We start from the raw sequence: 121,896 nt of genomic DNA on the forward strand, positions 1-121,896 counted from the left end.
CCATTAAACCTCTCTTAGAGAGGATTAAATCCCAGCTTGACCTTCCGCTCCCCAAGACCGAGCCACTCTTACACGTGGTCTTGGATGTTTTGCCTACTATTCTAAGTGGTTTCCCCGATTCTTCCATATAATTCACAGTCTCACATCCTGCAATACTTTTCTATTGCCTCCTGACAGACTACAATATTTTCAAACACATATAAGATATAGCCATGGTATCATCACAACCATAACTCACGACTCTCTTGTCATTCTTAAAACCAGTTCCTCAGATTTCGCCCTCGCCGCCACGCTCAGGCAAGATAACCGAACTGTAGCTTTATTTTCTCGTGCCCTGTCCAAAATTGAGGGGATTTATTCTGCTGTGGAGAAATATACAGGGACTGCTGCCATAATGCAACGCTCTGTTGGTCGAGAGTGTTTCTGCTTGGAAACCGCTTCAAGCTCGTTACAGTTCAATAAACATTGTCATTCACTTTCAACAAGAGGCGATTCAGTCAGATAAAATTATTCCCTTACGGTTTTAAAACCATTTATCGTTCAAGAACAGAGAATGTCAAAGCAGACATATTGTCTCGAGCGTATAAAGCAACCAGTTCAAATAAGTTTACTACCCCCACGAAACAATGTGGGGGAGGGGGGGTTAAAACATCACAGGGATTGCCAGAATGTATTAGTGGCTGCGCACCAAAAGACTGCACTACTCTGACTGCACCCTTGCAAAAGTCAGAAGAATGACATTAGATTGTCCCGTCTGTGCTGAGGTAAAACCACGATTTGTAAAACATCAAGGTCGTCTTGTTAAAGGATGAAAACCTATAGAAAGCCTTTTAATCGACTTCAAAGGTTACGTTCCCTCCAACTGTCGGAATCATTACATCCTCACTGTAACCGGTGATTATTCTCGTTACATTTCCCTGTCCCGATCTTAATTATGCTACAGTAATAAAATGATTCACTTAGTAACTACAATCTTCAGTCTACCTGCTTTTATTGACTCAGACAAAGGATCCACCTTCCTATCTCATGAACTAACCTCTTGCCTTCATTCTAAGGGAATTGCTACAATCTTTATCTCTTCATACAATCCGGGGGAACGGTCAAGTAGAAAGGAACAATAAAGTAATTTAAAAGACAGTCAACCTTGCACTGGAAAGTTAACCGCTACCAAACACTCACTGAGAATCTTTTCTTGCTGAAGCTCCGTGTGCCATTCGGTCACTATTATGTACTGCTACCAGCGATACCCGTAACGAACGATTCCTATTTTCTCACCCACGTCGCACTTTGAACGGTTCTTTGACTCTTAAATCGAGAACAGATTCTATACAAGAGAAATGTCCGGACTAGCAGGTACGATAACCTGGGAGAAGAAGCAGAACTAATAGAAGCCAGTCCAGAATATCCATTCGTTAAGCAAAAAAATGACACAAAAACAACTGAATCTCTACGCCACTTTGCTCCTATAAGAAATATAAATCTGTCGGAGGAAGATGCATCAGAAGAACAAGAATTTCCCACAAGAAATCAAACTTCTTAAGGCGAAAGGGAAAGAATTCCTATCAAGAAACTCAAAATTTTATCTTAGACTCTCTCCAAGCCAAACAGTACCTCCAACGTAAGCGCAGGATGCCAGTTCGTTTCCAGGACTACGTCCTACCCAAAAAGGTTGGTGAGTGAGAATGAGATGATTTTGAACCATGTGTTTTAATATATTTAATGCTTTGTCCCTATTGTGTATATTTAAAAATGGATCACAATTATTTTACATGTTCCAGTTTTGACTCATAAAAATCCCAATTTTTACGGTTTGTAGTTTGTCTTTATTTTGCCACATGGTCGCACAAACATGTGTATAAGGACGTTTTAAACCTATAAACTAATAACTGCCATATTTATCATAGCATTCAATACACATAAATATTGGGAGCTGACGGAGGCTAGGAGCTCTCAGAACCCGGAAAAGTACGCTCTTGTGGATTTTAAGGAACCCGATTGTTCAGTAACGTAAGTTTCAAACGGAAATTTAACTGAATTTTGTGTTATTTGAGCCGAAAAAATCTTATTTGGTGTTATAATCCATATTGTATTGTATATATATATATATATATATATATATATATATATATATATATATTTATTTATTTCCAACGGCAGCAGCCAATTTACAAAGACAAGCATAGATGGTAGATGGTAGCATATATTATTATCAGGGCTTCATTTTCTTTCAAAGCTGATATTCATTTACGCGTTCATCACATTCGTGTCGTAATCCTTCTTATAACTTTTTTATTATCTCAAAACCGATAGGACCTACAAATACTACAATAATAATTAGTATGATTATAGTCAGTTATATACATATCTACTAATTACTTTTTGTTCTTTACACCAAAAAACTTTAGAAAGCAATTTCACCGAGAGATTAGCTTAATAAGTTCTGCTATAAAAAACCCTGTGTTAGAAATAAACCAATTCCTGTACTAAAATTGACGACTTCATGAACAAGAAGATGATCAAACGTACAAAAGATAAGCTTTAGAGGGCTGGGGGAAAAGACAAAAGAATCGAACCATTGGCTCATGAATTTCAGGGCAGCCGAATTATTTCTAGAATTACCTCAAATACCAATATTTACTTTCATCAGTCAATATATCCACAACTAAAAACATGTCATTTTTAGCATGTTCCCTGTAGAAAACCACCAAGCCTGATTGTGCTCCATTATACAATTCCGGGTTGATTCATGCGACACAATCAACTTGTTGAAGAATAAACCATGCTAACATTGAAAAACCTGATTCTAAAATTATGACCCCTTTCTGGTGATGAAAATATATGTTTTGTCAAAAGGGTCTCACTTTTTGTCCTACACGAAATTTGATCTAAATTAGTTTAGTCGAGGACACTTTTATATTTTGCGCGTAATTGTTTCGTTATTAAACATTATTTTTTCAAAATCACGAAACTGCTGAACCTTCAAAATCTGCTCAGGGTTGCTTGGAAATAATTTAAAGAGCAAAGCGGAACTGGGAAGCCTCCACCTTGTATCCATCTGATCATACCTCGTTGAACAATTTTATCAATGTTATCCTCTCAAAATTTATCAAAGCTCATCTTTCCAAAAATTCTTTAAAAATACAAGAACATACTTAACGAAAAATGAAAATCAAAGCTATTAAAATCGCTCAAAATAAACAATAACGATATTATCTATTTCTACCAGCGACCAGGGTAACAAAAATTGTTAATTCAAAACACTTAAAAAAAAAATGATTACTGTAACGAAGTACAGAGACAACTGGCTGATGTTGATAATCTTACCAACTACAGCAGAACAGAATACAACCAAAGAATTTAACGGAAATCCATAAAAATGGTTTTTGGAACAACAACGAGGAAAAAGACGAAAGATTTATCACAGAGCATAAGCATTACATAACACCAAAAATTCCCCAGAAACTCCAACATTTTATACACTTCCGAAAAAATTCATAAGAATGTCAGACCATTACCAGGGACGTCCAATTGTTGCCAGTTAATGGGAGACCGACTGGAAAGAATATCTCAGGTTTACATTGACGACCAATCTGCTGCCTTTTTTTTGGTAAAATACTTCCATGTTATGGGTTAAAAATACTAATGACTTATATGTATTGGGATAACTCTCCCTAATGTTGGGTGGTATTATTTAATCCCAACCTTACCAAAGGGAATTGTAATACTAGCCACAATCTATTGATGTGGGCACATCACTATACACCAAACTTCCCTCTGGTACATGGGGGAAGGAGAATTTATTGACGAGGCAATAAAACGCAAACTAAAACATTACCTTGATACCAGATCCGCACTTTCAAAAGCCCTCTACTTCATTCCTTTTATAACCACTAATAGAGTTTATCCTAACAATGAAACTGTTTTAAATTCTAAGATGATTTCTATTTACAAAATAAAAGGTACAGCCATGGGAACACGTTATGGCACCCTCTTATGCAAAATTTTTTTATGGGCTATTCTTGAACAAAATTTCTTTAAATACCCAAAATAAACTTCCTATGATATGGTATCGTTACATAGATGATATTTTTCCTGATATGGCAACATGGTTGATAGATCTCCTTAAAGAATCTTTCTTTATTTCCATAAAACAAAAATTTTCAACATTAAATTTTCACTTGGAAAATTATTTCCCCCACCAATCATTACCCTTCCTAGGATGTTGATGTGTTTTTAGAAGAAGGCTTTCTTAATACAAAAAATTCACGTTATAAGATACCAAACACTATGAACTTTACTTAAATTATCCTAGTTGCCATCCTTACACATGTAAAAAAAGTATTCCAAAAAGTTTGAGCCATTCGAGCAAAGAATTTATTGTAGCAAAGAGGTCTGATTTCACAAGATTATATTAACAAATTAACAAAAATAACACATTCAAAAAATTTAAAAATTTTATCCCGGGACAATATTTGTTAACAAATCAAATAATTATATAGGACAAAAAAATTTTAATTACAACAAATCTCTTTTTCCTGTAAATGCACCTAAATTTATTAACCAAATTTTACACGGATGCTTAACAATATAAGAAACCCTATAATTAAAAAATGCTTTCCATTATTCATACTAGTCATCACCGGAAACTAAAGATAGATTTCAAAAACCACCTAGGTCATTCTTTAGAAGGGCGTCAAAATCTTAATAAAATATGTTGTCCAAAACCAATTCTTAACCCTTTGGCGTGCCACGGGCGGGACGATACATTCGTCGCCAAAAACCCTTGCGAAAAGTGCCAACGGCGACGATGGATCGTCGCCGACTTTACTGTGCGAAAATGTGCAGGCGACGATCCGTCGTCGCCGTTCTGTTTTCGTAATTTTTAACGCTTTATTTTTCATGAGATTCTTTTCAACAACCATATTGTTTTATTTGTTAAACTATCCTGCAATAGATAAAATAATAGTTCACATGGTAATTGTATATTAGTGAAGTTAAAAAAATTCACAGAATAATAGGAAGGCAACAACATCTGGCCGGTGATTCAACCGGGCGCGTAACATCGTTGGCGCGTGTAAACAACCTCGCTACGTATAAGTATGCGTTTTATATCTAAAAATAATACGTTTCGGTCACATGGTTGGTGTTTTTACATCGTTTTGAGGTTAGGATCTCTAAAAATGATTTTGTTAAATTGGTATCTCCCCGTTGCGTGCGTGGTCATGCTGTGGCGCGTGCGTGTGCGTGATTGCGTTGCGCGCGCTTGTGTGTGGTGTGTGCTGTGTACATATTTTTTGGAAAGAAAAATATGAAGGAAACATATATCTAGATATTACTTGTAGAACCAAATGGATAAATGTATAAGTAATTGCATTAATTTAATTTTTGGTTTTACCTGTGTTGTGTTACCGGTACTGAAAAAATGTTTTTTTTCATTATGTACATTAATTTCCATGCTATTGTTATGTTAACTATAGTAATTATGTAAATAAGTTAACCATTTAGTTTTTTTTCAACATTAACTATGATATATGTTAAAAGAATATTTAAAAAAATTTCTTCCCATAGTAAAATTGTTCGTTTCTTATTAATTTGTCAAAAAAAAATAAAAAAACTAAAAAATAAAAATTGCTGTATAAATTTTTTGGTTTTAGACATGCCCAAAACTAATATTATTTTATTTTTGTTTTCATTTGTTTTGTTAAACATTTTATTGTAATACAATGTTCTACAAACATTTTAATACCGTGTTTCATACTAAATTTAGTATGAAAAATAAAAAAAAATATATTGTTTTTCCGGCAAGCCCGGTAATTGTTCTTATTATTCCCTGGCATTTTTTCGCATTTGACTTGCAATTATTGTTGCTAGTGCATTTCTGTTGTACTAAATTTTTTAGCCTTGTGGGGCATTTCAAATGGGTTTAAACACATAAAAATCGAAGGAGAAAAAGTTTTAAACGGTTGTAAACCCCCGTTCAAAAAACCATGTGTGTGGTACTTGCAAAATTATGTCCTTCTAGTCATAAATTTTAGTCAGTAACATAACCAATAAAATCGTATCCAATTAAAGTAGGAACAATTTGATTGTAAATTCAAAGTGTGTACTATAATATATCAGCTAAAATTGTAATTTTTGTAATAAACAAATATACTTGGCCCAAACCTCTTAACCTCTCCGTATCAGAATGACAGGTCACGTTACTGTATATTTGTTCATGGAGATGAACAAGCACATCGCTGTACCATTCCAGGGAACATAATTCAGGAGCAAAATTGAAAAATCTGTGCTACAAACTAAAAAGGCATCAATCAATGTTCCCATTGGCAGGCCAACGAAAAAATTATAATAGCGTTTCTAAATTTGAGAAGGAGCAAAACTGCTCACCAACTTGTTTTCAAGGTCAAAATTTCCTTTAGGTTTGAACATTCGTTTATTTCAAAAGCTTTTACTCTTTGGTGTTTATTGATGAAACATCAGCTGTGATGTATTTTTTCCCCTGTTTATTATTTCTATTTAAGTTTCTTTTTCTGTGTTTATATTTAGTTAGTTTTCATTATTTGATTTTGTAATATTTATACAACATTTTGTTATCTGAAGAAGTACGCTGACATACGGAAAATTCATAAAAAAGTGTTTACCAAATATTTGGTTTTTTTTATTTTCACATGAAGAGAATTCATTTACTGGATTTTATTCATATATATATATATATCTAGATTATTATATATATATATATGTATACTATATATTATATAATATATATATATATTATTTGTTGTGAAATTACTTTACAATTATTAAAACAAAATTGTTTTTAAAACATTGGCACTATATTTCGGGTTGAAAAAACCGATCTTCAGGTGCGAAAAAATGTTTAAAATATAAAAATATATAAAAGAAAACTGTACAAACGGGAAAGATAAATTAAACAGTGAATAAGTAATAAACAATTAATTACAGATGACATGAAACTTAAACAATGGATCCTATATGATATTTATATATAATATATTTATACTATATATTTTATATATATATATATTATATATATATATATATATAATATAGGATTCTGACTAGATATTGTCTATACCTTTTTTTGTACTCTATGTTAAGCATTTGCATGTAAGCTACTACGCTTCTTTCTTTAGTTTAATAAATGGCATTTCTCTATTACATCCTTCTTCCCCAAAGTATTCTGACCTGATTAGTTCATTAATAAGTTCTTAAATATGGGTTTCTTCTTGTTTTTGCCTTCATATGTTCTTTTTAGTGTATTGTTATCGTTAAAAAACACATTATATTTTTCTCCTGTTTGTTATTTGGCCTGATTACAATATTTCTACATTAAATACCTTTAAATTCTCATGTAGTGATTAAAAAAGTTCTGTCTTCAAGGAAGTTATTTTAAAGATCAATCAATAACTTTGAAATTAAATTACTAAATTAACTCACCCAAAAACAGATTGCACCACCTTAAAAGTGACGCTGGAGGCTTTTTACTACAAACCTGAGGAAGAAGTGTTGGGACCCAACAAGACCATACGTAAGATCTAGGAGAAGACGAAGACGGCACTTATAGTTGTAGCCTGGCTGGTAACTGGTATCGGAGATGGCTTCACATGTAGTGCGAGTTGCCATAGACAGAACGCGTGGTTGACGCACTGAGCCTTTTCAGTACGTATTTAAGGTACATTAATTGGTCAAGTTCGGTTATTTCACCCCATGTTTTTAAATCGCTACTATAGCCACGGAATTGATTGTTTGAGGTGAACTAATTATTTCAATTTATATTTGTGATCAGCCCCTCTAGAATTTTATATTTTACTGATAGGTACTATCTCGAGGGATGTTTTTCTTTTCTTGACATCAGCGCGGACTTCGGCAGCACCTTCGACCGGAGGCACTCGTCTCATTTCGATAACAAGAACAGTCTGGGCATGCCTGATGCTGATAAGATAAGACGTAGTCAAGGAAAACAAACAGTGTCTATCTAGTTTAGTACCTCCGTACTCATCTATGATCATAAATAGTTAAAACAATCAATTCCGTGGCTATAGTAGCGATTTAAAAACATGGGGTGAAATAACGGAACCTGACCCATTAATTACTAAAACAGATTTCTTTGTGTTAGCCATTGTTAAATTTATTTATAATTATACTGAATACAAGAGAAAACTATTGCTCAACTACATACTTTATTAGGAATTTGGAGGTGTTGTTTTAGACACATATTTTAAGTTGTAATAAAAGATTATTTTTTGAAACTCTCCTACTAAGCAGTTAGTTTCAGTAATTTCTCGACGAGTGTTACTGAATGTAAAGACGTCAAATGACGGAATGTACAGGATCCGCCTGATTCCTATGCTGCTAAGTCAGACACTTCAGTAATCCCAGCCTACTATGTGAATCCACAAAGGACCACAACGCGCGAACTCCAGAAGAGCGTCAGTTCAGTGTTGATAGGCAGTGGCACTTGGCAGTCATAGTCCAGAAAGCTTGGCGGGCGGTGGCAGCGCAGCGGAAGTTCCGGTGTTGGCTCGGCAGGCGGGCGCGCGGCCCAAGGTGATTGGCTCATGTAGGCCAGGGTCGTCACCTTGACAACCACAGACCACTGCTGCCAACATGTGTGCCGCTAATGTACTGCTGTCCTGTCACTCTCCACAGAGTATAAAGCGTCTATTTGTGTTGCTATTGGTGCACAGAGGCACGAGATCATTGTCCAAGGCCGGATGTTCACTCCTACGATGGTCACAGAGTAAAAATTATCTCTCCTCTCTTTCTAAGCTAAGAGTGCTAAATGAACGTGCGACAGCGTTAATTTGTACAATTGTGTGTACTTGAAGGATGCAGTTGAATAACAAAAATAGATACGTTACTGATGTTGCGCATATCATTGCGTACGTATGGGTGTCTTGGAGATTCGTAATAAAATATTGAAGTAGCAAATCATAATTGAATATCAACGCTAAATAATCGGTAGTTTTATGTTACAATATAAGAATATATAATAAATAATCGACTTTTTAACGAAAGTATGTCATTGAATGAAATAAATATCATGTTACCAACTCTGTCAATGAAAACATAATTAATATACTTATTAACCTTCAGCAAAAAAAAAATACCGAGAGCAATTATATTTATAATATTTTACTTTAAAATTTCGGGATTGAACCCCTTAAACCGATACTAATTAATTATAATACATCACAATATAAAAAGTTATGATTAAACAATCATATTTGAATAACTCCGAGTTTTTTACATGCCTGAGTTAGTGTTGGCGATATCCGTCAAACAAATTGGCTTGCCTCAGTCATGAAGACAAATTATATATGTATAATATTATATATTACACATATAATACATTATTATATATGTATCTATCTCTTCTGGTGATGCAGATGCAGTTTTTGTTACTATATTTTTACGTTTTGTGGCAGAAACAGGTTGTGGCCGTCATTAAATCTTTAAATGTGGAACAGAAGTTTAATTCTTTTTCATATTATTTGAGATATTATTTTAGTGTATCCTCAAAAAAAAAACATTCAAAGTTTGTCCCAAAAGGGCAAGAAACGAATGGGCCACGAAATGAATTTTAATTTCGAGAATTTTCTCAGAAATTCCAAAAATTACCGTAAACGAAGAATTCAAAATCTTTTTCCGAAATTGGAGATGGACTAGTGGAAGATGCGACTGAGGTTGAAACTCCTCAAGGAAACCCCTGCACAAGCAGAGTCCGTTATCTCATTGACACTGGCTCCTGATGTTGAGGGTGCGATATAGAAAACCATCTAGTTGCTTCCAGCCAAAAAATCAAAGGATATTAATTTTATGTCAGTATGGCTCATTAGAAATGCTTTTAGCAAATTTTGAGACCATTAACTCCATTTTTCTTTTCAACAAGGACTTTTACTTCTCTAATTAAAACCGCGAAAGTAAAGCAATTAAAAAAAAAAAAAAAAAAAAAAAAACACTACCGATTCTCTACAAATAATTATAGGCCTGTCTCAATTTTTCCTGTCCTTAACAAAATATTCGGAAAAATGTTTTGGACCAGAATGCTTCTGTTTCTAAACAAATTCAACCTCACCATGAGAATCAATTTGGTTTCAGAAAGAGTAAGTCAACCATAATTGCCCCAGCAGTGACATGGTTGTAGAGGGGTTGGGAGGTCGAAATCCCACATTAAGTGTGTTTCTCGACCTATCTAAAGCATTCGACTGTGTTGACCAGACCATGCCAAACTGCTTGATAAACTTGAATTTTATGGCACCAGAGGTTTGCCTCTGCAGTGGCTTAGCGCATTCTTAAGTCATATTACACAACTTGTCCAAATCTCAAATACATCCTCTGGACCGATTCACCTAAGATTTGGTGTCCCTCAGGGATCAATACTCAGTCCGATTCTTTTTCTATTCCATGTCAATGACATAGGATCATCGTTACTGCAGGAAAGACTTGTACATTACGCTGATGACACGAAACTCTGTTTCAGCAACAAAAACAATCCTGAAACAATCTTGTTTCTGCTTTGGACATTAACAATTGTGCTCAACCTTTTAATAGCCTAAATCTCACAGTAAACTATTCAAAATCAAATTTCTTGACTCAAATCAAATCCTTTGACATCATGAAAAGGACACCACCCGGTCGGAGAAACTGGGAATTTAAAGCACCGGGATAAAACGGGAAATAAGCCAGGAATCTCGTTATAAGAACCAGACAAATTGAAATATACATTTTATATCTCAAAGAGTTATTTGAACAGCTTTTTGAATCTCCAGTTGATTAACGACGAGCATGCCATAATTTTATCAAATTGTTTACAGAAAGTATCGACAGCGCATGGTTTCTAGTGAATGAATGGTGTGATTGGCGATGGGTTCGTGAGTCCTACCCGAGACAGCCAAGGTTGCTTCCACTGTTTTATATGGGTTGTAGATATTGGTTAGATCTACCCCATGTCGCATCACTTCGTGGCGTTCCAGAGTACATGTCTACAATCTAGCAAACAAGCTGTAACCTATCCACAGCCTTTCTTGTATTTATATACGCTATAGCTTTAGTTAGTTACCGAACAAACGTTTAGTTCTGTTGTCGTGATGGCGTAATTCTATTCTTGTGTACGTTTTAATCTGAAGGAAAATACAAACTTTCATAATTAAGAGCAAACAATTTATGTCGTTAATCATGTTCATATTCTGGGGATAACTGAGGAAGTTACTAGTCGTTAGTGGAGCCTCCTTATTTCACAGATCGCTAATTAACCGTCACGGCCGGCTGCACACAGATCATAACATTTTGCAGCACTTTGCAGCATTTCACCATACTGCAGATAACGTGTGGGCAATGAAAACATTTGGGCTGCAGCACAACGGTCGCTTCACAGCATCAGCGCTTAAAGCAGGGTTCCCTACAAAAAGAATCAGCCGCCTAAATAACGCTTCAAGACAAAATGTTTCAAAATTTTAGTTGCACGCGTCGTCGGTGGCGACAAGTTACATTGTTAGGCGCCTTTCTTCTGGTAGGTTCTCTTTCGCCGAATAGTGGCAAAATCTTGTAAAATTGTGTTGCACTTATTCTGCAGTGGTTAAACTTTGTTCCGCGGTAAAACCAATAATATTTCTCTTCTGGTTTATTGGGTGAACGCAATTATGTTCTTTCCGGTTGTAGATTTGACAATAAATCATCCCTCACAACAGAATTACAACGTCTACAGGGTGAATAAAAAGTCGGAATCCTCCCCCCCTCTATTTCATTATAACGTTTGTATAAGGAGATGTCCTTTGGGTAGTGGTGCAATGTTGAAAGGAAGGTTCATTTGGTGAATTTGAAAATTGTTTGTGTCCCCCGAAAATGCGGGATTTTGGGGACAACTCAAAAATTTTAATTGTGCACCCCTCTCAAGGGACCCCTTATTTTGAAGAGCATACAAATCTTAAATAATTGTAAATATTAGAGATTGCCATCTCTCTCCCATCCAAAATAATAGCCAGAGTTACCATGTTTCAATTAATGAGCACCCGGCCTAACTTCCGCATCATATGTTTCTGATGTATTCTTCACAATCACTCGGCAAGCAGTGTGTGTGAACATTTAAACCCACGGTACTTCTTTGATATATAACTAAAATAGGGGCTCCCTTACTATGGTTATAGTGTTGATGAGCTGATTTCATACGAAGTTCAGAAATATATATTTTGAAAAGGGAAATAATAGTGCCCACTTATAATAAGTGAAATAATATGATGGTAATGGTAATTATTGTTACACAATTATTACTGAAAATCAAATTCCATTTACATAAAAATGTTGAAACGAAAGCGCTGATAAATATACAGCAAATGATAATACTCGTATATTAACTAAATATATTATCGTTACAACTAATGCTAGATCAGAGTCTAGTTTTGTTCACTCAACGTTTTAACTGACAGCTACTAATTAGCCGTAAAAGATCAATGAGAATATCTAAGATATTTTTGCAGATTACTTTTGTGATTGCGTTTGGATTGCATTCGTACTGAATACACAGACATTGGTGCCATTTTGTTATTTATTACTATACCCTAATTACAACCCTAAAATTAGTGTTATCAATTTTCCTTCAGAAAATTAATATTATAATAATCATAACGCATATAATGATGAGCTATTTTTATATCATTAGCCTATTATTTTCGTACTTGAGTGATTGGGTTCAAAAAATTCTGTTCAAAATATCGTATTAATTGTTTACGAATTGAACTGACACAGAAAGGAAGTAAAGTTGTTAGAAGGTTTCGCGTACAATCTTATATAAAATGAGAAGAAGCAGTTTGGGCTGGCTCACTCTCTTATTTGGATTTATAAATAGAATCTTGTTTCTATCTTGCAAACGTCTTTTGCTGGCGGAATAGAGAGGAAATTAGTTCGTGTTGCCTTTAAGTGTTTTATTGTTTAATTCACAATTCACAATTCTTTATTGCCAGAAGACAAATACAAAATTTGTATAGCAATCGTCATAACTCTATAACTATCGTGTAATTCTATAGATTTATCAATAAATTATGTTATGTTTAAAATTATTTTATTTAAACAATTGTACCTAATAAAAGACAAGATCTACTCCTAAAATTAACAATGTCAACATAAGAATAGACATGTCAACACCCAGTGAGAGATGTTCCGATCAAGTTGTATGTTCCATAAACTCGCTCACGCTATTAAAACTCATTTAATATTAAATAAACGCTTAAGTAATCGTTTTAAAATGCATAGGTTCGTCTGGTTCTTTATATTATCAGGAAGTTTGTTCAAAAATTTTACACCAACTTCAGATGGTAGACTCTCGTAAGATTTTAGTCTATGTTGGGCAACTCTGAAAATTTTCCCGGCCTCTAGTATTTGTAATTATGAAACGTCCCTACCCTGCGTCAGCACACACTTCGAACGGCAATATATTATTGTCTCAAATATGTATAAGCAGGGCAGTGACAAAAACTCAAGTTCCCTAAATTTATTCCTGCACGAGTCCCTAATTTTCAATTTCAGAATCGCTCTGAGCGCTCTCTTTTGTAGTCTGAAAAGTCTCAGAAAAGCTGCATTCCCACAACTGCCCCATAATGCAATGCCATAGGACAGATAAGGAAATACAACCCCATAGTAAGCCGTTCTCATGATCTGCCTTGAACAAAATTTTGACAGGTATCTCAGAGCATAAAATGCCTGATGAGACCTTTTTACATACATTGTCCACATGTACATTCCATGTCAAATCTCTATCTAAGAATATACCAAGGAATTTAGTACTATATACTTCGTTGAGTTCTTCTTCTCCCAACATCACTGTTGGCCTATGACCGTTTACAGGTATTCGGTTACAAAAAAATATATAATTGGTTTTAGAATTGTTAGTGTTTAGATTGTGCATATTAAAATATTGTATACAGCTATTCAGCCCTTCAAAAGTTTGAATTTCAAGATTTGACATGTTATTCGATTTAAAAGAAACAGTTGTGTCATCAGCATATTGTATGATGTTTCCGGAATTGACTGATGATGCAACATCGTTCACATATAATAAGAAAAGTATAGGTCCCAGGATTGATCCTTGGGGTACACCATATCTTATTTTCAAAGCTTTAGATAATGTACCGCAGATCTGAACTTGTTGAGTCCTATTACTTAGGTATGATTGAACCCAGTTTAATGGGACTCCTCGGATACCATAGCCACTTAATCGATCAAGAAGGATCAAATGATCCACACAGTCAAAAGGCTTTGGATAAGTCTAAAAAGACGCTAAGCGTCGAATTTCGTTCTTCAAGACCTTTAACTATTAATTCAGTTAGCTGAATGACAGCATCTGTTGTGGATTTACCAGCTCTAAAACCAAATTGGTGATTCGAAATGATTTTGAATTTATCTATAAAGGATAATAATCTAGAGAGAGAAAGAGGCTTTCAAAGACCTTACCAAAAACAGGCAGTATAGAGATCGGCCTGTAGCTATTAGGCTGGGTATGATCACCTTTCTTAAAAAACAGGTGCAATAATAGCTTTCTTTAGAGAGCGAGGGAAAAATTCCTTCGTTAAAGAACAATTTATCAATTGTGGTGAGGGGTGGCTACAAGTGAGACAGCGCATTTTTTTACGAGCCACGCCGACATGCCATCGACATCAACGGTCTTTTTTGGTTTTATCTTTTTTATAACCATGGCCACCTCCTCTTCACTGACTGAAGTCAACATCATTGAGGATTCATGGCAGTTTATAATTGGGCCTGCTATTCTTACAGTCCCTTTGTCACACTTCTTTGTCACCTCATATGTAAAGAAGTCACATAGCAAATTTGCTACGTCCGTCGATTCTTCTATAATGTTTCCATTTTCAGTCTTTAAATTAATGCTTTTGTATTGTAACTTGTTTTTATGTTTATTAATTATTTCCCATGCAGTTTTATTTATATTTTTGGAAAATGTTAGTTTTTTGTTTACGTTGTAAGATTTAGCGGCGTTAATTACCTTGCGGTAAATTCTTTTGTAGGATTTAAAATAATCGAGGAAGTACTTATCAGTAGAATTTTTTGACATATATGACAATTCTCTCAATCGATCGCGTGACAACTAGAATGCCCCTTTGTTATCCATTTAGCACGGTCGTTTAAAACCTTGGATTTTAAAACTTTTGTACGGACAGGTTATATTTAAGTAATAAAGAAAGGTTTCATAAAAGGAAGAAAACATTTTGTTCTGAAGAGATTGGTTCGTTAAAAAAATCCCATTTCTCTTTGCTGAGGAGATATTTTAGATGGGCAATGTTACAAGGTTGCATATCCCTTTTTAGCTTTATTTCGGGTTGGTGGCATAATGGTGTCGAAACTATCAATGACGATAATCTGAGCGTCATGGTCGGCGATTCCCGTGCACAACACCGATACTACTACATTTTCAATATTTGAGATAATATTGTCGATGGCAGTTGCAGACGTGGCTGTTATTCGTGTGGCGAGTCTATGGTCCATGTCAACCCAAAGGTCTTCAATAAGTCACGTTAGCTGTCTTGTATCACCGCTCTCTTTTAATATGTTAATATTTAGATCACCAATAACAACAAATTTAGAGTTTTTAAAGAATAAGTTATTCAAAAGAAGTTCTAATTTTTCAAAAAAATATTGTAAAGACCCTTGAGGTGACCTGTAAATTCCAATTATTTTAACCTCTTGAGATTTTAAGGACGTCTGAATTTTCAGACCAGACACTTCAAAATCTTTCTCTTTACTAATTCAAAATGCATGGACTGAAATTTAATATTATTTTTTACGAAAAGTGCAACCCCACCTCCCTTGAAAATTTCTCTACAAAAAAAATTGCCCATTAAATAATTTTCAATGGAAAACAAATCAATTGACTCCAGTGTGAAAACCGTGCTCTGAAACCACCAAAATATCGGGTTTCAGGTCATCGCACAGCAACTGGAACTCATCGACTTTATTTGTCGCCATTTGAGCATTCTGGTGTAAGATAATAGTTGAATTTGAATTTTGGGAACTATTTATATAAGTACGAAAATCTATCTCTCTGAGTGCTGACTGTTCAGTTACTACAAAATTTAACCTTCTAAAAAAGAAGAAACAATCTTGTCTGTCCAGGTTTGGTTGTTTATCGTTGAGGATCTCACTCGATCTCGAACTGCTTCACAATCTCGTCACTGCTACCAGGAGACAATGGACTTGTCTTACTGTTTTTAACAGCATCACAGAAGGAATCATATGGAAGGCTATAAACACTCGGTGATGGTAAGAGTAACACTTCCTTTGTGCAGCTCGGAGAGGAAATCTCCTGGGTGTCAACAGGATCCAGCGCCTTCTCCTCCATCATAGATTGTGTGGAAGAATCTTGAAAACGCTCAGTGGTTGATCCGCGGGGATGTCTCTTTTCAATATTTTCAACAGCCCGAGCGATCAACTTGCAGAGAGCTGTTTTTCCGGCTCCATTCAGGTGTTGTCCATGTCGTGTGAAGAGTTGCCGACTAAGCTTACTTACATCCAGTACCGACACACCACTCTCCGTAGGTCTTTAAGTTCATTTAGCTTTTTGTTTGTTAATTTTATTTCTGTATTAATAAGGCAGTTCTCAGGAAGATCATGTCGATGAAAGAGACCCACAATTACAACATTAGTATGCTTATACTGCCTAGTGGCCCTAAAGGATTTGCCCAGCAAGCACCCTTGCTGGTCTTCTGTTATTGTAAGTAACATCTACCACGTCATTAGACCCTCCGATGATTACTGTGATGTCATTTTACCCGACTGCTTTGTCATGTCATAACAATTTTGTAGAACATGACTAAGTGGAGCACCAGAACTGGCACATGCAAAAATATTCCAATTGTCCGCCAATACTGGACGAAGTTTGGCACTCAGTTCCTTAGCATGACTATCTCCAAAAACGTTGATAACTGCCCGGTCACATGAGGTAGACTGTTATGAGTTCCTATTGTATGTTCAGTAGATTTACTAAACTTTAGCCTTAGACTTGATTGCTGGGAACTTCTTTTCATTCAAATATTTGGGTCTAACTTCACGACGGTTTTTCCTTTTCCGTTTTTTTGTCTCAACAATCTCGAAGTCTGATTCTTGAATGTATTCAGAGTTTTGGGTTTCTTCTTCAGAGAGCGCCAAGTATTTGTTGGGTGTTCTCAGTTCATAGTGATGATACTTTAAATTATTTTTTTTGATCCAGTTCCATAATGCGAATGGTTTCAATCAACTTAGTTGTTTTCTTCCTCAAGTATACTGCATTTTTTTACAGTTGGAAGTATCAAATTTGTATGTCATCAGTTTGAGTGAATTGAGTTGTAAAGGTTATTACGTCAGATGTCCTATTAAGTACCAATTCTTCACTAATTATTTCCCGTTCGGGCAGAATCGACCTGGACACATGCCTCGGATGAACTAACTTCTGCTTTTTAACACTTGACAATTTTGTGTTTGCGTCTTCTAGTTCTATGGTAAGTTCCTGTATCTTATTGACAAGGACTTGATTGTAGTGAAGTAAGCTCTTTGATACGAGCAACTAGTTCATCTTTAGTTCTAATGTGCAAATCCTCGGTCTGGCACTCTACACTATACTTCTTCCTTGTAAGCAACTGCTGCGAGACCAACATAGGGGAAGTATACATTGATATCTTGCTGGCTGACACGCCCAGCTGTAGGAGACGAAAGTGTTATGGTTGGTGACAATGTTCTCATAGTCCACTGGATGCTCACCAGTATGTTTATCATTTACAAACGGAGAGAATTTCAACTTAGCTGAATCAGTTCTGATGGAAGCGTTGCAGTTGCGTCCTAAACAACGCCAGCTAAGATCACCATTTGCGTAGCATCTGCTCTCTCTAAATTTATAGTTATCTAGAAACGATGCAGTCTCTTCCACTTTTTAGTTCTCTCTATTATTAAAGACATTCATGCAGTAAATTTCAAAGCCCAATTGAGTTGTTTACCCACATGTATATCTGCAGTTTATTAACTCTTTGTTGCCAAACGTTCAATGTTGGAAGATGGTAGGGCCTAATTGTAGCAGAAATGAGGTATTCCAGTACATCAGTGGTCACGCAATGATTTATTTATATTTGATTTATACCTTATTTTGATCAAAGATACGCAAAAACTGTATGTGGATAGCGGAAGTATGGAATTATCGAGGTTTTTAAATAATATTTGACGTGAAGTTCACCTACTTTAGCAATGCCAGCGGGTCTGCTGGTTCTATGCGTTGACGTCAGCTGCTCAGCAGTAAAAAGACAATTACTCATTTTTATTTTACGTCGTACTTTATAAATCGTATAAACATACATGTACAATCATGCATCTTCTAAGTTTTTGTCTTAAATGTCGGTGTTTTGAATTTTTCTAAAATGTTAAAATTATAAGCGATTCCCATATGGGAATTATATATTTTTCATATAAATGGAATATATTCTGATTCCGGAAGCTCTTTTATATTATCGTATATTACGATAGAAGTAGAGGATATTACTACTGTAGAGGATACTACAGTATAAGTAGAGGAAGTAGAGGATACGACTTGTAATTTTAATATTATTAACATTTACCTGAAGTTCTCCAAATTAATTTGAAAGTGATAAATTAATTTTAAAATTGAGTTTAAATGGACATTTTTGTTTAATTTTTTTAATAGGCAGCGCCGTGTTGTGCTATGTGTTTGACTAGTCTAGTAAACCTTGGCCTAGATAATACAGTTTTATACAAATGTTTCATGAGCAATTCAATACTATCAACACTATATTATTGCTACTATTACTTTATCAAATATTCGTTAATTGGGGGCGATGTGTTTCACACACCCCATATCTCCGGTATCCCAAACCGCTCCGCCTCCCAAAATAACACAATAATCCGCCCCTGGTGTATTGGTAAATTAAATAAAATTGAAAAATTACTATAACCTTTTTTAAATGTTGGAAAATTGAAAACAAAAACTCAATTAGTGATTGTGGCCTTGTTTCCTTATTCTTTTCGTCTTTATTAGATCGTACCATGAAGCTGGTGCGGTGTATTATTCTAGGTTTGGGCTGCAGACACCCGTGCGGTGGCGGTTGATGGAACTGCTACCAATTGAACAAGTTTGATTGGCCTTTAAATGTTACCAAACATTCGAGTAGAGCACTGGAACATCCTTTGACTGACGTCTTCATCTTATTTTGTTTTTAATCTTATGCTTAGGTTTTGAACCATTCAGTTACAGCAATACAGTTTTATTGCATATATTTTGTGCCAGATGATGAATTTCGCCTTTATTAACGTTTACGAGTCCTTGCTTTCACAAATCGGAAAGAGGGCGAAACTCAAATGGTTTGAGGGTTTATTAATTAGTTATTTTAAACGCTGAAAACTATCAACCAGAAATTGTAGTAGTCTGAGTTTACATAAATTGGATCCAAAAGTTTCAAGCCAATGCCAAGTTAGATTAATTATATACGGTAATGATTTCAATAAACTGATACAAGGGAATATCGAAGGAAAGTACACAAAGTAGTGGTGTCAGTACGGAACTGGCTATTTATCTTTTCCTAGAATAGCGAGTGTTGATAATCGCCAACTCACAAAATATTCCTCCTTATGTATATTTACTTTACATGTGGATTTACTTACTGTAAATCGGGTATAACATTTTAATACATACAGCTCAATAAATCTTAAAAGTGCCCAAGATCTCAGAAACGTTTGATGTGCATTTGAAGATCCCACTCGGATTTGCGAATTGGGTTATAAATTTTAAACGATATTGTAGACGAAAGAATTCAAACTTAAACATAAAAATGAACTGAAACATTATACTAATGGTGTAACGCTTGGAAACATACGAAGTAAAAGGATACAATGAAAAGTAACTAAGTTCAACTCAGGAACAGATGTGTTTTGTAGATGGAGTTAAATACATTTTGAGTAGAATTATAAATTAGAAATCGTTTATGTTACAAGGGAATGTATAGAAGAATGTATAAAAACTGAAACACAAACATTCTTCGACTGATGAAGAGGCTCATTTTGGTTTTTTCGAAATAAATATAGATATTTACGCAAAGTGAAGTGGTTAAAGCCTGAGACCTTCAAATCCATGAAGTATTTTCTTTACGCACATCGCTTTAAAAGTACACACCGTAGCTGGTTCTAAGATGAATGGGGGTGGACAAACGACCAAACAATTGGGACTAGACCAAAAGTCAGCAAGGGTTATTATCCGTGACCTCAACACAAGATCCAGATTCACAAACTATCCTGAAATTTCTATCGAGAAAGTGTCACCCAGAGTGCAATGGATGAACTGAACATGCTATAGAGCAGACATGAAGTGTTCTACTTTGAGTGAAAATAACGTAAGGTCAGTCCAGCTGAACTCAGAGTCCGATGACGAGACTAAATCGATCGTGTTGCAACATTTAAAGTTGCCGCTGCGAGTACCTGCAGGGTCTCTTAAAAACCACAGTACAGTATCTTACAAAATATACAGATATGAATGATAATCTTATTTATGAATACATTTTAACTGACATGTTTAAACATATGATAAAAACAAATGAATAAAATGTATGGATTTAGAAAACTACACACGTATTCAATAATTATACATTGATATAATTTTAGGGTGATATTCATTTCTCTTTCTTTACTATACGTAAGGAAAATTGTAAAGCTCGATTTATTTGAAAATTTCTTTAATTTCTTGTTTTTCATTCTCTGCAAATAAATTACTGCAGACAACTAATACACCCGTAGTTTAGATTGAAGCTAAGTAACAAAACTATAACTTCATTTGTTGTAATTTCTCCCGTACGTTAATTACCATAGCCGAAATTTCCCTCAAAATACTTAAACTGTTTGGAAACAACCGAGTTTTGCAGTACTGCATCTCAGGATCACTTAAACCTGAAGAACTGCGATTAGGCTTAAATTTTAGAGAATTATACCTCCTCTCTTATTTAAAAAAAGATAAGAGTGTTTTCACTCTATTAGGTTGTATATTGATAAGATAAAAAATCAAAACAACGCGATTATTTTTGGATTATGGTACATAAAAGTGTAAACTTTCTGTTATATTAATTAAACATTAACAACCCTAAGAAACTATGTATTATTCTATGATTTTACTAATAATCTAAATAAGGCACATGACTAGAAATCTTTCGGACATTACAATACAATAAAACAATGAACAGGATAATTTAATAATCCTGTTGGTTTTCCACAATGTATCCAAATCCATCGAAGTGTATTGAGCATTATAAAATCACAATTTATTTTCTTAGGTAACAATAGTTTTATTTATACCATAAAAACCAGAATGTCAAAACCATTGAACTACTGATCACATTCAACCTAATTATGGTTTAACAGAGCAAAAACTAAAAATATAGAAATTGGCTTAATTTTGTATGTAATTTCAGTTCGATGTTGCACATTACATGAACACCAACTCCCTCAACCGTGGATTGCACAAAACCATCACAACAAGGAGCAAAAACCTGAAACAACCTTGATGAGATTTGGTAACACAAGAGGCAGGGAAGGCCAAGGAAGTAGGCGGAAGTGAGGAAGGGAGGCTAAGGTCTCGGACTGGGCAGGCGACCTCGCCGTGACCTCGGCAGGTGACCTCAGTGTCGGGTGTAGGGCCCGGCCGGTACGGTCCCTCGTACGCCGCTTATCGGCTCCGTCCAGTCTAGTGAATTTTAGTTCATACTCGTTGTCCTTTCTTTAGATATAGCATTTGTAAGGTTAGTGGAACTCTCATTCGTATCGAAAACACTGAGGTTCTCTCTGGTTTTGTGCTGGAGGAATTACTGGAAAGGCCCGAAAAGGATTCAAACTATTGTAGTAATTACAATTTCGTAAAATTATCTTAATTGTTACTACTACTGTAATTTCTTTCATAGTTTTCAGTTTTTCTTGGGCCTTTTATTTCGCACTAAGGCAGTTATTTGGAGCTGCTGGCAGATCTTTTAGTAAAGGATATACAGACGCTGACCCTAAACATTTAGATGGACTGACGAGCTAAGGCAAGGGATGTTCTGACAGAAACATTGCAGATCATAACGGGCGCACGAAATCTCGTCATCAGCTGTTCGACAGCTGTGAGATTTTGATTTTTCTTTTACCGTAAGAGAACTTTTATCAATGAGTTATTTTAAAATATCACGAATCACAAGCAGAAGAATCATCACTCGTGAACGTGAATGTTGAACTCTACCCGTCTCTGGTGCTTGCAGTCAGCAGATAGGCGAGTAGGAGCGGAGATGTGATGGTGATGTAGTAATGATTCATATCAGATGATAGTGGAGAGGTCACGCGGACTTTGCATGTGCGGAGAGTGGACCCCTGACTGATAACGTCGGGTCACGCTGATAACACCCTGTTCGTCTATTTCCCCTCGTCCCTCGACAAGGTACTCGTGTATCTCGTCATTGCATGCCGGAGTATTCCCCTCCCGACCGATAATACCGATCATTTTTAATATGGAACACCATATTCTATTTGGGTTACACAATTCAAGCCCATTTCACCACATTTGCACACATTATTAGTTTATAATTAATCCTCGATACAATTTCTTTAAATATACCAGTTATTTTGTTTTAGGTTATTTTTTCTTGGAGTATTTGTTTTATTTTAAAGTAACGGGTCTTTTTACCACTTGCCTGAAGAAGTAGAAAATATCTTTCGTGATCACTTTATAGACAATACAATTGTTTGTGTTTGGGCCTGATTATTAATTCTGCTTCAGGGCCTACAACACCTTGTGTAATGAGCAAACTTTTTTGTACATTTTCTCTGTTTCCAAAAAGTTATGTTTAAAGGACTTTGACCAAGCTTTTTCAAATAAAAAAATTCATTGTAACCGTAAACCAATGTTTTACCTCAACAAGACACGATATTGAAGTGGCTAAAACACTAAAACTTCTTGATTTGTTAAAACTGATAATAATAAGAATAATTAATAATTCATACCAGGATAAGGTGTTTAAATCTCAGAGGGTCTTTTAGTTCAAGTTTTTATACAAAATAGACCTATTTCAACTGCCTTCATAGTGGTAATTACCGAAGTGTTAAAATTCACGGAACATGACACCCAAAGCAAATAACCATCCCTCCCCTCCAAAAGTGTGTGTTTATATATAATAATAAACATATATATAAATACATACATATATAAACATACATGATTAGCAATTAGCATATGTATTCGTTATTATTTTCCTAATTAGTCCTATAGGGGTCCACAAATTAGTAATATAGGAGTCCACAAACGTGAGTGATACATTACATATACAATATTATAATAGCATCGATTATCATTATAAAATGTCGCGTAGCACTAATATCTGCATATACAATTTTAATATAATATAAAATTTACATAGATATTTTATTTATGTGTACAATGTGTTTACATAATATTATGCTACACATTATCCACTGCCCTTTTTATACACTACTTGCAATACAGAGCATCGCCTTATATGCCCGGTTTTGGACATCTCAATCACCATATGAATCCAGCCGACTTATCGTTTCAGCCATTTGGGGAGACGGAACTCATATAAGTGGACATGCTGCCTGATATATGAATTAAACCTTTCGTCCAGCCTGCAACAGAGGCCTAGAGCGCTAACCAATTTGGAGTCGGGTTTTTGATTATTTTGTCTGGCGGGCATGTCTCACAAGCTTCACGTCAATAGATTTTGAGATCTTGTCCTACTTTGGAATCCATACCCATTTAGTTATGTATTCCAATAGGTATTACCTAATTAAGCTGCACCAAATTATAGCATACCATATGTGACAATATGGTGCCCATTTCTTAGAACATTTCTTATCCAAAAACTTAAAATTTTACGCATTATGGATCCAAATGAGATTTCATACTTAGGACATATTTTGTGGTGATATGGTGATTATAAACTTAAAATTAGGTAAATCAGGTATGTGGAAATTAATTCTACTCTCTCATCTTTATATTCAAAGATTTCTAATATTTTGTCCTCGTGTATTTATGTTTTATTTGATTTTTAATTAGTATATGTATTCTAAATATTTATTACATGCAAGTAATTTATGCAAATAACAGTTGTGCCAAAATCTCTAATTCCTCCCCATAAATTGTTGCCACGTGTACAACACGGTAGGGATGTTAACTGGTGTATAAGTTTATGGGCATTCCAACCATAGAGCCAACCGAACCGTACAACAGTGTCTACTGTTGTAATAAGTAGAGGTAAAACCATTTGCCTTGCCAGGATCACGTGGTATCAGGATTAGCTGACGGCTTACTGTATCTGCAGCACCGCTAAGATCAAACACAGTGTGGCCAAAGTACACAATAGCTGGCAAACTCAAAATATGAAGTATGTTCAAATATTTTAAACCACAATTAATTCCATACAATTAATACGATAGGGGCCCGCATACGACGATTCCAGCCCTCAAATTTGGAATTCTGACTACTTTAGTTTTATGTCTCTTGAAATCATATATCTTATAAAATCATCAAAATCCTTAAAAACTATTTTGAAAGTTTCAATACATCTGGTATTAAATATACACACACGCGCGCGCGCGCGCACACACACACGCACGCACACACACACACACACACACACACACACACACACACACACACACACACACACACACACACACACACACATATATATATACAGGGTTAATAAAAAGTCTGGAGACCCCCGACTAATATTGTAACGGCTCACACGAGAAAAACTAAACTCGCCAGACATTTATGTTATATTATGAGGTACTTTTTGGGCATAATTACTGCTTCATTCACAAACCCAAAATGGGGAATTTTTGGGGGCAGCTCAAAAATTTTTTAATGTAAAGCCCCCATCAAGTGACCTGTCATTTTCACAGGAGAATTATAATGAAACCCGTATTTTTTATTGTTCCCTATAAAGGAAAAGAAGAGATATTTAATAAGAATTTTCTAACATCGTTTATGTATTTTTAAGCAGATACTCTGTCATTACTTACCAGCTTAACGTTTCACAAGAAGTGTTCAATTTGCTTCCCCTCAGCGGCTTGAAAATGCGCTAGTGTGGTGTAAACATGTGATACAACTCGCTGCAATGTTTGTGGAGGAATCCCCTGTATTTCCTGTACAACTCGATTACTCAGATCATCAATATCTCGTGGCTTTGTTTTGTACACTCTGTTTTTGACATAAACTCCACATGAAGTAGTCGAGTGGTGACAGGTCTGGTGATCTGGCGGGCCACTCAATAAACCCACGTCTACCTATCCATCGATTTGGGAAAACATTATCCAAGTAGTGGCGGACTTGCCGGCTATAATCTGGAGGTGCTCCGTCTTATTGGAACCAAACTTGTTCAAAATAATTTCTGGATGCCTGGATTGCTGGAATTATTTGTTGTTGGAGCATACCTTAGTACACATCACCAGTAAGGTTTCCTTCAATGAAGAATGGTCCAATAATTTGTCCTCCCATCATACCTACCCAAACGTTAATTTTTTCGGGATGTTGAGTGTGTTGTTCTTGCACCCAGTAAGGCTGGGCGCACACTGGAGGAGCATTCTGTCTGAGACAGGCGTCGCGAGTCATTTCGACTCCACAAATTTGTCGGACACCTACTTCTACTTGCATTTCAATGGGTCGGCGCACAGCTAGGGAGCGCATGACGCGAGGCGCCTCGTGACGTCGCGAGTCACTCGAAACAGTGTCAGACTGCTAGTGGAAATTGTATGCCTCGCGACTGCCGTCGCAGACAATAGAGTCCGCGCATGCACATGATCTGGGTTTTGCTTCACACAGAAATGATTTTGAATATTAAAATGCAATACAAACGCTTATCTGGAATGGTAAATAAAGAAATAAAATATGTGAAAAAAGAACCCTTTTATTCTCATTTGATAGACAGTTGTAATGGGGGATTTCAAAAAAATATTGGGGGGTTATAAAGAAAATTGTAAAGAGTAAAAAATCGTCATTGAGTAGCATTAGGATGAATGGTAAAGATGTTTGGTGGAGGGTAATGAGTATGTGGTGGCGAATGAATTCAATAATTATTTTGGTAGTTGGTAGCTAAATTAAGAACTGAATCATTTGGAAGTGATTTGTTTTTCGAGGACAATCAAGAATATGAAGTGTTTTTGAATGAAATAAAGATAAATTATTATGAAATTCTTAAAGTGATTGTAATTTGCAGGACAAGCGTAGTTGCGGAACTGATGCTATCAGTATAATTACAATAAAGACAAATTTAAACATATTTGCTCCTATAATGAGTAATATCTTTAATAAGTCGGTTGAGCAAGGAATATTTCTTGATAAATTTAAGATTGCGTGTGTTGTGCCTATTTTTAAGGCTGGTGATGGGTATGAAGTATCTTTGTATAGACCTGTCTCTCTTATAAATACGATGGGTAAGATTTTTGAAGCGGTTGTTATAAAATAAATTACAGTTGTATTCTCATTTTCAACAAAACTCAAGTATAAGTGGTTTTTTAATGTCTGTACAAAATCATGGATCTAACCTGCATTTAGCGCCTTTGCAGACGGCAATGGACATTGTTAATTATCAAACTCAGCAATTGCAATGAGCTAACTGAAATCGTCTTGTACCGTATTGCCTCTAATGCGATATTTTAAACCAAATGTTATTACCTGATACTGTATTTTTTCTTTCAATAAAAAACTTTTCAGAATTTCAGTATGACAATTTCTTTTATATCTACTGCACATGTATACATTAGTATTAATAGAAACATTACATTAATGCTTTTAAGAAGTTAGAATTAAATGACCCTACCTTGCATATACTGTATATTTTAGAAACGATAAAATGTTGCCTGTTCAGATGTGTGTTGATTATGGGTAATGATACTCACAATTACAATACAAGAAACAAATCTAAATACCGTCCTCATCAACACCGTTAAATTTGTTTAAAAAATCTTCCCTGAACATGCAGGCATTTGTTTGTACAGTAAATTACCTAATGAATTACAAAACACATGTCATGTGAAACAACTCAAATCGAAATTAAAAGAGTTTTTGTTGGTAAATGCTTTTTATAGTGTGGATGATTTTATGTGCCAATAATAATAATTGGGAAATAATATCACAATTTAATTCAATATTTATAGGCTACATATGTAGGTATGTTTTATTTTTACGTAAAACATATCCCAAGGATACATTAGGCTATTCAATGACTATTGTTAGGTTAGTATTTCCAAATGTTTTGTGTCTGTAGCATTGCAATCCAATTTTTTGTATAAGTAATAAAAATGTTGTATTGGTACTGTACGTTAAAGTAATGAAAAGTCTTTCCTCCGCTGTGTTATACTTTTACGGCAGTTCGTATCCTTCTTCGTAATTGTGGTCTTGAACTATGTCCAAAAGTTCCTCAAAACTCTTTACACTCATTCTGCAATAGTTGTAAAACTTTTCTGGAAAACTCTTTAGTTCTGATATAAGAGATTTCACATCCCTCTTTTCATTAATTGGGTGAACCCAATGCTTCCTTTCCGGAGGCATATCCAACATTTTACAAACTCCCATAAGCACAATGCAACATTTACTTCTTCAGCACTCATGTTGTACGTGTTGCTACGCCAAAGTGTAGCGCACCAACTAATTTTTAATTTAACTCTCGAGTCAAAATGGTGCTTGTCCGGGAGGTACCGCACACTGGAGGAACAAACTGTCAAAATGCTTCCAACAAAATGACTCGCGACGCTTGTCTCAGACAGAATGCTCCTCCAGTGTGCGCCCAGCCTAAGGATTAATTAAACATCACTCCAGAGACGAGAATTGTGTCTATTTACTTCCCCGTTTAGCATGAAGGTTGCTTCGTCACTGAATACATTATGATTTAAGTTTAATGTCTGGTTATCTGTTTTGCTCATCATTTCATCACAATATTATACCCTTCGATCGAAGTCATCTTCGTTCAGCTCGTGTACAAGATGAATTTTGTATGGCTTGTATTTATTTTCATGTAAAATCTTACAAACGGATCCCTGAGATATCCCCACTTCTCTTGACAAAGCAGTTGTTTTGACAGATACGGGTTTTTCAACAACAGATATCGACACCTCCAGACAATGGTATTCAGTTCTTGCTGATCTCGGTCTTCCAGACTTAGGCCGATTCTTCACTGAGCCTGTTTCTTCAAAACGTTTAATTGTTTTCTTCAACAGCAGATTTTGATATAGGGTTTCTATCAGGAAATGTTTCATTAAATAAATGTCTCACTTGTTCTAATGATCGAATTCTATCACCATATCCACGAATCATTAACAATGTAATACGTTCCTGTTCGCTTAGCTCCACGATAAATTTAAGGAATAATGTGACTCAAGTCAGTACGGCAAGACACTGATAGGTATTGAAAACATGAAACAATGATAAGACTAGTGTAAACAACAGATAATTCAGGACAGAGTTTCATAACTAGTGGAAAGTAGTCCTCCTGCAATTAGGAATTCCCAATATTTCTTTAAACTTTTGTTATTTGCTAGGTTTGATATTTATAACCCATGCATCGTTTGAGATTGTTTTGTCTTTTAATACCCTAACAAATGAGAGATCAACTGAGTGGTGCTTAAAAGTGACAGTTTTTAGGTGCCCCCCAAAAGTTAGTTATTCCTATGTTGTAAGTTAGTTTATTCTGGCTTATACAATTTTCAATTGGCAGTCATTTTTTTACTGCTTTAAGATAGAGAACTCTAGTTTGCATTGTTTGTTTTCTTTTATCAGGGGCTTGAAAATGGACAGGTCACTTGATGGGGCTTTACATAAAAAATTTTGAGCTGCCCCCAAAATCCCCCATTTTGGGTTTGTGAATGAAGCAGTAATTATGCCCAAAAAGTACCTCATATTATAACATAAATGTGTGGCGAGTTTAGTTTTTTCTCGTGTGAGCCGTTACAATATTAGTCGTGGGTCTCTCCAGACTTTTTATTAACCCTGTATATATATATATATATATATATTATTTAGTATAACAATTTTAATATAATCGATTTTTTTTTTAGGTGTGTCTAAGCATGTTTCTATAGTCAAATTATATTTAAAAAATGTTTATTACGGGTATTATTAAAATGCATCTCACAATTTATTTTCTTATTTATAACAATTACACTAAACATTCGTATAAACTGTTATATATTGTGTACTTTTAAACGTTCAAACAATGTACAATATAAACCTGATAAATTATACTTACTGTGATGAAAATCTGCTTAGTATTATCGATATGGCATATAGTAATGGCACCACACAGACTAAATAATTACAAAGCTAAGTAAGTTAAGGGGTATAATGATTGTTTATTAATGTTTAGGTATTATACCTTAGTAATTTAATCCGCTTCTTTGCAAATAAAAACATCTTGAATACTCTAGTATAGTAACTTTATAACGATATAACTGTTTTTCTGATAAAACTAATGGTATTAAGTATTAAAACGCCCACATCGCCTTGGCTTTATGTTTTACATAAACACTCGTAAAATATTCTTAACAACCAACTCCAAAAAGATTAACAGTTAATTTGTATATGCCGCATGTTTTTCCAATCAGTGTGCTCGATACCTAAATCGTCAGTAAAATATATTTAGTCTAACACACTCGATCAATTCTCATTATTGAAGCTGCTTGGATTACGTATAATTTAACAGTACAGCTTTTGAACTTAAACATAAGCAATAAACAAAAGCACACATTTTTATAGCTTTAATGATCCTGAAAATAATAATAATAATATTATTGCTTTAGTACATGTACATGTTATAGCAATTGTTAAGGAAGAAAATAGGGTAAAATTTTGGATTCATACATGACATCTAGTAGTTTACTTTCATACATACAATTTATTCCATCCATCCTACTGCTCATTCATTCGAATTTCCCACTCTAGCACCAGCGTCAGTCAGCCAATTATATAGTCACCCAAACATGTGCCATGAACTCGTCTGTACTGTAAAAAGCTTCTGAGAGCAATGCAGTTTTCAGACGAGTTTTTTTAAATGTCTTAGGCATTGCGGCACTTTTTATGAAATTTGGCAGTTTGTTGACAAACTGAGCTCCTGCCTTAGAAGGCAAACGCTCATGTACTACCGTCCTGTGTCTCCCAGTTCGGTAGTTGTCCCTGCCTCTAGTCTCATATAAGTGTATATCACTACCTCTGATGTGATTGAATTTTGACTTGAAAAACAGAGGCGTCTCTAGAATGTAGAGGCAGGGTAATGTCAACAGTTTCAGATTTCTGAATGCTGGTCTTCACGACTCTCTCCATTGTAGTTTTGCAGTTGTTCGAACGGCTTTTTTTTAGTGTAAACACTCAAGAGAACTGTGTACTTGCGCAGCCTCCCCACAAGACCACGCCGTATAACAGGTGGGGGTATATCAATCCATAATACGCCGTCATCAGTACCTGAGTTGGGCAGTATTTGGATAGCTGCCTCAAAACATAAATGCCTGAGGACAATTTTGAACAAACGTTGTCTACATGACTATCCCATGTCAACCCTCGATCAAGGTGTATTCCAAGGAATTTAGTCGAGTAGACTTCTTCGATCTCAGTCTCCTCCAACATCACTATAGGCCTTTGATCAGAGACGGCCGGCCGCAAACGAAATTGAAACAAACACCAATTTTGACGGGTTTGTTTTCAGATTGAGCTTATTGAAATGTTGAATTAAGTTGTTGAGCTCAGTGAATGTTGTCATTTCAAGTTGTGTGTTCGATTTTTCTTTGAAACAGAGAGTCGTGAGAACTTATAAAAATAAGTGCGAACTCAAAATTAAATCAGTACCTATTTATCTAAATGAATCATTCTTGATATTAAAAAAAAACAACGATAGTGTGTCGGACATACAATAATTACATAGCATATCTTTTCGTGTTGTTTTATATAATTAGTGCAACTTGAGATGTTGCATAATTTCGTGAGATGGCCCATAGTGTCATCTCATCGTGTACTTACTTTTTGGGACCATAATTGGGGATAATTTGGATAAAATGGGGGTGAAATAACTGAAATAACTTTAACTAAATTTTCATTCAGTTCTTATGTATTTTAAAACAGAATAAATGAAAAATCCAACACTGCGTTCAGTATAATGTGACTCACAATGTATAAAACAATATATACTGTTACGTGTTTGTCACTACATTATAATGAAATTATTAGAGAATCTATCTTCAAATTGAATATGTCTTACCTTGTACGTAAAAATGTTAGCTTAATCCTCAAACCGTTGTAATTTACTAATATAAAACACAGTTTCCATAAGTAAAACGTTAATTAGGAAATACAGTTGAAATTGTAGCTATTATATTTTCCAACAAAAGAAGTAACGTAATAAAAATAAACAGAGTGCTAGAAGCTTTAAATATTAATAATATATTAACATTAACTATTGAAATTTTGTCATCGAAATTTCTACGTTACTCACTTTTAATTTAGCGATTAACTTGGAAATTACAGTTACTAAATATAAAAAACATTCATAATAAAAATGCTTTTACAGTTTTTGAGTAAAGATCTAAATAAGTATTGGATTCCTGGAAAACCCGAAATATTGCAGTTTTAATGGCTGCTATATTAGAAAGAAATGGTATACCAAGCTGGACAATGACTTAGCCGCGATATTATATAAGATCAGTGTTTGTACAAAGTATTAACTTTTATGAACATTTCTTTTTCAAGTTTTTGGCGTTCAAGAAATTCTTATGTGATTTACTTATATCATCTTTTACTAAGTAATGGATATCCCGAAAATGTTAGATACAAAACAATTTTTATAAAAAACGTTGTATGTAACTTATAGTAAAATGAGTTTTATATTTTCTCTAGATCCATAAATATGGAGATTATGTTCCACAAGTGTTACCACGAGGACAATAGTACAATAGTGTATACAAAATCTTCCTAAAGGACACATCTGCACGTTTGCTGAGACGACGGTTGTGTAATACCGTGAGATCCCGCCGAATTTGCCTCATTCCTAACAGCATTTCCTCGGGAAGTGCGTGGCCGCACCACGTGAGATTGTTGACATGATGAAATGTACATGTAAGTGGCATGTTAGTAGTAGAGTGACAGGTCTTTGTGGTGGCTTCACGTAGTGCTGCGGTGGGGCTTCTGCCGACATTTCACTAGTCGCCCTGACCTTGTTTATGCAAGGGTGATACATCGAGTTGTGACTTTCTATCTAGAATGTCTGAGCCCTTGCAGAGAAGGTCCTTAATAGGAACAATATTAAGATGATGTATCAACAACAATAATGTGAGAAACCAATAATCAGAAAATATAAATAATTACAGACGTTAAACTTAATTAACAAATCATTACATTTAATTTTCTAGTGTTTAAGGGTGAGATCCAACGCTGTATTGGGTAGGGAAACATACATAAAACAGGCATTTAAAGTTTCAGATTTAGGCAATTGTGAAACCATGTACAAATAAAACAGATGTAGATAAAAATGTGATTTTCCTCCCACTATACAAGGTGGTCTGGAAGGAAAGGAAAACATTTTAACAGGTGATTGTAGACCTAAGAACAAGACAAAAAGTTCATATAAACATATGTCTGGAATTGCTTCGTTAGAGAGATAAAGCTAGCGAAATACTTCACCCAGATTTCCACTCCAGGGATTAAATGAACCCAGACTGTAACCATTAGAACGGTAATTAAGACACAAATTTGTTCGTTTCTTATGAATTCTGGCGTAGAAACTGAATAAAATAGGTCCCAGAAGTGCCCCTTAGTTTTTAAATTAACTTGCTTTAAAAACAAAAGTTTACTGTTAAAACAGTAGTGGAACTATAAGTCCATTAAATAGCTAAAAATGCATAAAGTTTATGTTAAAAAATTTTAGAGAATTAAACTCTGAGAAAATTGATGTAAATAAAGTCAATAGCAAACAAATTCTAAATGAATTTATTCAAATGTTTTTTCTTTTGTAGCTGTTTTCGAAACTTAAGTGTTTTTAAAATAAATGGCCCATTATCTCAGACTCTAATCAATACAGTATATAGAAACGATACTTTGTGTGCTTATGCATGAAGTATAGATACATCTTTTATTAGATTTAGTAATATTTATTATGTGTCAAAAATTATTTCTTTTAACTGTAAATTTTCAAAATCTTCTAGACATTCAATACAAATTTATTATTTCAAAAATATACAAACTAGCTTAAAATGCCCCCATTTATCTCTGAAATACAGTCATGAAAGTAAATGGTTTACATTTGGAAGTGATCCAACCAATAGTTCCAGAGAAAATTGATCATTAACATGTTCAAAATAACATGGCCGAGATAAGAACTACCGACTCCACTTGGGATTTTAAGCTTAATTTCTCTACAATTTTCAATTTACCAAACCATATTACAGTTCTTTGTTTTAGATATAATTACAATTGTAGTGGTCTTTTGTTTATTAAAAGTTTCCCTCTGTTTAATTGAATAGAGGCATTTTCATAAGCTAAAAAGAGGACTCTGTTTCAAAATGAACACACAACCAAATAATTGTAAGCAAATATGGCCTAAATCTAAATCTAAGAAATATAATACGGAATCACTGCAACAGTCAACCTCAAAAGTCAGACGCGTGACGTTGCACTGTCATCTCATGTTTCACTGTCTCCGGATGGGTTCGGTCTGGCGAAAACGGTTCGCCTGTTGAACATTTGTTTTGTTCTCTTAGGACAAGAAGCTTATAAACTGCACTTAGTCCTGTAAGAACCTCTGCGCTGCTTCCGGAGTGACAGGATATTCCGGATGGGTAAGGTTAGGGAGTAGGGGCCGCCTCCTATAGAAATCCATGAGGAAGAATTAGGGCACTACATCTCAAAGTCATGTGTGGAAGAAGGGGAGGCCAGCTCTGAACCAGTCTCTCCGGTCAAAGTTGGCAGGGGGTTGCACACCCTTGTTGTTGCTAGCAAGAACCTCTGAGGTTAGGGAACAAACCCTACCAACTCCAACAGTCATCTCCCACAGTATACTAGACCTATCGAATCCCAGAATTTCAAAATTTGCGGTTAGTGATGTGCCACTCCTAGACATCCATAAGGTTGCCCAGATTAAAGTGACACACCGGTTTTTGCTGTGCCCAGTGGTGGGTTGAACTGGAAGGTATAAACCAGCCAGAAGTGATCCCTGCTGTTGAAAATTAGTAAAAATTCTTAAATCTCAATTTCATTCTAGTAAAACGTCAACTTTCGCATCTTTATACTAAATAAATTTTAGCATCTCGATTGCATTATTTATTTAGGATTGTATTTATGTTTTCGCCTTGTATCATCACAAGTGCCTTTATAAGTTTTAGGGTATTCACTGATAATTAAACAAATTTTTCTCACAAAAATAAGGAACGTTACATTGTATACTTGTATACTTATAATTGTATACTTATTTATACAATATACATAACTTATAGCCTGGGCAAAACATAATTTTCTAATGTATCTTAGCTACCGTAAGATTGATCCTATTTGTATTTGACTAGATACCAAAAGTATTTTTCTTCCTTAGGATCACATCTCCTTGCGCCATACGCACAGAGCCTGTCTATATTAGAATAAGAAACATTTCGCACAACCGACAGACATTTAGATAAACAAACCAATCATGTGTTACAAGAAAGCTACACCAATTCGGTAACAAGTGATATAAAACGCATCTTTTAAATGGAGAATTCGTGTTATCTTAAATACTAGTGTATCGAAAACTCCTGAAGCCTTTTTACAATTAGCTGGTCATAGTTGGGTAACTATGTCAAATCTAAATATTAATGATATTATTTCCATCTGTAAATATATATTATTTTTAAATATTATTGATGAAGTTTTTCCTTATAATTATTTAGAATGCCTTCAAATAAAGACCTTCAAAACACTAAAAATGAATAAATAATTAGCTACATTAAGTACTACATATTAAGTTTAATCTTTTAGAAAATTAACTTTGGTACGTACAATTGCAATTGCTGTAAAATATTTAATATCAATATCAGAATTACAATTTTATAAGAGATTAAAATGACTGAAAAGTACAATTATAGTAAATTTTTAAATATTTTCTAGTGTTAAGCCAGGATTAGCCGTTATACAAGAATAAAAAAGTTAGCATGGTGCTTAATGATCAGTTATTGCAGTGAAGATGTATATAAAACTCCATTCGGGTATAAAGTTTCAATTTTGATGAAGCAAACAAGTAAAAGTGTAGTCCTTACAGTTAGAATAATGTTTTTATTCGATAAGGAAATCCATGTCCGCAATATAATTATTATTCTTAGGGCACCTATCAATTCAAGAAAAATAGCGAATTTCTTGTGCTCTCTGGGTTTTTACTTAATGTAACATTGATACATGTCATTACATAAGTTCTAAGATTGCAGTTGTTTATTCCACTGACACTGAGACAGATGCAATTGAAGTGATAAAGATTATTTAATAGTTCAACACTTGACTGAGTAAGAAGTATTAGATAATCACTCGATGTACTCGTAATTGTTGATTGATCAAATGACGTCAGGTCATAAACAACTCTTAAACTCTGCTATCTAGACACGGCTTGCAAAATATGGATATCTCCGGCCATATCTCAAAAGTGCCAAGGGATTCTTCAATTGCACGTAGATTCCAATTTCCGTTTCGGCTTCTTAAAATTGAATTTCTTAATTTCAAATTGTACATTCTCACCACACAAAGATCTGAACATTATTTTATAGTATGATTCAAGAGTAGAGTGATGACGACATCAAGTGACAAGGACAGCAAATAAAGTACATCCTAACCTCAAAATCAGACCTTATGAACAGCCAAGGCAAGAACACTAAACTATTTAAAACACTAGACTAGAATATTTATCCTAGACTAGAATTTTCTTTGTTTGAAGTTTATTTTTGACGATGGAAGGATTGTGAGGGAAACAGGATTTTCACTAGATTAGACTACAAAGAATAAATCTATATATTTGGCTAACACTGACTTCTATGTTGGGTGTCACTTGTTATTGCATTTCATGTCAGGAGAATTAATTAAAACAGAACAGAATAGATTTTTAATTATCTACATCAGGATCATAAAAACAGTTCGAGTACAATATCTTCAAGTAGAAACGAAAAAGACGGGAATAAATTCCTTTCCTAATAGTGTCTTTGTTTTGGTGGACCAAAGAGACAATTTTCTTACATGATCTCAAAGGATTTGAAGATATATTTAATAAAAATCGAATGGAATGCTCAGAATTCGTTTAATAAACCTCGTAAACATTTGTAGTTAAGTCTTTCCAAACTCAGACGTCTCAATGAGACATTACTGGTTAGTGTTATGATTAGAACGCAGGATCCATTAGTACTTTGCTCTAGTAAATGGTAGGATCGCGCTGTGTACTGTATGAGAGATCTGTGTTTGTTTCCCTGATCTACAGTTTTGAAAACAACAATACTATTCATAGACTCCACATTGATTAGTTAAGAAGCACTAAACTCAGAATCAATCTAAACAACGACTTTCAGATTTTAGTCATAAACTATTTCATAATACTGTTTTGAAAAAAGTGGAGCTTAAGATTGGGAAGTGCTTATACATAAGTATTATTTGATACTTTCACTACGAATGGTGGCGTATTCTTTTTATTCAATACGATTAACTGCTAATATCCCACAATTGTATAGTGTTGCATAAGTATTCGTCTAATAGACGCTCACTATTAATTGCTACATTTTTAAACGGAGTTTCCTTGATAAATATCGGCTTTTTACTGTATAATATATACATTGTTAGTCCTATGGAGATAGCAATAGGAGAATTTGCCATTCACGACCAGTATCTTCACTGTGCTATAAACAGTCGAGTTGTCATTACGAATTTTATCAAACCAACACTGCTGGAGCCTGCAGTGAGATAATGAGGGATTGTTCTTCCAGTGATCTTGACTGGCCTCCAGGATGTCAGGATATACCTTGATCATGGTTTCTGGGGTAACTGATTCAATCGTAGCTTATTCACAAACGTATAATATATAAAAATCACGTTTCCTTCACAATCTTTCTATCGTCAAAAACAAACTTGAAACAAAGAATATACAATATTTATATAGGCTATACCATGAATATTTCGAATAAGCTCCTATATCAACTTAACTTTTAACACAGCCCCATAAGTTGAAACCTAATGGAATAAAGTCAAGTGAACGTGATGGGCAAGCCTTCCACTCAACCTCGACCTATCCAACTTCCAGGCTATTTCTCGTTCAAGAAATCACGAACAGTTTTTGCAAAAGAGTGGGAAGGTGCTACATTGTGTTAAAAATCTACTTTCTATCTGATGAGCATAGTGTTCCAGCATATCAAAATAGACAAATCTGTTGATAGTATTTTCAGTATAGAAAAATTGACTAATAAAACGATCTCGAGACAGACCACACCATTTATATTAGGTGAACCGAGATAGATAGATAGATAACTGTCGTTTTTAACTTCTAAATCAATGAAAACAAACCTTTATTGACAGGGGTTTTAATTTACACATGTTTTAAGGAAATGCGATGAACAATACAGAATAAACAATTAAAGTATGACATTTAAGGATACACTGTAACTATTTACAAGTATACAGGCCTACTAATAGTAATAGTATTTTTATGAATTTTTGAAAAAAAAAGATATAGCCAAAAGAGTGCTTGGTACCGAACAGAGTTTACCATTGCCAGTTGGAAGGTTAAGCCGTTGATCTTCAGGTCGTGTGAACCTAATTTCACCTGATAAAAAAGGACTCTTGTAACGGTTTTGTTTGGCAATACATTTCCTTTTGCTGATTCTAGGACATAATTCACATATCGGGTTGACAATAAATTGTGAAGCCTCATTAATTGTGACCCTTCCCACACAATATTGTAGTTACGTCTCGCCATATTACGAGATCTAGGAAGTGGGTTGGCTTAGCTCCAGTCACCTCGTGTTATGTTACGAGACACCCCCATCCCCTGCACTAACAGGGTTACTGGCACATCCAAGGGCTTCCTTGTGCAACTCAGGCTGGCGCTGCAGTCTTCGCCTTATATGGAGTTTTACTCATCCTTCGTTGTTACACTTGCAGCTTTCACAATCCCTTTCAATTACTCTTATATTGATTAAGGCGAAAGGTATTTCTTTATTTAGAAATTAAATATACACTATTTATAAGTTATTCAAAGTTCAATAATGCTTGTATAATATGATGTTTATGCAGGCTTACCTTATGTTACCGGATAAAAAGTGTCCAATGTAATTTAAATGAAAATTCACAATATTTTGAGATTTAGAAAACGATATCTACACTTCATCTGCATTGCTTAAACAAATTGCACTACTTATTGCTGTGTATTTCATAATTTTGTTAGTCTTGCGTGTAAAACCTAACAAAATAAATTATTTGTTTGGTTTTCCATTCAAACATTACTGTTTAATATTTATGTGTGATAAATATTAGTGTTTCAGCATGGGCAGTAGGAGAACAACTATGACACAAAAACAAGTGCTTTCAACTGTCACGACAGAAGGAGCCAATGGGGAATCCAAAAATTAAGCCTTCATTTTGGAACGGTCATAAACTAGTAATATTATATTTTACATCTACGATTTACATACGGTTTTAGATTACGATTCGTAAATCTTAAAGGAGTTGCTCAAAAATATTCAATATTATTTGTCAAAAGAAAATTAAAATTATGGAGTGAATTTGGAAAAGAAACATATTGAAAATCGACATATTGAAAGTTTTTCTTGTAGGATTCTTTTACGGGAAATGATGTTTAGGAGGATGGTTACATTTTGGTCTTCGAATGAAAACTATTAGTAGCTTTTCTCTAAAGTTATGCTTAGTAATAGTAAAATTATATGAATTGTCGTATATATTTCAATATTTTGGATACAAATACTTTAGTAGCTTTTTATACAGCACGTTACATGTCAAAAAGCCCAATTTTAACACTTATAATATGTCCTTTGTTTTGAAAATAGAATTTTGATCGCTGTATAGACGAATGGTGAAAATTGCCGAGAGATGGATGAAAATTAACATGAAACAAGTTTACTCTCGAGTATAAAATCGCGTCCGTGACCATTGTTGTTCCAAAGAAGCTTTCTGTCGGAGCTGACGGTGGCGATGAGATCATTGGTGAACGTCGAAGACGTTCTTGTCGAAGGGCTTCTTGAAGACAGATCACGAAACTTACGAAGTAGGATACTGTGAAAGACGAATAATGCAAGCGTGGCCCTCAGCAGAACAGACGTCTGTAATTTGTGGCACAATCGTAAGCCTCTACATCCACAAGGGTGCATATAATGCCTAATAATACACAATTCATATTAAACGTTAACATATCCATAGTTATCTTTGCATTTTTTTCAAATACACGATGATACAACAAGAAACAAATAACTCCTATTTAAAAAAATAGCTAATAACTTAATGATTACAAACCCCCAATAACCAAACAATATTGAACTGGAGTGAAATTGTCCTTTATAGTGAAAACCCATTCATAATAATTTATGCCAATTTTAACTACTCAAATAATAAACTAATCCTTTGATCGTATAAATATGGAAAAATTCTAATGAATAATTAAGTCAATGGTTTGTGATTATAAAAACGCCTTGTATGGACTTCTCAGTTCTGAAAATAAGTGGTATTACATTTTTATATAACATTTTAAGTTAGTTGTAACTCGTTATATGTGTTTTTTCTATGGTTTTGGATAACATGTTTTATTGCACTAGCATCCTTAAACCATGTAAACCCCAACCAGAACTTTACTCAATACCAACTACTTTTAGTAGTTCTCTGCTGCCCCAATATTGAAACTATGGGTACATATTTCCCCTCTTGTTACAAAAAAGCACTTTATCAACATTTTTAAAATAAGAATATATACCCTTACGATACAACACGCAAAATAAATTGCAAAATAGAATTTACGTATTACAAACAAACTATTAACGTAAGTACAGAACTGGTTTCGGAAGTAAACAAATCATACAAGCCACCGAGGGTAAAAAACCGATAACCGGGCAGTGTTTGGCACGGTTTGTCTCAGACGCACACGCACACGCGCGCGCGCGCGCGCGCACACACACACACACACACACACACACACACACACACACACACACACACACACACACACTCATGGCAGGCCAGTAAGTACAGGGAACTGTTGATACTGTAGTCTGTAACCAGTCCAAGGTCCTAGCAACTCCTGGCCTCGGTAATATCATTCATTCCAACTTGACATTTTTGATTGGCAACGAGGGCCTGAGTCGAGAAGCCTGCCGCACTTGTGAAATCTACAGAGACAGGGTGAAGCCCAACTCAGTGTGCGTCAAGGATTAGATTACGTCGTAGTTTAGTAGTGACATTTAATTATAATAAGTAGATTAAAGAGACATACCACTCACATCATAATGAATTTGGATTAAAACGCCGCTCACTCGAATATATTATGATAATTACTTACGAAGGGATGTTATGGTTTACATTCAAAAATAAAATCCTAGATTTCACCATTTGGGCATAAAAATCTGTTCTCGTGCCATTGGTGCTCAGTTAGTTAACTTCTTATTTTAAAAACTACAGTCGAAGCTCTTTAATATTCATTTCTAATTCCACGGCGAATTGAAGAAATTTGAAGTATTATTTGGGAATACATTTTACTCAGACCCTCATAAATGGCTGCAGAAAAGGATATGTAATATACAGCAAAAATTTGTTACGTGAAAGATAGCCAAAGGGTGTGACATATTTATTTACTTGTGATTTCATTAAGAAATTTTTGTTAAAGATATTTATTTTCTTAAATTAAAAATGTTATTTCGTAAAATTAAAAACAATTCATACACACACTGTAAAAATCTAATTTAAATATTAATTCAACTAAATAACTCCCAACTGCCATGTCTGTTTTGATACTTCAGGAGCGAAAGATGTTCCAGATAATTTCTGGAATACTGAAGAAATAGATTCCGTATTATCTTAAGTTAGGATAAGAGTGACATTTCAGCCGTAGATTTATGAGAAATCGCGCATTGTAACTTCGTACTTCATAGTTTAAATGTCCAGTAAGTATACACTTTACAAACAAAACTAAAAGGCGTTTGGAATCAAAATAATCGTGTTCTTTTAATGATACACCTCCCATAACGCTACGATTAAAAATAGAACGTAACGGTCCATGAGGTTTAACATTGTTCTTATGGGGAAACACACAAAGTCGGTTCACTATAGCCGGATCTTAAAGGTTTGCTGTTTATATAACTGGTCATCTTTGGTGGCCATGTGTACTTCGGTAGGTGGTACAAGAAGACGACCAGATCTGTAGACGACACTCAGCACAGAGAGCCAGATCCACTTGTCTCGCATATAAATATTCTGTGCATATATTTTTTTGGATAACAGACATAAAATACTCTACTTGGAATGCCCTAATTCGACATTTCATTATAAACGTACTAAATAGTTTACTCGAAAATAAAGCATTCTTCGCTTTAAAAAGTTGATAAATATAAACCCATATCACATGGGTGTCCTGTTATAAAGATCAAAATTAAGCATGTATTCAATAAATCCTTAATATTTTTACTTGAAGTAGCCCTAATTCTGGTATTAGAAATATGTTTGTTAAATCTAGATAACTTTAAATTTTAATTTTAACTACAAAAATTTAAAAGTAAAAGTAAAATAAAAAATAACAACAATTGTTAAAAATATATTAAAGCAGTTTTATTAGCCAAGTTCAAATATACGAAGACCTATTGAATGACCGTAGATGTATTTTTCACTTATTTGACCATTATATGTTTAATATTCTGCTTCTTAATTGCAAAATGTACTTGTAAAAAATTTACGGTATAGATTACTCGAGAAAAATAGTATATTTTTCTAGGGGAAGTGACACAATATCTTCCCTTGTTAAATATTTAATTACTGATAGATAAAATTAAAATGTTAAGGATATGTTTGTTATGATACTTTTTCAGTGTTGTTTTAACAACACCCTGATTTCGTTTGTTCTTTTATAACCCAACATGGAGAAGAAGGTGGGGGAATAAATAACGATTTTAAAAGGCCTATTCATATGAGTTATAACCTATTAAATAAACGAGCATACATCTAAATTCACTGCCCTATACAAGTTTTTTTTATCTCCATACACTAATTATTTCATGTCCGGTGAAAACCTAAATTTAATACATTTTCAAAAGTACATAATCAAATATACATCTATAATTACAGCGCGACTTACGTTGTCTAGTGATAATTCAGTTTCTTAACATATATATTCATCTATACACAATAAATCAATACGTATTAAGTACTTATTCATTCTGGGATTTCAGGTGTCAATATTAGTATTAAAATTGAGAAATTGTATCGTTTCTTGATTGATCGTGCCAAAGTAATAATAATTAAGAGAACAACAATCTGTAAACTGACAGGTATATTTTTATTAGGGAATCTGTTGTTTTACTAATACGTTTCGACAGCAAAGATAATAAAGATGTTTTCTACGACTCAGTACTAATGTAATAATTAATATCTAGAGCTACGAGTATTAAAATATCATGATATCTAACATTAATGCCCGTTAGTAAAAATGTTAATATTTATTAGTACAATAACTTTTTAATTGAAATACTGGTCACTTATATATGAGTGAAATTCTTTATATCAGTGATATCGGTATTTATAACCAGAATTGTTTACAAAACTCTCTTTAAGGTCAAATTATGAGAAAAAAATAATTCGATATACAACGGATTTTTTCCTTAATAAGAAAGTATTTACAGAACGCCTCGATTTAAATGTGCTGCAGTGTTCTTGCAGCACTGTTGTGCTCCTGCATCAAAACAGTTACAGGGATTAGTAGCACAGTTTATATTGATTGTCAATTACTGTGGTTCTGTTTATATATTAATAAAAATTATTAATTTAAAAATTTAACATTTTTCATAAGATTTGTAAAAGTATTGATAACTGAAAGCAAAACTCATGGTCTAGTGAACTAAATAATTATAACTTTTTCTGGAATTGTGTGATGTAAAAAAATATTGCGGTAACTAATCAAAGTGTTTAAAATGTTTCAATTAGAAATTTAATTACAAACAAAACTTACTATTTTATAATGTAAAAGTAAAATTAAACACGCATACTTATATGAGATGGATATAAACTGTATTAAATGTGATTACAAAACGAGCTATTAACTGTAATTCATTACCAATTTTGATTAGAAAGATATTTTATATTCTAAATTGTTGTATAAACAAATATTTTCACTAGTTGTAACTGAATTCATTGAAATAAGTGCATTGCAGTGAAAGTATAAAATAAACATGAGTAGAAAAAATAATACATGTCTTACCACTGCCATAATTTGAGCAAAGTTAACAAAACAGTCTTTTTTAATACGTCTTCGATGCAAATATTTGATTCCAATACACGAATTTTAAGAATCAACTCTTTGGCAAGGACTGAATAAGACAAACATTCGGAGTGGGTGACACATAGAATTGTACTTGTAAAACACTCAGAATACCTGTTATCTATTACACAATGATGATCTCCACAGTGTGTCAAGAGTACCTCGGCATTGTGCAAACTCTACTTCCAGATTGTCAAATGACAATGGACCGACCGGACGAGCGCGTGGGCGGCCTTAACCCGAATATAATAAAACTACAGAATATAACAGTTCCTGATGACAAAGCGCGGGAGATAATTCGTACGAACCTTGTTTACATTGGCGGCTATTACATAAAGAGTCAATGTCAGCAACGTTGCGCCGGGATGTGCCGGGCGGCGCGGCACGCGGGGCGCTGCGGCGGGTGCGGGGAGGGGGGGCGCGGTTATATAGGCCCCCGCTCCTATTGAGCAACAGTTTCGCTCAGCCGTGCTCAGTGTAGTGTTCGCACTTCAGGAGGCCCTGAGTGTTTATTTCTTTAATTTATTTCTAATTTATTACCGGATCCCATTCTAGTCATGCCGGAACCCAACGCTAACGAGAGTGTGGAGTTGGCCGCCGAAGCGACCGACATGTGTGGTGAACTTTGTGTCCGGCCGGCGATGAAGCATTCGGACACCAAGGATAGCATCTCTTCCGTGGACAGTGACGTGAGCCTGTCGTTCGACTCGGCCCCCGTAGTCTCCGAGAGTGTGAGTGACGAGCGGGTAGAAGATGACGATCCCGTGGAGGACGAGGAGGGTGCCAACCTCGCCGACCAGTCGGACACGGGCTCCGAGGAAGGCGGAACGATGGAGAAGGATTCCGGTTGCGAGGGCTTGGAGAAGCCACCGAAGGATGAGAAGAGCGAGGAGGAATCCCCTTTCATCCCCCCGGATGACGAACAAGTGGAGAAGATAATCGCACAAGTGGAGTTCTACTTCTCCGACGTCAATATTACCAAAGACGCTTTCCTTCTGAAACACGTCAAGAGGAACAAGGAAGGGTACGTCTCTCTCAAGTTGATATCTAGCTTTAAAAGAGTCAAACATATTGCAAAGGATTGGAGGGTTGTAGCGTACGCTCTGGCGAAGTCGAAGAAGCTCGAGATCAACGAGGCGGGGACGAAACTTCGCAGAGTGGATCCTCTTCCCGCCTACGACCAGACTACACCTTCGAGGACCGTGGTCGCCATAGACCTCCCATTGGAGAAACCCACTATAGAGAATGTCGCAGAGATGTTCCGCACTTGTGGTGAGATAGCGCTGATAAGAATCCTACGACCTGGCAACCCCATTCCAGCCGACGTGAGGCATTTTGTCAACAAGCACCCCGAAATGAATGGCACCGTCAGCGCATTGGTGGAGTTCGTGAGGACCGAGTCCGCGCACAACGCTATAAACCGACAGGATTGGGATTGGAGGAGTTGTGAACACTCGGGGATGCGAGTGATTGAGCTGAACGCTCCCCCGAGTGTGGACCGGAAGAAGCGCACACAGGGCACGAAGAAGAACCCGGTCACCAGACTCTTCGACTCAGAATACTCCTCGTCGTGTGCGAGCGGTAGCGAGGCCGAGGATCTCCGCTACAGGATGAGGATGCAGAGGAGGTGTTCTTCGCCTCACATGGCCCGACAGCCTGGGGACCACTGGACTCAGCGTCGCTGGTCGCGTGACTCCGGGTCAGACAGTCCCGGTAGCAGCTTCTCCAGATCCAGGTCCAACTCCGGAGTGTTCTTCGTACCGGACCACGTCCGCCGGATGTCCGCAGGCTGGGACTCCGGTTCCGATTCCTACAGTAGCAGCCGTTCACGCTCCAACAGCGGCGTCTCCATCCCCGACAATGCACTCAGGAGGTTCTCTCTGCAGAGCAAGGACTCCGACTGCTGCTGCTGCGGACATTACCAGGAGAGGATGACCTACTGCCGCGACTCCGGGAGCGAGGGCTACGGCAGTAACAGGTCTCGGTGCAACAGTGGTGCGTCCGACATCAAGCGGAAGGACTCCGGTGAGTACTACTGCCCCTCGAGATTCATACAGCCCGACCGTCGTGTGTCTGTCGTCAAGGAGCCAGAGGGACCGTACTGCCCCCGCCCCAGGACCAACAGCGCCATCGCCATCCAGGACCCCGTCACAGGCAGGCGGATCTCCCTAGGAAGCGAGTCCGACAGCGGCAAAGTGGGATTCCAGAGGCAGCGATCCAACAACGGCATCCACCTGCCCGAGAACATAGTGAGGATGCCTAGAGGACCAGACGGAGGCCGCGGGTTCGTCGTCCCAGCCCCCGCCTGCCACACTCTGGTCGAGTAATTACCCGAACCACACATCAAACATTTTCAATCAAAACCCTAAACGTAGTTTTAATTGTATTGTTAAGATCTCTAATTTAAACTCTTACAGTTTGAAATACCTAAATTTTCAATCCTAATAGAAATCTAAAGCAATAAATTTATCCATGTGCTCATATACGAACAAAAATGTATATATTAACTTATTAAGTCGGTATTGAATTGAAATCCATATCGATAAAGCGTGTGTGATAAATGTACGAAAGTGGAATAACTGTAAGACTGTAAATATTTTTGAGAGATTCGTTATTTTTACAATGTTAGGTGAAGTTTTTACGACTGAACACTTTTTAGGGCCCTAAAAGGTTGTGAATGAATATGGAGTAACTATTTATCGTTAAGTTGTTTGATGTAAATATAACATCGTTTATTGTTTCCTTATGATGTTACCATGATGTTTGTAATTTTATTTTCACTGCATGATTAATTTATTTTGCTCGAGCACCCATTATATCTTATTGCATATCATCATTTATTTATTCCGTCCAGTTAATTTATTTTCATTTGTCTTAATGTCTTGTTTACTTTTTTCACATTCCGCTATTCAGATTTGATATAGTTTATTACTGTTGATTGCTTGTCATTGTTTATTTATTGTTTGTGCAATGTGTGACCAACAAGAACTGTTAGTTTTGTAGTTTTATACAGAGTCAGTATTGTTACTGCTTGGATGAGAGCTTGAGCTCGTATAGTACCATTTATTGTTAATTGTTAAATTTAATTTATTGTAAATAAATACTTTTTCAAATTGTAAAACTTGTTTCTGTTTAATATTCCCAGCATATACTGTAAGGTTTAAATTTAAGTGAATAAGAACCAAGTTCATGATAATTAAACATCATTATTACATAAGTTGTGAGAAACAATAAAATAACTTACAACGACCAATTATAAGAAATTTGATCACTATCGCTAAAACGTCTGTTCTAACGAGATAATCATGAACAACGTTAATGTGTGTACTATCAATGATGACTTATTATTCTATCAGTAACAAGTGCATCTTGGTGTAAAGTAATGATATTGTAATCTGTGACAAATATACATTTATGATAGTACAAGTGAATACCAACAACTTACGTCTAAAAAAACTTTTTGTGTGTCTTTAAAAAATCGCAATTTTCGTTGAATTGAAACAACATTATTAAATTGCTGATATTTCCCTTATTCGGTTAAATTTATATTTTACAATTTAAGTTTTCTTATTGAAAGTATATAATTCGGAAAACTTTGATTCAACATTCATCCACTTACATTTCATAAAATGAAAAATTTTGTTAAAAGAGATTTGAAATAAATAGACTGAAAAATATTCATTCTGGCTAAAATGCCGCATACCAGGTATTTCTAAAGAAATAAACTGATAATAAAAGAATAATGCAAATGGCTTATGTTGAAAAAACTAAAGAAAATAATACTACTAGTTGTTTACAAATGTTACGTCAAGGATTTTAATCATGAGCAAGAGAAGAGAGAGCATACAGAAAGTGCCAAGATAAACAAGTAAGTATCAAAGGTTCTCACAACTTTTCACAACAACAATCAATTGAGATTAAAACAAGATAGGTCAAAAACCAAATTCCAACTTGTTCTAATGTCAGATTTATAACACTGCCTGCTAATCGTAATTTCCAATATTTTTGTTTCATAGCAAAATTGAGAAGTGACCATTTTAAGTAATGAATGCCATGCTAATATTATAATTTATTTTCACATTCTTCTGTACGTCCATTTCTTATATAAGCATTTCTAGTAGCAACAAGTTGTTTTAGTTTATTTTAACAGGTAATTGCACTTTTGTGCATAATTTGGAGTGTTACCAATATTCAGGTCAAGCAGACTCATCTTCAGAGAAAGATGGTGAAATTAGATAAAGATAAGTCAGAATATATATTGAAATAAAGAGACCTCTAATAATAATTGTTATATACGATATTAGCAGATTTTTGCAAAACCTGTTAAAATATAGAAGAAGAAGTGGATGTGGAAGTCACGCTTAATGATACGTTTTTCCGCTGTTCACGAATCTTTATTCGTCAGTACTTCCGCTCAGGAAATTAGCGTAAATAGGAACTAGAAATGAAGAGGAACGCCGTCAACAGGATCTTCATGATGCGAGAACTAATTACCACCAGATGATGCGTAAAATGAACAAGATTCACTATCGTTATCGTGACTGGCATTGGAGTATCTCTGTAATGAAATTGAAATCCCATTGTGAGTCAATAGGAGATTAGACGGTTTAATCGAAGGTTTTGACCCAGATTCACCAACCTTCTTCAGGGTCTGCGTTGAGCAACTGAGATATTATTGGCTGCTTCCCGGAGTATATGGAGCAAGGTCGAGAGAGTTTATCTTTCAATATAGCTTCCTATTAAAGGCCATTTCTTTAAGAAGACCATTCTTCTCGGAGAAATCTTCTTGATTTGAATTGGAATTTGTTCAATTTCTACGGAATGTCATGGACAGGATTATCTTTACGGACGATAAATTTACTTTCCCTTCCTGTTTGCTGTTTAGTAATTTTGAAGTAAGGATTCAAAGTAACCTTTGGCATTCTTCCATAGAATTTGTTTGTTAGAGGAAAAACCAACAAGTTTATATTGGATGAGTCTTAAATACAGTGGCCTTGACTTAGTTCCTGGCTTTGATAATAATGTGTCCAGTGCTTAGCTTGTCCCTGACCTTGGTCTACTATGGAGGTTTTCAACCCCAACTAGGTTCAATGTCATCACGTTGAAATCAAAATTGAAGGTCACAATGGTTCCACGGCACTTGACAACATTCTGACAATACTGCATAAATGAGACACTGTTTATTATTAATTAGAGATGAGCCTTTAGTATTAACTTATTGAATTCACTTCAAGTATATAATATATATAATAATAATATATATATATATATATATATATATATATATATATAATATATTATTCAATTATAATATATAATCAATATTGTCTACCAAATCAAAATTATAAAATAGTCAAATCTTACAGACATCAGTACATAGTAATTTCAAAATACACAACTGCTGCATTTTTCGATGGCTCTTTAAATATGAATTCTAGTCAATTTGTGACTAACATCCTATTCCCATAAATCTACGTTTAACTACCAGAATAAATCATTAAAATTCGACACGTTAGATCAGTTGAGTAATTGATGATTGATCATTAATGAACCCAATACAAACATTGTAACCTGTAATGTTTTACGAAGGCCTACTAACATATATCGCTACTTGTAAAAGCTTATCGGTAAATTATGAAACTTAAATGACACTAACAGGCAAGGAGCATTAAAGATTAACTAGGGAGTTAGCGTACCGTAACGAAGTAGGTTAATAGACTCTGTAGTCAATGGGGCGTGAAGGACGACCTATGATAAGGCAAGGTCACCGTGATAGCGGCCTGCAGGGGCGGAAGGAAGGAGGAAACACTTCCTTTCAATGTTACAGTAATTACGCTTATTGTCGGTTACAGTTAATAAAGTTTGACTTAAGGGTTGTACACTGCTTTTCAAAGACAACTGAAATGATTATTAATTTAATAAATCAAGAAAAGAACACTTTACGTTAGTAAAATATTTGTATGGACTATTAGTAGGTGGAATATCCTATTATTATTAAGTATTAAATAATTCTGTGGAATATCCACGTTTCCAAGGGGGGGCTACATTCAAATCTCAATTTTTGGGGATTGGGGAAGGTTCTACTGTTTATTATTGTGCCGTATTATGATACTAAGTGTTAGTGTATAAAATATAATCAACACCTTTATGATCTGTGCCAAAGTGCTCTTTGGCTTACAGAACGAATCCACGTCGAGAGCAGAGGTGTGGTGACGTCAGTAACTCAAGCTTCCTGACAGATTTCTAATGCACTCAATTCTCTAAAATTAACTTTTTAACAGATTTCACTATTTTTTCTGAAGTCTACATCTTAATCATTCCAAGGTTTTATGTGAATAAATCCCCAGAGCCCATGTCAGTAGAAAATACTGAAATTAAAATAGGTCGTTTTAAAGAGTTCAGACAGGCAAATGATTCATATTAGTGAAGGGTAAATATGCCCGTGGTCACATTACCACAGAGATACCAACAGAATTGTGTAAGGGCAATCTGTGATCATCATGATCTTGTACTCTCTACTTATTCAAGAACAACTCACCCAAAAGTTTACCAATCACCCTCTGTCCTAGATGGAATTGGTTCAAACGTGGTTTTTTTATTTAATTTTATTTGCAATATTGTGCCTTAGAAAAATTCTTTTACGAATTTGATGCGACAGTCGACGTGCTTTCAATTAAATTATTTTTATGCATTTTTACAAATAAGTTGAAACGTCAGAATATTCATGAGTTCTCCATTTTGAACAACTCGACCCATATTAGAAGCAAACGAGGTGCGATAATTGAACCGTGGGAGAACCGTGAGGTGTATTGTTTTGTTAAATTTGCATACACATCGATAAAGACATAACAACTCTCCGGCTGGAACATATGTATCTCATGATTTACGAAATCGAATGCCACAGAAAGGTCATGAAATGCGTTGAGCGCTTGTTCTCGCCTTCCCACATGTCTGCAACTGACTCTAAAATACCGTTTACTGCACCAGTTCTGGCGTTTCTCGTGAGGTTACTGATGTTGAATGGACCCTGGAAAGCAATAGAAACCATACAAGTAAGCAAGGCAAATATTTGTAGATCTTTATTTAATAGAAGGTTTATGGTTTATCATATGGGTATGAATTGTTTTTCTGAATCAATTTATTCTACATTCACTTTGTACATTTCCATATATTCTTACCAGAAAACTCACTTCTAGGGAATATAATAAAAAAGGCAGGTCTGAGGTAGGACCTCAGTTGCTGGTATAGTAAGGTTCAACCTCCCTAAAAACGTTAGTAATTTTCGCCGTCATCAAAAGAACTGAGAAAGTTATAGTTTTATTATGAAAGAGAAGTTGATCAAATTGGTGCTTGAAATACTGTTTTGATAACAAACCCGACATGCGTAGCAAAATTTATAAGTATGTAAATATTAAAAAGTCTTTGGTTTTGGAATATACAAAAGTAGTATAATTGGAATTGTTTTATAATTGTTAAATGAAATGATGATCTCAGCCCTTAAAAACATCATTTCTGAAGAATATGTATGAAGTGATAGGCATTTGAAGCAGGATTTAGAGGCATCTAATAATTAGGCTCAGAGAAAAACTGTTGAAGATAAGAATATGTACATTTTACTGTTTGAACATGAAAAATATCTAGAGGGATTGGAATGTTTTATTTTTTTATTTATTAAAGTGAATGTCTTTGAGAAAAAATGTGTATACCTTGTATTTCTTTAAATTATATAGCACAAATGAATACACACATGTCTCTGACAGAAGTTATAATGCTCATATACTGTACAAATTTCACATTTTTATCTTCAGACGTTTGTATTTGGGTCTAATTACAATATTGTCTATGTTCACACTTTAAATGCTTATCCTCGTAGAGTGTTCAAAATGTTTTTATTTTAATTTTCTGTCAAGAGAAAGTATCCTAAAAGGCTATAAATTGTTTGAGCCAAACTCGATTGTACCACCCTTATTAAAGTTGGTCTTACCAACGGAACGTTTCTCGTGGATGTTCTGATAATCACTCTTAAAAGCAAAAAAAGCCATAGAATTAAGCAGAGTAAAAATTTGTGTATGTTAATTTAACAGAAGATTTATAGGTTATCAGATGGGAACGAGTCTAGAAGCGTGTCGTGAAGGTCGAGAGCAACAGATAAGACTCACGTGCCGCTAGAGCGGAAGGAACTAGGAAGTCGCCTTGAGGCACCCAGCGGTGTAAATGACCTTGAGATAATGAGATAACAGAGGACCTCGCCGTCTCACCGGGCCATCATTGTTGCGACTTCCCCGTCATTATAATAACTATTACGCGTTTAATGACGGACTTCTGAGGGTTAAACAAATTACGTAATCATTTTTGGATTTTGCGGAAGTAGTATTTGGTTTAAGTAAGAGCGTTGACATTTGTAATAGGCAAATTTACTGACTTTTCCTGTTTGTATACAATTAATAATCTACCCAGTACACAGCGTTTCGTTGAGAGACAAAATATCCGAATGTCGTTTAGCGTCTAGAGCTTCCCCCTTCTGTTTAGGATTTTTCCAAAAACATGTTTTTTATAATATTAAACGTCCATTTTTTGTTCAGTGGTTTATTTCAGCATACTAATAAAAAGCGGCTTTTATAATTTTATCACTACGAATTATCTTTCAGAAAGCGACAACTAAATTCGTTTAATAAAGTGTCTGAAGGCAACGCATCTACACTTTAAATTATTAAATCGTTAAAAAACCTACATCACCTCGTTGAAAATAAGCAAGCTAGAAAGGAATTGAAAACGAATTTTCTTCACAATGTATCTTATTGCTACTTATATGTAAAATTTTGATCTGCATTGTTGAGAAATCAAGTAAGTTAAGTTGTCTTTTTATCAACATAATGAATTTGTATGGGTTTCTGAAAGACTGACTGTGATAAGAAGTTTTAAGGTGTTGGTAAACAGAATCTGGAAGGCATCTCACTAACACCAATAGTAACAATAGTAACAACACCAATAGTAACAACACCAATAGTAACAATAGTAACAACACCAATAGTAACAATAAAATAAAATTGCAATATTTGTTGACACAGTAAATTAAAACCAATAAATTAATGGTAATATAAGACACCTTTATCCTTAAAAGAAATTCTTCCGGCAATGCTTTCACGAATTTAACATTAAAATAGTTTATTTATAAAATTATAACGAATATCGTGCATCGCACGACTTAAAAATGTTTTATTGAATAAAGGCGTTTCTAACAGGAGAGTGTAGTTTTGTGAATGGTTTCTGAACAAATGAGTGCCGAGTGAGAGAGTTTATGAATGAAATGTTTAGTCAGATGAAGTTACTATTAAACTGAATAGACCAACTTAACAGATATGTCTTTTTAATGGACTAACGCAAAACCACACATAATTGGAAATACGCATTTTAATTTACTTGGGTTAACAGAATGGAGTAATCTATCTCCTAAGGGAGGAACTAATTCAAAGTTAGACAATTGTTCAAGGGAACAAACAAGGATTTTAAATAATCTATTATTGAGTGTAAATTCAAGATATGGGGTCCAACCACACTTATTATCACAACTTGAGGGAACAGGTATTGAGGAAGAATAAGTATTCCTTAATACCAGGCGCAATCTCCAGACTTAACATATGTGGATCTTTTTCGGGGTTTGAAAACCTTGCATAGAACACAAAATCGACTATTTAAGTGGATCGGAAAAGCTTTCAACGCAATGGTTTTAAATGCAAAAAAAGCCTGTTGATCTTTATTAAGTAGTTGAATCTTTATTAAGTCTTGACTGTGTTGCAGTTAACGAGAGTCATTTCAACAATTCAAAGACACCAGTTTCAAAACAACACACAATAGTATTAATTTGTATTTCTTTCTTAGAACATTTAGTACAAAACTGTTCAAAACGTGTATACACTTCTTACGCTTTGGAAAATAGTATTAGTCTTAAACGCGTTATAATATGCTAATTATAATTATTACCTGGACAAAAGCAGCAGAAACGAATAAAATGGAAACCGTTGTCGAGAATGTCTTCACGATGAACAGTAATTGTGAAGGAATTAATTATACTTGTGGAACATGATTTCCTACAAGAATGAATTTGGTTTGCAGTACACATTTGTGAAGTACTGCGATAGTTCACATCTTTAAGATTATTATTGGCTAAGCACACCTACAGTGTTTAAAATAATCATATAAACTTCAGAGTCGATACGTTTCAGTGGCTGCAGGATAGTGTGCTGTGTGAATGGTGTGAATGCCCAGTAACCCTAACACCGACTGTTTGTCAGATGGTATAAACATGTAATTGGTAAATGGCTTGGTAACCGATCCACCAAAATGGTTTTCCTACAGTCAAAATATGAACATTCAACAGAAAACGTGTTTTAGATCTAACAATGCTCGGCTATAGTGATTTCTCGAACACTTTCACGCCTTTACTTTTTCGTAGAACTATAGGAGGTGTCTCATATCAAATATATCAAACATTATCAAACACAATAAGCATCCAAACGCTTTTTATGTTTTCTTCTGAAGTGTATACTTTTAGAATATTTATATAACTAAATACAACAGTTTTCTTCTAATTAATCAATAAAAATAAAAAAGATTAAATGTTATAATATGCACGAGACACCCATGAAAACTTTGTAACAACATCATACAAGGACCATTCATTGAAAAAATTCCTTCAACACCTAAGAATTACATTTTTGGACAGTTACGATGTGGTGAATCTCAGGTTCCTGTATGAACCCATTTAGATATAAAGGGGTTTCCATTCTTTTTAACACCATGTATGAGTAGATGTGATCTGTGAAAAATCGTTAAGGTTGATAGAGGAAGATATAAATACTGAAGGAAATGGATGATTCATGATCACATTTCGACGCAATATTATAATTTAATAAATTTAGTAAGCTACTTTTTGTTAGACAATATGAATAACACGGTATTATGATCTAGAAAAACTATTATAACTAAATTGTAGAACCTGGATAAAGTTCTTTTAACTGAGACAGTTAGATTAAAATATGTTACAAGCTGGTACATACCCTCTGAAAATGTTCCAAAAGCTGACCAGAAACGTATAATCATACATTAATTACAATCATCGTTGACATTATTGTCTGGGTCTTCTGAAAAGAGTTGTACCTTCCCGATCGTGTGTTAATAAAAACATATAGTTTTTTATAGTAGACTTTTAACGGTTAACTTATGAGCAGAACAAAGATTTTTCTGTGGTAAAAAGTAAAAGATTCAAATAATATAACTTTATTTATTTGTAATTCTGTTTTAAACTATTCTTTTAACTAATAGACTTTCCGGACAAACAAGACTATATTTTAAAGATTCTGACATTCTGTGGCGTTTGCCTTGGTGGACCTAATGAGTTGTGATCCAAGGCAAGGCTTTGCCGATCAAGCGACTACTCTGTCTTACCAAGACAGCTGCGTCCAGAAATATACTCAGACTCCAATGTCACAGACCCCAGTAATAATATACTCAAGGCTGACACCGTATTTATAAAATATTAAACATTAATTTTACTGTATTCTTTATTCGTATCTTTATCTCTTTAGTTTGAAAAAGTCCATCATTCTCTTCAAAGTAAACTTTACAATTGTTATTGTAATTGACATTTGGATCACTGCGTCGTTGGATCACAGAGATATATGTGCATAAAGTAATTATGTAGTTATAACAAACACTTTTAATTAATTCAATACAAATTTAATACCCCTACTGTGCGAAATAGTAATATTTCTACTACTAGAGGTAAACACAAATGACTTAGTATCTTAGTATCAGAGAGGAAAATATCCTTAGTTCTCAGAATCATAGGATTTTCAGTTAAAATTGTGGTGTATAAATATTATAGCTTCATGATATAATTGTCATTTTCCAGCTACAAAACGAAAACAAACAAGAAAAATTATAATATAAGCTAAAAGGGAGGATCGCTGATTTCCGCAATGCTGTTCTCTTGTCTAATTCGCCCAATTTAACACGTGAGAAACGGACTACCTGATTCCATTTCACTAGCTGACTCAACTGAAATTGATTTTAAATATTATTCCTTATTTGTTACATGGTTACATATTACATACTCATTATTATTTTATATTTGTATTTTTTCAGTATTTAGCTCATAATGATTTTAATAGCTATTTTCATAATTTTACCAGAGGAACTATTGTTCCGAAGGCATAATAAATCTTATCTGGGATTTAAAAAAACTACTTTGTATTCAAAATAAGTATATAAGTGTGATTCGCGAAACTTCAAACGAATGAAGGTTTAAAAAATACATACCTGTAAAAAATTACAATTTTATGAAATCAACAATTTGGCTGTCTATTTTTAAGGCATAGTGCCTTTCCTTCTAGCACCTTTGTCAACGTGCCGGAAGATTTTTATGGCTCTACGTAAAAACATATAAATACTATTTTCCTTTAAAAAAAATGGTCACTAATAATTTTATGTTACGGAATAAAAGTGTTCAGTAAAAGATTTAAACAAACATTTGTAACACAAACAAAGCTTTAAACTTTCCACAAGAATGATAAATATTCTCGTGTCAACAAGGGATTTGGTTAATTAGCCTCCTGTGTACTTGTCATAATAACATGTTTTCTCATTCAATCCTGCTTAGAAACATTACGTTTTCTTACTGTAACTTACAATATTTCAGATCTGATGAGGATACAAACTGTGAAAAATTTAAAACAGGAATGATAAACATATTATACACCTTGTCAAGTCAAATATATTATACTAATTAACTTAGACACTGAAAATATACAAGATAGTTAAATGTTGGTACATAAAGATCAGACCGTTACTAAAAGATTCGAACGAATCTTTTAGTAACGAGTCTTAGAAAAAGATTTATAATGGTACGCTAACACTATATAGCCTACACTATGATGCTTGAATAACTATGTTACATAAATTTAGAAATTATTATGAAAATAAATTCATACTGACATTTTATTAGTTCAATAACACATATGTGTCCTTTCCGGTTAAACCTTAAATGAAAATGTAATAACACAAATTGAAAAGCCTGCCTTTTCGGCTTCGTGTTTCCGTATGTGTTGAAAGGTTCGTTGTTGTTATAACGTTTTTGAAATCGATTTTTAAAATGATATGTACTAGTTTTTCTGTATTTCCTCCTTCGCAATTTGCCGTTCCCCGCAATCTACAGTCCTGGGTTAAGACCGCATGTTAAGCCTCGACAAGAATAATATAACCGAAATCCAGTGAGGTGGACCACGGTGTTAGTCTCTGATAGACGTTATGTACGGTACGCTTCGTTACAATACACCAAGCGAGATATCGGTGACCCAGGTGAAAGCGGCGTATATCTAATGTTATTATGTGGCGTACTAGTCAGAGTTTGCGACAAAGCCATTTCTATGCCACCTTGCACCCGGATAAACATATGGCTGCCGGGATCTCTTGTATTTCATAATACAATTCTATATCACTGCACTCTTACTTGATATCAACTTTGAGCCCATAAAATTTAATTTTATAGAAAAAAATATTGTGGAATCGATAAAATCGACAAAATAAATTGACGTTTCGATGTTAAAACCTATCTTGGAATGGAAAGAAGGACAGCGGATGAAAGAGTATTCGGGAATAGATACGATAACTTGTCTGAACTGCACCAGTTAATTATAACAAGGCAATTAGAAGACAGTCTGGATCTGAGTACTCCTGGAGAAGTGATCGCGAAAGGGTTACCACGGCACTGGGGGGGGGGGGGGAGGAGTTGGCAATGAGAGAGGACAATGACCCAACAGCCTTTCACTTGCTGAAAGTGTGGAGTCAGAGCGAAGCGAGCGTACCAGTGACCCATTTACACGGCCTTCACCTTCTACCAAGGTCTGGTCCAGCCAGCCAGCGAGCAGCAGTAGCGGCAGCTGCAACGTTTCAATTATGTTACTCCGGTCTTTCTCAAGCGTGTTCTTGTGTCGTATGATCACTCAACTCAGCTCACCTGTATCGAAGTGGACCCTTATTGAATCTCTAATATCGTACGTGCATATTAACTGTAGTGCGAAAATATATTAAGTTGTGTATACATTCTGTACATACAGTATACATTCTGTCTTTTCTTCTATCTGTTAGCATACAGCGAAGAATAAAAAATAGAATTATATGACAATGTTAAAGTTGGTGTCAAATTCAGATTATCAAGCATCTCTCACACCTGCTCTAGGGCGATTCTAGTTTCCTTCATTAAAAGGGGGTTGTGTACCTCAAAAATCGAAAAAAATTATTTTTTGTTTTGTTATTCTACGTTTTTTTCCGGTTAAAATGATGTATAATGTGTGCTATTTCAGTATTTGTAACATATTATAAAAACATTTATAAAAATACATTGCAATGGTGAGATTTTGTTATTTCTGAATCTGCACTAGTTTTTATATAGTAACAGACTTTATAAAGTAAGTATGAGTGGTGGGATATTTTGTTTTTTCATTGGCAGCACTGCCAGTGACAACTGTTGCTATGGAGCAATACATTATTGTGTTTATTCCCAGGTTTGGTTATGTTTGTTTGTTTCTTGTGGAAACAAAGTTGTTTTATAAAAGTTGCAGTGAACTAATAGGATCATTTTGTTTGAATAGTGTTATAAGTGAAGATATTGTTGAATTGTAATGTATTATAAGTAAACTTTTAAACATGCCAAGGTCTTCTACACCTTCTGCTTTCAAAAGCAGAAAAGGAAAAGGCGGTAGGCCTAGTCTAAAATGTGGAAAGGTGAGCCCTAGGCCTAGTGTGACAACTCCAGAAAGTATTGTAAAAGGGGTATCAAACTCAAAATTGACTCCACAGTTAGATAAGTACTCTGAGTTTGAAGAATCAATTGATCAAAATATCATCATAAGCCTTGAAATATTAAAATCATTAGTTAAAAAAGCATCAGTGTGTCGAGACTGTGGTTGCGATTTGACTGTAACGGTTGGTCGTTTGTAGGGTTTGGCAACTGAGATTGTAGTAGAATGTACCGATTGTTGTGCCACAAGTAAATCCTTTTCATCACCATCAATAAGCCCAGCAACTGACAAAAACTGTACCGTATATTTTCAATAGATCCCGGAAAAAATGTCCGTTATGAGTATTATTTAGGAGATGGGGATTCCAAGGCTTATGACAGTGTAGCACAGGCCAATATTTATGAAGATCTTCCCATAAAAAAACTAGAATGTATTGGTCACGTGCAAAAGAGGATGGTTACCAGACTTCTAGCATTGAAGCGAAAAAGTAAAGGTCAAAAATTGGACGACGTGAAATCTGTGTCGGGTCGTAATAGGCTCACAGATGTTGCTATTTTAAATATACAGAAATACTTTGGTCTAGCGATTCGAAGGAATCAAAACAATCTTGACGAAATGACAAAAGCTGTTTGGGCGGAATATTTTCATCTGAGTTCGAGTAATGATAAACCGCAGCACGGCCTATGCCATCGTGGCGAAGATAGTTAGTGCAAGTACAGAAAAGCAGAATCTACAGCCACTACTTATGATCATTCAAAGCACTTCCACCCTCCTGAAGATGTGATGATAAAAATAAAACCTATTTTTCGTGATCTCGCAAAAAAAGAACTTTTGAGCAAATGTTTGCATGGCAAAACCCAAAATCAAAATGAATCGTTGAATAATGTAATATGGAATAGAATACCAAAAAACACGTTTGTCCAGTTGGAGACTCTATCACTAGGGGTTCATGAAGCTGTAGCAACATACAATGATGGCAATATAATGAGATGTAACATTCTGAAGACTCTTGGGATCCGTCCGGGAAAGTGTTGTGCGAAAGCGATGAAGATATTAGATGTGTCCTGTATTCAAAAAGGTGACCGTGAAGCTCGAGAATTATTTAAAAAGGCCAATCAGAAGTCTAAAATAGCTAAGAGGAAGCTTGAGGAGGAATTAGAAACTAAGGACAATGAAGCTGGACCTTCCTATGGAGCAGGGCTCTACTAAAAAAAGGTGATCGCCTTACAAAATCCTCGTTTTCCGAAAGTTAACTTTTTAAATACATAATGTACCTTATCTCAGAAAGTTTTATAGCTAGGGATTTCAAATTTTTACTAATTATTTAGTATAATAGTAGTAGCCTACTGAGTTTTTTTTATGACAATTGGTTAAGGTTTAGGTATTTTAAATATATATATATAAATTTAAAAATATTTAAAACGTTTTAGAAATGTATCTTTTTAAAATAGGAAAAACATTTTCTTGGTAGTAATAAAAACTCAATGAGTAGATGAGGCTTCAAGCTAAAATAAAACCATAAATATAACTCTCTATCTTTATTGGTTCCTGAGAAAAGGTACATTAAAGTAGTGTAATTTAACATTGGGCGGGATAGAGAGGTACGCAACCCCCTTGCCATATGACGCCAATCCCAAATACACAAATACTGTATTATATTTCTTTTATTAAAATGTATATTTGTTTTGTTAACTTTGGTTGAAAAGAACTTCTCTCCATCATGTTCTGTTCTCTTCCGTGAATGGTTATATGGAGCCTGTAAGCTAAGAGGACTGCGGCAAACAATTTGTGTTATAATTGTGTAAACACATGGTTTAAAATGCATAAAATAACAATGTAAATAATTACAACGTTGTGAATAAATCATGCAGATTTCAATTCCACAATGAGAACTAACATCTAATGTATTGCCATCAGCCGATTAAAAGCAGCCCCCTCTTGAATTCGTACCCAACTAGCGCACACAGCCAAAGAATAAGAAAAGATCATGAAACGATCATCATGTGTGAGTTAACCGGCTCCGACAAAATTATAAAATAATTGCGTAGTAAAACCAGGAGCAAAACAGCTGATTGCACAGTTATACTGCCTAGCTCATACAGGCCTATTTTGTACATCAGCTACTAGACAGTGAAAGTAGATAAAACCAGTGAACACACTTCTTATAACTTCTGTCCTATATGTTTTTTTTATTACATACAGTACATACATGCGTGCCTTGACTTATAACTGGAAGGACTAGGTCTCTAGCCTTTTATAGATCGATATAGTGTATGTCGTATGTGGTGAAAATTGCATTCTAGTCTACTAAAATTATTGTTTAATACAGAGCAAAATAAATCGTTGTCCTTTTAGTTAAAATTGCATTCACATCCTTTTATTTTTCGTCTAAACATAGCATAGTACTGCCATAATTTAAGAATATAATTTTGTTTTTTAATGGTATTTTTGTTGAAAGACCTCTTTCTCCACATTCTAGATAAAAAATAAACGACATTCCATTTCTGGAAGGGAGGGTATGTTGATTTATGTACTCTCGTAACCAAATAAACGAATAGGTCCAATTTGGCAAGTGACTTAGCGGTATATGTTTTTAAATGTATATACTTTTTCAAACAAAAATTAGTTCAAGCAACCATTTAACAAATGTGTAAATATATTGAATCAAGTCACTATTTTACCCAATTGTCCGGAATAACATGATCCCTCAAAATATTGTCATGAAGCAAACCTTACATTACACTTATTATACATTACCTTATTACAGGCAATATACTTTTAATGTTTGGATAAAAATCAATCATAATATTATTATACACTATCCAGATGGCTTTTAATTTGTTAGATCCAACTTTTATGTCTATTGTATGAGACACGTTCGATGGAATCTGTCTAGCCAAGTGAACACGCCGAATAGCGGGCCCATTGGCAGTTTGCTTACACGAACAAACATTCAAACGAAATCATGTACTTTAAATATTAACTATATTAGTGTATTCCAGAAAGAATTTTCATTTTATGTTTTAAATTAGTTTCGTATTATAAGTTTCATAAATCATAATTTGTATTAGAGAATCAGAATTTTATTATAAAAAAGTATACATTTATAAAGCATCTGCTAATGTAGAATATATATTTTAAAACTAAAATGGTTGAGAACGACACAAAATGTATCTGCATAATTAATTCGCCTTTTTATATTATTTCCATTTACTGTATACATTTTGTAGAAACCACGGATACCCAAAGAATTCTCAATTGTAGACTTTGGAAATGTTAACATTTAAATATCTGGTACGTACAATGGAGGAAGTTTATGCCATACTGTGAACTGTCATCTCTAACAAGTACTTCTGGTCACGTCGATGGCTACGCCGCGACGCAAAGAACGACTCTAGTTTTGCTCACTATCGCTGTGGAGGCGGCCACTTATCTGTTATTACATAGCCTATTATGCTTACAGTGTGGCGCGACCCGTTTATCTCTATTAAGATGGTTATGTGTTTAAATTAGCAGGTACTCAAGTACGCCGGGTTCAGGAAAACAAACTTGCACAAAGTGATGACAAGTGAAAAACAAACACTTTTTGAAAGATGATCCATCAATGTTTTTCAAAGACAATTTTGATACGAGATAAACAAATATAATGCATAATTAGTGCTTACTTTTGGTAAATATGATTATGCACATAACAGTAGTTTACATATTAATTAACACGTCGGGAAAGGAATTTCTTTTATCCACGCGGCTTCGCGGCTCTTCTTACCTTGCTTAAAAACTCATTGAAAACGGTTAACACACACATAAACAAATATACTTCATCAAATGTTACAAAAAATTAAAATGTATTAGTAGTTAGTAAGCGAGTATCTAAGGGTAGGAACCAGGGCCCACTATTTCTCCAACAATACCTGAATATACTGTATTAATAACTGTGGTATAAATAAAAAGGTACTTGTAATTTATTTCTAGTTTGGAATCTGAAATTAAAATATACCTAGTTTTGGGCGAGACGGTTTTGAAAGACTGTGATAAAAATTACTGACAGTTTCGATCGGTTTAGCGACGGCCAGACTTCGATTGGAAGTAAATCTGATATACATTCTGGTCGAAGTCCGACCGTTTTTTTGTGTAAGGCGTTACATACAATATTAACGGGGGTTTACAGATTTCTATTAACTCTTTATATAAAACGCCCTCACTCACTCATCATCGCTTATTCTCCGACTGCTTGATTTTCAGAAGGTACAAATTTGTTATACCTCATGAGTGAAATAGAAACACTAATGTATTTCTATAAAGATCAAGCGTCCATAAGGGTTGAAATGGGGTTGCTACAAATAACAATAACTACATTTTTCATCAACCTCTCGACATCCTAGAAGGCTGAAGTTTGACATACATTTTTCTTAAGCTCTCAATTAATAAAAGGTTTTACATGAATAGCAAGTAGAGTAGTTGCAGCCTCTAGAAGAAATATTTTTCCGACTTCCCGATGTTCTATGTATACAACAGATGACACACTTGTAGCTCATGATTGAAATATATACACACAAGCATTTTCATGGAGATCAACCACCTATAGGGGTTGAAATAGCGTTGTAATCCTAGAAGAACTATATTTTTGTTTTTAGAACTTCCCAATATTTCAGAAAGACAAAATTTGATATCGTTAAATGAGAAACGTGCATGTGCATGTGCCTTATTCCTTAAACATAAAAAGAAGATATTTTTCATGCAGCTCAACCATCCAGAGAGGTTGAAATATATGGTTGCAGCCCCTAGATGAACCATGTTTTTCTCAACTTCCCACTGTCCTAGAAAGATGCTCCATCTTACATAATAAAAAAATTCCATGATTTTCAACCATCCATAGGGGTTGAAGTAGAGTTTAAAATTCTAGAAAAACTATACGTTTGCTTTTCAACTTTCCGATGGTCTAGAACGATGAAATTTAAAATACACGATTTTTTCGAAAACCAACTACCCATAAAGACTGGAATTGGTTTTCTACCCAAGAATAAATATATTTTCTTCTTCAAAATTACGCTGTTTTTGAAAGGTGAAATTTGATCCACATGTGTTAAGATTTCAGAAGACTACCGGCACCGGAAATACCTTTAGACAAGAAGTAAACAACAATGGTGGGAAGTAGAAGCTTTTTTATCAATATTGACTTTTCAGTCTACCGTATGTATATTTATACATACCCTCTTATTTATACCCTCTTGATCGAGAAAACGTTACTAAAACACAGGAAATACTCTAGATCGGAAGTAGATTACGTAGCTAGAAATAAACTTCCCAATTAATTCTGGTCGGTAAACTGTCTAACTACAGATCTTGTTACCACTTCTCCCGCAGGTGTTTGGTAAATCGGTTTTCTCCACCTACACGATCAGAAAGGTGGATTTCCACCTACACATTTCCCAAGCGACGAGCTTCCCAATCAATTCTGGTTTGTAAAATTTGTGTCTACAAATCTTGCTGAGCACTTCTTCCGCTGGTGTTTGGTAAATTTATGTTCTCAATCAAAACAACCAGAGCATTCCCCTAGCGACTAGCTTCGCAATTAATTCTCATCGGTAAACTGCAGATCTTATTGACCACTTCTGTAGATGATTGGTAACTAGGTGTTCTCCACCATCACAATCAGAGCATTTACGAAGCGATTGGCATCCCAATCAATTCTGGTCGATAAACCGCGTAACTACTGATCTTGTTGATCACTTATCCCATAAATGTTTGATAAATAGGTGTTCTCCGCCAAAACAATTTAGAGCATTTACCAAATGACTAGCTTCCCAATCAATTCTGATCGATCAACTGCCTTACCAATGAGAATTATTAGTTGAAAAAGTATGCCATCTATCTATCATCAATCTAGGGATATTGTTAAGAGTGAATATGTCTTATACCTTCTACAAATGTTTAATGTATGGAATAGAACGCATTCAGTACGTTACATGGTCGACCAGGCTGTCGGTAAAATCGTTGTAATATTATCTACAATTAGGGTGGCGAGATTTTCCTACCGTTACAGTCTGTGTATGCCTCTTACAGCTACCTCTACTTTAGAGATATAAAAAGATCTTTCCATCTGGAAAGATGGAGAGTCACGTTCAACATGGACTTTTCTCTCTTTATTTTTATTCTGTACTCTATGCTCAGAGTAATACTCATATTGAGACAAAACATGCTGTTATGATCGAAAACTGTATTTTTCTTTAAAAAAATGTTTTTATGAAACAAGTGTATTAATCAAAGTGTTAAGTTAAATCACAAAAGAAATGCAAATATTTCTTTTTTTCCTTGTAAATAAATGTTTTGTGTAGTGCATAACGAAACATATTAAACAAATTTGCATCTGTCTAGAAGTGTTTTGCTTTATTCTGCTAAATTGTATCCGTTTTCTATTTACAACTTTCAATTGAAGCTATAAAATTTTAATATAATATTTATTTGATATACATCTATATCATCTGAACACAAAAGTTAAATTTAATGCTTTTTTAAGATAAACATTTCAAACTTATATGAAAATTATTAATAAAATAACATAATCAAAACCTGGTTGTATTTTAATGAAATATAGGATGTTTATCAATACATGGATTCCTTTTTTGAAAACAAGAAGCACTACATAATGTCTCTTTGTTGCGATAATGCGACAAAAGTTTAATCACCCATTTGAAGTTACAAGTTATTTATAATAAACGTGTTCATGCATCGGTCTCGTGGAGATAATGAAGTGTTTTCATGAAGCCTTATCACTTATTTGCTGAAAAACTCTAGATAAGGCAGACTCCACATGGCGTGATTATCTAATTATACTGATTTTAACTTTATAACTAATACAGTGTAATACAACTTCCTATTATGGGATTAGCTCTTGTCCCTTTCACCATTACAAACAAGTTTATGTTTTCCTTAAACGAAGCTTTATTTATACAGTGCTGAGACGTTCAGTTACGTTAAAAATGTAACTATCAAAGGAAAGGAACGAAAACACATCGGATTCAACCTATCCAATCACATTATTTTTCCTTTCCCTTTTTATACGTTGTTTGTGTTTGTGTTTGTGTTTGTACATATGACCCAGAAACATTATTAACGTCCCAATTATTTTCTTTTCAGAAATCTAACTGATAGTCAATATAGACTTTTTGCACGTGACAATCATATTTTGAACTCACGTTTTACATGGACTTTCCTCTTTACATTTTTATTCTTTACTCTATACTCAGAGAGAAAAGACATGCTGCTACGATCGAAACTGTATGTTTCTAAAAGGAAAAATGTTTTTATCAAATAAGTGTAGTGAGTAAAGTGATTTATTTGTACTTGACTTTATTTTTTGTATAGACTTTATCAAAATATGTGTTAAGTTAATTTAAATAATTATAATTTAATAATTATGAGTCTAACGTCCGGGTGGCTTGTGTTTAAACGTGAAACAATAAGAATATCTATTCGATTTGTATGGTTCATTAGGTGAAAATATTTCGTTTAATGTTTCTAAATAATTGCAAAGAAAATGATTTAGTAAACACATTGTAGTTATGTTATAAAAATATCGTAACTTGTATAATTTACCTAATTATGTTTTCCTTGGTGGTTCTTTATCCAACTTAATGTCGTCCTCTATTTGTATAACGGAATACTAAATATTTTAATTTACAGGATTCGCTTATAAAATAAACTTTATTTGGTTTATTTTTGTTTACTTTTGCATTGTTTCAATTTTTGGGAGGTTTTCTGGTACTGCTGTTTTCCATGGCTATAGTGACTTTGTGTGACTATTACCTGTCATTGTGAAAAGCCGATAACATAGATGGTAAACTGACGGAATTTAAGGTATTCTTGGAAATATAAGTACCTGTTCCACGCAGCATATTGTGATCCTACTTCACAGTAGACTCAAGTTAATCCAGTCAGAACAATATGTTGCATTATTTGTGCAGACTTCTACTGAAGATTTAATTTAGTGTCATACTCTTGTTTTATTCGATCAGAACTTTTCTTGTACAAACATATGAATACCATAGTAATCTTCAGGAAGTAATTTAAATGTGACCTTTTTATTGACGATTAGGTTATGTTACTTGTCGGTATAAGAATCTTAATAATCAGGTTCCGTTTCACACAATTTCGTAATATTGCTGTCATAAGGGTATGCCATTAAGTGTACGTTATTAAATTAATTATATTTTGAAATATTTTGGCCTCACTGTGAAGAGTCATCATTTGCCACGTGACCGGGTACTAAGCCGTGGACGAATGAGAACTAAGTCTTAAGACTGTGCTACAGCTGGATCCTGACATTACCATATTTCCGCATAACATTAGGTTTACTAAATTGGTCCACATCATGTTTTTGATAAGGGCACATCCATTCCACTAAACCATTTTTACAAACTTTTATTCCCATTATTCGTACAGTCGTATTAGGAGATTTTTCAACTACTCTTCGAATATATGACGCATTTCTACAACCATTTATCATGTGACACGTCTTTATGATATTCATAAAAGATATATCTTTCCACCATTCCTATCCGTCCAAGTAATGTATGAGATTGTGGAATATTCTCCCACGCAAATCATGCATACGCCATGGAACCTAAACATTTCCTAACATTAACCTAACATTTAATAGTGTAGTGCTTTCCCCACCATCCCAGTGGTCCAGTGATGCTGATGGAATCAGCACACATTCTGATGCAGCGCTCAGCGGAACCGAAGGCCGACTACCGACCGTCTGTAAATACATGATTCACCGGGAGAAGGCCAATGCCTTTCTGGGTAAATAGGCTGCCTCGGGTGCTTTCGGCGCAGTACGGTGTATTCTGCTCTTCGTTGCGCAAGTGATCGGAGTGCGCATGCGCTATCCTAGGTTTTTTGTTTGTTTTTTTTTACATTTTCGTTTGGTGGAACAGTAAAAACAGTACTCTATATTATTATATTAAAATCAAAGATTCTTAAATAATAGTACTACATTGTTACTAACTAGCTAACTTGGCAGATCTTTTTGTAACACATATGTACTACCGTTTTAACCGATACCTCCTTCTGATTATTGAGTTGTCCCTCTTCAGGTATAGCTTATGCTTGATTCTTTTATTTACAATGTTTTCTTTCATAAATAACTTTAACGAGTTCACCGCAATCTTTTGACGATTTGTTACAATTAGCATTTCGTAACTTTATGTATTTTGTTTTAACGGCTGAGGAAGGAGTTAGGTACCAGTTGTCTCTTTTGATGATTTATTACAATTTTTCACTGTTGTGAATTTGTCACTTTATGTCTTTAACACCTGAGTAACAGGATAGAAACCAGTTCACAAAAATTATTTCCTCTGACGATAACAGTCTTCCTCATATTTTGCCTTTTGTACTTCAAACATTCTTTATTGCAAAATGAATAACAATTTGTAGTTTTAAAATAAAACTGTTAGTACCTCTAATGGAAACTGAACTCTTTTGTCACCATTATTTTTTATTTGAATGTATTTCTACGTAAAAACTATAAAAAGCAAATTATGTTAAACTACTTTTGGAATTATCATCATCACATAAAATACATACACTCAACATTGCATATATCGCACTATGGGTGCCCATCTGGAGGAGCCTAGAGTAGTTCACGCAGGTGTATTGTTGGCTTGCTGATGTAGGCTTGTTTTCATAGTTGCAACTTATTCGTTACAAATATTGCTATCGACATTATTATCCTCTAAAATGTCATTAAATAACTTATTTGCATTATTGAAAAAGGACTTAAATATTTGTTTCGATTTACATTTCGTTGACATAAAATTAAATATATAATTTTTAACGAATTACGAAAGTAGCTACCATTCAGTATAGTTTTTCAATTCATGTAACAAGAACAAATTACATTATAAAGTTCTGTTTCAATATTATGAAAAATTTTTCGTGCTTATTAACAATAATAATTTGAAACAATATTAAAGTACGTAATATTTCCTTAAGTGCAAAGTTGATAGTCATAGTGCATTTGTAGATACAGTTTCTTATAAATTTCAAATCAAACAATTTATATTAATGTAAATATACATTAAAAAAATATTTGTAAGACCTTCTGTTCAAAAATAAACAATCTTCATAACCACTGACTGAACAAAATCATAGACACATTATTGTAAACAAATATGAAATTAAATAAAACACATGTAATTTGAAATTACAAGGAAGTAAATGTGAAACATTAGGAAAGTGTGTTTTAGTTTACGTATAACCTAATGTTTAATGATATTAAAACTGTACTTATAATTGTTCTAATTTATAGCTAATTGGTTTAAAAACAACAACGGTGAATTTTATTAAGTCTCAGGTTCGTTATCCATTAAAATGTTTTGCTTTTTCTTCATAAAAGTTGTTTCATATAAATCGAGGTATTTATACGAGTAATTTTAAATTTCTTTTTATAGCTACTTCAATACGTGGAAAACTATTTCCAGTTTGAAGAGAATGTTTTGCTAGTCAACAGGATCTTTGTTCATGTTGATATTTGAAACATGCTTCATGTTCTTTGACTAAAATAACATTTCTTAACTTTAGTTTTGTTTTGTTAACACAATTCAAGTCACAGATGTCACAATTAATTTGAAAAGATCCCAGTTATTCTTCTTAATTTATTTTTTGGATTTCGATTATGAAGTTTTCTGTTGAAATAGTATCAGATTAGTGGGTCTGAAGATGTTTTCATGTTTTCTTTCGAAAACGGATCATCTCGTGTACAAAAATTAAAAAAAATATGTTACAAATTTTTTTTATTTGAAATTTGTAAGAAGTGCAGTAGAGCAGAATCAATAATTTAAACAAAAATCCAAATAAAAATATCATCGACTAAATAAATATAACACACTTATTTACTCATAAATTCTGTCTTATGATGTAAGTCCCTATGAGTATTCTACTTATCTATCTACTTGTACTGTAACGTATCAGCCGATATCCCGTATCACATTTCTTTGAACCCACATTGTTCCATTTACTTCATTCATGTCCATGCCAGAATGTTGTTCATTGATTTGGACTTGGGCAATCGAGTCAATATTTAAATGTTGATATATATCTTACGCTAGTAGCCTACCAAAAGAATATAAACATCTACATACGCACGGGCTAAAGCAAACAAAGCCAAAATTTCTCCATACGTAAATATACACAACGGTTATTTTTATTTAGTTGAAACAGAAGGCCATTGTTGTTATCAGTGTCTGACGGAGTTGGAAGTGTGAGAATCAGTGTTATCTAAGTGTTTCAGTGCCATCTGGTGCGTGCAAGGCCGGAGATACGCACAGCCCAATAACAGCTGATAGACAGTGACAGTTGCGTTGTTCTGGATTAAACAGTGGCACGAGGAAAACAACTTAAATAATAAAATGTAAAAGAAATAGGAAATTTCACAATTTGGGCTGTTAAATTATCAGCCCTGCCCTAGCTTTCCTAGTATCCCTCGCGTCGGTATGCAGTATGTATACAAAATTTAGTCTGGGCGTGTCACAGTCGTGAATTTCATCATAACAAAAACTAGTTTTAAGCTTAGTTCAAACTTGGTAATAATATCATCTAGGGCATGTTAGGGCAATAAAACTTCCCTTCTCCAACAAACATAAACCGCCCGAGCGCGCTCGTGACAGCGGATCGAAAAGAAGCAATAGAATTACTTTCTGTGCGTTGCACACACTAACCTATCATTACGATCAGAAATTCGGAGTTTCAGAAACCATCATTTACAAAACTAGTAAATTCCCTCACGAAGTAAAAAAGAAAGTTTTGTATGGCACAATAGTAAATTTCAGTTCCTAAAACGCATTAGCTTCTCTATATTTAATTGATTAATGAACTTACGTTAATTATTTCTGTTGTGGCAATTATAATTTCAGATTGAACTTGATGGAAATGAGCCATACTCTGTTTTCATCAAACTGAATCAACTTTTTTCCAAAACAGGTATACACAACTTTGTGTATGACCGTGACTTATTAGGAACCAAGAGTAATTTTTACAGCATTGATTTTGATATTTTATCAGTAAACTCCTGATATTTCCGTACACGGAATAAAATAAATAACCCTCCCCCTAGCTAGACCGCCTGCTGATAAACGATTGCTGCCCGCCGCTCGTTGGTAGCAGGATTATATCCAGGATCTAGTCTCATCTGAAATCATGCAACAAGGCAGGTATTATTGCACATGAAACCGGTATATTTCCAATCTAGACATCATTGGCGCTATGGATTACATTGCCGGTGAAGCTACTGCGTGCAACCTCGAGGCTGGTGGAATGCCTGGAATGCAAAGGTATTTTGTAGCTCGTCCCGATGATATTCAGGAAAATTATATTCTTAATTTTGATACGAAATTAATGAGGTATGTGTATTTTTTGCGCCCAAGATAGCTTTAGGGGAAGCTAGCACATTCCTCATAATGTTTCAACGCTTGCAAGAGATTTATTGTAGCCTATTTGGTTGTAGCAATGACCAAAAACCTTCTAGGACCAAATTTCATTTCTTTCTGTTTTCTTTATTCTATTTTACTTATTCTAATTTTTAGATTACGAGGTTATTTTTTATTTTTACTGTGTGCTGTAAACCTATGTAAATGTAAATTTATAGCTAAAATGTAATGTAAATATGTATTTATATTTATATGTAAAAACATAAATATAAATTTTATGTATTCAAGAAAGAATATTCTCGAACAACTTAAATATACCAAAGCAGTGTCCTCATACTTTGCACTCATACTTCTGATATTATTTTATATTATCAATGTAGAAAACTTACTTGGTATATGAATACATGGCCATAGAAATTACCATTTTTAAATCCGGACAGTATTCCCTTGCTACCTCCCAAACTGCCTTTAACATATCTACCTGAAAATGTGTTCAAACTCGATACACATTACGTTATGATAGACATATTTATTTGTAATGTGTCGGTGAAACTGACTGCGGATCTTTGAATCTCAAAGGTCAGTGCGTCTGACCATTTTTGTCATCATTTTTTTGTCTGACCGGAAGGATCTATTCAGAGAAGTTGCTATTCAAAGGTTTGCTTCTGAGAAATGCCTTGGCGTAATCGATCATTAAGAAACTAGAGGGAGTGGCTGGAAAATGCTCACGCGTATCTTCATTAAAGGACAAAAGTTCTTTAAAAACCCAAATAAACGCTTTAACATTGAGTTTTTCATCTTCGTCTCTCAGGTGTCTAGTAATCTTGCCAGGTCATGAAACTTGTTCATCATCTTAGCAGACACTTCATTAACACACTTGAGTGGTATCAGCTCATTTCGAGAGGGTCGAGAAACATTTTTGGATCTACTTTACGAGTACTTTGGGGATAAGATGGGCTAAAGGCTGATCGATTCCACAATTTTAGGAGTGACTCTGTAAAATGTTCAAGTGTCACAGTCTAAAAAGTATTTCAAAGTGAAGTTAAATAGTTAACTTGAATCCCAGATCTCTGATTCTACGACACTCCGCCAAACCGTTGCAACAAGAGTACGTAATAAGAGCCAATTTTTGTAATCAAGAGACATTATAGTGTGTAGCGTACAGGTTGCGATGCTAATCGCTATAAGTAAGTGTGGCCAGTTAAGCTGTAAAAACGTGAGTACATTTTGCAATGATGTCATAATTCAAAACTGCCGTGATCTTTGGTCTACAGTGAACATGTGAATTTGATGCTACGAATTGGCCTGACATGGAAATAAGCCGTTATAGTGTTTGTCTGGAAGATGTTGATCCGTCTGGGTTCAGTAATGCGAGACCACAAAGCAATTATTGCGAGATGTGAACCTCATCTGGAATGCTAAGAGAAATTATCTGACATAGGCGTTAAAAGTTTATAAGGTGCATAAAGATAACCATTCGTATAAGTAATCTATATTTAGTATTTGTAGAATATCTGCAGAAGCACGTATTCCGATAGCAAGAATATGATTAACGACTACCAACTCTGTCAGTAAATCAATTATTCCCTACCATATTTATTTCTATATTTATCTCTCTGTTCCCCATTCGTGTTGTTGGTAAAATAACAAGAAAGGGCTTCCTTAGCTTTACCACTGAGACTGTTACAGTACGCGCGCTGAAGGTTCGGCCCTGCCGTTGCCCTACTAACCAAATAAAAACATTGACTCTCCAATGATCCGTCACGGACGGCAATGTTTAATTCTCGCTCGACAATCAACTTATGGTTAGACCAACTTCCTGTACAAATAAAATTCTGAAACTTCGCAGATCTATTTTCCTGTTTATGCCAATGCTAATGAATGTATTAAGTTTCAATGTCTTATTACTTTTCTTCAATCAAATATATTTTAAAATTAACTGTGCCAAAATTGTGTTACAAACAAGTTTGTATGTGAGGATTTTTTTTATTTTTGGTCAGGAAACTTTCACCAGCGGGAAAGTTTTTCTGAATGAACTGAAGTTAATTTTAGATTTAACTTTTTTCAGATACATAGTTTAGGTTAGCCGTAACTTAGTCTGAAGTGGAATGTAGCCTATCACCTACACCGCTGCCCTACAGTTTATGGCCCATTCACCTCACTACTAACTAAACTAATGAATTGTGTATAACGCACTTAAACAACCTGTCCACTTCTAACAACAGTGAATACTCGACTGTGAGGGAGAACAGGGACAATAAATATTCAGACTGCAGCGGGCCAAACATTGGCGGATGTCTGCAGAACAGTTGTTATATCGGGCAATCCACCCGTCCCCCGCCATAGTCCGCTCGGTTGACTCGGAGCCGAACCTTCAGCGCGCGTACCAGTACGCGCGCTGAAGGTTCGGCCCTGCCGTTGCCCTACTAACCAAATAAAAACATTGACTCTCCAATGATCCGTCACGGACGGCAATGTTTAATTCTCGCTCGACAATCAACTTATGGTTAGACCAACTTCCTGTACAAATAAAATTCTGAAACTTCGCAGATCTATTTTCCTGTTTATGCCAATGCTAATGAATGTATTAAGTTTCAATGTCTTATTACTTTTCTTCAATCAAATATATTTTAAAATTAACTGTGCCAAAATTGTGTTACAAACAAGTTTGTATGTGAGGATTTTTTTTATTTTTGGTCAGGAAACTTTCACCAGCGGGAAAGTTTTTCTGAATGAACTGAAGTTAATTTTAGATTTAACTTTTTTCAGATACATAGTTTAGGTTAGCCGTAACTTAGTCTGAAGTGGAATGTAGCCTATCACCTACACCGCTGCCCTACAGTTTATGGCCCATTCACCTCACTACTAACTAAACTAATGAATTGTGTATAACGCACTTAAACAACCTGTCCACTTCTAACAACAGTGAATACTCGACTGTGAGGGAGAACAGGGACAATAAATATTCAGACTGCAGCGGGCCAAAACATTGGCGGATGTCTGCAGAACAGTTGTTATATCGGGCAATCCACCCGTCCCCCGCCATAGTCCGCTCGGTTGACTCGGAGCCGAACCTTCAGCGCGCGTACTGTACATCAGTACTCGTACTCGTATAGCAGTTTTGTAAATTATGCATGTGTGTTTGTAAAAATAGTCCTTACTACTATGATTTACATAAACAGATGTAGCGATAACAATAATTTATTTCTTTTTATGCTGTGTGTACAGTTGTACAAGAGTAAATTGTGGATACCCAAATGGATTGAGTTTACTTTAGTCCTAACCTAAATTAATAAATTGCATATGGAGAATGCTAATACGGTATTATAAGTCTCAAGGATGAAATAGCTAACAGGCAAGTCCATTATAAGTTTACCTACGCTAGAAAACCCCAGCTGGGATGAGGTTCTGAGAAGAATCGTCTACTGTGTTATCCTCTCCTTCCTACATCTAAGATCCCAACTCCTGCCAAGCCGGAAACAGTCGCTCAACAAGAATAACGAAGATCGTGTCTCAACAAGATCAGTCCAGCGGAACGGAGTATGTATGTCAAGTTCGCACGCCCGGAAGTAGCGGCCAGTGAAGGTGCTTCCTGCAAGGCAACTTGGTTGTAACAGGAAAGGTCAGTGCTTGGCATGGGAAGCCTTCTTTCGCTCATTTAAGGTCAATTCATTACCACGATCGGGTTGACGTATTGTTATTACACCGTGAGTTCCTATCGGAACATTATTTTCACTGTCACAACATTCACTTCTGAATCTTACCGTGATCTATCTGTTGGACATGTGATCCGAATTGTTCGAATAGCCATTAAATTAACACGTTGATCACGACGACTCCTTAGTGTCCGAATGTTTAGTTGTTTACTGAACTCTTTTCGGATAATTTTGGTCAAAGACACGTTGTACTAACTTAAATTTACGTTTTATAACCACATGTAACACGTCACTGGAATTTAAAAGTTTCAAATCTTCAAATTTTCTTCTCACACAAATTATAATCTCATCAAAGCGTTAGTACACTTGTAACTCCTGACCATTCAGGGATGTTTCTTTACAGCAAAGTTATAGCCTCCTGAATTTCTAACAGGTGGCCCTTCACAGCAAGAACAGAGGACAGTAAATCATCCATTTTAATGTATCTAGTGCCTCGTTAGTGTATGTGGTCTGCCTTGACACAGAGTCTAGGCTGTAACCTAGCTGGTGTGTAAGGTGTAAGTGACTCTGGACTATCAACTATCGTAGATTTTAGACGAGATAACGACACGTCAGTTCTCGCCACCCAGTTAGTTTAATATTTACAATTGATTCTGCCACTTAAGTCTTTGCTAAAACTACTACTGTTTTATCATGATAACGTATTGTTTGGCGAAACATATTTGAGCCACATTATGTAGTGTTAGAAGCGTTAAATCTTAATTTTGTAAGACGTAAATGAGACATTTTATTGACTCATCCAAAAGAAGCCCTTCTTGTTCTCCTTCACAGATCCAGGATGGCTTATTAAATCGACTACAAAAGATATAACGGATACATGTATACAATTATTGATAAATTGAATTAAAGGCCTCTTAATTTAAAGATATTATAGTTATTGAGTTAAAATATACTATATATTTGAAAATAGGGCCATACAGTAGCAGTTATTAAAATAAATCGTTTGTAATTTACTACGAGAAATATGAATATATAATATTGAATATTGAATCATTAGTCCAGATTTCTACAAGCACCGTCAGACTAACTAATTATAACAGCGGGACTGCGATAGAATTATTTTAAACGCTTATTACGGGAAAAGTAATGAAAAAGTTTCATCGCCTACAGTTTTGTTACTAACAGCAATTTATTACATTTTTTGCTGTTTGACATTTTCTTACATAAGGAACATATTATTGTACAACAATATAATACAATTCCAATTGGATTATTACAAATAGTTAAGAAATGCTTTTAAAACTTAATGTAAAGATTTTTGCGATATCCATTTGTATATTATACAGACTGAACTAAAATCTACAGGCTTATCTGCATAGACGTGGGACTGACTATCTAAGGACTCAGTAGAGCTTTTAAGGCTCTAGACTGAAAGGAAAACACCTTTAGGCTCCGGGTACTTCCTTTTCTTGGTACTGAACTAGGAAAAAGGAATTTGTTGTTCTCTCAAGAAAGTGACCTTGTTTTCAACAGTATTTTTTTCAGTATTGTGTTGTGGTAAATCTAATAACTTAGATAGCCAAACAGCTTAATTGTTTATCAGAGATTTTAATCATGCATAACATTGAAATAAGTATCTCGTAATTTTCACAGTTCATTCTTTGCACGTATAATGCACTTGAAATGTATGCTTCAGTTCTTCGCTGCTAAATAATGCGCAACTAAAACGGTTCACGCGGTAACAGGTTTTAGAATAGGATAGCGTTATCTTTATGCATAAATAATAAATTGTAAAAAGGTCATCGTAAGTAGAATAAACCCAGTATTCAAACGCGAGTTGGCGTAGGAGGAATATCTAACATACCTTTTCGACAGTGACGCACAGCGCACTAAATAATATTCTTTTGGATATTTGTAAAAAACGAATGATTTGTAGATCTATCAGAGATGAGGTTTTTTTATGCAAAGCGTGCAGCACTGAAGAAATGCAGAATGATCTTGTCGTCAGCAGTACAGCTGAAGTCCTTCTCAGCATGCAGTCATCAGATAGCCATGTACACAGTGTATATTTGCATGTGCCAATGACAGTCGACCTACTATATTCTTGTCAGCTGCTGGACCTCTCTACTATCTACAGATATACAGAGCATTGAAGACAGAGTTTGATGACAGGTAACCAGAATGATCTTGTCGTCAGCAGTACAGCTGAAGTCCTTCTCAGCATGCAGTCATCAGATAGCCATGTACGTACACAGTGTAAACTTGCATGTGCCAATGACAGTCGACCTACTATATTCACTATATTCTTGTCAGCTGCTGGCCCTCTCTACTATCTACAGATATACAGAGCGTTGAAGACAGAGTTTGATGACAGGTAACCAGAATGATCTTGTCGTCAGCAGTACAGCTGAAGTCCTTCTCAGCATGCAGTCATCAGATAGCCATGTACGTACACAGTGTATACTCACATGTGCCAGTGACAGTCGACCTACTATATTCACTATATTCTTGTCAGCTGCTGGCCCTCTCTACTATCTACAGATATACAGAGCGTTGAAGACAGAGTTTGATGACAGGTAACCAGAATGATCTTGTCGTCAGCAGTACAGCTGAAGTCCTTCTCAGCATGCAGTCATCAGATAGCCATGTACGTACACAGTGTATACTCACATGTGCCAGTGACAGTCGACCTACTATATTCACTATATTCTTGTCAGCTGCTGGCCCTCTCTACTATTTACAGACATACAGAGCGTTGAAGACAGAGTTTGATGACAGGTAACCAGAATGATCTTGTCGTCAGCAGTACAGCTGAAGTCCTTCTTAGCATGCAGTCATCAGATAGCTATGTACACAGTGTAAAATTGCATGTTCCAGTGATAATTGTTCAAAATTTCAATTTAAATAGTTGCCAGCTTTATAAAGCCTTGTTTAAAAGTTGTCCAACACATTCACAACTGATAGGTGAATGAATGTATTTATTTCTAAATAACGCTTACTAGTTAAAGGCAAACCACATCGTGTTGCCTCTTTTGTCTATCCTGCCACTAAAGGTGTCGAACTCAATAACAATGTAATATTTGTGTACAAATAATAACAGTATCGAATGTTTATTTTTACTGTACATAAATTACTGCTTTGCAATAAATTTTCAGAAAGTCGTTCAAAGAATCTATAAAATTCAGTTTATTACCCACTTTTTTAATGATAAAAGATAAGGATGTACGTATTAAATTCGAGCGATTTGTTGAAGTGATATTTTTTAAATGATGTATAACACGGCGTGTGTCTTCATATTAAATTTTCGAGTTTGAAAGTTGGACCTTCTGTATTGGGACACTTTTATACAGATTTGAAATTATCTTTTACAATTTTCTATGGTCGATTTAGTTAGTGGGACATTAGTGGTAAATAGTGAACTAGACATTATAGATGAGTGGTCTGAACCACGTTGTATCAATCCTCGATCTCTGATCTCGTAGGCTGCCACTCTCTTCTTTCTTCCTCCCAAATAGCGAATGCAGCGAAACCTTGAACGCCCATGGGTTGAGCAACGAAGGCTACAACTTGTAACCAACTTTCATTTCGCATACTGACTCAATTCAAGCAGCACATGGGCTCCAGTTATGTAACGTTTATGTATGCCAATTATCATATCTTATAAGCTGTTCACCTACCATTTCAGCTTTTACTGGATACGCTGATTTTACCTAATGACCTTTATTTACTGAAGGATGTTTCTTGTATTATTGACTGATAATAATTTGATGTGTTGTGCTATTTGATTATTCATAATCTGTATTGTAGAATGCCTGTGGTATTCTCGGTCAAGGATGGATTTTGGTGCTGATTTCGTGTCCAAACTCTTCTTATTCAAGGCATTTTATGAAACCACATACAAACTCATTCTTTGGAGACTTAATGAGGCCATTCCAGTATTTGCATCTTGTTGGCGTCTAGTTCTCCAGAACTAAAAGACATCTTAATTTGAATTAGTTTTTTACGAGTCTTTCCTTCATTCCGTGTTGAAAAATCAAGGAAAAATCTCTATATTTGTTAAGAAAGAAATTGCTCTATGCGGCAAGAAAATGGCGGACAGCTCACAACAAGTAATAACAGATTTGTACAGTTTTTCTTCTTACAAATAGTGTATATTTAAATTGCAAAGCATTTAATTTTTATTTCCTTTGAAAATTCAGGAAACACAAGAAACTTTACTGCTGTTTTTTTTAATTTTATAGTTTAATTTTTTATCGTTGTTAGAATTTAATGAATACAAAATGGTACTATTGTGTAATGTACAGTATTTATAATTAGCTGATCTATTTTTTTCACTAGATGACACGCAGTCAAGACATGTAAGAATGGAAAATAATCTTAGCATTGATTAACATCCCCCATGGAACATCGTTTTACCTATTACCACATAAACACAAATACTACGTCAGTGAAAGACTTAATAATTAAAAACGCCTACTTTGTTGTCCATGCACAGTGCAGCATTATTAATTTGTTTAGTTCGTGACAAATAAAATCTTGGTTTTACACTGATGGTGCCAATCAACATGCTTGGAAATCATACGATGTTTGTGTATGATTTACAAAGACCAATAAAACACATTTTGACCTCCATACTGTGAAGAGTTTTGAGCTATTTTTACTGTCAGAATAAAATTTTTTATATTGATCTGGCCATGACATTTAAGCTTCTTTGAAGCACCATTACAATTAAGTTAGAAATTAACTAGAAATTCTACGGTCAAATCCAAAGGGTGGGTTAGAACCACGGAGAAGTAGCCGTTTCTCACTATGCCCGTACAGACGTTTTACGAATTGTGTGATCATTTAGAGTTTGAACCTGGAACAGTTGTGCATGGGAATCGCTGCTGCAAAAGAAAACTATATGAAAATTATGTGACGGTGTAAACAGCTCATGGTTGAAGTTTAGAGAGGAAAAAGGCAAGATGGACATAATTCTTTAAAATAATAATAATAAAATGTTGGGAATTTGTTGTTAGGATGAGAATTTGGACTATAATTTTGTTGGTTCCACAATGTTACTGGATGAATGAATAACAATTGTGTGAGAATTAGATAGTAAAAATAAAATCTGGAAAGTTTATCTGAACATTTAACTATAGTAATATGTATCACGTCAAACTGCATGTAAAGACACAGTTTACTGCATGTATTGTCATTGTTTCGAAACGTTATTTTTAACCATAAGAATTGCTACCAAACAAAATTAATATTATATTTTTATGACTAGAGACCAAGTTCTAAAAATTATAAATCCCAAGAGACCAGAATTTCCTGAAAACCTGGTGGTCTCTGATATTAAGAACAACTACATATCAGCTGGTTCTGGTAATTGGGGGTTCTCAATTGTGCATAAGCCAAAGGCCACAATAAGCCAAACATGCCGTGGGCTGGTAACAGTGAATATAACGAATATATCCAACTTTGTTCCTTTTTATAGAAATAGTTTTCATCTACCTAGAGGAGAAATAGTCCTAGTGGTCGAAGAATTCCAGTGACCGGATGACTCTAAGGAGTACCGGAGTCTTGGCTAGTCACATTGTAGGCTCTAAATGAATGAGGTTGCATGAGTACAACTATCAAAATGAAATTTTATTAATAATAAGTTATAAGAAAATGTCACATAGCTCTTTTTGGACGCTTCTAGTTGCCTGAGAGACATTTTAGAAAACTGGTATTTAAGAATCAATGAGAATAGTGATTTACTCAATGACAGGAGGGACAAAGGCATCTTTAGTGTATGCAATTGCAGACAAAATGCAGCTCTTAGGTGTTGAAACTACTAAATATCTATCAAGGAAATATTAATAAATAGATATAGATAATAAACATATACCACTAAATCTAAACCTTTGCAACTTACAGTGGTTAGAGGTGGTCCGTGTGACTAAAATCTACAAAGTTAGGGTTCCCGTAGAATGGATATAGGTTTTTAGCAACTGTTGGAGTTAAATAACTTAGTATTTAAATATTAATGCTTTAATTTTTTCACCACGACAGATGGAACCAGTCTCTTTGGTAGTTGTATTATGGCCTTGCTGCATTATGGTCTTATTTGTATTAGTAGGCCACTAGAAGCCAGATGGTTTCTGTGGCTAGTGGCTCCAAAGATATGTGAACTAAGAGCCTAGGTATACTTTTCACTTATACTTTACACTAAAGTCAGTTGATATGACAGGCTGGACTGGCGTAGATTTCAGAGTAAGTAAACTAAAAGTATCACTTTTTACAAGAGTATGAAATCTCCTAGAGAGATTAAAACATGTCTTCGCAGATCTCATGCATCAAAATTGATAATGTGGTTCAGAGTCCGATGAATTCCACAAACTGTAAATTATAACTTTCTGTGTGGCCGAATTAAATAGTTGGCGAAGAAACAAAGAGAAATATATCATGAAGTACTCTGTGGATCCTTAATACATTAGGTTGCGCAAGTACATCCTTATATGTTTTATTCACCAAAGAAATATTAAATAACTAGACGCATCTTTTCAGTGTCTTGAACATGCCAAGAAATTTCAATAATTTTTAATAATATTTTTAAAATGTTGTATCCATAACCTCATTATTTCGCATAGTTAGGCAAAAGGTCATAGTTCGATTAGATATAAACACACATGGAAAATGCTGGGACAAATAGGTGTCATCCACCAAGGTGAACGTGTTGGATTGCACAAGAGTTTTGGTATCTTCTGTGCATCATGGAATCCATAATAGTCCGTAAACAAGTAACCTAGTGAAAATGCTCTACAGAAGCAGTTTTTATACGAGAATTCATCAGTTGGCAACATTGGCTTTCCCTCCATCACGTAGCCTGTCTGCCCTGGGTTAGTTGACCGTGGCGGTGTATAAAAGAGATTTTACGCTGTTTTTAATGTGGTCGTTAAATTGATGGCGTACACGTAACTTTGCTAATGTTGAGAGACAAACAAATTCCCTGTTCGCACATGTGTTATGTTGATGTTAACAAGTAAATCTTGGTTTTATTGCAAATACAACCATAGTGGCGTCAATCTTTCGACGGATTTTTCTAACTTAATTTCAACATCTCTTAATTTTACCTCTTAGACTGTATCTGTAGGAGTGGTGTTTATCAGCAGACACTCACTACATTCAATTCTCTAGTGGTGTACTGTTGTTGTTGTTTGGAATTTCTAATTTTAGAAGACAACTTATAATGATTTATTGTTTCTCTCGTAATGTATAATATTTTGTACCATATTTTGTATCCTTCTTTCTATGAATTGCAATATGTACTCTGGTTTGTAACAAATTCATAACTGGAGTATATTAAAACTTGTGTATATACATTAAAAATAAATTATCTATAAAAAGAATATTCTGGGAGTAATCATGTTCGATTTTGATGAACAACAAAATCCGTATTGTTTTAAGTTTTTTTTTCTTTGAGTAACAAACTTTACATCTAATAAAACATTATTATTTTCTCAAAGGTTGCTATTATTATATTTATAAGGTTTTACTTTTAAAAGAAATCCAAAGAAATATCGTAATTACTTTCACATTCAATGCTAATGTTATTTGTCAAGTAAATAAAACGTAGACAAAAGACGTTCCATTGATAACAGCTTTAAGGAAACTGTTCTTAGCGTTACAATTCAGTTAAAATGTGTAATTTGTTCTTTTCTATATAATCTACTGTGGTGAAGACAACACTTATATAGCATATGTATTTATATGCATACATGTTCTCGTATTAAAATCCCTTACTCTTTCAGCGATATTAAAAGTGACAAATCTCTGCTTCCATCTTATAACACTGAACCCGTCAGTCACAATATTTTATAAACTCTCAAATATCTTTCACTGGGCAATAATCTCCACGCCATAATCAGGTTAAGCGTTTTTTTCTAGTGTTTTTTTATTCATAGGACCTTATTTCAATCCACAAGCTATACATTCTTCCTGTACCAGGCCCGAAGTTTTGTTGACTCGATCTACAAACTGGGGTTAACCTGGGTGGTGAGACTGTTCACAGTGAAGTACCTACTAGACATAAATTAGAAGAAATTTGCATCTCTATACCATATCTCATCTCTTAGCAACAGGTCTAATTCTCAATGCATCATAAAACCATTTACAGATCAAATTATTCAAACACATCACATAATGTTTAGGTTGTTGTCACTCTTCAGTGACTGTATACATCAATTAAATTGTGCTTGATGTATGTGTGAGAGGTCAATAACATTTGTTAAAATTATATTCTTTATAGAATAATAGAATTGAAACACTTAAAAATCCTATAATTAATTTATTATACTGTCAACCTTTTCCCTTCATAAGCCGAGTGGTATCATAGATTTTAAATACAGTCGAAATTCATTAAACGACGCAGTAAAATCAATATTGGAACTAAAAATACTTTTAATTTTATACCAATATGAGATAATGGTTCGAGTTAATTCAATATCCCTTAATGGATACAAATTACCATGGAAATATAGTTCATGAATTATCTAAATGTCTATAACTAATTTATATTACAACACCATTCAAACAGTTTATCAGAGGAATGTATTGTACCACTTCTAGACCATGAAAGTAAGCACACAAATTTCATTGAGAATTATATCGTTTGCCAGTCAGTAATCATCTGTGCTATTATTAGCAAATTGTATTTGGTTAATAATACAAAATGAAAGTGATGAGACAGGTTATGCGACTTCCAAAAAACTTTCTTAGCACCAGTCGATATAAATCCAGGAAATCCTGCTTGATTGCACACAACGGGGTGCTTGACAACAATCTGGCCCGTCTTCGTCTTTTCCTGTATAAAATATTACTCGTATTATGCCTAATTCATTAGTATTATTGTGATGACTGCTATATCTCCTCTTAAGTGGCACAAGTAGATAACTTTTACCAAACACTTTCATGTCACAAGGAACAAGCTTGATATGTGTTTTTAAAAGCGGCATGTGTTATCTACAGTTAAGTAGCGGCACAGTAGATCGTTTGTGCTGAGTGATCTTCATGTTGCCTGTGTACAAGAGTAATGCACCCTGAGCGGTTATAAGCAGGGGTGGCAGAGCGTTTTTCAGCAAACACGTTGCTTAATTGCCAATCTTCCTTGCAAATGCAAGCAACAAATAGTATAGTAATAATAATTTTAGCAAACATGTTAATTAAAACTAGTATTATAAATCTCTACCAAACAACGCAATTGGTCCGATCGTTGTATTGTAAAGGATCATCACATTGCTCACAATAAACTCACTTTTTAGTACGAGTATATTTTTTGTATAGATGGAAAATTAAATACTATACAGACCTCTTAAACCAAAGCTGAAATTCGAAAAAAAAATAATATTTTTCAATATTATACAGATTAAAATCATATAGAAAATCCAAGCCGTTTGATGTAGTTTATTCAGCGTAATGTCATGACGCGGTTTTGTATGTTATTCTACAATCTACACGATTTACTATGAACATCTACAAAATCCGTAATTAATTTATCAAAACGCAAAATTTCAAGTCTATAACACATTTAATTATACAAGTGTTACTATGCTAATTGTTAACATGTCGTACGATTGTTCTCAGTTTTCTCGTGGCCATCATAGTTACCCATAGACCAATGTAACATTTACATAACGCTCCGTCAAATTCCATGCAGTGATATGCTCTGTCATGCAACCTGATGTTGGTTATATATAAATGAAGCATTATGCAAAATTCAAGTCCATAGGCCAGTTTGGTCTCATGATGTCATGCAAAGAAACAGAAAGATAGACAGACATACAAACATTAGAATTTTACAGTCGTTCGAGTAATATGCTTCGCTAATGCTCATCCTATCAGTTTTTTAGACACTCCAGTCATAAGATGTCCTGCAGAAAGATATACAGAAAACAGAAAATAAATTTTGCATCCTCCCGGCAGATAAAGGGAAAGTTATAGCCTACTAGCTACTGAGTGGTAGGCTTCAATGACACTCGGCTAAATCCCTTGGATGTTCATCCATTTATCATGTTCATGCACCATTATAAAATCCTTTCTTGTCTATGTAGACATGAAATTTCATGGAAAATGTAAAGTCATCAGATAACATGTTTTTCCAAGGTATGTTATAGATGATTATGCTATATATGTTTACTATGTCACCATTTTAACATGTCATATAATTTCTTTACAACTATTAATTATTCTGTGAATTTTCCATTCCCATCATGGATACGACACATCATAGGACCGAAGTAAAAAGATTCAGAACGTTCAGCTAAATCCCATGGAGTAACATGCATCATCATCAAACTCAATAATGCCTATTTAGAATGAAGCCTAACGTAAAATTCAGGTCAAGAAATTCTCAAGATGAAATTTCAGGTCAGTTCATTCTCAATGTATAATATTTATATCAGTTTATTAAATAGACTGTCCAAAAATTCCCTGTGTACTTTTTCCAATAGCATAATACATTTTTTAAACTTATCTGACAACTAAATTATTTTAATTAGTCGTGTTATAAAATGGTCGCTACGATTATTATGATACTCTTGCACAACAGTAATATTTCATCCTATTGATTAACACTATCCTATGAATGTTATTAAACACTAGTGCCTTTATAAAATTGGCTTTTCATTTTAAAACGCAAACAAATGTTATATGACAGCATATTTTCATTTTTATTTCTCCCACTAATGATTGCTTTTGATATCTCAGTTAAAATAAGAATTTAAATGTCTTTAGTGATCTTAGTTGTTTACTAATGTAAAACTGTGTTTTGGATTATATTATTTTAGATGAGTGATAAATATATGACAAGGTAATAAAAATAGAAAACTATAAAATATCTTTTACTATGTGTGATAAATGAAGAATATAGTATGCAGTGGTGTGGCACAAGATAGGCAAAATAGATACACGATCCCTTCTTCCGTGTAGTATATTGCGGCGTGGGTAGGCAATATAGCTACATCACTTACTTACCTGGTCACACTGTACCTGTTCTTGCCACACTTAGCACAACGAACATAATACTGTATAAGGTGTTTTCGATAAATTAAAAACACGAGATTGGAACATATTAGATAAACTCGAACTATCTGAAAAAGCAAAATTGTTTGTCATATTAAAAAACGCGTTTTGTGTGAAATATTTAGTCACATCAAATTTCAACAAAATGCACTGTGGATAATTTTAAATGTGCAACAACGGTGATAGAACTGGAAGAGCAGTTTAATATTTTTGTTTTAATTCGTTCAAGTTCTAAATACTGACAGTGAATTGTTTAATGAGGAATTTAAGATTAAAACAACGTTTTGCGATTGGGTCAAATTTACCAAGATGAATGAAAACAACTGAAAATAAGAATATGAAAATGTATTTTAATTCTCTAAAAATGTATGAGAAATGTAAAGCAAACATTTAGTAACGTTATATATTACATTGGCTTGGATTTATTAGTATTTTACCTAGAAATAAAAGGTTGATATTTCCAACTTAAAAAGCGCAAACTCACAAGTTTACAACCGGAAGGATGGGTGTCGTAAGTCTAGTTATTGGTTCTAGAAAGTTTAATTTTTATAGCAATTAAATATGAACTATTAATTTAGTTTAATAATGGTATTAACATTTTAAAAATGAAATACTGCAGTTTGAAATATTTATACATTTTTAATTTATGCACAAAAAGTAAATAAATAAATTATATATAATTAATTAAATATATACATATTTTTTTAAATTCATATTTTTAATAATTTCTACATGCAATTTTGAGATAAGTGCATATTTTATGTTTACAGTGTATACAAATAAATTTGAAGTAGATGTAACAATAATTACGCTATTTTTAAATTTCCACACGTCCCTTTCATTCTAAAAAGCACAGAATACGTTTTAACTGATGTTGAGCCTAAATTGAAGAAAAATGTATTAATTTCCAATTATATTTCATGTACATTTTGAGTAACAAATAGTTTGAAAAATTAAATTATTGTAGTAATTCTCTTTGGACTGTTCAAGTGAAATTTCAGTCCAGATTCCATTTTTCTCCGGCCACGCCCTGAGTACATCCTGGCCTTGGTGGCAAAAGGGCCAAGGCCTTAGGGCCCGTCAAAGTTCAATGCCGTCTTGTGGCTGGTTCTTAGAACCGCTTTTGGTATCGGGCCTTCGCCCTAGAGCGAGACAACAGGTAACTTAGACACAAGAGCGTATTACACAACGTGGAGCATATTTCGAGAAGGTCAACAACCACATTAAATCACAGAGTTACCAATGAAATGGGTTTTGATCTTCCTAACAACTCACCGTTATTGGAGCCATTTAAAATAACGCTGAAATTTATCTGACATAAATGTAAGTTTTAGTGACACAGTACTATTACGGTATAGTATTATATCGTATATAAGTATATACTAGTACTATCTAGTACATAGCTCGTGTAGGCCTTTCTCCTAGTATATATGTATTTCGTCGAGTTTTTAATGGAAAGAATAAATGTAAGTACAGATTGAACAATATTGTATCTAAACTTTGCCACAACTTTATATATTCCCGTATCATTTACCATGCGAAATATTTTGTTTTAATTACACACTGTAATCGGTTTCTATTTGATTCTTGAAATGCATATGCTTAAAGCTGTTACGATTACAATATAGTAATTTGCATATTATATTTTTTTAGTCAAAACATTTTTGAAACATACAAAACTTCCAACAATGTTCTTAGCTGTTACCAAACTCGTCTCTACTCTAAAGAACTATCTAAGAACTTAGTATCTTCAATAAATTTTAATTTGATTTGTAGGATTATAATTACAGAAAAGTACGTAATTCGTGTAAAGTAAATAGTTTTAATTTAATGTTTCAGAAAAACATGAATATTCAAAATTATTATTAGATACCACAAATTGTGTAAAACTATACTTTGAAATTAGTTTTTTTTTTCAAGTTCTTTACCTATAAAAACGCCATTTACGCATGTAATCAAAGGGACTATACGCGCCTACAATTATCAGATTAGACGATTTCTACTTTAAAGTAGTATGGGTTGTATTTAAATGGCTGCTATTTCGTAAACAGTGACATTAAAGATCATATTACTATAATTTAGACCTCTTAATTAATTATCATTGCTTAACTGATCTTTATACCGCGACTAATAGTTAATCACTCAATATATCCCATGCTTTGCATATTAACCTCCACAATTTTCCCACGCTTTTAAATGACCTCTGACAAGATGCTCGTCCAACGCCCTCAGGCAGAGCCTTCGGCCCAACGCCTCGGCTCCTACTGGGGCGTCAATCAGTGCACTATTGACTAACTGGCCCTGAGGGATATAGGTCATACTCCAAGGCTCGGGGCTTAGTTATGCTAATCCTTATCGTGTAAGGTGACGACACTGTATTCACCTTATGATAATTATTCACCAGTAACCGCACGAAATGTTGCGTTTCACCTTGCTCTCTTATTTTTGGTACCGTTCAACAGCCTATAATAAGTATGTTGTTCGTACACACGCAGTAGGTAAGACTTGTGTAAAATCTCCACCGACAGGTTTTTGCCTTAGTTACGAAATTTTTAAGAAGTTAGTAAATAAAATGTATAGGTACCATCGTCACATTGTAAACTCAACTCTCTGGTCTAGAGTAAGCGCAATGATCGGAATCTCTTCAGTCTCGTTTTATGTCGAAAATGATGCTGCAAATATACTTACAGAATTAGGGAAATAGTTTAAAATCATTTAATGTTGACTGGGAATATCACTTTAGGCTCAAAACACAAACATAAAATATTTTTCACCACTCCTTCAAGCGTGTAAATACGTACCGATGCGACATTAACATATGTAGTGTTATATTTATACTGGTTAAAGGCTGACTTTGCAATACATGTATAAAAATAAGAACATTCATTTATTTTTTATGTATTTAATGAGTAAAACTTGCTGGTTAGGTGGTTGTTGCATCGTTCATCGTAAGCTTGATATAATTTTCATTACTTTTTTGTTATCTTTTTATTTAAGGATATATGTTATAAATTTTCATATTTTATTATTAAACTTCAAATAATATAAGAATTTAATTAATACATTGAACTTTGGACGTTCTTTTCTCACATAACCCTCTCCTAACACTTTAATATATAATAAAGAAATAAAATTATTTTATAGACCATTGTATACAAGTGTTTTAAGTATGTACCAAGTTTAGAAATGTAGAAAGAGGAAAAATAGTTGAGCACAGCAAATTAGGAACTCAGGTAGGCGTACGAAGCGAGCAGGGGTGTAATGTAAACATCTTGTGCATGGTGATATTCCTTTGCATCAATAGGATATATTATGTTATTCGATTATAGCAATTAATGAAGAGTTACTAAGGAAACATAACGATTTTAACACATTTATCTCCTATAACAAATAAACTTAATATAATTATTAGAATTATCACATTTGGTTAATGAGTCATACAAATGTTATTGGAATGTATCATATTCATTGCTTCAGTGGCGGTAACTCGCGACCTATAGCAACCATTAATTACGGTACGTTCGCGGTCATTCCCACATTAGCAAAAAGCGAAAGAACAATAATTCTGGCATTTAGTGTCGGTCGGGACCTCGCGGCTCGGTCTCCGGCCGCTGTAGTTCGCCTTGGCCTCGTTCGCTGCGCTCCAGTGGTTCAATCAGAACAGGTTACCGGAAACCGCGCTGCGCCTGCGTCGTGCAAGTAAGTTGCGCGGTGCTTGCCTGTACATGCGCAGTAGACACGAACTCCAATGCGCGTGGGCCCAGAAGGTGATAACGTGTCATACTGGTACAGGTAGCAGCAATCGTGCCTTCTTAGCCTCAATTACTTAATTAATTCATCATCGAAAATATCACTGTACACACACACACACACGCACACGCACACGCGCACACTTATTTATATGTACTATAAACATTCAAGTAATTTTTCTTTAGGCTGGTAATGAGTGTGAAGAATTTCATTTTCTATATGTATCATATAAATATGTAGGTTTTCACTTTATAAACATACAGTGTCCTTGCTACATTTAAAACTGATTTAGTTTTAGCAAAGAAAATTAATCAAATCTGTCAAAATAAAGCCTCTTTAAACTGTTATTGTGTTAATCTGTAGTATTTGCACGATCTAGGTTATTTTCTACTGAAATACCTAATGCAGTGGTTTTTACATTTAGAAAACTGTTAATATTTATTATTACATCAATGTTCAATTCTGGTTAGATGCTATAACAATTTACGCAATTAAAAGCAAAAATGTGCAGTTCATTAAAACCATAGAGAAAGCACGAATTAATTCATTACGATATTTGCAAGAAGTTTTAAAGTTTTAGTCCAACTACTGTTCTAAGCGCTGAATGTAATAACTAAATGAAGGAGCAGGTTTTTGTGTTTCTACGTTTGTGAAACAGCGCGATAATTTTGCTGAGTTTGTGTATGACGGTGCGCCGATTTAGCGCTCCCTGAACATAGCACCCCTCGCTCGTGACGCTAATGTGACATCACAAGAGGAGGTGCTAAATCAGCGCAGTGGCCGTGTTCATGACCTGAATAAGCACCCCCTTTGCATGGGGAAGTCCTTATTAAGCGCCTTGACCTTGTCCATGCCCTGATTTAACACCCCCTTGTTCGGAAGGTGATAAATCAGTACCTAGTTCTTGCCCATTCGATGAATAAACCCCCCTCCCAAACCCCCCAAAATATATGTATAGTACGAAACGATGTTCTTCAGAATATTAAAATTAAAAGGGTAAATTATTAAATGCATATTGTAATAGTCCTTCTAGCTCAGTTGGAGGAAGTTGGCAGATTTTTTGACAACTGAAATATTATTAATTTATTCTCAAGGGATTTACGTACTCAATATCTCTAAAATCTAACGGTTTTATAACAAAACAAAGTCTGTGAGGAAAATTGTAAAACAAATTTTATGCACCAGACCAGTTTAAGGGGTTTCTCTGTTTTTCTCATATACAACGGAGTTGTAAGTTTAAAACAGTGTCAACAGCCACTATATTAAAACAAAATCGCATACCAAGGTGCCATACCAACGAATGTAAATATATTTAAAACCTCATTTTTGCACGTAGTTTGAAGGAAAGTTCTTATGGGATTTATATGTAATCAATATCTTGAAAACCGTTCAAGATACCAAAAATTGGTTTATTACAAAATGTTTAGATAATCTCATATGCATTCCAGAACACTGTTTGTTTTTTCCGAAGGTTCAAAAACATCAGATTTGTGAATTCTTAAAGTTTGAACGGCCGCCATATTTAAATGATCAGATTGTCTGTTTTAAGCCACAATGATATTTGGCCTTATGTATACAACAGTATTAAGGATTTCTTGAGTAATTAATTTAATATTATAGACCGTTTTTGTTTGACTTTTTAGTTTACTGAATGTCAAATTCACTTTTCCCTAATGCACGATTACTGTTTCAAAGGAATAATGAACTCAGACTAGTAGTTTATGAATGTGTTTACACGCGTGTTATTGAGTGTTATTAGCGGCTTTGCACGCAATTCTCTGCAACACCAGGGAAATTATAGACATATTCCTTTTAAAAGACTTTCTAAACACTCCTGAGGCAAGTCATAGTCACTTAAAGATATCTAACCTCCCTGATCCATTTGGGAATTAATTTTTAAGGTAAGTTAATAGGGACTCTGAAGTCGTAGAGTACAGTTTTTAATACCTGTGAAATATCTCTCCAATATTCAACGATGTGTCATTTATTTCCAACAATTTCAGTAACATTTTAATTTTTTTAGCCCAGTGTGGAGGAAACCCAAAGTTGAAGTCCTTAGCTTTTCAGTTAACACACGTATGATGTACTCGTAATGATGGTAGTAGGAGGGCTCTATGTAGTTTTGAAACGGAAGTATATATTTCAGGTACATATTATATAATATAACCTGGTACATATTATCGCAATGTTCATGGTTAGGCACTTTATATGTTAAGTGAAAGTGAGTATGTTTTTAATTTTAATAGGTCTGAAAAGCGTGCGTAGCTCACAAAGCGCATGCTTATTCAAGTAAGATAGTAATTTTGTCTTTGATATCTGCATTACACTAACGATCAAGTACTGTATACTTAATATTCGGAAAAATGTACAGTTAAAAGTATATCTGTACTAAAAATTCCAATTGTATGGTCTATCTAACCTCTGGACTCAACAATGAAATAATAAATATTAATAGTTTAAACTTACTCTATGCCTTCAAGCCATAAATGTAGTCATTTAAAATGGTAATTAAATTGATTAAGCATATGATTGTGCTGTCACATTATAATGTTTAGGCCTACAAAGAACAGTTGATTATATTTCTACACGTTATTTAAATTAAAGTGTGTTTGTTGCAATACATTTCATTTCATGGGAGTTTTCCCAACTTTAGCCAGAGGGGTGGATCCCTGACGTCGGAGAGAAAAAAATCCTTCCTATGAGCCTCTAGGGCACAGGATAAACGTTATGTACCAAATTTCATGCCCCTTATGGTTTTTGCTCTGCGTTGATGATTCAGTCAGTCAGGGCACTATACTATATTTCTATGTAATATTCATACTGATTTAAGTTAGATAATAATAAAACTCCTTTTCTACAGCCTTTTTGAAAAGCAAGTGCTCTTTGCTCAAGGTCTCCTTAAAACGCAAATATTTTGCTCTTTAAAGTTTTTGTTCAAATTCTGTTCTGAGCCGCAACAACTTCCAGAAAATCATATCTCTCCTTAATAATCGCAACGTTTATCTGTCCCATAAAAATATTGAGAGACCTTATTTTGTAGAGTTAAGGGGATTAACCATCGTACCCGACATACAGTGACAGAAGGCATAGTGCAGATAAAAGAAAGAGTAAAGTTAATAGTCTGCTGTTGCGAGCAAAGAAAGCTGTCGATCACTGCAGTGCCGGCAAGTCGAATAATCGTCCTACATTGCTTCCGGGGCTTCATTGCGTCAGTGGCTCATCCCATTACAAGAGCCAATATAGCACGTAACCCAGTTTATGACCCCTTCTGACGTCAGACTCTGACCTTTCTCTCGCTCGCCCTCTTAAACCTCTTATGAGACTAATTTTTATTTTGGTCACTATTACTCGAGCATGGTGTCAACAAGCCAATTTAAACACAGTTATTGTGGCTGGAAAAACTATGTTTGGTATTTTATTTTCATCCAAATATTCTGATTTTATCCTATTTATTTTCTACCTTTATTACGAAAAGCCTGATAAAGTATTGATTGTACTCATTCCTAAAAGTCTAGCACGTTATAATTCACGAGAAAGTTTGTAAAAGCTAATCCACCATTTGTAGAAAATTATTATAATGATGGGGCCATAAAACAAACGTTATTTTTATAGGTATTCGAAACAGGTCTAGCCACACTTGATTACCAACCATTCTATATTATTCTTATTTGTTTTCGGTTTGAATTCAAAATAAAATATTATTTCAAAAATAAGTAAATAACTCCAATTTTAAAAAAATTATGGTTGCCTGTAAAGTCGGTTTTACGGGCGAAGATTTTACGTGACAACGTCTTTTTCTCGGTAGAATATTTATTGATATGAATATTATTAAATTGCACAATAGGAACAAGGAATTGAATGAAAATAAGAATTGCACAAATTTTAACTATAGAAATATATTTTGTTTACTAAAACATTGTACATAATTTGAAATTAATTAAAATTTTGTATTGTAAATGGTAAAGTTGAACAAAAACATTTACTAAAATTGGAATTTGAAATTCTTGCTAAACACAGTTAAATTCTAACTCCGCGCGTAGTGATTGGTCGGTTTAGTTCGTTTGTTTGGTCGCACTGTTATGACAGGTTAGAGGTTATAATTTGTTATTTTAAATGTTTGACTAGCAATACGCGCTGTTTCTTCTCAATCGACTGAATTACGATTGATTGCAGAGTGATTTAAACTAATAATTTACTTAACACTATCAACATTTGTCAATAGTATGACATAACCTATAAACTCAGTTTCTCAACTTTTGTGTCAATCTAACAATTAATCAATCAATCATAGTTTACGATAATGAAATATCAGTGTACAATTATTTACCTTTATTGTTGTAAATGACGAATCTAAGCACTCCACATTTTCACGAATAAACATAGTTATCTGCTTTATCCCGTGCGGCGGACCCACAGTTATCTGCTTTATCCCGTGCGGATCCCGTGCGGCGGACCCACTGGACGGGCATCGTAACGTTACCGGGCGTTACACTTTTTCATGAGTGACTCCGAGCCGCAACCTAATTTAAGACGTTGTCACGTCAAAATGTAATGTAATGATTGATAAGTAATTGTAAAAAAATGAAAGAATTGAGAAAGAAATGGAGTCAGATCTGTAAAGTCCGCATGTTTGCATGAGTTTTAGTTGGTATGAACATAAGAAATACAGCACTAAACGAGACGTTGTCTACACTGTACTTTCTTATTACTTGGATCACTGGATCACAAACCCTGCCGAGTCTCGCGTTCAATCAAAAATGTCATACTCGTCAGAAATTTTCCGTTAAAAGGAAAGTTCGGTTTTATAAACCTGATAGAGGCAAACGCCTCCTCCATCCTCCGAAGTATATTGCAAGCAAGTAGTTATTTTTTTATATAATGTAATAATCCGTTTCGGATATACCTACAGAGTGAGGTAGCCACAGACAAATTAAGGAAGGGAAACTTTAAATCTATTAATTTGTATTCAACCTAAAACGCTGCTACAAGAGTAAAACAAGTGCGGTAGCTTACTGACAGTGTTTCAGTTTAACCCTTATTTTAGTAGTTTAATTTGTTTTCAAGAGGTTTACATGTTATCAATAGATAGGCTATCTTTAAAAAAAAAAAAATACGTGAAATCTATACCTATAACGGTGTCGTTAAAACAGTGTTGTTAAAGTTTTCAAAATCTATAAAAAAACTTGCAATGAATCTTTGTGTTTTTGAGAGCTTGACATGCAGTCCACACACCTACTGTTACAAGCACAGATAATTTTAAGCTTATAATATATCAGTCAGTTGTAATTCCTTAGTCCGCTATCAGCCGTGGACACTTACCTGCAACTATTATTTTTTAGTTGAGCAACCTATCTTCCACGGCAAAGGAGCCAATTCGATTCAATACACGCAACACCACCGTCAATCGGTGGCACAAGAGTTGTAACTAGCACACGGCCTTACTATAACCAAAATTTGGCAAACCTGACAGACGTATATTACAGCAGTTACGATTGATTGACTACACTTAAGACTTACTTACTGACTTAGTAATCGCAAGTGTCGTAGAAACTCACATACCGTCATATTCCATTGTGTCAAAAGTTAATCGAAGTGAAAAGTGTCAACCTTGTCGATGTATAAAATTTACAGGTGATTTAGGAAGTCAACATTTTGCACCCCCGTATTTTTATCATTGGAATATTATTAAATACCACACAATACGTTGTAAATTATTCAAATTTATTTAACATGAAGCGCCTGAAATTAATTTGTCCATTCATAATTAAATTAAAATAAACAACCCTTTCATAACACGTGACAATATTACAGCATTGCATGGGTTTTTAAAAATAAACACAGTTGATTCATCATTTCCCCATACAAAGTCTTTTAAAATGGGGATTACAGAATGGACCTCTTACAACACTTAAATGTGGCTGGTTCGCATTCCGATCCAACGATAAAGATTCTTCGTCGTCCAATTTAGCAACATTTAGAAGCACGCTTATTTCGTCTTGGAGGCTAAGTACTGAAACGTTAGGAAGACATCAATTTAGTCTCGGAGAATAAAGTGATGGAACATTTGGGCGCATTCATTTTGGCATACCGAACGCAGGAATTATTGTTCCCACAGCTGATGAAGTGAAAGGCGACAAAAGCATGATCCCTAAATTTCGTTCCACTGCCTTTAGCGTTTGTGTTTAAAATTTAACGTAAGTGCTCTGCAACATCGCCTTTATTGGGTAGGAAAGAAAGGCAAAAGTTGTGCAACACCAGACAAGCCTACAGCTGTTCAATTTTAGCTGGTTTAGGAGGTTCCCGAATAGCTTTTACCTTATCAGCAACAGGACGGATCTTTCCTATGGCAAATACAAATCCCAAAAAGTCAAATGTTCATTATTAACCTGGTCAGGATTTGGACGGATTCTCTGTAAGGTAACCATAATTTGTTGAAATGCATCTGAAGTGTACATCAGGGAGCAAGTTTCGCTCTGTATCTCTGGAACGAGTGAATGCTAGTCGCACGTAGAACTGCAATAATTCTTATACCCCGTCATTTCTGATTTAACCACGACGTCAGGTAGAGAAAAAATTCAGATACTCGAAAATGTTATAAATGTCTTTGTGTATTAGCAATACTCAATAGTACTGTTATTTTCCTATTGTCATTGTTTGCAGCTAAAATATATCTCTTAATAGATTTAAGCCCCACTATCCGTTCTGCAACACTTGCAGGATTGGTATATGGATCAAAACGAATAGTTTTGATCTCCATCTTCGCTATTATTAAATACGTATTAAGACAATCACAAAAATTTTCCATTCTTGTCAAATCAAAAAAAAACATCGCAATGTACACATACGACAATAGGAATAAAGTCATTTTGAAGAAGTTATCACCAACCTGAAATTTGATATGCACCTAGTATTTCGAATCAGTCAAAAATAAAAATGTTTAAATATGGACTTTTTTCTTTTAGGAGTTTTCACAGGATATGAATAATTCTCCTCGTGTTAATATTATGGGAGTAATTTGGATCCCAATTCTTTAGGTTGTAATAAATTATTCATAGAATTATGTTTAACAATTTAAGTTTTATCTTTGTTAACTTTATTTTATTACTAAGTTTGAATAACTGATGCCACATCTTTTTAATTTTTGTACGATTGGTTCCAGTAAACGATATATAATTAAACTGTTTCATTTATATCTTTAAAAATACAAAGTGTTATGATTTTGCATTTAAACTATCTTTCAATAAGTCAACATTACTTATACCAACTGAAAAATTGTGCATATAGAAGGGATTTCTACTTCTGTATCGGTGTCACCCAACGTGACACTGCCGCGTTCGTAAAATTAAAACCCCATAAATCTTATTGAAAGAGTGAAGGTACTGTTTGCAAAATAATCTGCAACTGGGCAAGTTTTATTGCAACCGATTGTACCAACAGATGGTTAGCCTCCACATTACGATGTACAGTCCCGGCACTCAGCACTCGTCATGCTCTCAATGACAGGTTTCCCAACTGGTGATTCGGTAGAAAAGGTCTGACAATGGGACCTCTGAGTGGGCTTAATAGTAGTGGAAAGATGGGACAGCTTAAATTAACTTGTGGGAACTGTGTTTAGTGGAGTGTCACCGTCGTTTTAACCGAGTTCTTACATGATATAGCGGACGTAGGGGAGCACTGCACAAACATGAGGGGCGATCTAAACAGCATCGCTAAAACTTACTGTGGAGAAAACTGAAGGTCAGAATACTTATTATGATAGGCACATTTACTGTTAGGGGGTTTTATATTTTCTCTAACATATGAACCTTCTGAAATGGTAATTTAATATTAATGTACCTCACTAGTTCTATTAATGGGCACACCTACTAAAACTTCTGTACTTCACAAAATATAAAGTACTTTGAGGATTGGTGAAATTTAGCTAATGTACTTTAGTAAATGTTTACTCGTATACTGCTGGTGTTTGTATTACAACGAGTCAATGTAACCAATAAGATAAGCTGATGGATTGACATTTGCTTAACAAACTAAACGAACGAGAACGCACATTTTGCTTTGTCTTTGTGGTTCAATCAAAATGTCTCTTTGTTTTCTCAGGATCTAACACATCTACGGGAAAGAAGAGTTGGCTAAAGCAAATTTTAAACAGTGAAAAAAATGTTTCAAGAACTACAAATTCTTTATTCGTGGTGCAAGGTAAATTTTAATCAAATTATTTTCACAGCATGACATGCAAAACTCGTAACATACGACATACGTATTACTTAGCTGTGGCGTGAGGTACCGTAGAATCAATGTATTAGAGCGAAGACCACGCCCTGGGCCGGGGTGGAGTCGACGGAGAGATGGGTAACAAGGTGGTCACTTTCACGGAGGAGCAGCTGGACAACTACCAGGTAACTCGAGAACTCGGAGTTTTGGAACGGAAACAATTTTTTTTTAGTTCTCTACTTTTGAGTACATTTGTACTCATTGCGTTTGGCTGGTTGATTTGAAGACTGTTATATTATAGAGATCAAAAGAGTAAAGGAATATTCAAGAACGCAATCTACTGTTCAACTCTTGTTCAGAGAAAGCGTTAGTTAAAAAGGAGTCAACTGAGGTCATCAATTTTTTTAAATTTTGTTGTAATCTAACACAAATCTCGACATTTGGGAAAGTTTGGAAGTTGATATTTGATATCGTTGTTGTAACGGTACCTCAAGGTTCAATTCCCATTCTTATTCTTATTTTATTTATCTTTATCAATTATAGTCAGTCAAAAATTGACAGAAAATAAATCTTATACATAGATTCAGTAATCCAAAAAACCTAACATCTATATGTTGTGAAAATAATAGGTTGAAATCGATATTGTAAGCATTAAACCAGTGATTCAGATCAAACTAATCCAAGTTTGAACCGTACCAAAATCACAAATAATTAGTTCATAAACACAAATAATCTAGATTTGTATTAGTAAAAATGTAATAATAAAACTGAAAATATGTTTCTACTAACTATAAAGAAAGATATGGTGTGATTGAGAAAGATGTGGAGTTGAGCATTCTTTTATTCCGGGTAGTAAATAATTTTATTTAAACGAATAAATAAACATCTAATCTGGAATATTCCTATGTAATCATTGGTAAAAATATTCAGTTTCAACTGTTAATACCCTTCGCAGTAATTGGTAATTCCTGAAGGTTCAAACTTAGTAAGTACTAAGTTATGTATGGGGGTTTTACGCTGAAACATTGTATTACCTATATTATCTGATTGATATATTGAGTAAACATTTGTTAGTATTCGAAAAAGCTGAGTAATCATTAACCCAGCTTCAAGACACTATGTGGAGAAATTCCTGTAAAGCATACTCGTAGATTTGGACTTCCCTCCCTTTATAGATTGATGGATATATCTATACCCGTCAAAAAAACGGTAGACTTTGAATAGTTTATTTCCCTAATTTTTTATTTTATAAATAGAACCGTTTCCAATAATTCTATTCGGATATAAAAGTATCTGAAAATAATATTAGATAATTATATTATCAGATTGTGATGGTAATATAATTACCTGTTGTAGGATTTCTGTTTTTATAAAAAATATTGAAATAGAAAATATGTATAAGCCATTAAATAACTTTGTTTACATAGGACTAATAATGAATTTTAAAGTTTTTTTATTCTAATAAAACTGACTATGTATTAATATAACTATAAAGTACTCTATCTGCAATAGTATATATTCTGTTATATGGTTTCACTAATTTTTTTATAATCTGGTAGAACACTAGAATATTTTTGTACTACGATATGTGGTTGCTTTATAAAGAATTCTTGGTGATGCATTGGCACCATAGGACAAGTTTTGAATCGTGTGGAATAAGGATGTATATGTACTGGAAAAGATGACAGGTTTTTAAAAGTTAAAACACACATTGAATATATGGATAAGGATGGAAGGGTAGGAGATGTTCACTAGGGAATACTAGGGAATGTTCACAGGGAACCACAAATCACCCTCACAGCCATTTTCTAAAAATCCAGTTGATAGGGGATGACGATGACGTTTCCCAGAAGAAGTTCCCATAAAATACCAGTAGGAAAAATAATTATAATACGCAATTTTAGATAGATTTATTTAAGAATCCAGATAAATATCTAATAGAATAAAATAGATACAGCAGTTCAATTTTCTACACAGCTGATTTTCCAATTAACGTCAGGATGTATTTGCATCCCTAACAAACGGAATTAGATTCAAACCCTACAGCCTCATTATATACAGTGGCAAATATTTGTATATGAGTAAAATTTCTACATGGTCCAAAATAGAGCATGCTTCATTTATATATACATCTAGAGACCAACAGTGTCTTTCAAACCACACCATCATGATTCAGTAATAATTCCCGCAAAGCGGTGTCAAGTAACTGAGTAGAATTAGTTCGCACGACAACACTTGTAACATCAGCATATTGTACCAAGTGATCCTTGGGTGTTAAAACCATTTGCCTATACACAAACAAAAGAGGACCTATAATAGAGCCTTGTTGAACGCAGAAAACCTAGAATATGATTTGTCCAAAGAATCACGTTGACACTGTGGGTTCTACCAGAGATGTAAAAGTCTAACCATTGCTGTAAAACTCTTTTAACACCATTAGCCCTCCAATTTTCGTAGATGATGGTCCACAGTATCAAAAGCTTGTCTCAGATCGCAAAAAATCCCAATCGTGCATTCCCACAGCTGTGAGAGCAGCAACAAGGAAGTCATTTATGGCATCGATAGTAGATTTATTCCTAAAAAATCTGAATTATGTTAGTGAGATAACCTGATGTTCCTCAAGAACATTAATCAGCCGTTAATGAATGATGGTGCGTTCATAAACTTTACTTAATATAGGAAGAATAGGTACGGTATCAGTTTATTATCTGGAGAATATTTGGATCCCTTCTTAAAATACAGGTACGGTATATAACATTTGAATGTTTAAGACCCAATGGAAATTTACCATGGGATATTGAAATACTGAGTAAGATAGTCGACGGCATTGCTGCTACTTATTTAACTATCGCCGGATACGTGTCATAAATATCAGTAGCATAGCTAGACTTAAATTTGAAATTATATTAACTCATTTTCTGAGACTAGTGAAAAGAAAACAGAAGAATTGCGCCGAAAAAGTAGTCGATGGTTGAATATTCGATATATTTTGAGGAACTTAGAAAACGTTTACCAACATATTATTTTAAGATTCGGCAATGTCGATTGGCTTGGTTAAACATGGTTTATTAATCTTCAACTTCTGAATTTTTTAAGATTTCTGAGTCTTCCCAGAATAGTTAGATACAACCTGACACACGGCCCTAGCTATAAGGATGACAATAATATACTGTCATTTTTATATTATTTTCAGCCGACGTCGATTTAGCTTTGCAGATGAGTTTTCAGTAATCTCGCTTTTTTCTTTATAAAAATCGTGAAGACTGTCAGTTGGATAATTAAGCTGGAGTATATAAAAGCGTTTTAGATCTTCTTTAACTTGTAATTACCATCTTCGGCTTCCTTTTTTATATGAAACCGATGGGAGTGTATTATTAAAAAAGGTCAGTATGTTCGTCATAAATGAATAAAACTGGACATCAATGTTTTCTTCAATGAAGATGAGTTTCCAATCAGTAGCCAAGGCTAGTTCACTGTATCTATCGGCGTCACCCTTGGAAAATTCTGAAAGACGAAGAACTAATAAATTATGTTCTTTTTGGATTATTAATAGAAAACCCTTTACTAGCTGCGCTTAATGATCAGATATACAGCTACGAACCGTGGCAACAGATACTTGAAGTGAACCTATGCTTGTAATGATGTTATCAATACAAGAACTAGATGGTGCAGGATGTGTTATTTGATAAATAGCAATTTGAAAAGCATTATTGAAAGAAACAAAACATGTCTATTATTTCTTCCAGAAATTACATCAAAGTCCCTACAGATGATCACATTTGTGTTATTTTTCGTAACGCATCTTCAAACCTGTCACAAAATGTTTTAAAGTTATTGTTAGGGGATCTACAAAGTACAACAATGAATAAACTCAACGAAGGCATAGCAGGTGTTGCCGACTCAAAATGAAGTTCTGAAATGAGCTCAGTCACCTCCTTATACTAAACAGAGTGTGAAATGTCTTCACGTACAAGGGTTTCCACTCCCCCCTTAAAGGTACAGGACCTACAGTAAATGGAAGCAAATACCTGTTTTCATTAAACAGTTGTAATTGTAAAAGATTTTTTGAAATAAAAAGTATAACGCTATTCGGTCATAGTTCCAGAGTTAAAATTGATTTTCAGAATCGTCCCCTGAGTATTTCGAAGCCAAAGTTAAAGTAATCTCCTGTTAATTCCCCTAGCAATTGGGCTTTTAAAGAAACAAGGACAACCTTTTTGAGGATCTATCACTTTATGAAGTAAAAATGATTATCACAGTTTATTTGCACGCATTCTTCGTCTCATGAATAATTGTGACATCATCGCAAAGTTAGATTTAGTTTTATTTCCCTTTGAGTACGAAATTTGATAAACAACAAAACACCTTCGTCACAAATATTTCTAATACTGTGAATCTAAGATATGGACATCATATATTAAAAACAGTATGTCAAAACAAAGTATTTTGTCCCTAAGAATGATTGGCGATGATTCAGTATCGATATCTGAAAAAGAAACAACAAAAATTAGGGAACGTATTTAACCTACCCTGTATACATAAATTCACATTACTCCGATCGTATAACAAAATTGTTATAGCTATTTTATTTTATGTTGTGTTTCCAAGATAACCGTTCAAGTGATACGTTTGTCGAAAATGTCGAATATTCTTTCAAAGGACCAGTTAAACATAATGCCATCATATAACTGTACAAGCATCCATATTCAGTCTTGATACCATTCACTCATATTGCTTATTTTTCTGTTCAATTATTCACTATAACAAAGAACGACAAATAAGTTAAAAATAAAAGAAATTCATCATTTTAAGTCTTTAGATTCAATAATGGTCTACAAAATTACTCGCACAAGGAATCCTTTGTTAATAATTGTTTAGACATTTGTGTACTTGATTAATGCAAGTCAGGTTTCCCATGACACAACAATGCACATCCTAATAATTATCACGTAGCGGAACATATTTCACAGGCGACCCACTCACAATCAGGAACGACCGCGACCGTTGAGGTCATCCGACGCCTTTAGTCTGTCTGTCTGAACCCATCCATCCTTCCTCAATGTTTCGGATGGTTCGAATTTATTTTAAATATTCTCACACGTCATTGAATATTTCGATCAATGAACTCATTTTAGTTTCGTATAAAAATTCAGCATAACATCACACTTTAATGTTTATGTAGTTCTCCACTTTTTTCTTTTAAAGATTTTGTAATTATGAAACCCAAACATTTCAAGGAAAATTTACGAATTATTCAAATATGAGAATCTCTACTACATACCTTGAGTAAGGATCTATGATGTGACTCACGTATGTTTTCCTTTTTTACTTTCTTCATCGTGATATAATAAAAATCCAATTTTCGTTCTCACCGAAATAGTTTTGTTTGACACTCAAGGCAAAACAAATGTGGAATTATACGTCAGCTTTCGGATAAAACATGTTAATGTGATAAAACCTTAAACATTTTACTTAAATAACAAACAGTGTTACAAAAGTTTATATAATATTAAAACAACCAAATTTAGGTCATGAGGTGTGTAAAGGCCAAAGGATAGGCATATACTGTCTCTAATTTGATTTTATTCGGTTAACCATAGCCATGTAATAATAATTTAGTTTTTCTTCAAAATCCAGGAAATTCCTATGAACCCACCTGAGATAAGTATGTGGGACAAACAGCTCACGGTTTCTCAAACTTGACTTTTTGGTTTGGCAAAGAAGAATTGCACCAAACAAGTTACAAAAAGCTACGGTACAGCATAAAACCCTTACTATATAGTTGAACATTGGTGTGAACAGCTTCTAATAACGATACCACAGTGTGTAGAAAGAATAGTATTTGAGTAAGAAATGGATATTACTTTGAAGTTTTTCTATAATAATGCTGGCTGAACTGATATCTATTGAAACAGAAGATATAATAACTTTCATTTTGAAAATTCTTATAAGAACGGCCGAAGCGGAATCCATTTACACGTGGATAACGCCGTGTTTGTACTAACTACGTACAAGGTACTCTGCTAATGTATCTGCAGTCTGGCGAGTGAGGTGGCACAGTTCTAAATCTGCCGATTAACCGGTTAACGAGCTGTAGCTGAGTGGCGCAGATAGCGTTATCATCAACAGGCTAACAATATGCTAAGTGAGGCAATGGTAAACAGCACGGGGCCAGCTGGCAGTCGAGTGATGCTAACAGGCTGCTGTTTGTCAGATGGTTGTATGCAATCAATGATCCGCATTGATGCCAACTTCGGAACAATTATAAATCGAATTGACGTCAAAATCACCGCTAAATCTAGAGCAATGCGCCCCACCGATGGATGAGTCACATCGCACATCGTGTTGTCTCGCCGCTCCGCCGTCTTTGACCTTTCTCGTCGGCTGATGATATCGCTGCAGAAATAACACACAACGTGATCTGTACATGGCTGATATTGACGCCAATTTAGATTCCCATTTTATAACGGACTGATTGATATCGTAAAAACTATTTCAAATGCATGATTGATATTAATATCACTATGTATGAAATGGTTCAAAGAACTAAAGAGATAAGTAGGTGTATTAGGTAATAGTAAAACGTTTTGTTAACTTTTTATACATTACATGTTTTTAATAGAGTAAGCATTTATTTTGACGTAAATCTTAAACACTGCAATATTAAGTTTCTGGTTTTATTTTTTAGCATAAAACACAAGATATGACTAACTTGGAAGAAGATCTAGAATTTATCCCTCAACTCCTCCAAACTGCTTAAAACTATTATTTCCTGGTCCAATCCAGTAGCATGTAGTAATGTGTATTCGGTATACAGATATAACCGCCATGTAAAACATTCTGTTATGAATTTAATTGTCTGCCCACATACTAAAATAATAATAAATTATATGCATATAAATCTATGAATAGGCATTCATAGCCTCACAGCCGCAAAATCTAAATCAATGAATGTCTTATTTTTCTAATTTATCGTTTTGACTTTTTGGCAGGACTGTACATTTTTTACAAGGAAGGAAATATTAAGGTAGGTATTGAATACTTACTTATTTAAAGTAATGCTACGTATGTTAAGTCTGTAATCAAGTACTGCAGCATTGTCTGTGTATTAATAGTTCTGTCGCTGTATTCCTGTTTCCAGTTATTATACACTGCTCTGTGCCCGTGTAGAAGGTGGTTTAGGCTGTAAAATAAACAACGTTGTATTAAAACATTTTCACAAAGTATATGTGTTTTAGCCATTAATTTAAAAAGCGAGGCTTAGTTTTTAAAACTTCAGAGTTGTGAACTGACAAAACCAATATTAATTTGATTATCCAAACTAATAACTACTGTACTAAATATCTAAAAGAACGTTATTTCATTATGTTGGGTAATTATTTCATAAAAAATCAAATAAAACTTTGAAATAATTTGAACAAGGCCAGAAAACAAGATGCTTATTTCGCAGGTTGTACATTCCTAATGGGCTTTTAAAATAAACACAGGCTCACCGATTATTGAGAGTTCTTTTACTTGAGTTGTTACGTACTGATAAATGCTACAACACTTTACTTTAATTCGGCAGTCATTTGAAGCTTATTAAACGTTTGAACGAACATTTAAAATCAAGTCGCGTAGTTTGTGTCATTCGCATATCTGACGGGTGTTGACCTCCGCCACTCTCGGGACAGGATATGGATGCCCTTGTCAGTGACACATCAATGTCCTCCAGGATTTATTGCAGCGGGAGAGGGGGTCTGGATGGATGTGGAATAGCAGCAGATGCTTATGTCTCCTGTTAAATTTTTCAGCATCTGCTAAATTACGAGAGTTTATTTTTTGAGTGTATTACTACAAATGTGCGATAGGCCCTAGCTTAAGAGTTAAAAAGCGAAATCTAAAGTTTCAATGAGCAGTATATTATTTCATTTGTGGTGCACTTCACTTTAGGCTTATTTCACTGATGGAAAGTTTTCGGTTTCGCGTGATTAGTTGAGTAAAACAAGAGTAACATCTGAATAACCGAGCACTTAGGCATCAATCCGATTGTCAGTATACGGAATGACAGTATAATAGTGAACGTTAGTTATGCTAATGACTCCAATACACGATCAGCGTTTGCAATAATTCTGTTTTATTTATTAATTATAAATATTTCCGTAACCTTGAACGGAGACGAAAGTAATTTTTGTTTTAAAGGCAGGGTAAATATTTTTAGTACACTCAATTGCATACATTTTCTCTCATTCTTAGAGTAAAAAATGCATCGTCTTGTGCAAAAAACCAGGAGACTAAAATTGAACTAGACCTGAACCTAAACGGTCAATAAATAATTCTTTCAAAATACTAATGGTCTGCTTCAGTATTTTATTTAATTTCTTTGCGGTACCGTAGTTAAACTTAACAAATAAAAGTTGTAAAGTGAATTAATTAACGATTTCTGTTCTTTAATATCTTAATATTGTGCGGTACAGTTAAATTGAGTAGTCTTTTTATACAATATTGGTTTTTTAAGAGATATAGGAAGAGTTTTGATTTTTATACATAAAATTTATATTCTTTCCTGTCCCTAGACATAAGTAAAATGAGTGACTGGAGACAGACCAGTGGCAATGACAGCTGATTCTGCCAACATGGCGACCGATCCATCGCAGAAGTGGATCAAGGCCTGCAGGCTACTCCCCTCCTGCCATACCAGTCGTAATTGCTTATCGAATTCAGTTTTGTTGTCCTTTCTGAACTCTGCAACGCATGGATCGCTTTAGCAGTGAGATAGGGTATACCACGACTGGGGTTACACGACATGCATGACAGTGAGATAGGGTTTATATAGTACATATCGTCAGCGCATGGATAATAGTTCTATTGCTTTCATATTGGCATCGATGCGATATAAAGCTGTAGCCTCGTTGTTTCATTCAAAATAATCCATAAAATATTTTTCCAAACTATAGTTTTCTTACTGATTATTTAGTTGTTAAGTATTATTATATGGGTGGGACTATTTTCATCACAATATAATATATATATTATAGACTTTTTATATATATATTTATATATATATAAACGTTTTTACTGTAGAATTTACTGCGTGTACGGTTTCATCACAGAAACTGTACCAGAAAATTAAAAATCAGGTTATAACTAATCTTTGAAAATAAAATTTTAAGTTTTGAACTTTCAGGCTTTTATATTTTGTAGATCAATATATATATATATATATATATATATATATATATATATATATATATATATATATATATATATATATATGAATATCATATATAAATATATATATGAATATATATATATATATATATATATATATATTCATCTACAAAATATAAAAGCCTGAAAGTTCGTAACTTACAATTTTATTTTCAAAGATTGTTATAACCTGATTTTTAATTTTCTTGATTTACGAACTGGTACAGTTTCTATGATGAAACCGTACACGCAGTAAATTCTACAGTAAAAACTTTCATACGTTATAAGGTATTCGTAGTTTACCAATAATCGAATTACAAACGATAGTCAAAATTTATTAATTTAACTAGTGGCTGAAACTACATTGTGGATGTGTAGATGAGGAGGAACATTTAACATTTTTAATATAGTCTAACATATAGAATGTTCTGGTTCTGTGGTTTTATTCTTTAAGAATTATTTGTTACATCATGAATTCACAACTTAATTTCTCTTTTATGGATAATTTAAATCCTAACCTTTAACATTGTGAATAAACATTTTGTCATTCTTATCTTCGGTGTTGCAGAGTCCATAAACGATTCAGAGAGGTCAGTCCAGACATCGTGCCCAAGCAGATGACGGGCGATGAAGCTGCAACTATCAGGGTACCTCGTGAGCAGATGGAGAAGTTGCCTGAACTCAAGGTACCCTACACAAAGCAGGCCCACACATATATCTTGTTACAAAGTTACATATTCTTAGCTCTCTGTAAAATACTGAGAATCATTGCTAAACTGAGTTTCAATCTAAATATGTTTTAGTCTACGTCGCGTTCCTTAGTTGTCAACGGATTTTCCAGAAGGTCAAAATGTTTGTTCTTTTTTGCTAAGAGAGATCTCTTTCTCCACCCTTAGTCAGTACATATTAGACCACAGACGTTGCAGTCTACTCTGGTTGTCATCATGACATCATAGCAAGACCTGAGTCATTCTCCTTCTCACTGTAGTGACGTCGGCTAAGGAGAATTACTCAACGTGATCTGCTCATTTGTGTCGTAACATTCTTTCGAGAATAATACTTGACTAAAAACTAATTTGAAATCAGTCGTATTTTTTATGTTTTTAAAGTCTATAGCTGTACTACCAGATTGGTTCAGTTACACATATTCACTGAACATTCTATGTCATGTACGATAGCATAGATGCGACGCTTCAAGCCCAATATCGGACAGCGCGACACACGTGATGAAGACGAGGGTGTTAAGTAACAAGGCAGGTCTCCGTCTGGACAGCTAATGACCTACCAGTGCCAAGTAGATCATACAGTGTTGCCAACTTCACCGCCTGCTGTTGTTTCTTATAGACATGTTGACGTCGGTTTCGATATGTGTTTATTATAATATTAATAATAACCTACTCGTGTAGGCCTACTTTTAAAGTAAAGAATCAGATAAAATATACCTGTGCATATATTTTACAAATAATCTAATTAACAAAAAAGTTTTTTTTTAATTGACTCAAGAATAAAGAACATGCATAAAGTAATTTAGCTTTTGTAGATTTTAATAAAAACCAAGGGTTGTTTAGATTTTTAATGTACTTCCTTGGTTCTATCTTTGGCATTGTATTGTTTAGCCTAATTACTGTTTGGCATTGTTTAGTCAAATGTATTTATTTATTTTATCTATCAAGCTGTAATATCACGCCATCATATCCTCGCTAATTGGCGTGTGCAGGAATCAAAGATGTAACTACTTATAGTTCTACACTGGTCGCTGTAGACATTAGTTATCATTTCCTAAAAATACTTATCATATTGTTTTATTAATGGTTGTTCTTGATTTAGGAAAACCCATTTAGAACACGAATTTTGGAAGTGTTCTCAAGAGACGGAAAAGGAAATCTGACGTTTGAAGATTTCCTTGATTTGCTGTCTGTTTTTAGTGAGCAAGCGCCAAGAGACATTAAAGTGTTTTATGCTTTCAAAATTTACGGTAAGTATGCAGCTCTATCATATGTGGTAAGTATAATATGACTCACATAGGTACGTTGCCAATAATCTTCATAGTAAAATACGAATAGTATACAGTAGTGATTTAGAGAAAAATCATCGTTACAGAGTTGTGAATCAAGTTAGTAATAGCAACGCATATGCTTTAAAGGCCTGCCACTGCAGTAGCAGTTTGACATTGATAAAAAGGAGCGGTAGCACGCAGGCCTCGAATCAAGCAAGGTTGACGGCATTATTTAATATAGTACGTGATATTAGAGAGAGGGTGAGCGGCGGTGGCTGTGGCGGGAAGGTCGCTAGGTGATCAGCTGATTGTCGGCTGCTGGCGGTCAAGCCCAAGAGTGTACTCGGTGAGGCGTGACGCTATAGTAACTGTTATGTCATCGCACACTAGAGTGGGCACAGTCCATTGATCTGGCGTCTACAGTACTTCCCCCGTAGAGATGACTGGGGATCAATTACTTAGAATTGGCTCTCTGGTGTAGAAAAACAAAATTTACGTACAGACTTCGTTTCTATTGTAAATTCCTTTTCTTCACTCTCCACCACTTAGTCAAGTAGCGTGAAAGTTTGAAGCAATATTTGTATCAACCAAGCTCATTGTAATCAAATTCGCAAATGGACTAAATGGCAGTATTAATGCGACGCGCTGTTTACTAGCATAGCAAAGTTTCCTCTCTGATTCCTATCCAGTGTTTAACTATCCAGACAACAAACTGGGTAAGATGTTAAATCGTGCTAGTTACCTTCGGTGCAGTTATCATGACACACTGTAGGATTTGGTTTATTATCTTGAATGAGTGGAGATATATACCGAGCAATAAAAGGATAACTCGCAGACAACCTTTTTAGCAACCTGACTTTTGACTTGGAAGGCATAGCGTTATTGAAAACCTAATATTCTATGAACATTACTATAGGGCTCTGACCAAGTAACCATTTATTGTATAATTCAATATCAGTAGTAAGAATTTTTATAGTGAAAGAAACTTAATTTACGTAGTCTTGAGAGATTTCAAATAGACATATTTGATAATAAAGTAATGGTTTCCGGCCAAAATTTGTCAAAAAATCATTGTAAGCGAAGATACTGTATGTAGTACACAGTATTATTTATCAATACAAAATGTCACTTCTTTTGTATAGTTTGAAATTTTTATAGATTTTAATAAGGTATATAACGAGATTATTAGAACTAGAGATTACAAACCTATCTATTCTTTGTTTGAAAATTATTTTTGACGATGGAAGGATTGTGAAGGAAACAGGATTTTTCCGGACATTTGTCATCGTTCAGTGAAACAAGAAATCAGTAACACTACGTTTCGAGATCTGCAATCTGATCTCTTCTTCAGGTAAAGAACTAACCTAATACATAATATTACAAACTAGGTTAAAACCTAGTTTTTCTAATACAAACTAATTTTAACCTAGTTTGTAATTATGTATTAGGTTAGTTATTTACCTGAAGAAGAGATCAGATTGCAGATCTCGAAACGTAGTGTTACTGATTTCTTGTTTCACTGAACGATGGCAAATGTCCGGAATGTATGTTTCCTTCACAAACCTATCTAAATTAAGGTTACTCAAATGCTTACATTTGGAAAACCCCTTTAATTTACTAATATATTCTTGCAGTTTTAAGTGATTATAAGGGATTCAGCGGTTTGTACGAGTTTTATAAAAACATTTAATGGTGTAACTGAAAACTGAAGATAATGTGCCGATACGTGCACCGGTGCAACAAATTTGAAGTAATATATGGACCTATCGGTAAATTTAAGTACTTTAACCTACTTAATGCGACGTCCATTATCGAAATAATTAATGTTTATTGAAAAAAACTAATTATTATCCTCTGTTGGTGTACATGTGTTTGATATATATATCACACATGTAATATAACGAAAACATAACGTTATAATTGTGTAATTTTAACGTTTGTGCCGACTTATATAGGCCTATATGAAACTGAGTACTTATAATATATTTATATTTAATGAAACTGTGTATAGTGCGAGACGTAAATGCAAGCCTGGATTGTGGCGCGGTGTGCCAGCTGCCAAACTAACTAGTGATGAGATAATCGATTTAATTCAACAATCGAGTGATCGTTACTGCTCAACTTTACTTCTCATCTATCTTCTTGAATCCTCTATCTTAATGATTTAAATTGCGTGTTACATTGAGGTGTATAGCACAGAACACGAGCAAAAAGTTATAATAAAATTATTAACATAGGTACAGAATAATCGAATGCCGAAGAAGATAACGGATGTAAATTACCGAAACCAAGCGAGACGACGCGACGTTCCATCGTTTCTTACTAAGGATCAGCTTGTATAACAATGTAGCAACCCCGCATAGTGAGGGGAGAGTGGGGTGCGGTAATTTCCCGTACGGCCAGGTTTGCAATGATATGTCCCGTACTATAACGTATTTATGCATGACGTGCAAGTACTATCTCTGCAGTTTGGTTTGACTCAATTGAGAATTACGGGTGATGTCGTGTTCCGAAAACATTCAGTGTCCAGTGGGCTTTTTATTTTCGGATTGTGGTGGTTTTGTGTTCTGGGAACCATAATCGGAGAAATCTTGTTTTTTGGGGGATGATGAAGTGGGGTATTTGCAGCTATCCGTAGATCTCGTCTTAGACGGTTTGACATATTCAGCACTACAGTATTTGCTTTATTAGATAGGTTGAGATATCAAGCGGGCTCAAGGCTTAAATGCGTAATGGCTCGCTACATTGGGCGGAACAGCTCATGACAATCTGACTTGTGATTTGTTACTGAGAGCCCTTACTCTAGCAAGGCAGTCTTTCGACCATATTCCTAAAGTCTGAACAACATTTAATGATTAATTAATCCTGAAGTCAGGATTGAATATCCTATCCGGGGGCTGTACAAAGTCCTAGAGTCATCCAATAGGTTATGCTGAGCTTCCTAATCGTCACAGATCAATATTTGTTAACAAATACAGAACAATTGTGTTCTAAACAAATATATGTATATTTAATGACAACAACAGTATAATTTTAATGTTTGTGCAGATTTCGATGGTGACCAACACATTGGACCAGCTGACATAGAGACAGCCCTAAAGCTTCTGACCCATAATGAGCTCAGCCCCGAGGAGGTAAAGATACATTCTATAGGCTCAGGATTACTGGATTGCTGGTATTTTTGTGTCGTTATAAGAAACAGTAACCTGTTAGTAATCAATAAAATCGTAGACCAGACAAGGGAAGGTTCCACGCAGTAGCGTAGCCAGAAATTTCGTTCGGGGGGGGGGGGTCCGAAACCGGGGGATCCGGGGGACGTTTTGTGTGTTATTTGCCAATGAATTCACTGGTAAAAGGTAAATACCAAAAATATGGAACTTTAGTAACTACGCCTTATAGAAAGTGGAAAGATGTAATAGACAAATTAAACTCTCACAGCAACTCTAGTACCACAAAATTCTCTTGTATAGCTACAGAAACTTTACGAAGTTAGATTCTGGTCGAGTAGAACGTACCAAAGTGATGTTGGATTCACTGGACAAGAAAGAAAAAGAACAAAACAGAGCTTCACTCAAGCGTATAATTGACTCAACTATATTCTGTGGAGAAAATGAAATGCCCCTTCGGGGACATTGGGCCACTGACGGCCGAAAACACTTTAGAAAAGGAGGGCAATTTTCGAGCGTTGCTCGGGTACAGATCAAACTAACGGTCGGAAAATGCACAGGACAAACTTTACTGATTAGAAGTTCGGTTACTTTAGATTTCACTGATTGAGGTATTTATGAATGAGTTATAATGACGATTTTTTTTGTATCATTACACTGTAGACGAGTATATAATTATCCGAAAAAAATCACTTTCGGTCGGAAATAAAATACACCTGAAAAACTCTAATGATTAGAACTTTACCTACTTCGGACTTCGGTTATTGAGGTAAACGTGGTATTTTTGATTGAGTTAGGACGACGATTTTTTGTTATCATTAAACTGTACTCGACCACCTATATAATTATCGAGAAAAAATCACTTCCGGTCGGTAAATACCGAAAAAAGCTCTCTACTGATTCGTTTTGATGATTTTGGATTTCACTGGTTGAGTGGTTGAGGTAAAAGTAGTAATTATGTTAGGACATTGATTTTAGAGATTAATTCAACGCTGACTAATAAATATATAATTATCGAGAAAAAAAAACAAAAATAATCACTTCCGATCGGAATATACTAAGGAAAATGAAATAATACCTCAGTCAGTGAAATCCAAAGTAGTCGGAACTTCTTATCAGTAGAGTTTTTCCGGTGTATTATCCGACCGGAAGTGATTTTTTCAACTTTTCTTCTATACTTATATAGGTATTAGTCGGCGTTCAATTGATAACCTAAAATCAATGTTCTAACATAGGTTGTCCCTGCCTCTTGTCCCGTATTGATGGACGTCCCTGCCCCGGACCAACTCGCACTTAAATCGGCAGTACAGGGCGACATCGAGGATGTAGAGACAGGGCAAAGTTAGCAATCCAAGTTCCCTAAAGGCAACTCTGCATGAATTTCGGGATTTAAATTTTGAAATGATGCGGACAGCTTTCTTTTGACTTCTAAATACTCGCTCAAATTTGTATTTAGAACAGCTGCCCCATAGCCTCAACCCGTACGTTAGATGGGGGTGTACAAGGCCGAAGTAGGCCAATTTTAGTACATCCCGGGAGCACAATTTTGAAAGGTTCCGTAGAGCATAAATGCCTGAAGAAACCTTTAAGCAGGTACTTTCAATGTGATCGTCCCAAGTCAGACTTCGATCAAGGTAGCCTACATTCCGAGGAACTTGGTGGAATCAGTTTCCTCTATGAGGAGATCGTCCGCCATCACAGCAGCGCGATCCTCAATCTCTCTTTGCCGCAAACAGAAATTTAGTGCATTTGATTTGGAGTTGTTGGTCCTCAGATTTAATTTAGAAAAAACTGAATACACGAATTCAGTTCTAAAAAGGAAATGATTTCTAATTCATGTGTTGTTGGAGCTTTAATGCAGAGCGTTGTATCGTCAGCATACTGGACCATTTTACCTCTCAGGAGCGATGAGTTCAGCCTGCTGACGTACACAAGGAACAAGACTGGTCCAAGTATAGATCCCTGTGGGACTCCATAGGAAAAAAGTCGCTAATTTAATGTGATTTAATTGTTTTTTTTTTCTCGATAATTATATATGTATTAGTCGGTGTTGAATTAATACCTAAAATCACCGTCCTAACATAATCCTAATTACCACTTTTACCTCAACCACTCAACCAATGAAGTCCAAAATCGTCAAAACTTGAATCTGTAGAGAGCTTTTCTTCGGTATTTACCGACCGGAAGTGATTTTTTTTTCTCGATAATTATATAGGTACAGTGTACAGTTTAATGATAACAAAAATCGTCGTCCTAACTCAATCGAAAACACCACGTTTACCTCAATCACTGAAGTCCAAATTAGTTGAAGTTCTAATCAGTAGAGTTTTTCAAGTGTATTTTCCGACCGAAAGTGATTTTTTTCGATAATTATATACACGTTTACAGTTTAATGACACCTAAAATCAACGTCGTAACTTAATTCTAAGCGGTCATTTTACGTCCCCAAGACGAATTTGAACGAAGTGGTCGCTAATTTAAACTGTTCGCCGTGTTACGGTTCAGGTTACTTTGCGACGTCACGTGACCGCGCCCTATAGACATACCGTGATTACACTACACTATCCGAAAGGCCGAGCCCAAAAGTATCGTTTGATACTTTATGATTTAAACGAAAGGACAATTAGATTTTTAACAACGGTCACTTCAATCAATTTAATATTTGTAGACAAGAGTAATGATAACTGTCCTTTTTCTCCTGCTCCATGCTTTATTTTTTAATATGACTTAAAATTTCGGGGGGGGGGTCCGGACCCCCTGGACCCCCCCTTCGCTACGCCACTGGTTCCACGTAGTCCATAAATGTCCATTATCAGATTAGCAGAAAATTTAGAATAACACAAAAAATATTTTTGAAGTGTTAAAGTTTTACAAGCCTTGTAAGGTCTACTTCTCAAATCGTTTAATACAACCAGTTTGTCCCAGGACACTTTTAGTAAAATAATAAATAACAATCTGTTAATTGTAATTAATTTACGGTAAAGCCTCATCCACAAGCTATTTGTATGGTGAAGTGAAGACATATTGTCAGACTTTGGGGGTTGTACTAAAAAATCCAAACGCCAACATTAATTTGTTTAACTGTGCGAAAAGAGTTCTGAGCCACAATTTACAACAAAGTGTACTTTTTTACTGAACAAACAATATTAGACATCATTTTCTTATAAGTGTTAATACTTTGCTACCACCACAATTAGAACAAGGTTGCCCACATATCATAATACTTCAATGATGACGCATCTTTACATTAACCACTTGCATGTCGGACCGAAAGATGAGATTAGGTCTACCTGCCGTTTAGATTGCTTGGTTATGGTGGTCACGACGATGGAGTAATCTTGAATTGGCCTTCACCCCCAGATCTCACATCTTGCAGGAATTTGTTGAGGAAAATGTATGTACACTATCCTTGTAAAACCACGCCTGAATCAACTCCGTCAACAACTTATCTCAAAAATCACGGAATCAATCTACCTGAATACTTTGTTCTAGTAAGGGCTTGATATTAGTTTTATTTGTGTCGTATTACCATAATTGTCTAGTGCCTGTGTTGAAATTCTTGTGATACTGCTTACAGGAATACCTTCATTAACTACTATAGTTTCGCTTCAATAAAAAACTAATTTAAATGTTATGCTACAGTGGAGTGGATTTAAATTTAAAAAAAAAACATTAAATTTTACAATGTTAGCTAACCCTGTACAACTTTTACTATAAAGATATCTCAATCATTTTAAAGAGCTTGTAACGCAGCCATAATTAAATGCACAGACATATTTTTCATGCCAAAAGGGTTATTTCATGCTCTTTGAATGGTGTCCTCTCTCATGATATAATATTTAGTAGTATCGATATTAGACATATAATCCAACACAAAAACAGCCCATTTCATCAGTATACAGATGGTTACACACAATAATTTATTGGCTATTGTGTTAACTACGAGTATATGCTACAGGAGTTGATAAAAAATTGCCCCAGCCTGTTATAGAACGTATTAAATATGATTGCATAAACTTTGACAGTAATAAAAAATACAAAAGCTTATAAATTTAATTAATCAAAATTAAGTCATCACCTCTTAGACGATTGAAATGTATTACAACCCTAAAAGCAAAATATTCAACATAGTAGTGCTATCAACAAATCATCGCATACAACTAACAGCTTTACTGTTACAAACATTAAGTATATGGATGCAAGATTTTTTCTCTTTTAAAGCCAAAGCCTAGGATGAGTTGGCGAAGACATTTGAGTTGCATCAAACTGCTAATTATTAATTCGGCTCCTATCATATGTATACCAAAGAAAGTTGAGGAAGCAAAACCAACTTCTCCAGACTCCAACCTGGAACAGCGCAATTCATTTGTTATATGTGAATTGAATCCCTATATAACAGAGCTGACAGAAAACAGTTATATTCACTAGGGTTAAACATATTCTCAGACCACACAGGACAGCTCTGTACTATCAACTTGGATAACTACTTACCCCCACCACACTCGGCTGAGCGCAGAAACATGAGTACAAGGAATTTGCTTAAGTCAAAAGCTCTCCTTCACCAGCAAAACTGGACAGCAGTCTACAGCTCAACGAATGCAGAGGAGTCTTACAACAGTTTTAGCAGTATTCTTTATAACACAATAGATATGACATGCCCTATAACAAAAATGAGAATAAAAACAAAAATAAAAGCAAATTCTGACTGACCCCATAGCAACGCAGTTGAGGAGACATTACATTGAAGCTCAAGACTTACACAATATAACTGGAAGTGAGATTGACAAAAGCTCAATTAAAAAAAGAATATGACCTTAGGCTGAAACATCTGAGACGACAAGAAAACGTTGATGTGATAACAGTGGCAGATAAAAAATAAAAGGCAATATGGCAAATCATAAATTCAGAGAGGAAGTCAAAAGAGGATAAGCCCCTGCCCTTAGCATTAGACATACAGGGAGAACTGATAAGTGACCCAGTCAAAATTGCAGAACATTTCAACAATTTTTTCATAAACATAGCCGAAGACACAATACATCAAAACCAAGACAGTGTTCAAAGAATACTATCAGACGCAAATCCAGATATTCCAAATTTAATACTACAACCGACATCCCTAGAAGAGGTAGACAAACTAATCCGATCATTGAAAACCAAAACCTCAGCTGGATGTGACAGTGTCTCTACAAAATTGTTGAAAATATGTAAAGAAGAAATAGTTGGTCCTTTAATGAATGTCATTAACAAATCTTTCACTTCTGGAACATTTCCCTCTGCTTTAAAAATATCTAAAGTTTATCCAAAGCTCAAACAAGGAAACACCAAACAACTTGCTAACTATCATAGGAAGGCCGATATCACTGATACTAACTTTTTCTAAAGTTATGGAAAAATTATTTTTGAGCAGATTCCTGCAACACTTGTCAATGAACCAACTGCTTACATCACAACAACACGGTTTTCAGACTGGAAGATCAACAACAGCACTTATTAGCCTTGTCGAATTCGTAACAGATCAACTGGAAGAAGGCAACACAGTTACTACTATCCTGCTCGACTACTCTAAGACCTTCGACTGCCTTAGCCATACACATCTTTTAGACAAACTGACAAATCTTGGAGTGAAAGGACAATCATACAACTGGATAAAAAGCTACCTAACAGAACGAAGACAAATTGTCGAAATAAACCACACCAGCAACGGATTAACACAACAGATAAAATCACTTCCACAGATCATTAATCGCGGTGTACCACAAGGATCTGTACTAGGGCCTATTTTGTTTATTTTATACACAAATGACTTCCCTAGCTACATGCAAGACTATAGCCATACACTGATGTGTATGGCTATAGTCTTACACCTCCTCCTTGGTCAAAAAGAACCTGAACAACTTGAAATAGCAGCATACACCGCACTAAACATGGCAATACAACACAGCCAAGGAAATGATCTTGTTATAAATGAGAATAAAACGAAGCAGCTGGTCCTAGGAAGACACAAAGAAACAACAGGAAGGCTACAAAATCTGGAGGAAACTACTACTTCAAAGTACCTGGGTATATTAATTGATGACCGTATTGCTTGGACTGACCACGTAGATTCCCTTTGCAAGAAGCTCAGCACAGCACTGTATGTAATCCACAGAATAAAAAATTTAGTGACACAGCAACAGCAAAGATAGCTTACTATGCCCTCTATGAATCTAACCTCCGGTACGGGATTGCGGCATGGGGGGCACTACAACAAGCAACTTGCAGCGGCTCCTTGTCCACCAAAAAAGAGCAATCAGGGTTCTAAAGGGTCTCCAGCCTAAAGAATCCTGTCGTCAAGCCTTTGCAGAGTTGAAAATACTCACTGTAGTGAATCTTTACATTCTGGAAGCAGTCTCTTTTCTCCACCTCAAGTCAACCGAAGCAGCAAGAACCGGTGCCCAAATTCACAGCTACAACACCAGACATGCCTCTAGCTACCAACTCCCTGTATACAGACTGACAGCCACAGAAAGGAAACCGACCTACGCTGGAGCCAAGTTATGGAATGCCCTTCCAGAGGACCTGAAGAAGACCAGCAGGCTGCAGTTTGGACAACTCCTGAAGTGCTGGCTACAAGAACATCCTTTCTACCAACTTGATGAATTTTATCAATGGACTGACAATGCCTAACCACTGAATTTTAACATGTATTTCTATGACCCTTGTTCTTATCTCTATGATAATGTACAAAAGAATGTCAATAAACAACAAATATTAGGCTAACTAGAAATAATTATTATTTAGTAATTCCAATCAGACATATGAATATATGGAGAAATCAACCTGGACAATTTTGTGTAATTATTCATATTGTAATTATTGTGAATTTTAAATCCAGTACTTACTACACAGAGTGTCTCATACAGGTAAGTAAGGTATAGGCACCAAATCAAAGACCAAGGTGATCGGGTTTTCTGTTTGGGACATCAAAACAAAGTTTCATTTAAAACACTCAGGCTTATGTACAGAGAGGCTCTACACAAAGTAATAGATTATGTGCCAATCTGTTTTATGAAGTTTTTTTATACAAAATAGACCTATTGCAATTAATGTCCTCGTTGTAGCATTTATGTAAGATTTATACATATCTTCATTGAACATGACCCCCACAGCCAAAACTACCACTAATTCCAAAGTTGATATATATGCTATCACGTTTTGTGGAAATAAATACTATGCCCCAAAAAATCCAAGCAAGTTAAACAATCACTTGTTCAATTAAAAAAAATTCACAACTCTGTTATTTATGGGTTTAGAAAAAATAGTTTTTGTACAAGTAGTTGTTACATTTCTGTATTTTTGAAATAAACCATATTAATACTTCAGTTGCTACAAAATATACCTGCTTCTTTCCTCCAACTGAGCCGGTATGAATATTTCATTACAACATTACTTTCTCTAAAGTAAATGAAATTGTACCAAAACAGCTCGTAAAATTCTTTTAGCAATACAACATTCTTACCAACCAACATGGATTCTTAAAAACAGACCAATTGCAACGTCTATGATACAGATTGTTATACAACTTGTTGAACACATCATAGACAAACTCGAAGAAGGCTGTACTGATACGTCTTTTTCTGGGTTTCAACAAGGCCTTTGACTGTCTGTCATAATGGCCTATTTGACAAGTTACAAATAATAGGTATAACAGGTAAATCAGGAGAATGGTTCAAAACCTACCTAAGTAATAGAAAACAGTTGATGGAACTACAGAGTATTTCTTGTAAAACAACACAGCCATTCTGTTCTGAACTTATTAGCATACAAAGAAGAGTTCCAGGGGCTATGTTCTGGAACCAGTCCTGTTCCTTTTATTGACCAAAGATCTGCCAACCCACATATGTATGCCAAACCGCCATGTTCGCTGATTACTCTGTCATCACAATGGCTGAGAAAAAAGGGAACAACTGTAGGTATCACACAAGAAGCCTCTAAAGGAATACTATTCTTCCAATAATATTGTCTTAAACAAATCCAAAACAGTGCAAATAGGCTTTGTCACTAAATACGCTCATATGATAGTGGCTCATATGATGGCACTTGGAATTCAAGAATATTACAAAACACTTAGGTATCACAATCAACTCTAACCTATCTTGGAGAGTACACACTGATCATATATGCAAAAATAACTTAGCTCCAAAATCTTTGTAATTCGCAGAATAAAACAAATGAGCAACTTAAAACAGCAAGAACCGCTTATTTTGAGTTTATAGAATCAAATCTGAGATATGGAATAGATAGCTATGTTGGGAGGAACTGTGTCTACAAATCTAGAAAAAGTTCTTATCCAATAAAAAAGAGCAGTCAGATGTTTAACAGGCCTTGGGTACCAAACAGCCTTATTTAAGCTCAATATCCTCACAGTAATAGCAATCTACATACAAGAAACTATCCTCTTCATAGCGTCTACTGTAAAATCCAAAACCTAAGATGTTCACAACTACAACACAAGGAATACTACAGCCTTTGCTCTTTCACCCCACCATCTGATACCGGTACTCTTCAGCAAAAAACCAACATACTGGAACAAAGTTCTTCAACTGATTGCCACATGACATACAGAACTCCAGCCTCTAGCAACTGACAACCTGGCTGCTGGCAAGGCCCTTTTACTCTACAGAAAAGTATCTTAAATTGAAGGACTTCTCTGACTACATCTATAACTTAACATCTACCAAGAATCATTCCTTGTCTCCATGTAAAAATTTGTGATGGAATACTATTCTTAAATATTGAGATAATACATACATTGTCTATTGTATTTTTTGTATGCTACAATTTAAATTAAATCTGCCGTAATGACATATTTTAAGTGAGGATTTAGTTGCATGCTTACTAACATTTAAGACTTTTGTAAGAATTAGATTCTTATTAGAAACTTGTGTGCATTAAGACATGCAATGGTTGTGTTGTTGTAGGTGGCACAGGTGTGTGAGAAGGCAGTAGAGGAGGCTGATGTGGATGGTGATGGCAAACTTAGCTATATGGAGTTTGAACATGTGATTCTTCGGGCTCCAGACTTCCTGTCTACCTTTCATATCAGGCTATGAGCTTTCTTCTCTCTGGTGGTGTGAATTTACTCCCCTCCAGATCTTGAAATCATCCAAATTCGCGGCTCATCACCTTCTTCAACTTTCTCTTATAATCCTGTTTTTAGATTTTGATTGAAAAGGGTTTTCAATACTTATGTAATGAAAAATTAAACTATATAAAGAAGATTATTTATATTGCTTTCAAGAATGCATTCAGTCTTGCACAAATAAAATTTATTTTTTGAGTTTAAGAGTTCAATTATTATTGTTTTTATAAATGTTTGTACGTTTCCTTTTAAGTTTTAAAATTGAATTACTTACTTTACAAATTCAAAACTGCTTTTCCAAGATTTTCAATACATTACAAAGGAAATATTTTAGATTGTAAATGTTTTATATTGTCACTAAAATGACTTTGAATAGAATAAAATATATAATTAACCAATAAAGTAAGTCATATTAATTCAAAAGTCTTACCTGCAGAGGATTAAACATAATAATTTAAACCTTTTCTCCTTTGTGCAGTAAATATCTCAAAGTTTAGGGAGTATCTCCTATCCTCGGTATCTCTTCTGGAAAGTATAAAACTCTAACCCAAAGTTACCCCCCATCTCCCTACTTTTAAAGATGGTAACATTTCCTCAGCATCCATTACGTACTATATAGTTATATACAATTAATACTGTTTGTCTTTAACTTTTACTGTTAAAAAGTGTAATGTAAGATGTACATCAAGTAAAATCCAAAGCCCAACCCAAAAATAAGAACTTTCTATTAAAATAACAGATACTAGATCTTCCGTCTTTGCTAAATAAACCGTTTAAAATTATGTACATCTTGAGCTATGGTTGGGTAAAATTTTTCCCCGGACTCCTTTTAGACCATCCTTCACTGGATGTGAAGTCACTAACTACCTTAGAAACTATTTCTTAAGTCCAATATTTATTTCCTAAGTTTAACTTTCACAACTTGAGCCAAGACAGGAATATTACATCATTTAGAATAGAACCTACATGGTAAATGTTTCATTCAAACTTTAAACCAGCTAATTT

At 34.6% G+C, this 121,896-nt stretch overlaps 2 protein-coding genes across 3 annotated transcripts; both read left to right on the forward strand.

The window, feature by feature from the left end:
* The first annotated feature begins 43,972 nt into the window (after positions 1–43,972).
* On the forward strand, positions 43,973–46,650 carry LOC124354804. The gene has a single exon (XM_046805527.1). The coding sequence runs from the start codon at positions 44,087–44,089 to the stop codon at positions 45,854–45,856; it is 1,770 nt and encodes a 589-aa protein (XP_046661483.1). The 5' UTR covers positions 43,973–44,086; the 3' UTR covers positions 45,857–46,650.
* Positions 46,651–46,772: 122 nt separating this feature from the next.
* On the forward strand, positions 46,773–121,095 carry LOC124354805 (calcium and integrin-binding family member 2). Of its 2 annotated transcripts, XM_046805529.1 has the most exons (6): positions 97,516–97,603; positions 104,411–104,445; positions 107,176–107,293; positions 108,435–108,582; positions 111,652–111,737; positions 120,731–121,095. In XM_046805529.1, the coding sequence occupies exons 1-6, from the start codon at positions 97,553–97,555 to the stop codon at positions 120,860–120,862; spliced, it is 570 nt and encodes a 189-aa protein (XP_046661485.1). In that variant the 5' UTR covers positions 97,516–97,552; the 3' UTR covers positions 120,863–121,095. The 2 variants fall into 2 exon arrangements, with proteins under 2 accessions (XP_046661484.1, XP_046661485.1); XM_046805528.1 differs by lacking the exons at positions 97,516–97,603; positions 104,411–104,445 and adding an exon at positions 46,773–47,397.
* Positions 121,096–121,896: the final 801 nt, after the last annotated feature.

The sequence above is a fragment of the Homalodisca vitripennis genome, chromosome 2, assembly GCF_021130785.1.
Source record: "Homalodisca vitripennis isolate AUS2020 chromosome 2, UT_GWSS_2.1, whole genome shotgun sequence".
NCBI lineage: Eukaryota > Metazoa > Arthropoda > Insecta > Hemiptera > Cicadellidae > Homalodisca > Homalodisca vitripennis.

Excerpts from the sequence above, each read along its gene's own strand:
- LOC124354804 (XM_046805527.1), top strand. The coding sequence starts at position 44,087 with ATGCCGGAACCCAACGCTAACGAGAGTGTGGAGTTGGCCGCCGAAGCG.
- LOC124354805 (XM_046805528.1), top strand. The coding sequence starts at position 47,285 with ATGTTGAAAAAACTAAAGAAAATAATACTACTAGTTGTTTACAAATGT. Across the intron at positions 47,398-107,175 it reads GAAAGTGCCAAGATAAACAA|AGTCCATAAACGATTCAGAG; the intron begins GTAAGTATCAAA and ends TCGGTGTTGCAG. Across the intron at positions 108,583-111,651 it reads TTATGCTTTCAAAATTTACG|ATTTCGATGGTGACCAACAC; the intron begins GTAAGTATGCAG and ends ATGTTTGTGCAG.